Here is a 124,973-nt window from a genome sequence, read left to right on the forward strand (position 1 = left end):
ACTGACCTTCATTTCTTAAAGTAATGATGGACTGTCTTTTCTTTTACTTAACTGAGTGTTTCTTGCCATAATATGGATTTGTACTGTAGTTGTAGTAGCACTAATAGGGCTATTGACTCTTTGCCCACCCTTCCCTCTGCACAAGACAACTTAGGGGCTGTTTACACGACACCATTTTCAACTAAAAACTGAACTTTTTATGCGTTTTGGTTGTTTGTTTACACTACAACGGCGTTTTGGGTGCCTGAAAATGCAAACTTTTGACAAGGGGTTTCAAAGTGCACGTTTTTGAAAACGGTCTCCGTGTAAACAACAAAAATGCTAATCTCTGAAGACGATGACATCATGCACATGCGTATTACGTGTTCAGTCTACAGCGTTTCATCGCCATGATTTTTTTTTTTTTGCTACATAATTCCATACATGTTCTTTCATAGTTTGGATGCCTTCAGTATTAAAGTACAATGTTGAAAATAATAAAAATAAAGAAAAAACACTGAAGGAGAATGTGTTCAAACTTTTGACTGGTACTGTGTATAAATACTACCATTCATGTGGGGTTGTAAGATGTTTTTGAGAGAGTTTCTTATGCTCACATTTATTAAGGCTGCATTTATTTGATCAGAAATACAGAAAAACTGTAATATTCTGAAATATTACTTTTTAAAATAGATGTTTATTTCAATATATTTTAAAATATAATCTATACCTGTGGTGACAAAGCTGAGTTTTCAGCATCATTACTCCAGTCTTCAGTGTCACATGATCCTTCAGAAATCATTCTTAAATGCTGATTTAAGTTCAAGAAACATTTCATATTTTTGTTAATGTATAAAACAGCTGTGCTGCTTAATATTTTTGTGGAAAAACTAGTGATATATATATTTTTTGATGATTAGAAAGTTCAAAAGAACAGCGTTTATTTGAAATGGAATCTTTTGAAACGTCTTTACTGTCACTTTTGATCATTTTAATCCATTCTTGTTCAGTAAAAGTATAAATTTCTTATAAATCTTACTGATCACAAACCTTTGAACAGAAGTATATACAGTATTAAATGTAAGCTTTAGTAAATCTCAAATTGTACATTATAATGCTATAAATTCACATTTAGTTTTTTAAATGATTGATTTAAATGTTGTATTTTATACAAAAAAAAACCCTGCAAAATGTTGATGCATCCCCAGTTTTGTACTTTTCTGAGTGTTCTGTTTGATCGTGACTGCTGTGTTGTGATCTCTGCTGTCACATTATTGACGTCTCCTCTCTGTGCTGCTCAGTGGGAGCAGTGTCTGTGATCAGTCCTCTGGAGTTGGTTCGGACTAAGATGCAGTCCCGCAGACTCCCATACAGCGAGCTGATGGTGTGTATCCGCTCGGCTGTGGCTCAGGATGGCTGGTTATCTCTCTGGAGAGGCTGGGGTCCCACTGTCCTACGGGACGTGCCCTTTTCAGGTCAGTGACCTGTACATTCTCTGGCAGCGGGATGTTCCACAGATGCAGTGCTTGACTGTTTTTTCCCCCCCATTAGCTCTGTACTGGTTTAACTATGAGCTAGTGAAGGCACAGCTGTGTGAGCGGTACAGTGCACCACAGACCTCCTTCACCATCAGTTTTACAGCCGGGGCCGTCTCAGGAGCTGTGAGTATCCCAGTATCACCTCACTCTAAAGCCAGATATAATTGATGACTTTTACTTTATTTTAAATGACGCATTAAAAGAAGGAACTCAATAGCTGTAAATTAATATGGATGAGTTTATGAATGATTACATAAGGCTACAGTGAGAAAAAAAGATTAAACAATGTGAACAGAGCGTGATATCTTATCTGGCCTGACTGATTAACAATAAAGGCTTTTTGCATGAGAACAAATGCTGGGTCGACTTCGGTCCCAGATGAATGTAGGACATGAGTGAAACTGATCTTTTGCTTTTAAATTTTTGCACTTAACTAATGGTCAAGTCATATTTTGTGTATTATCTTACTACATGCTTAAAACACTACATAGGTGAAGTTCTTTATAATGGAATTGGATTTGCAGTGAAAATAGAGTTGTATAATTGTGAATATAACACTATAATTAAATTTCTCTTCTGCTCACCAAGGCTGCATTTATTTGGGGAAAATAAAATAGAAAATAAATGTCATTTATTCTTTTAATTGCAAAGCTGAATTTTCAGCATCATTACTCCAGTCTTCAGTGTCACATGATCCTTCAGAAATCATTCTAATATGATGATTTGCTGCTCAAGAAACATATCTATCAATGTTGAAAACAGTTGTGCTGCTTTGAATATTTTTTCTGAAAACCATGAAATAATTTTATCATGCAGTACTGGTCTCATCAGAATATCAATTTTCTTTTTGACACAGATTGCTGCAGTTCTGACCCTGCCGTTTGACGTGGTGAAAACGCGCAGGCAAATCCAGTTAGGGGAGATGGATGCTGTTGGAGGTATAGCAGCTTCTGTAGTTTCACCTGTTAAAGGGGAACTTGGCAACTATTTCAACTTAATAAAACCATTTAGAAATCATTTGGATGGTTAAATAACCTGTTCTGGTGAAAATGGTGACTTTACCCGCTCCCCCCAGCGTTCCCATGCGGAAAACCAACCTTGCAACATGGGGACTAACGTCCCGGTAAGTTGGAAATAGGAAGTCTCGTGAGAAGCGAGAACGAGCGAGAAACACGAACTGCTTTACGGCAATTCGACATTATGTTCTATGATACTGTGTATGATGTATTACCCACCTCGGTAGACATGGCTCCACACGATAAAATTGGCCAGCTCCGATAATAACAACATAACATGAGCAGCGGTAGAAAGGGGGAGGAGGGTGCCGCAAGTGAGTTTTTTTTTACGACAGTGTTGTGAAATATATGCCCACCACAGCTGTAGGGGGAGCTCGTTGAGAAAACATGCGACAACAAAAGTGGAAATCAGCGAAGAAATGGCTAGAGTTGCCAAGTTCCCCTTTAATATGTTAGAAAGGGTGTTGTAATTCAACCTGAAGGTTGAGTGACATGATCTCATAGATGACTACTCACTTTTAAAAACAATTCAGTGCTGATTTTAGTTACATTTTATCAGGCATCAAATTTCATGACATTTTGACCTTTCTCAGCAATCTCTATGAAGAAACCGGCCTCCACATGGAACATGATGAGGAATATCTGGATTGACATGGGATACAGAGGTTTGTTTGCAGGTAAGCTCTAATTTCTACAGTCTACGCACTTCCCTAAAAGCACAATGTGCTCTGATCGGTTGGCTGGACCAGTGTGTTGTGATTGGTCAACTGGTTCAAGCGTGTTTCGGAAATGTCACGGCCCTTACCATAACGGCAAGTTTCAACACGCTACTAATGCAATTCAACCAGGCCAGCCTTATTTAAATGAGGAATATTGTGACGTGTTCGTTCCCAAAACAGGATCAGATTTTACTGATATAGAGAATAACTCCCTTTGGAGTCGCTTTGTGCTTTGTAACTTTGCAGACCTTTTCCATGCTCAAACAGTAACACTACAGACTAAAAAAAACATTGAAGATGTTACAAAGCATAATAGGATAAGGAATGGACCGAACTGGATTAGAAATTACACACCATGGCTTTAACTTTTTATTATTGAAACAGTGATATTGTTGTATACATTCAATAATCAGCTTTGCTTTTTTTCAGGTTTCCTTCCAAGAGTGATCAAAGTTGCTCCCGCCTGTGCAGTCATGATCAGCACTTATGAGTTTGGGAAGACTTTCTTTCAGAAGCATAATCTGGATCAGGCGAGATGCGGTCTTTGAGATGGGCGAGAGGACCTGTGGTTTGTCCAGGATCTAGCCCTGAGGAAGCTGAGAGGGAGTCATTGTCAGCTACTGCAAACACTGATGACTTATACCAGCTTTGTAATGAGTTTTCTTTTTCTTTTTTCTTTTTTAATGAAACTCTAATTGTTGGGTGATGTGCCTACTGACTGGCACAAGGAATTATAAGCTGTGAGACTTTAACTAATACTTTGCGTCTGAGATGTAGGACTTCAGTTATGATGCATCAATAAATGCACAATCCTCCCCAAACCCTGTGATGCCTTAGGGAACAATACCAAAGCATGCTGGCAGAAACACTACCTCCCTCCCACTAATGCCCCACTTATTGAAATGGCTGCTGGTTGGGCGGAACATCCAGGTTGTTTAATCTGCAGTGCTTAACTTGAGTCCCTTTTATTAAAGAGACAGTGCTGCCCTCTGCTGTTCATGTTGAGGAAACCTCAGAACGAATGGATAAAATAGTCAGTACTGAACTTTACTGTCTTTTTCAGCAGGGGAAAACAAATATTAAAAAATGATTTTTATATGTGAATTTTTTTTCTTTCTTCAATTTTAATTATTCTTATTTACAAGACTAGTCCTTTGTATGGGCACTGTTTTTTTTATTAGTATTATTTTTTTGCAAGGGATGTCCTAGTGTAGTGGATGGATCTTTGCTCTTGTCCTGTGTACTACACCTGCATTTAGTTCCGATACAAACAATATCTACTGTTGTAAACATACTGCTGACTTGAAATGATTAGACAGTTCTCACATTTGATCTCATAAAAGACATTTAAAAACCACTTCATCTTATATGTTTCATTTTTTAGCCGACTTAACGTGCATCATTTCTGTGCATTTACTGAAGCGTACTACATAAATGTGTTATAGATTGCATTTCTGAGTGAATGTTAGAGAAAGTATCTAAAAAATAATTGAATATGTCTGTGATGGCCCTTGAGGGATGTGAGCAGAATGATTGTTCACTCAAAAATAAAAATTCCATCATCATTTCCTCAACCTCATGTCGTTCCATGCCGTGATACGACTTTCATTTTTTGCAAGTAACGCATCAAGAGTTATCCAGCAGCAGAATGTTTAAATGACTGTTTTCTGTACAATGAGAGTGAATGGTGACCACAGCTGTCACCGGTCCCCATTCACTTCTACTGTATGGCCAAAATAACAATAAAAAAATAGTTTGGACACTCTGCTAAACATCATCTTTATTCCACTCTAGACAGACGTACAGGGTTGGACCAATGTGAGGGCAAATAAATAAGTGATCTAATTTTAACTTTGGTGGGAACTATGGTAAACTTGGTATGATTTTATATGATTGCATTTGTGTGATTTGTTTATAGATTCATCTCACTCCAATATAATTAATCTGACTCCATTAAAGCTGTTATTCTTTAAAAGTAGAAGTCTTTATTAGAACTGATGGGAACATTTAGGATTTAACCTGAATGCTTAGATAAAAGTTTTGATTTCTTAAGCTTTCAACATTATCAGTGTAAAAGGAATCTTTAAAGCAGGCAAAGTTATTAATTACGTAACATATTTAAATACAGACATTAGAATGGAACAACATCCTGTATAAAACAACTTGTAACAAATGACGCACTGCTGTGCAGGAGAGCAGAGGGCGTAAAAGCCTTTCTTGTAGTTTGAGGTGGTAATGGCAGGGTTAAAGCCTTTCCCCCCGATCAACAGTTCTCTTTCCTTCTTATACCCTGAGCAAAGCATTGTTAAACATGAGTGGAATACCAACACCAAAGCCAATTGACAGGAAACCAAAAGATATGGCAACTGATTGGTGATCAAGAGGGGGAGAAGAACATTAACATATTCTCCTCAATGCATGTTTAAGCAATAGTGCACTGTTCGATTTCTGTGTGTACACCCTTTTATGGAGCGGGTCAAATTGACCCTAATTGGATTCAATACAATTTCTCAAAAATCACACAATGAAAAACAACAAAGATTCAGGTACAAACTGTAAACTTTTAATATCAACATTTGTCAAACATTACAAAAAAAATTATATCTGAAAATTTGATTTATGAAAATGTTTTTTATTCATTTTTTAAAACCGTTTTGTTTTGACAAAATTTGAAAATAAACAGTGTACTGACGTTTGTACTTTTTTTTTTCTTTTTTTTAATGCTTAGAACATCATAACTGAAAGATTAAATGTTGCTGTATAAGGAAAATAATGTTTACTTTTCCTAAGTTAACTTTCCCTAGTTTCCTAAGACCTAGTTCCCTAGTTTTATTCTTTTTCTGTATCTTCAACAACATTTTCCTCAATCTCTGAAGCATCCTCTAACTCTGAAACATCTTCATCTGTATCAGTATCACACTCAAAAACCTGTGAAATTACTTCTTTTACTGTCAATCTTTGGGAGCTCATTTTTCCTGCTGTCTATGTCAAAGTCTCATGCCACACTGAGCAACAGTATGGGAAAGCTCATTATTCACTCACAAGGGTGTGAGAAACAAAACATAACAAAAACATACATCAAATAAAAATAAATTTTGGCTCTGCGAAGCTGCCTTTGAAGGTTTGGTTAAAAGCTAGGTATTTCAGATATATTGAATATAGAAATGAGAGCTTATTTTACTCTCTGTGTCTGACAAAGATTTTCGTCTGTAATTTGCAATTAATTCTGAACACCGTGATTTAGCTTTTTCAAGTGTGTTTGGTTAGGGTTAGAGCACTTTTAGATACTTGCACTTTAGAACTGGAGTTGATGCCCTGACATACATAAAATAAATGTTTTTATTTTGAGTCTATTGCTTTTGAATAGCTGCCAATGAGGCTCAAACTGACCTGCGAACATCACAAACGTAATAGTACTTTTTTTTTTTATATGACAAAACACATCAGCATGTTGAAACTTTGCATGCATGTTCATGATGATAAATGAGAAAAAGTCACAACATATCAAGAAAAACAAAAACAAATGTTTAATATTATTTCAGGTAGCTTGAAAAAATAAACGATAGCTAATTTTTACCATCTGTGGCTGACAAAATATTTTTCTGTATTGAAATAAGTTTGGAAAAAGCTCATTTTTAGCTTCATGGGTAGTAAAAAAACGAAATAATAAAATATAACCAAGAAATTGTATTATTTTGGGTCGGTACAGTTGCATTAGAGCGTTAAACTATGTGGGTCAAATTGACCCGCGAACATCACAAACGTAATAGTAATTTTGTTTGTAGGCTATATGTCAAAACACAATCAGCATGTTAAAACAGTATTTCCAACAACTAGAAAATCTAAACGGGTCAAACTGACCCGCAACATAACACAAGGGTTAAGCAGTAGGACGTAGATTGTACATTAGATACTCTCTATTAAGTTCACCACCTTTCAGTTCAGTTTATAAGCTGTCAGATGAGACCAAACAAGACATAGTTATACATTAGAACACAGTAGTAGATAAATAGTAGTAGAAAGCACATGTGTCCTGTGAAGCAAATGGTAGGTTACAGATGAGTCATTGAGGTGTAATCGACACAATGAGTGTCCCAACAGTCCTCAACCAGCATTGATGAAGCCCTTGCACTAAACAGACATTAGCATACTGTGATGAAGAAGGCCATCGTGCCACGTTTAATTCACATGTAGCCTACACCTTTAAATGGATTTCTGAAGTAGCCTACTAGTGCTAAGGCAGTAAAGAGTTCTACCCATGTTCGCTCAGCCCTACAGCAACCTAGATTTTCCGTCTAAAAATTGTGCAAAGAAAAGAAACATTAAGTAAGATTGGTTGTATATTATAGATTTTCTTATTTGTGTTTGACATTAATCTTGGCACGGAAGGAATACATGTGAAAATGTCACATTGTATATGGACATCACCTACATTAAGCAGTGAGCAGTGAGCACAATGTATTGCTCACATAGACAGTATGATTGCTCACCAACAGATGGCACTGAGGATCGTAACGTACGAGACGCGTATGCCGTGACGCATACGCGTATTCCGTGACGCACACGCGTCGAACGCCCGTTTTGCTTTATAAGGAAGCACCGCCTCTCAGACGATCTCTTTCAATCGGACCGGGGACAAAATGGTGAGTTCTAGACTCTTTTTCATAATCCAATCTAAATCAAAGGCATCCTGCTTATTTTAGACTCATCATGTTCAATATATTACACATAGAAGGCAAACGACTGTTTTGCTGTGTTTATAGTTTGTAATTAATCTCTGCGCCAGAGTTTTTTTGCACATGATATGTGTGATTGACCGTAGGGGAAAATGGCCGCATTCTTTGCTTTGAGCTTTAACACATAAACGATTTGAATTGTTTTTGGAAACACGAAGACATTAGATAAATATTATAATCCTTTATGATTGTTAAATTGGCCTTTTCTGAGTTTCATTGTTCTCACTATGGTTTACTTTACGCGGTTCTTTGTAGGGCCTTGCTGTCTCTTGAAGTGGCTAAGTAAATTTTACAGCCGCATGTTAAAGGTGCAGTCAGTGTTTTTTTACGCTGCCGTTTATGCTCCTGCAGGGACCCAGAAATAGACTTTTGTCCTCTAGTGGATTTTATTTCTTAATGAATTTCTGACACATACATGTCACAGTTTTAAGTCCAATAGGTCTCATGACAACCTGGTCTTTAAAAATGACTTAAATGAATTTAGTGATCACATTTAGCTCTCATGGAGAATTATATTTTGTAGTCCCTTAAATCTGACCAATTTCTAAAATAGTTTGTCATAAATCAACAATTAAGTAAAATATTATGTTTTCTAGTCAATGATTGTTACAAAACGGGTCATTCATTTTGATGTCCACTACAGGTCCTCTACTTGCACTATGCCTATGACTACTTGCCTATGACTTGCAGCATGTTCTTTAGGCATTCTGGGAGACAAGTGAATGTGGGAAGAAATTATATCAATATTCCTATGAAATAGTAGGTATGAAAATGTTGCCCATTATTTCTATTTCCGTTACATTTTGCCCCAAGAACACAAGTAAATTAGATTCATTGTATGGGACTATCCATTTATGGACATTTTAACCACATATTGGATAAAGTAAAATGGTTTATCAACTTCTGTTATCTTTCATAACAGGTGATAATCATCTTTATACAAAGTTTGGTTTTAAAAAAACAACAATCATAAAACCCCTTTTTTTTTTCTTTTTTTTTACCAACCTTGGTGTCCACTACAAGAGGACATGGCATAACATGAATAAAATAGTTTAGTATTTTTTTTTTTTCTTATGCTTTCAACAATGTAATGATACACTTAAAAAAAATATATATATTTTTTTTCTTCTGGGTCCCAGGAGGATATGGTAGACTTAATGTTCCCATGTGGCAACCTGTTCATTCTAAAATCCGTGTTTGTTACTTTCCTCCAAGAAAAAATTTACAGAGTACAATTCAAGAGATTTAAAACTTAGTTTTCCTTGCTGAATATTAATTTTCTTGTAATGGGCCCTTAACAGGGTTTAAGTTGAACTTTTTAATTTGCACATCTCGTCATGCATGAGGTTCTGCAAGAGACTACTGCAGCCTTTAAATGTGTTTACATTGAAAAACAAGAGATAAGTAGTGCAGTGGAATGGGGAAAATGCATTGTTTGAGCGGAGCCCCTTCAGATGAAAGTGCTCTTTATTATTATTATTATTTTTTTTTTTTTTTTTTTTTTTTAAAGTTTCTATCCAGCATAACTACACCAGTTGTGGAATTTTACAGATGTCAGAACACTGGGAGTTTTCACATTCAGACCTTACAAATATGATGCTGAATAACTTACCTTTTTTTTTTCTTTTCTTTTTTTTAGTCTCACCGTAAATTTTCGGCCCCACGCCATGGATCTCTGGGCTTCCTGCCACGCAAGAGGTGTAAACGCCATCGTGGTAAGGTGAAGAGTTTCCCTAAAGATGATCCCAGCAAGCCTGTTCACCTGACTGCTTTCCTTGGCTACAAGGCTGGTATGACCCACATCGTCCGTGAGGTTGACAGACCTGGCTCAAGTGAGTTAACGTTTAAGTGTTCAGATTTTTTTGCATGTAGAAAAGTGCTCTACTTTGCCTGTAGTGTGCCTGCCAGTGATGAAATTCTCGACGGGCGGACATATTTGGGCTTCTAATCCCTTGCTGAATGTCGAGTACTGAGAGCAGTTGCATAATCAAGTCTTAAACCTGCATTCTTAAGTATAGCTTGGTGTTTAATATCTGAAGTCTTAATGTTTGCAGCTAACTAGCTTTTCCTTGTTTTTAGAGGTCAACAAAAAGGAGGTGGTTGAGGCAGTGACCATTGTGGAGACCCCTCCCATGGTTGTAGTGGGTGTTGTTGGATACGTCATGACCCCGCGTGGTCTGCGCTCTTTCAAGACCATCTTTGCTGAGCACATCAGTGACGAGTGCAAGCGTCGCTTCTATAAGAACTGGTAAGGCTTGGTTTTGAGAACATATGATTGCTTGCATGTTTAGTCTGGAGCTAATAGATGTTGGCCAGATTAAACAGTCACGTTTTCCTGAGCCATTCTAATGTGTCGGTGTGGTGCAGCTCCGCTCAGGTGCCTTGTGCCCTGATGAGCTCCGGGCTCCTCTGGCCGGTGGAAAGGGCTCCTTAGAAACCGTGCCATGAGCTGAAATTACCTATTGCTGTCGACGCCTCCCCTTTACCATGAGGATGGGCAAAGCAGCTATGCCCAGTCTCCTTCCACTGGCCTGCTAGGCTATGAAGGGGCTGTGCCAACCTTTCTTTGTGCTTTTCCCCTGCCCTCATCTACCACGTTCAGGTACAAGTCCAAGAAGAAGGCCTTCACCAAGTACTGCAAGAGGTGGCAAGATGAGGAGGGCAAGAAGCAGCTGGAGAAAGACTTCGCCTCCATGAAGAAGTACTGCCAGATCATTCGCATCATTGCCCACACACAGGTGAGCTTGGAGTAGACCATCTTTTTAACTTGGGATCCTGTGAAATCTCTCCCCCCCTTATGTTCAATTCAATCTTATGAAATGTACTTAATTTACAATGAAATTGAGCATTGTCAAGCGGCGGCGTACACAGAACTGTATAAATTTAAAACCTGTATTAAAGTCTTGGTTGTATGATTACTTTACTTATAATTGGATATGTTTTGTCATGAAGATTTACCAACATTTGTTTTGTTGTAGATGCGCCTGCTGCCCCACAGACAGAAGAAGTCCCACTTGATGGAGGTTCAACTGAATGGTGGCTCTATTGCTGATAAAGTTGACTGGGCCAGAGAGAAGCTCGAGCAGTCAGTTCCCATCTCTAATGTCTTTGCTCAGGATGAGATGATTGACGTTATCGGCGTTACCAAGGGTCATGGATGCAAGGGTAGGTGGATAGCTTTTTGTTCAACATCTGTCCGTTCCCATGATTTTAATTTTGACTTGACAAGCATTGTGCTCATAATGATGAAAGACATGGATTAATAGCGTCAGGCATGGCGCCCGAAACGCATGAGGAAACTCCCATGCTGCCTTCCTTCTGACAGCACACTTGCCATATTATAAGCAAATGAGCTTCAAAGAGGCCTTTTCTGATCAAAGATGTGTTACTGTAGGTGTGACAAGCCGTTGGCACACAAAGAAGCTGCCCCGCAAGACCCATCGTGGACTGCGTAAGGTGGCCTGTATTGGAGCCTGGCATCCTGCCCGTGTGGCTTTCTCTGTTGCTCGTGCAGGTCAGAAAGGCTACCACCACCGAACTGAGATCAACAAGAAGGTGAGGCCTCAGAAATAGACTCAAGTGTTCCTTCGGCATCACTTTTGTGCGTGTCTTCTCTTACATAATTTTTATTTTATATTAGATCTACAAGATTGGTGTGGGCTTTCACACCAAGGATGGAAAAGTAGTTAAGAGCAACGCCTCTACTGATTATGATCTGTCCAACAAGAGCATCAACCCCCTCGTGAGTGTCTAGATGTCAATCTGATGTGGTTTTTGGTTACTTCAGACTATGTAGTTGCATTTTAAACTGACTCTTGTGTTTCCCTAGGGTGGATTTGTGCACTATGGTGAGGTGACCAACGACTTCCTCATGCTGAAAGGCTGTGTGATCGGAACCAAGAAGAGGGTTTTGACCCTGCGCAAATCTCTTCTGGTCCAGACCAGCCGTCGTGCTCAGGAGAAGATCGAACTCAAATTCATCGACACCACCTCCAAGTTCGGTCATGGACGTTTCCAGACCATCGAGGAGAAGAAAAACTTCATGGTGAGTGCGTGACAACTTTGACACAATGGTTTCTCGCTGCACCCTCTCAGACTGCGGTCTAAAGATGTTGGTCAGAATTAGGCCTGGGTCTACATGGTCAGTGCATGGTGAGACTGACCTGACTATCATCGCCGCTCTGTGGTTGATGCGCATCATGCTTGGCTGGATCCTTCAAAGAAGCTTTAAGTGGTAGCATTTAGACCTCTATCCCGTAGAGATCAAAATTGAATGACATTGCGTATACTTTGTTGCCTGTAACTGACCTGAAGTGACAACCTTTGCTGAATGCAATGAATCTGACTCATGATCCTAGGCACATCAGTGCACTGTTCGTAACCTGTTTCAGCTAATCAGTCTGAGATTTGGGTTCCATTCCAGTGCAAAATTAAAACTCGGTGAGGCAGGGGAGTAGTGCCTCCTTTGTGCTTTCTCCCTGTTCACTCTCTGATGACATGACTCCAGTTGTACTTTTAAAACATGCAGTAATTTGTCTCAAATTTGATATAGCTGGTAACAAATTTTTTTTTCCTCTTCTCAACAGGGACCCCTCAAGAAAGACCGTCTGGCCAAGGAGGAGATGGCATAAATGTGCTCGTCCTCTGCTCTGTCTGGTGTTGTCATGCAGTACTGCAGAGTTGTTTAATAAAAATAAACAAAACGATGTCTGTCTGTTTTTAATATTCATTTATAGTCCCTCTATATAGCAAAATCTTAAATTTGAACACTGAGCTGATTGTTCTAACAGGGCTCTTAACAATTGAATGTGTGACACTTAGGCCCGGTTTCACAGACAGGGCTTAGACTCAGCCAGGATTAGACCATAGATCAATTAGGACATTTAAGTAATTTTTATAAACATGCTTAGAAAAAAAACATTACCGATGTGCATCTTAAAACCAAAAAGGCACTGATATATTTTTAAGATCAGTCAGTGCAAGTTTATTTCAGTGGAAACAGCTCAGACTTACATTTTAGTCTAGGACTAGTCTTAAGCCCTGTCTGTGAAACCAGGGGATAATGTTTTAATATGCTGATTAAGGTTTAAAACATTTGAGCCCAATGAAACATTTTAAATTGGCAATACATAATGTATGGTTTTTTTTTTTCATGATTTTTCTAGGACTAGAAATCATTCTTTAATTGAGAAACCTTAAATTGATGTAGCTGAAGATTGTAGTGTTGCTGGTTCTTAAAGGGATGGTTCACCCAAAAAATGAAAGTTCACATTTCATTACAAACCTGTGAGACTTTAGTTGGTCTTTGAAACACAAATGAAGGTCGTTTTGAAGGCTTTCCGGCTGCACAACTGACACTTTGATGCTTCAAAAAGTTCATATACTCAATTCACATGGATTAGTTCTATGATCTGTAAGTAAATTTTCTGTAGAGACTTGTTTGTTTTAGGATGACCACAATTAAATTAGGCTTTTATTCATGTATAAACTTTGATCAGCAACCATAAACGGAAGCTCAACCGAGCCTCCTTGACATGCGATAGTGAGAATGAACCTCATTGTTCTTGTGGAAGCTCAAACGTGCTGTGTAACATGAGAATGAACCTGATTGGTTCTTGCACGTCAAGTGCATGTTAGGCCTTTCGTTTACCGTAATTAATGTTTATGTGATTAAAAGCCTAAAATAAATCTGTTCATCATATAAAGGGATTGTCTCTTCAGAAAATGTTGGCTAAACTGCTCAATATGGATTACTTTCACAATCTCTTTATGTACTTTTTGAAGCGTCAAAGTGTCAGTTGTGTAGCTGGACAGAAAGCTCTCAGATTTCATCAAAAAGATTTTAATTTGTGTCCTGAAGATGAATGATAGTCTTATGGGTTTAGAACGACATGGGGGTGAGTAAATGAATGAATTTTCATTTTTGGGAGAACTAAACCTTTAAGGGGAATTTAATTTTTTGGCCTAATGCTTCTGTCTTGTTAAATAAGTCATTTTGAGGGCCCATTCATTGATGAGCACTGGTGCTCGACACTTCTAGTTTGATCAGCTGTTTCACTTGGATATACGTCACAATAGGGAAGAAAAGACTAGCACAACGTCCTTTTCATGCTGACTTTAAGTTTGTCTTCTCTAAATGCTCAGACAGAATTGAAATGTAATGTGTCCATTAAAACTGAAACCAAATAATAAAATTAAAAGTTGCCATAATCTTAGATCTATGGACTCAACCAAAGTGGCTTTTGCCAAGAAAAGTGGTCTAACTTTGTTTTCTGTGAATGACCTCTGAAAGGTTGCTCCACGAAAGCAATGCTGCAGAGCAGAAAGTGGATCAATGGCACCCTTGTAGAACCCCCCGACTCAGCGAAAATCCTGGCCTTCAGGTGCTTGGTCAATAATGAATGCTTTATATACCTTAATTAGTATTGTACATTCACATGGCTCCTGGAGGACAAAAGTTGATTCAGAACGAGGTTGGAAAAGTCTACACTGAATCTTAGCTTGAGCCTTTGACAAAATACTTGTTCTATGTGCAACTTTTTACAGTCTTCCATATTTGACAAGCTTACATCTCAAAGCAGGTGTATAATATTCTGCAAAATCACTTTAATAAAGAGCTAATTGGCTCACAGACTGACGGCAGCATTGTAATGAGAGATGATAGGACTGATGAGGGCTGTGTCAGGAATTCTACCTTCCTGAACAAACATTCATCTGTCCAACTGCAACTCCCCACAGCGCTCATGCCCAGATGTCCACAGCAAAGAAACAGCTGGCTTTCCCCACTCCCTCTGGCCTCCCACCCAATCCCACCATTACATCACAGTTGGACGAGAGCTGCTGAGGACTTTCATTGCACCTCTGCCTGTTTTCCATGTGTGTAAATTTTGCTGTAGCGATCTCAAGCAACAATAGTTTAGTTACGCAAGGCCTGTAGGTTTTGTCCTTGAGAACCAAGCATCCCTCTGTGCATTGGGGGGTGTCAAGTTAGGATTGAGGCTTTTGTTTATGACAGAGTCCAAAGGGAGCTCACCTAATTAAGACTCTTTGTCCTCACTGACTCGTTGCAAAACTGCTTCCCCCATCATTTTACAGCGTAATAAGAACCCTGGAAGCTCTTCACACACTATTTAGGCCTTTCTCTTTCCTCACATGGTAGATTTTCTGCACTCTTGGCAAGAATTGCTTCGCCCCTCACCCACAACCCTTACGGCAATATTCATAAGGATTTATAAAGGATGGCTCCGTCGTTTTGTGATGAGCTTAGACCTTGGGGTGTTGTCATCACTTTTCTGTCGCAGCTTGTCTTTTTTTGTGCTTTTTCAAAGAGAAAGGCTTACTAATACTTTAACTGGCCACTTCAAGCAAGCACCAGGGAGAGATAGGGGAGATGAAAGACGGTTTTGATTATTAGACGCATGAATCCTAGAAAACCAAGGGGTCAAGGTTTGGCTAATTAGCATGCTAACCTGATCACATGGCATTTGCAGCGGTGATTGGCTAAACTGAAGACTGGATGGCACTAGCTAGGTTGTGTCCTCAGCAATGAACACTAGAATGAGATGGTCGAGTAAGTCTTCTGGCTACATGAAGGTTTCTACCTACGCGGTCACAGCACACAAATACTATTAAAAATCAATTTGGGAAAAATACTTGGTCATAAAAATGTTTATATTATCTGACTTTCTTTTAAAGGGATACTCCACTTTTTTCGGAAATATGCTCATTTTACAACTCCCCCAGAGTTAAACAGATGAGTTTTACCGTTTTAGAATCCATTCAGCCGAACTCCGGGTCTGACGGTACCACTTTTAGCATAGCTTAGCATAGATCATTGATTCAGACGAGTCCAGTAGCATTTCTTTCAAAATGACCAAAGAGTTTCAATATTTTTCCTATTTAAAACTTGACTCTTCTGTAGTTAAACCGTGTACTAAGATCGACGGAAAATGAAAAGTTGCGATTTTCTAAGCCTATATGGCTAGGAACTACTCTCATTCCGGCGTAATAATCAAGGAACTGTGCGGCCGTACCATGGGTGCAGCAGGCGTAGTGATATGACGCAGCGCCTAAAAATAGTCCCCAGCTCGGTAACTTCTTCCAACGTGACCGGGACTAAGTTTGTCTTACCTATTAGACCTATTTTCAGGCACTGCGTCATATCACTACGCCTGCTGCACCCATGGTACGGCCGCACAGTTCCTTGATTATTACGCCGGAATGAGAGTAGTTCCTAGCCATATAGGCTTAGAAAATCGCAACTTTTCATTTTCCGTCGATCTTAGTACACGGTTTAACTACAGAAGAGTCAAGTTTTAAATAGGAAAAATATTGAAACTCTTTGGTCATTTTGAAAGAAATGCTACTGGACTCGTCTGAATCAATGATCTATGCTAAGCTATGCTAAAAGTGGTACCGTCAGACCCGGAGTTCGGCTGAATGGATTCTAAAACGGTAAAACTCATCTGTTTAACTCTGGGGGAGTTGTAAAATGAGCATATTTCCGAAAAAAGTGGAGTATCCCTTTAATGCAGGAGTTCAGTGCCGACTCGTTTCCCGCCAAATCTAGTTTGTGAATTGGAATGTGTGCAAAGGATTGTGGGTGATGCAAAAGATACAAAGATCCTTCAAATAGACCTTTTTCACAGCAGCGCCATCTTTGATTTTTAATGGGAATGAAAGCGAGGCTGTGAGGGACAGACATGCATCTCTTCAATGGGCTGTACTGTTATTTAATGTGTTTTTGGATTGTTCTGCTCATGAAATACTGGAAAAATATCTTTCCAAGAAATTTCAATTGACAAAAAACTCCCGACAATATAAGCTGCGGAAAATTGTAAGTAATCTAGGAGCTTTATACAGCTTTTTACAGCGGATGCCATTGGAAACACGGCAAGTCTATCCCTCACAGCCTCACTTTCATACCTGTCATGGCGCTGCTCTGAATAAGGTCTGTTGAGATGGCTTTCGTCAGAGCTTGATGATGTGGCAGCCGTGGTATCCAGCCTTGGACTGCAGTTCTACAGATTTTGAAGATAGACGGTTTTTATGCAGGTGTCACATTAAATCAGATCCTCCCTCAAAATCAGGGTTTCCATTAGGACCTCAAGCGATCCCATTGCCTTAAAGAACTTTTAATGGGTTTAAAACTTTAGCACCTGATTACAGTTCCTACAAAATCACATTACATTTGTCATGTTAACTACATTATAAGCTAGCTTTCTTACTATCATAGCATAAAGATACACAATTTGCCTGACAGCTTAGCTAAAACACTATACATTTCCACATATTTACAACAATCTTTAATGCAATTACCCATATATTTCAGTTATTAAAAGAAAGATGTTCAATTATTTGTTTATTATTCATTTATTACCAGTTAGTCAATTCAAAGAATGTACATTATATCCAGTTTGTTTTATTATAAACTATATAAAAAGAAATGTAATAATTTAAATTAATGTTGTTACTTAGTATAATAGCTAACAACTAATAATTGAGGGAGGACCAGATGTTTCTGTTATTATACAGACCTCCTTGTGAGGTATAATAATGGGAGTGTGTAGTAAAAGAGAGAAGAGCAAGGATGAAAGGGCCGGAGCAGTATGTCATTGTGGCCGAGGGGCGAGTGTGTGTTGGTCTCCTCTCTGCACAGTGCTCTTACGTAAAGAGCTCTAGCAGGGCAAACAGCTATTCCCCTCACTGCCCTATCTTCTGCTCTCCACCCCTCCTCCTCTTCCCCTCTCATGTCATAACTATACCCTTCATTATTGTTTATGGTCTCTAAATGTGTTGTTTAACATTTTCAATAATATCATTGTTTACAGTGTATGATTCATGCAGAAAATATATGTTATATATTGGTATGTTTTTGCAGATTGAAATTGTGAATTTATAAATGTTTATAAATATTTGTCCTTGGTTATTTTGCCTTGCATTTCAGGAGGATACAATGCCCAAATACACTTCCAACATTGCACCACTAGTGTCATAACGCACACAGATCAGATGTCTTCTAAAGGACAAGAGCATCTATGCAATATAAAGTAAACATGCTCTGGAAGGATTGAGAAATCTTTTTTATGCCCCCTCAGAATATAATTCGATGGTAATAAAAGCATAGCTAGTTAAGGAGGGTCATATTCTATTTCTGTCTTGGCGTTTTTTTTTGTTTTTTTTAGGTTATTATTGTTTGTAGTTTATTATCTGGTTGTATTTAAGCTCCTGTTTGCTGTCAATTTCTGGTCACAGTATGAGTAGAGCATATCTTTAACCATCTATTTTTGTGTGTGTGTGTGTGTGGTCATATGTTGCCATAAATTGAATTCCAAATATAATACACATTTGTTTTATCTTGGGAAAAGAAGGAGGTAAAGACAGTGGACAGTCCTTGGCTAGAGTCTGCCTAACTGCAGCCCCGATGCACAAGTGCTGCACTGTGGAATCAGTATTCTGAGCTGGTTCCTATGGACACAGCATTCTTAAAGCCAGCAACAAACAGCATCACCAGACTCCTGAGCAGAAGACAGGCCCAGCACGCGCTTTCTCGGCTAACCGCTAGAGGGCGAGTGGCGCACTACAACTGCACGACATCCCACCTTGTATGTATGTGAAGAGAGACAAAGGACAGGGTTGATCATCGTCGCGCTGAGCAATGGGTGATATAGCTACTAATTAGCCACGGTCTGTTCATTGTGTGAGTGAGAGAGCTGAATTTGTTGGTGCTGTGTCATAATTTACATTCTTTACATTCTCAAAGTATATTTTATCACGTGAGCAGTATTATTACTTCATTCAACCAGTAAAGTTCTCGTTTGCAGAGTTGCTTTACGGTTTTCATCTGAATGGTTTGCATCTCTACCTGTGGGTGCATATAGTGTTGCCATAGAAACGCATAATTCCCAGTATGAAGACGTAAACAGGTGTGTTGCCTACAATTTGAAGTCATGAAGTGGCGCTGCGCAGACCGATCGGTGTATGACATCAAAGTAATGACATCAAAGACATTGAGCGATTCGAAAGCGGAGCCTGCTCTCTAATAGCTCTCGCGGTACTTTGATGTCATACACCGATTGGTCTTCGCAGCTCTGCTTCAAGTCGAACACACCTAACAGCTCAAAATTGAACTTCACCCGTTGTCATTTTGAGACTAATTAGCCTACGACATGGCGTGATGCAGCATTGAATGCAACAAGCTTGTAATCACGACTTCAAAAGTGTGAAGTAGGACATTTCCGATAACACGTGAAGGCAGCATTATTCTAGCTATGGAATGCCGATAACCACGATAAAACAAAAAATCAGAAGATGCTTTTGTTTTTATGAAAAAGGCGGAAATAACTATTTCTTTACTATTTAAAACATCATATAGGTCTATCATAATTGTTTTAATATAATAGTTATAGGCTATATTAATATATCACACACACCATTGAAAAGTTTGGGGTTGTTAAGATTTTTTTAATGTTTTTAAAAGAAGTATCTTATGCTCTCCAGGGCTGCATTTGTAGGATCAAAACTACATTAAAAATAGAAATATTGTGAAATATTGGGGCCATCCCCAAACTGTTCCCACAAAGTTGGGAGCATGAAATTGTCCAAAATGTCTTGGTATGCTGAAGCATTAAGAGTTCCTTTCACTGGATCTAAGGGGCCAAGCCCAACCCCTGAAAAACAACCCCACACCATAACCCCCCCTACATCAAACTTTACACTTGGCACAATGCAATTAGGTAAGTACCGTTCTCCTGGAAACCGCCAAACCCAGACTCGTCCGTTGGATTGCCAGACAGAGAAGCATGATTCGTCACTCCAGAGAACACATCTCCACTGCTCTAGAGCCCAGTGACGGCGTGCTTAGTTTACACCACTGCATCTAATGCTTTGCATTGCACTTGGTGATGTAAGGCTTGGATGCAGCTGCTCGGCCATAACCCATTCCATGAAGCTCTCTACCTACTTTTCTTGAGCTAATCTGGAGGCCACACGAAGTTTGGAGGTCTGTAGCTATTGACTCTGCAGAAAGTTAGCGACTTCTGCGCACTGTGCGCTCTTAGCATGCTGCCCGCTCTGTGATTTTACGTGGCCTACCACTTCGTGGCTGAGTTGCTGTTGTTCCCAATTGCTTCCACTTCGTTATAATACCACTAACAGTTGACCGTGGAATATTTAGTATTGAGGAAATTTCACGAATGGACTTATTGCACAGGTGGCAACCTATCACGGTACCATGCTTGAATTCACTGAGCTCCTGAGAGCGACCCATTCTTTCACAAATGTTTGTAGAAGCAGTCTTCATGCCAAGGTGCTTGATTTTATACAACTGTGGCCATGGAAGTGATTGGAACACCTGAATTCAATGATTTGGAGGGGTGTCCCAATACCTTTGGCAATATATATATATATATATATATATTTATAAATGTATGTATGTAGCCTATGTATGTATGTACGTGTGTGTGTGTGTGTCTTAACACACTACCTTTAAAGAAAGTTTACATTTCAAATCAAGGCAGCATACCAGTTTTTCCGTGTTTTTCCAAGTTATCATTTCAATAATCTTCGAGTCTCCTAAACTTTGCCTGACCTGGGTGAACTCAGCTGAGCTCAGAATCAGATGCCAGCTGCTTTATGAGCATCACAAGCTTGAGACCCCCCCAACAGACACAGCACAGCTCTGTGGCGCATCTCAATCCCGACTGTCTGAATGGATGACAGAGACATGCTGAATTTTAGGCTTGCTGGACAGTTGGCTTTGTAGTCTGGGCTTATATAAGTGTGGTCAGGGGCTAGAGACACAAAGGCAGCAGCTGTGGGATTGTGCCTTTAGTATTCCCAGCCAGAAGGGGACAGCATGTTCCTCGGGTCTCGGAGAAACCAACCACACACACAGTCTCTCTCTCTTGTGCTCACTCTCCACTCTGATCACACAGCACTGCAGAGAGACACACAAGGCACGTTTGATCACCACAACAGGAGAGAGAGAGAGGGAGAAGGAGAGGGAGGGAGAACAACAGATATGCGTGGATAGACATACAGCGACAGTGACGGGGAATAAGAATGAAGAGAGTGAAAAGGTGTCAAAAGGAGAGGTAGGAGGATAGAGAAGGCTGGAGATGGGCAGACAGACACTGACAGGTACACAGCAAGAGGCTAATACCTAACATCATGTCTCACAGCATGATGCAGATATTGACACTCGGGTAAGAGAAAGAGAGAGACGGATCCAAAAGAGAGATCCCATGCAAAGAGAATATAAAAATCATTTAGACTGATAATGATTTTGTTGCTGGAGGTTACCAGGTCGCTGGATTGTTGTTTCTTGCTGGAGGTCTGCATATGACCAACTGGGCTGCATGACATTGCTGCTTAATATTAACATTTTGCATAGAAAATAAACATAAATTGCAGCAGTGAATAATGCATTGTATCTTGAACTAGTTGAACGATTATCACAAACAATTTCACAAACTCTGACATGATTTTGCATGCATCATTATTTTTCTATACGTGGACAGAGACAAATCATATACATATTTCATTTTATGTTTTTAAAGGGAATTCCATTTCCAAAAATGGAAATTCTGGCATGATTTACTCAACCTCATGTCGTTCCAAACTTGTATGATTTACTTCCTTCTGTGGAATGTAAAAGAAGAAATTTTAAAGAATGGAAGTTAGACACACACTTTAGATGTGGAATATCTCTCCTTAATACTCTAATTCAGAGCTGGCAGTTTGTGCCTCCCGGCCACAGAAGGGAATCATTGGACAGGGAAATGTAGGTCTCGCTTTATGCCTTCAGCCATGACACCAATGTCCACACACACACACACACACACACACACACACACACACACACACACACACACACACACACACACACACTCAATTGCGAGTTATAAAGTGAGATATAAACTCACAATTGCAATTTATAATCGCATCCAATATTGTTTTTATTGTACAATATTGGATGACCCCATGACTTTTACATTTTTTGGGATTAAGAATGAGGATTGAAAATAATGTATTCACAATTTCTACCCAATATTTTTTTTTAGAGCTTGGCATAATTAGAAAAATGTAAATTCACTATATTAAATATCTATAATTAAACATTTCTTGATTTTTTGTTGTTTTGACTTATTTTATTACCTGTTTTTACTTCATTTTAAGTCATCCCGCTGCCCCCTGGAAGTTTACTGATGGCCCCTAGTGGCCCCCGGCCCCTGGTTTTCTGAATTGCTAAAACACTAAACCCCATTCTCTGAACCAAATTTTCAATAGCCTAAACCAATTTGTCAAATAAATCACTCTTTCTGTAAAACATTAAACAAGTTCAGGTAGTTAAAACACTATTTGCAAATCTCATGCACTCTTTTTTTCAAAACTCTAAACACTTTCTCACACACTAAAACACATTTCGCACTGTGATGCACTTATGTTTTAAAAATGCTAAACACAGGCAGGCAAAAGTTAAACACAACTACAACACAGTTGTCATCATTTACACACAACGACTCAAAATTGTTCACACTTATTTCTAATGATGTGATCAAACCAACTGCACATAATACAAGTCAGTTCAGAGTCCCAAAATTGACTCAAAATGTTGCTCTGAATGTTGATACCATGGTAACAATATAAGAGAGAGAGGAGGAAGAGTATGTGTGTAAGAGGTGGTGAGACAAGGAGGAAGAGGATGAGGACGAGAAAGAGCAGGTGTGGAGAATGTTGTCAAGGCTGGATCTGCTTTAGGGTTTTTCCCTTTGCCTGCAGAGATGACATTGTCTGTGATGTGGATCAGACATGAAGACATGATGCTGAAGCAGAATCAATCTCTCATTGACTTTGATTCTGCAGTTGCAGTTTTTTTACTGTAACCTTTTTGGCTTTTGCAGTTGGGTCACTGTATTTTTACAGTATGCAAGAGCTGAATAAACAGACATTCGATGGGCCTACTATACAATATCCATTACTACACACAGTATACCATTTATTAACCTTATTAACGTTGTCATTAGCCTACTATACTTTTTTATGTAATTGGAAAATTCGTTTATTTTGTTACAATATACTTTTTTTCCTGTAATGGCATGCTTTGGATTCTGTGTTTTTTTTGTAGTGTCTAACAAATGATCTGTAGTGTTTTATGATTTTGGCTCGCTGTGTGTATGATCTGAAAGCATTGTTTGATTTTGAGCACAGATAAAATGGTTTTGAGGCAATTGTTTGATTTTGCCAGAAGAGTCAGAGGTTCTCTGAATGTGGTTTGAAAATTTGGCTTTGTGTTTAAGGATTTGAGAAAGTGAGTGATGGTTTCAAGTGTTTTAGCAATTCAGAAAAACTGTAACAGATACATTTGCAAGATAAAACATAATTTGCAAGATAAACACAAATTAGTAAAGCACAGAAAAATCTAACATGCTGCTTCAGTTTGTACTGCCATGCCACAGTCAGAGAGACAGCAGCTCATTTAGAGGAAACTAAAGAGTGAGCGTGTTCATTCATCAGCCGGTAATCTTGATCTCCCGAACGAAGAGGCTATTACCTGATGATTGATTTGTCTGTTTAAATCTGTTGATTTTTTTCCTTTTTCCACAATATCGTAATGAGGAGAGAGGAAGGTGGGGGATAGAATTTGATTTGCCGGATGAGAAGAATGGGAAAGTTGATGCGAGAGACGTCGGAATGTGATGAAGGAGAAAAAGGACAGAGCGAGTGATGAATGTGTAATGGAGAGGAGGATAGATGGAAAAGAGAGCGAGAGGAAAAGAAAGGAGCAAGAGCGATAGATGGGGGAGGGGGTGTAGTATGCAAGTAGATGATTCACAGAGGGAGGGAAAAATGAGGGATTGTGCAGGGGAGGCAAATTAAGGACAAGCATGTTGGCCCAACAAGATGGATGAGGGAATACACGGAGTGGGAGAATGAGGGAAGCATTTTAATTCAGAGAAGTGAAAAAAAAGGCATAAAACACTGCTTGTGTGTGGTTGTAATTTCACACTCTCTCTGCCTCCTCAGTCGAGGGAAGATTCACAAAATGGCTGTCGCTTATGATGCGAGTCAGATTTCGGCATATATTAAGAAGGCATGAATCCAAAATGTATATTCATTCCTCCCAGGAAAGCTTGTTGTCTAGATTGACATATCCTCTTATTGAGCATGAATTCATGCTTATATGAACTAATTCTCAAAGTAAAACTCAAGCCCTTTGCTGCTCTCTGAGGCGATTCTGTCCTACGCATGAATCCGGACCTGTTACACGCAAGTCTTGAGAAGTGATGCTTTTAGCATGCTGGTTGTAGGAGAACGCTTGAGTAGGTCACGTTATATTACAAACCTGTGTTGTTTCTCGGGAACATGGCACATCTTCTCGTCGGTGTTTTTTTTCCCTCCATTTTTCCGGGTTCGCTCCATCAAAGCAAAACATACTGAATCATTCACACTCATTATTAGCGCAGCAGATACATTACATATTTAAGAGACCGTTTCCCACTTATAGATGAGCCTGGAACAGATGAGTAATTACGTGGCCTGTTACTTCACTTCCCTACTGTTACTTACTCACGTCTGACTCATTTGGAAAGCCTCATGCTCGCTCACAACACGGCCTGCTTTCCCGCTGTAAGTGCTCGAGACTTCGTCAGGTGCGTGAGGGTTCGCAAACACAGAGAAAGAGCGAGTTTGTTCCCCCTTGGGTTTGTCTGTTTATTCATCAGGACTTGATGCATCCAAGTTTAGGATCATTCTGTTTTGGCACCTTTAGATTTCATTTCAAATAAAACGACACGTTTAAAATGAATCCAAAGAAATACGAAATGACTAAGGCGTGTGTTTCTGAGAAAAAAAGAATGAGTAAAAGAAATACATGTGGATACAAAGAAACAACTCAGCATTAAAAAAGCAGTTTTGTCGTAATTTGTTTGTTTGGCTTATCGCCAAATGTATGTTATTATATTGATGAATAATAATTAATAATAAAAACCAAAACATAAAGAGTACACAAAACATTAATATTTAACATTTTTAACATTGCTTTTCCCTTTATAATTATCATTATCCTTTAAAACTTATGTTTCAAGAGCAGGTTTGCTGTAAATTTATAGCATGCATTTAATCTTTGTATTCGTGAGTCACTTAGCTTCGTTTCTCGTAATATTTCGTACTTTATTTGTCGCTTGCGTTCTTGCAAGTATTTATTTAGAGTTCAGCATCCTCTTCTTTTCCTCCCCCCCTCCTCCTTCCTTTTTTTTCGTCTTGGCAGTCGTTTCTGGAGTCTTTCAGCGAACTCCGACCCCTTTTTTGTCGCTCGTGTCAGCGAAGGGCGTTGCGTTTGGTTTTCTGTCGTTCGCTCCCATGACGACCGAATGCGATAGTAGAGAAAAAAAGGAAGCAAAAAGGGACTGAGAAAAAGATGAGAAGGTTCTTTTAAAAGAATAGAATTTTGTCTAAGGTTGAACGTCTTTGTCAGTCTCGTGTTACAGCAGCTTTGCAGTTAAGATTCTCTGTGCATCGTCCATTCGTCCAGCCACAGTCGCAGCTTAGGGACACAGAGTCTCTTTTCCAACAGATCATTACCCAGCAAACAGGTTTGACTTTTTTTTTTTTGCCTCTGAAAAGTCTTGATTATTATGTTAATTTATTTATAAAATTAATAGCCTACATACATATATATATATATATATATATATATATATATATATACATATACACATATACATATATATATATATATATATATATATATATATATATATATATATATTGTACCTTTTGAAAGAGATTGCAGACCAGGCTATTTCTTACTGAATACCCTACTGCTGTGGTTCACAGTTTTTTTTTTTTTTTTTTAATGCAAATAACAAATTAAAAATATAAATAAATATGATGAATATAGTGGAGAGGGGAAGAAGACTTATGAGGGAGCAGTAGCTTGCTGATCCATGTAGACCGACGACGGGTGGTGAAATGTTTTCTTAACAAAAACATGTCAAATCAATGCCACAAGCTACAGCTCCCGTGTCACGGCACGAAAGAACCCTTCTGCAAATCTCTTATCGCCTCTCTCCATTTCAAACCAGCCTCATTTTGTCAATGGCAAATGGCAAAATCATGCATACATGTGTAATCTTTGATCGAAACGTAAAAATCCTCCCGGTTCCTCCGAATCGTGAAAACGCATGGTACATGAAGTTTGATCTGTAATATTCCGGGCCTCCACCCCCTCTGCCCTGCTCCCGTCTCCCTCGCCCTGCTATCTGTACGGGGGGAGGTTGTGCCTCATACAGGGGTGGTGCGTCGGTTGGCTGTGTTAGTGTGGGATGAGTCTTTCAGGTCCTTCTGGATGCAGTTGTGGACCTGCAGGAAGTTGTGGTCCCTCTCCGAATTGTAGGTGGCAGTGGGGGTGCCGTGGCCACCCTTTAGGGTGTCGCCCCCACGGGTGAGTGTGTACATGGAGATCTCGGTGGAGGGCAGAGCCCCGAAACCCTTCAAGCCCACCGGCGAGGTGTCGCGGGAGTGCGAGGGGTCCGTGGAGCGGGACGAGGAGCGGGAGCGGCGCCGGTAGCGGTACCGGTAGCTGGGGATGCGCGTGATAGCCGAGCCCTGCAGGTAATCTGCAGCCCGCGCACCCGCCCGCAGCTCCCGGTGCCGGTCGATGAACATGTGCACGGCCAGCACGCCCACCATTTCAGCCATGATAAAGGACAGAGCACCAAAGTAGAAACTCCAGCCGTACGAGTAGCTGTTCTTTTTGGAGTCGCTCTTTGAGGGATCCCCCGCATTGGCTGATATGTACACGATCATGCCAATGATGTTACTGAGGCCTGTGGGGAAGAAAGCAGAGATTTTAACCCCCTAGCTATGGCTAAAATACTTATTCACAATCTAGCACGTCTTCAAGTGACTTTTATAAAAAAAAGAAATAAAAAAAAAGTGCCATCCCTGCAATAGAATATAAAGTCATTGACATGTAAACAAAGGTTAATAGGCCTCTAACACCGTGTCCTAACTACACGCGCCGCGCGATAAAAGGTAGGCTATATTTTCCATGTTAACCAGAGTTTTTGTCCTAACCAGCCGCGACGGCGACACGCGACGATTCTATTTTAGAAACGGTTTCTATTTTTCTGCGACGTCGCGCTGGCACAACAAACACAAAGTGTGGCAATGACAATCTCAGGTACTGTTTATGTGCTTTATTTAATGTTTAAAGCATGCAGTGTGACTTTGAATATCATTTACTGCTCCCAGCTTTGTTGCTGTAGCCTAGCCTAAAAGCAACAATGGATAATTCACCTCAGATCTTGAAATTAAACAAATGGAAACAAGAACGTTCAAACTGTGAACAAACAAGTGTATTCTTTGACAACGATTGTTTTAGTAACTCAGTAACCTAAGTATTTTTAATAATGTTTAAATGGTGTAATATTTGTGCATTTGATTATGTAGATACTTATCCATTTTCTTGCCAGTGCCACTCTGTGCTGTGCGAGTGCTCTCTGGTGCTGTGCGCTTGCCGCGAGACTCCGCCCACACGCTGTTCTGATTGGCTGTGGGTTTTGATTGATTTTGACGCATCTCGCAGTCGCGTTGCTCTAGTGTGGACAGACAAATTATTTGTCGCTGGAATCTTATCGCATCGCGTCTGGTTAGGACACGGTTTAAGGGTGCTGTGCAGTGATATGCACGCCAATAACAAGGGTAAGAGATATGATGAAAAGAAGAAGAATCATTCCACAAAATGAGAGCTATTTGTGTTTGAAGACGTGTACTAAACACAAACATTTGGTATTAAGTGTTTTGCAAATTAAGGGCATTTACCATGAGCACATTGCCAGTCATAGTATAATTATTTCTAAATAAAAAATATAACCTGCAAAACTTTATAATTAAATGTATATTAGTTCCCCATTTAAAGGAGATCAGTCATATAGGCTATATATATATATATATATATATATATATATATATATATATATATATATATATATATATATTTTTTTTTTTTATTAAAACAGGATAATAACTTTGCCTGTGTCTGTGAGTTTTGATGCTGCACCAATTATTTACCTCAAAAAACAGTGACTTGTCCCTTTAAATGATCTGAGCATGAGGAAGTGACATCAGTCTTCAGAGGAGCCTTCTTTAAAAGCTGGTAAGTTTGACTCTCATTCAACAGTTATAATTTGATGGGTTTAAAAAAAAATGTTTGACAAGTTTTGTCCAGCCCAGCATGACAACATAGAAGTAAACTGTGTTTATTAATGCTAATGCTAGGAGGCTGTGTTCTTGATTACATGGATTAAAATGTGAAATCCCACCACTTTCCATCCTGGCATGAATTGAGGTACACCACCTATACACTTCTGACTTTAATTCCTACAAAAAGTGAACATATGAATTTTAAATCAGAAATTGAAAAGATGTTCCTTATACAAGAGGTTTATTCAAGTTATTGTCTGTATGATTGTTTGTGGTTTTGAATAGATCTGAAATATAAGAATTGCAATATTATAAGTCATACAAAGACATACAAACTGACATTTAAAGAAAACCTGACATGCTGTGCTCCTTTAAACAACTTATACCTCAGTTGTACAGTTATCATCAGAAGTTGATCTTTCATCATTTATATGATCTGCACTGTGTTTCCACAAAGGTGCAAGGATGAAATAACTTAAATTAGCCTATTATCATAAGAAAAAAGATGTAATTTCAATATACAAACAGACAAAATATAATATAATATAATATAATATAATAGACAAAATTTTTTCACATTTAATACATTTTCTTAATTCATCCACCATTAGTTGGCAAAAATAAATAATAATTTTAGACCCTGGATGTGGCTGAGGATGACAGAATCTTCCTGTCATCTCTATGCCTCACAAAATAAACTGTGACTGCCCTCTAAATGGTAAGGTTAACACAGGCAGTTTCACAATATCCTTAACCCCTTAGCCATAAACTAAACACTGAGTGCCTTAATTTGTCAGAGGGAGCAAGTAAATGAGAAGATCAGAGTGAAGAATTGAACTTATAACAGAAACTAGAGTGGGTGACCTCACAGGAACATGATCTGTGGCTCACTGCTGACTTCAGTCACACTCTGGTGGAGTTGTCTGTGACAGAGTGAAACTACCATGATGGATCACTGGGAAAGTGTGTCAGGGACACCATATTTTTAGAGTTTAATCCCAAATGGCCTTTCTAAGCCTAGCTACAGAATCAGGACCAAAGTGAGACAGAAAAAAAGAAATCGACTTGCTAACTGGCTACTGTATATCACTGAGGCAGCTTGTTCAAAAAAGTCCAATGCAAGACTGTTTCTAAGTGATACCGTGCTGATCTGGGCATTTAGGTCAATGGTTTGGTTTCAGAAAATCTTTGTTTTACTGAATTGCACTGCTAAACCGTATCGGGGGCCAGCTGACTGAACTGTCACCCTGTTGAGTCAGAGGGATACATGCATGTACATGCATTATATCTTGCCAAGTTAAAGTTAAAGTTTTCTTAAAGAAGCACCACATCAAGTTTTTTTTTTTTTACAGTTTATTGCACTTAATAATTTTTTTTTTACATCAAGTACGTCCCAAATTCATGATCGCCTTCTGAAAGAGGCAGCTTTCTGTTCGTGCACTTTGGCAGTGTGCCACGTATTGCGCTTTATAACTCTTTTTTTTTTAACATCAATCATGTCCCGCTCTATTTTCTCATTCATGCGTTTCATGACTCTAAAGTGTCAATAGTGCTGTGCTACACATATATATTTACATACCGCGATATACAAGATATAGCAACATCTATAACGACAGACATTTTATACCGTCGCCACAACATATACCGTCATACCGCCCAGCCCTAATGTATGCCATTTATTTTATGACAAAATTGTTTATGAACTTATCATGGAGTTTCTGTGTAACTGTATAATGTCCAGCTATAATGTAAACTTTATTTGAAAAGAAAAAACTATGCATTTTGAGAAAGAAATGTGTGAAAAATCTATAATAAATAACTTCAACTAACCGTTCAAATGTGTTTTTTTTTAAAGAAATTAATACTTTTATTTAACAATGATGCATTAAATTGATCAAAATTGATGCAAGACATTTATGTTACAAAAGATTTCTATTTCACATAAATGCTGTTTTTTTACATTTTAAAATATGTTCAAATAGAAAAGGTCATTTTAATTGTAGTAATATTTTAGTAAATACAGTAAGAAAACATTTTTACTGTATTTTTGATCAAATAAATGCAGACTTCTTTCAAAAACATTAAAAAGTCATACCAATCCCAATTTTTTTAATGGTAATATATGTAAATGGTAAATGATAAATGTTAAAAAGTATACATATAAAAAGATACCAAAAAAATGTAAATATACACAAAACTGATTAACTGGTGGGCAAGTAGAAATGTGCTGGCATGAGTTGGCTAGCAGGAAAAAAAAATCCTTACTGTTGAGCCCTGATTGGGGGTAATGCATTACACAACTGAAAATGTGTTGGGAGAAATAAGGGTATATCTGAGGAATGCAGGCATTGTAGGAGTTGTAGTATGTGTGATCATGATGAGTAATGTATTTCTAGAGAGTGCGTGTGATGACTATCCAGGTCATTTTGTGTCAAATAAACCTGAGGCCCCTAGCTCAGATCTTTTAATTTGTTAATTGTTTTTCTGTAGAAAGACAAACATAAAAAGTGATGAAAGCCAAAATATTAAATGTCACATATGTATATTGCCTGAGTAATCCACTATTTTGTAGAGGGGGGTCAAATTGACAATTTTCACCTGAGATTTAGACAAATTAGAGGGGTGTAAAAATTACTTAAGAAAGATGACAGCATTATTATTTTATTTTTTACACAGAGATTGGTAGGTCTATTAGTAAAATCTTTTGACTTTAGCAATCTTTGTTTCATTATATGCCAATGGTGACAGTTCAAAAATGGCCAAAAGATAAAAGTGACCCAAGAAATCTTTCTAAAGTCATTTTTACCCCTCTGTAATTTGGCTCCAAATCTCAGGTGAAAATTGTCATTTTGACCCCCCTCTACAAATAGAGAATGAAGTAAATTTAATCATTTAATATTTTAGCTTTCATCACTTTTTATGTTTGTCTTTCTACATGAAGAATATTAACAAAATAAAAAAAACTGAGCCGGGGAAGTTTCTGAAGTTTGTTTGATTTGACACAGAATGACCCATCAGTGACGTACAGGATTCAGTAAATGTTGGTCAAATACTCTTCCTTCATTCATTCCATAGTCTCACCTGCAGACACAAAGAGGATTCCTGCGCTGAGGATGATATTGTGGCGGGACTTGTAGAACTCGCTGGCAGCTATACACAGGCCACCCATGAAGAGCAGGATGACGCTGAGGATGGGGAAGATACTAGACGCTCGCACGGCCCCTACAGATGGAGAGACAGAGAAGAAGGTGGGGTGAGTATAAGATGTTCTGTTACTTGTTGAATGAATCCGTGTAAAGAGCAGAGAAGAGGGAATGAGACGAATGAAGAAAGCTGTCATTTCGGGTGATTTTAGCAGCTGTTCTTCTCTGAGCACATTGAGCACAGCCAATCAACACTTTGCCAGCAGAGTCAACAGCTTCCACACCCTTTAAAATGCCTGTGGAAGAACAATCAGAGGTCAAGTGCCTCACCAAACACTTGTGCCTAACTCAAACACTCATGTAGTCCAGGACTGAACAGGACAAGAGACATTAGGCCATTTACAGATGCCTCGCTTCAATGTAGTATGTTCGTAGTGAGACTTCAACAAAACTTGGCTTCATTCGAGCCATGAAATGACAAGTGAATGTGTTAATGAATGTTTTTAGGTCTGTCTGCCAAGCCTTCAACTCACCAATTAGTTTTTCAACTGAACGTTTGTGCTGCTCAAAGGGATAGTTCACTCAAAAATTACAATGTTGTCATAATTGTCTAATCTTTGTGCCATTTTAGACCTGTTTTCCTTCTTCTGTGGAAATCAAAAGGAGATACTTTGCAGAATGTCCATGCAGCTCTTTCCTATAAGCACACAGTAACCAGTGCCAACCTCCAACCTTTCATTTTTTTTGCACTGGGCAGAGACTTTTATCCAAAGTGAGTTACATTGCATTCAATGCATGCATTTTCATACTTGTCCTGGGAATCGAACCCTTGAACCCATTGATAACACCATGCTCTACCGTTTTGAGCTGCAGGAAAGCTATAGTGACCAAAAAAAAAGTGCTTCATAAAAGTGCCATGCATGTACCAATCTGTCTCTTTCCCTCAGTTTTTTTTATTTTATATTTCAGGTCTTCTGAATACAATTGCTTTGTGTGATCAATAGTTTGAAATTATAGACCTATTTCACTTAAACTCTTTGCTGCCACATTGATTTGCAATGAACAATGGGTGAGAAAACGATAATGCTCATTTTTGAGTGAATAATCCTTTTAAGATTGTCAACATCATATAACTCAAACACTTAACAGTTCTGTTAACTCGTTCATGGGTTTATGTGAAGAATGATGCCTATGCAGTATTATGAGCTGTGACATTAGAGTACAATATTTTGTAGTTTGAGATGATTACTGTACATATATGTTTGTACACTGTAAACCCTAATGCTCAAAATAATTAATTGGTTTAAGTAGGGTAAACTTAAATTAAACAAATTAGTTAAATCAAATTAACATTTGAGTATTTAGAACTTTCTTTTTCTTTGAGTTCACGAAACTGACACATTTGAAGTAATCTGAATTGTTTAATTGGTTTATGTTTTATGAATTTTCTTTTCTTTTAATTTAGACAAACTTAAATTGAACTGAAACTGGGCTCTGATTTCTATTACCCAGCATGCTTTGCCATGAAAATCGAAAGGGAGAGTAAATGCTAAAATTAAGATTTAGTAGTGTTTAATGTTTTGCTATGCTAATAGTTTCTGGGTTATGCTGGGTTTATAGGGTTACCATTATGGTGACGAGTGAAGCACGAGCTTGGTTTGAGAACAGATACATGGTATGTTTTATATTGTCCTAATCATTGCTATATTATGCTAATGCTATCAAAGCATTGTTACACCAATTAGCAAGTTAGCATTTATTGAATTAGTGAGTTAAAACAAGCCAAGTTTCCACAACTAAAAATGTATAAATTGAGATTACATGATAATTTGAGGATAAAAAGTATGGACTAGTTTACTCAAATAAGTTAAGAGCAATTAATATATATGAATTCAATATAAAAAAAAAACTGCCAGTTCTGCTTACTTAAACTTTAAATTTCTTAACTTAATTTTTTTATATAACTGATTACCACAATTTTTTTTTTTAGGTTTTTCCAACTTATTCGGGTTTAAAGTGTACTGTTTGCGCGCAGCTCAATTCTAACCGTGTCTGTACGCTCATCTCGCACATGCACCTTGAATTTTTGCACTAATTTGTTGGTCCACAAGGTGGCAAATCTGGTTCGGCCCGTTGTCAAAAGCATTGAATACAATAATGAGAAGGGACAACAACAAACTACTGGAGATGGCAACAACAATAAACGCGAGCGCTTGTGTAAGAGCTTCACGTAACTCAAATTTAAGCAAGTACAATTTTTATCAGTCGCAACTTCTGGAAAGAAATAGAGCAGGAAGTGGACAAATCTTTCTAGTAGTGTGCATGTGTCAAACGCCTGTGTTATCAATGGAGTATACTTTGAAAGGCTATGCATTTGGTTGTATGCATATGCTAAGATTTCACGTCAAAACTGAAGTATACTTTAGTCTGCTTTTATCATGCAGTACTGTTGTTCTCTCATGTCCTTTTCCTTTCACAGTCTTTCTCAATTCTTACTGCTTACTCATCTCTTACCTCTTCTCCTTTATCTATCTCCGTTTATACTTGATATGCAAAGTTATGCTTTCATCTGGCTAGTTAAATTTTCACCACTCTATCTAGTCTGCAAGCACAGCAGTTTTTTTTTCTGTCTCTCTCTCTGTCCCTCCCTGCTGTGCTGTAAACCCTGATATGTGGACAGTATGACAGAAATGTGAACTCTTGCTGGCTAAAGCGGGGTCTGAAGGTCCCCTGAGAGGGTCATCTGCTCTCTTGTCCTGTCCTGTCTGCCCTCACCTTCACCCTAAAACCACTGCACTTGTGCCCATCTGCTGCAGATCACACGAGAAGCCAAAGTCAGCTACCACAAATGTGCGTCAGTTTTACTGCTAAAACAACTATAGTGCAGTTTTAGCCAAATGTTGCAAGATAGAAATACCTAAAGTTCTTAAACTGTTCTTTTATGAATATTTTACTTGGTAAATGCATTGAATATGCACTGTGCTAAATGGCGATATCTGCTGCATGTGTTATATAAGGTGAGATTTTTTTTTCTAGTGCCGCAGTTCTTCTCTCCCTCTCTGAGAAAACTAAACGAGACTTCACTCGAAGTGATGAACGGCATTTTAATTTTCTTGTGCTTTGTTCCGTCCTCTCCTATCTGTCTCTTTCTCTCTGTTTTTCTCTCTATCCACTCAATCTAAGTGAGTCCCTAATAATTCTCAGTGTCTTGTTCTTTTGCTACCATGTTCCACTAGTAAAGCCATATGAGGTCAGGAATTGCCATTCGTACATGTAAATTGGTGTATGATCAATTCCTTTGCAACCAGGGTCCAAGGCTCCATTCTGAGAATGATTGTCACTCATCAGGGGAGTTAAGGGAGGCACCCAATAATACCCCAAATTCCGAGGTGGAAAATGGGAGAAGGCCGATTTAAATGTTATTAAAATTCTCAGTTTTTCATTTCATGTCTCAGAATGTGAATTTCTTGTTTGTAATCTCACCATTGTAACATAAAATATAGCTGATGTCAGAACCACCACTGTTCTTCCCCGAACGTGCCGAATCTGCCGTTGGCGCGTTGGAAAAAACAAAACAAAGTAGCCAATCACTACCATATTTCACTTTCTATTTTATATTCTATTTTCAGTGTTGAGAAAAAATATGTCATAGAGGAGGCTAACCTCCCTTGGTATTTCAACCAATCATCGCAGAGACGTAAATGAGTTTGAGAAACTAGTTTGAGATATTAGTTTGAAATGCTCCCGCTGATAATCCAGCAACTATACCCTTAATTATTGAGAGTAGAGATACTGAATATTTGATTGCTGACAAATTTACCAAGATGCTATTCAAGCAGAAGCTCAAATAAAAAATGAAGGAAAACGCCACGCCTAAGTCAGATATAGGTAACAGCAATCCGCTTTACTAAATGGCCGAACATGTTCTTTTAACATGGACATTTAAAGGGACAGAAGGATGGATTTTTTCCTCAAGTGATAGGCTAGGTGAGTGGCAATATATTTATATTTTCTTGCTGTATTTTTTTTTTTTTTTTACATTTTATGTCTAAAAGAGAGAGGATCCGTTAAAATTAGTGTGCCTCTATTTTAAAATACAAGAGCAGCCACTGGTCACAACTCTACAAAGAATAGTGAAGACAGACATACTGACAAACTCGCTAGCAAAATGAAGCCAGTAATAAACTTATGTTCAATGATGAGGAATTAAAAATATATATTTTAATATATAATATGTACATTTAATATATAAATGTATATATGTATATGTATGTAATATAATATGATAAATATGTAGTGACTGTACACAATATGTATTCATTATAAACTCTCTTTCTGTAGGCTAATATTTATTCCACATTTTACTTGTATGCCAAACTAATGCAATGCTTTTAAACTAGCTTTATTTGGATGGTTAGGGTTAGAAAATATTACTGTATATGCATTTAATTGTGATGATTTGATGAATTATTCAGCATAATTCAGTTGCGTTAATTGCAGTTTTAATCAGTCGACAGCATTAGCATTTTTTTTTTTTCGTTTTGAAAAAAGGAAAAATACAGTTTCATGGCCTGTAAATATTGTCTATTCCGACGCCATTGGCAGAAAAGTTTATTTTGGACCCTGTTTGCAACTAAATAAAGGTGGATTTTTTTTAGATGGATGTCCTTGCATGTTCTCTTTATCCTGCCTCTTTTTCCTCATCCCTCTCTCTGTAGGGTGTAGAGTTGCTGGGAATGGTCTGATTAAATATTAAGGTGTGCTGGGTGCTGACCCTGGTCCTGTCTCCCAAATCTCTTTCTCTCTTACACACACACTCACACTCACACTCACACTCACACTCACACACAGCACTCAGAAAGTGGGAAAGGAAAATATAATAACCTAAATCTATTGATTGTTGACACAAGCGTTTAAAACGACAGGCTTGAAGATGACAGAAGTGTCCTCGGAGACCAGGATGCCGTGTTGATTTTCAGCTGTTGTGAATGGGATTCGCCGCTAATGTTTCAAGCTTTAAGGTAACGGATATTTTCAATAGAGAGAACATGCTTTACAAAAGTCATTCCAGAATACCTAATAATATGTAATATGTTCTATAAGCTCAGTGAGATGCTTAGACATTCCTAGAAACTTCATACGTTCCTAATCAGCCCTGTGGACTCACGTGGGCTCATAGAGACATACTTTCACTCATAAAAATCTCCGGTCGGCACTCGCAGCTCTGTGACCTTGGCTTTGACCTTTCGGATCAGGCAGCAGCGCTGTATCCATGGCTGCAGAGGCTCTGGAGGAGGAAGAGAGAGAGGTGGATTCTCCCCAGGCTCCCTGCACTGATCATAGCCGGAGACTGACCAGCCTGAGGGCCTTTTCACACTGAGGCCGAACATTTGTTGGCAAATTTTCATTGCAAACAAAATTTTGAATAGAAACAATGGGTTTCCATTCTACCCCGTGCACAAATATTAGTCTGTCATTAGACCAATTTTTTTTCTTTACGAAGAGTGGTGCAATTTTCTTTGTTTGTCCATTAAAAAAAAAAGACTAACCAATAAGTGATGAGCTTTTGATCACGATTCTTGAGCCAGTTCATTTCATGAACCCTTAGGTACTACAGAAATTGCTGGTCTCTTTTGTAAGTCTGGTAATGTACATTACCGGTTCAAAAACAGGTTCTTTTGAACTTTTTATTAATCAAAGAAAAATATTAAGCAGCACAACTGTTTTTAACGTTGATAACAATAATTAATGTTTCTTGAGCAGCTAATCAGCTTATAGCAATAGCATCATGTGACACTGATGACTGGAGTATGTTTTTTTTGGCACTTTGAGTTAATCTTGCTATTTCCCACAAAGTATTGAAAAATGGTATTAAAGGATAATTCTGGTATTTAGCAATTTGAGTCTCTTTCTGGTTTGTTTTGGATGAACTAGAGTGGTGGACACAGAGATTTTGACGATGGGTCCTGTCTCGACTTTTTGACTCGTTTAGAATCGCCTTTGACCGCTTCAGAGTGGCTGGCTATGGGCATGCACGAACATGTCCTTAAAACAGGGCCGGTGCTAGCCATTTGGGTGCCCTAGGCACAAATGCTTGGTGGTGACACGCCCCTACTGCGTGCTAGAATCTCCGAAAAACAAGCCGATTTCAAAATCAAAATGTACGCTTTTAAATATACCAATACTGCTATCTCAAACATGCAGAGGCTTCTTCGTGATCTCAACTAACAGATTCTGCAAAAAAACGAAAATCACCAAAAAAAAAAAAAACGCTTCTTTTTTTTCACGACCCAGATTTTTTGGTGCCCCCCCAAGCACTTGGTGCCCTACGCGCAGCGCGTGATGTGCGTGTGCGGAGCGCCGGCCCTGCCTTAAAACAACCCTTAACGTTCGTTTTCAAAACTGTGCAACTCACCGAGTGGTTAGTGGTGTTCGTTGATGTTGCAAAACAAGTAGCGTAGCGAAATACAGTTTATGTCGTGTTTTATTTGGCATTTTGTAAAATCCCATTGATTTCTGTTGGAGGACTCATTGCTCGTTGATATTACTGTGCTTCAGACTCAAATATCAAGCGGAAGTTTATACGTGGTTGTGAGGTATCGGAAAAAATAGTTCCACTATAGCAAATAACATGGATTGAAATCATACATTGCACCGATATATTTGTTTTTAATCATCAACGAACACCACTAACCACTCGGTGAGTTGCACAGTTTTGAAAACGAACGTTAAGGGTTGTTTTAAGGACATGTTCGTGCATGCCCATAGCCAGCCACTCTGAAGCGGTCAAAGGCGACTGACCACTCGGTGAGTTGCACAGTTTTGAAAACGAACGTTAAGGGTTGTTTTAAGGACATGTTCGTGCATGCCCATAGCCAGCCACTCTGAAGCGGTCAAAGGCGATTCTAAACGAGTCAAAAAGTCGAGACAGGACCCATCGTCAAAATTTCTGTATCCACCACTCTAGTTCATCCAAAACAAACCAGAAAAGAGACTCTAAGTGCTAAATACCGGAATTATCCTTTAAGCTTGTTAAAATGTTCACTTTGAAAGGTGTGTGTGCACCTTGTCTCACGTAGCCAGATCTTCAGACTGAAGGCAGAAGGTCTGGACTCCATCGCAGCTTTCATTGGCCAAGGACAGGTGTGTAAAACTCTTGGACGTATTTTAAAGAGTCTATGCTGCGACTTTACATTTAACTTATACATAAATCCAGCGTTTAGTTGATCCTGATAAACGCTCATTGTCACAGTTGTAAACATGACGCAGTTCTTCTTCCATGAGGGGGTTTGGCATCACGCCATCTTTATTTCCAGGTGGACCGTTAAAGAACGTGACACACATGTCTCCTGGCATCCTGTAGAATTTAACCAATTAGATGATGACTTTGAAAATCCTTAAGTGTGCCACATGCATTGGACTTTCAGCCAGCGGTCCGTGCGCATGCCGGCTGCGTTACGGCTCCGGCACGGCGGCGGAGTCAATAGGTTTCCATTAAAGTCAATGAGTGTATTTCCACTGAATGCGGTACAGCTGCGTTCCGACTCCGGCGATCCGCAGCCCTCCGGAGCAGATACGCAGAGCTTCTATTTTTGCCGGATGCCGGAGAGCTCCGCAGCAATTCAGCACTTACCCCCAATTTCCACCGGCTGCATTACGGCTGCGTTACGGCTCCGGCACGGCAGCGGAGTCAATAGGTTTCCATTAAAGTCAATGAGTGTATTTCCACTGAATGCGGTACAGCTGCGTTCCGACTCTGGCGATCCGCAGCCCTCCGGAGCAGATACGCAGAGCTTCTATTTTTGCCGGATGCCGGAGAGCTACGCAGCACTACAGGGCAGAATGCGCAGGACAGGAAGTCGAGCAAAAAAACAGAACAAACCAAAACAAAATAAAAGATCCGGTTAATTTTCTAAATAAAATACACCGTGATCATGGCGGATCATATTTCCCTACACTACACCTTGAAAAAGTCATAATATGCCATTCCTCATAACGTTCTGTTTATAGAAACTATATATCGCGCGATCATACGTGAATTAGCGAGATCTCGTGGGTCCTCGTGACTTCAGCTGTCAGTCATGGACGCAGCCGTTCCGCAACAAATACGGACCTGGTGGGTATTGACGGACGACGGAACACGGAGCTGTCACGCAGCAGAGCCGTTCCGCAGCCGTTCCGCATCTGGTGGAAATTGGGGGTTATATCGCGCGATCATACGTGAATTTGCGAGATCTCGTGGGTCCTTGTGACTTCAGCTGTCAGTCATGACCGCAGCCGTTCCGCAACAAATCCGGACCTGGTGGGTATTGACGGACGATGGAACACGGAGCTGTCACGCAGCGGAGCCGTTCCGCAGCCGTTCCGCATCTGGTGGAAATTGGGGGTGAGGCTGAGACTACCTGTTGTAAATTGTCACAACTTATTTGTCGGTCAGCACCACCTAGTGTACAGGAGTGAATTTAATTTTAATTTAGCCCTTTGAATATTCATTTCATCTTGGTGTGAATATACTTTTTGTCTGTGATCTATTGCACTTTCATCTTTCACATTTGTTATGACTTTGGCTCCATTCTGTAAAGTTACATCAAACACATTTTAGTGGGCTTTTCAATTTATGAATAAGTATATTTTCATTGTCTTCTGCTCTATGTGTGAGTCTGTGAGGCTATTGTGGACTGAGGATGGAGGTTTGTTGGGGAGCTGGACTGATAATGTTGCCCCAGGGTAAGCGCGTCTCTTTCGGCAATCTGCCCAGACTCCCCAGGCATGACACTGGCACGAAGCACAGGGAAATTTTCACACAAGCCCTGTGTAGCGTTTGAGGGTCTGTCAGGGGCAGAAACACTGCCTGCGGGGTTGTTATTAACATGGTGGAATGGGCAAAGAGGAGAGAAGAGTCAGGGGCAAGTCAAGCCTGAAGCAAGGAAAAGAGAGGAGCAAAGCAGCAGTGTTTTTTTTATGCCACCTTCTATTAGAACGCTTTGTGCTGGTGAACTGGGGCTTTTATCAGAGGTTGTTCTCAGACTCAAAGCTGTACACAGCCGGGGCTATTGATTAAGTTATATTACCAGTCATTCTTTCATTTATGCTTTCGAAAGAGGTCACCCTAAAAAAAAAAGATCTACCCCTTATAAAAAAGTACTGGGTTGTGATAGGTTGTAAAGCTATCCGATAGTAATACTATAGTGCCTATATATATATATATATATATATATATATATATATATATATACACACCATAGTACTGAATGATTATCCTATTTATGGGCCATGCTATGGTACTTTAAAAATTACCATATGGTACTGTGGTAGATGTCCAAATTAATACAATACTCTACAATGTTTTCATAATAGCTCTTTTATCTAACTTTATCGATCTATTTATTTTCATAGTAGCTGATCTGCCTGCCTGTCTGTCTGTGTTCGTCCGTCAGTCCAGTAAACCTTCAAACCCGCCGTAAGCATTTTTCAAAACTTTCAAAGAAGTCATTCAGTGTGAATTGTACTTGTGCATCCTGTTGGCTACCCCAATTCAAATGCAGTTAAAATGTTGAAGTCCTTCTCAGTTAAGTTCTGAATGGCACACAATCCTGGTAACAGTCTAATAAAAGTTCCTTTGTAAAATAGCCTTTTTTCTAAAAGACAACCCTCATGTTTCCAGCAGTCACACCGTAGCGCAGAGTACGTGAAGAATATCCTGTCACTCCCAGACTCTGTGCCACAGCTAACACTGACCTGGGCCAAATTAGCACTTTCACCTCTCGCCCTGCTAATGGCTGGTGAGGATGGGAGGGTGTGAACTGAGGTTCTTGTCCCATAACAGATAAGAGAGGGAGATCTGATCAGAGAGGTTAGGAGACATGCGATTATCTAAGAGGTCATGGTTTTGATTTAAGTGGAGGTCAAAGATGCTGGTGGCTCGAGCAGATCCTTCAGGGGGACGCTGCTCATGATGACGAGCGGCTTGCACAGCACAGGACTTTAGGTTTAGGTATCTGTTCAGAAATCTATTAGCATCCCTATTCACCTCAAGTTATGGTAGTTAGTGGTGGCTAACTAGGCTATGCTGACCAGCCAAACCTTAAACCTTAGGTGCAACACACCAACCAACTCATAGATATGCCTTCATAATGCTGCATGTATGAAATAACTGCTTATGAACAACTGCTTGGAATTAGCGGGAGCTGCTACACATGGGGCGTACATAATGCTCTCTCACACTAACATGATGAATGCACACACTTTCTTTCTGACAGTGGCTGTCTTTGAACTTTCATTCTATCCATTGCTCGCCGTCTTTCCCTCACACTCTCTCTCTCACGCTCATGCTCATTGACAGCATTGTGGAAGAAAATTAACATTCACACTTAATCAGCCTCCCACAGGCTTGAATGTGCTGATGTGCAGGACAGGGTCATGCTAATCAGGTGCTTTAGCTTGCAGGCACATTGATTGAATACTACAAACGCTTATTAATCTAGCCCTGCCCCAGCACCTTGCCCTCTCACCACACACACACACACACACACACACACACACACACACACACACACACACACACACACACACACACACACACACACACACACACACACACACACACACACACACACACACACACACACACTGCAGCTACATAATCCTAATCACCCATCTAATAATTAGGAATGAACGAAATTGCATATTTTCAAAACCAACTAGTCTGTGGGTTGTCTGTACAACTAGTCGATGAATCAGTTTTAAGGGAGCAGGTTTATTTCAGGTTCATCTGACCCTAATTGAAAGTGTTGTTCACACAAGATGTGTTTTTGTGTTCTATAAAACTAGACAGGCGAGGAGAAGAGAATGCAATGATATGGTGACTGGTTATTAAAAGTTGGACTATTTTTGACTTGAAACTTCAGACGTTCGAAGCAGGACACTCAAAAAACAGTGTGAGATTTGTTTGCATGCATACTCAGAGAGGCTTAGGTAGCAGATAGGTCATGTTGGTTGTCTACTTTGTCTATTTTGACATTTTTATATATAGCAGTGCTGCTATTAATTTGCATGTTGTGCTTTCGCTTTTAAACACTTTGCACGTTTAAATCTTTCAGTAAACATTTGAGATATATTCATATATATATATATAGTGAAATTTTATTATATTTGAAAATAACTTTTTTCTATTTTAAAGGGGTCATGAACTGCATTATTTTAGTATTTTATAATGTTTCCTGGGGTATACTTATAATGTTAGTATGATTTTGACATAAAAATTGCCATAATTTAGAAATAAAAGGCATTTTTCCTACCCTGATTTTAGTCCTCTGATTTGAACGCTCTGTTTTAAGTCTGAAGTCTGAAGATTGTGTGAGACTTCAGTGTAAATGCCCACTGCTGTGATTGGCTAACATATTTTGCATATGAAGTAGCTAAGTATTACTTGGAACTCTCTCCTAATATTTTAGCATGTATTTACTATTACAGCTCTCAAGGTTAACGAATCATGAAAAGTGTTGATTATTGCATTATATTTAGATAATGTATTTTCATCTTACTAAGATAAACAATGTGAAGTTGACCATTTAGTCACTGGTTTGATTTACTGACACATAAACGGCAATAAATGATTTTGAGACAGAACATCTGACTGTACATGAATCATTACATATCAGAATAATTTTAGTCAGACACGTACACGTAATCAGTGCATATCAAACGATCTGTAACAAAGCAATAGTGACACATAGTAAACTTTTTTTACTCACATAAAAAAGAGTAAAAAAGAGTGTGTTGCGCCATGCCTGATTTTTTATTTATTTCAGGCTCTCTGAAAATTCAGCAGCAGAAGGAAGGTTAGACTATGCAGTGACTGTTTTTCCACAACCTGGCACTGCACAACATTTTACACTCTTCAAAGGCATGTTTATCGCTTAGTTGCTCGATCCAGTGTTAGCATTCACATGTCATTTACCTACTTCTTGTCATGCGTGAATCAGTGGCAGGGCTACAGTGGTAATGATGTAAAAGTAGGCGTTGATCTACTTCTGTAGAGGCGTTCTTTCAAATATCTATAACTGTGACAGAACGCCCCCTTCCGGGAAGGTGCGACCTCGCGCCGTGATGACTATGACAATGGAGGTGGCTTTGGAGGAGGATGAAGAGGTGGTGAAGGGATGGTGAGGGGAAGGGAAGGGAAGGAGGAACCAGCAGTAGCCGTACGGGTGGAGGGACAGAACGCAGTGGACGGCCCGTAAGTCCGGGGTGGAAGTAGAGAGTGATGCCTGACCAAGGGACAGCCATGAGGTTACACGGAACGTGAAAATAGAGACACCAGCCACCATAGTCACATGTTTGCCGGGATTCAGAGCGCCTGACATCAAAACAAATTTAAAAGTGCTGGCTAATGCTAATCGTAAATTCTCTAAGATTATTATTCCCCGCGGCACTAATGATGTTCGACTTCGCCAGTCGGAGATGACTAAAATTAACATTAAAGAGGTGTGTGAACTCGCAAGTATGATGTCAGGCACTGTAATTTGCTCAGGCCCCCTTCCTGTTCGCTGGAGTGATGAGATGCTTAGTAGACTGTCCTCACTCAATGGCTGGCTGTCTAAGTGGTGTCTGCAAAATAATATAGGGTTCATAGACAATTGAAAAAGTTTTTGGAGCAGACCTGACCTGTTGAAAAGAGATGGTATTCATTCCTCCTGGGATGGCGCCACTCTTCTCTCTAGTAATATGGCACCTAGTCTTAGAGCTCAAACATGAATTGGGGCTCAGGTCAGGAAGCAGACAGACTGGCTAAACCGACCGTCTGCTAGCTGTCTCACGTCACCAAGGTCAGATAAATCCCATCACATAGACTCTTTCACCTAGATATCATCATATAGAGACTGTGTCTGTTCCCCGAATTAGGAAATACCAAAAACTCCCAAACCCATTTAAGGGTAAAAATGTAATCAAAGTTCAACAAATAAAAATTAGATATAATACAGATGAACAAATGATAAAGCTCGGGTTGCTGAATATTCGATCCCTTACTTCAAAAGCACTTATTATTAATGATATGATTACAGATTATAACCTAGACATGTTGTGTCTGACAGAAACCTGGCTAAAACCAGATGATTACGTTACTTTAAATGAGTCCACCCCCCAGGATTACTGTTATAAAAACAAGCCACGTCTGAAAGGAAAAGGGGGTGATGTTGCTGTAATCTATAGTAATATCTTCAGAATTACTGAGAAGTCTAGTTTAAAATATAATTCTTTTGAATTGTTGGTGCTTAATGTAAAGGGGCGTACACACCGGGACGAATATCGGCGCGCGTTATTCGCCAGCGTTTTTCAACGTGTTTTTTGTGTTCACACCCAAGCGATTTTCGCTGACGATGAGCCGAGTGAACATGCAAATTCATTCCCTGACATTAGATGCCGCTTAATGTAAAACAGAAATACCCCGCTGTCGCGTTTGTCATATAGTTCTTTATGTTCCGACACCAACGAGACCAGCAGCTCTACATTCATCTTGCCTTGCATCTTCCTCGTCTTATTTCTTCCCGGCAGTGTAGACGCTACTTGGCGTATATCTTCTTCGCCGTTATGTATGTGTGCTCGGCAAATTTCTGTATCTGACCGTTATCAGTTTGTAGCAGTAAATTAAGAAATGTCTTATCGATCACAAGTTCAGTATGGAGTACCACAAGGCTCAGTACTAGGTTCCGTTGCTGTTCACTCTGTACATGCTACCTTTGGGAGATATCATTAGGAAGCATGGGATTAGTTTTCACTGTTATGCCGATGATACTCAGCTCTATACCTCTTTGCGCCCCGACGAAATTTGCCAATTCAAGAAGTTAACGGAATGCATTGCTGATAATTTTTTTTGGATGACTAGTAATTTCCTATTACTTAATTCTGAAAAAAAACAGAAAAACAAAAACAACCTCTGCACGTACTAACCTTGAATACTGTCTAACAATTGATGGCTGCTCTGTCAAGTCTTCGTTGTCGGTTAGGAACCTGGGTGTGCTCTTTGATACCAAACTTTCATTTGAAAGCCACATTTCTAGCATCTGTAAAACCACATTCTTCCATCTTAAAAATATAGGCTATCTAAATTATGACATATGCTTTCAATGAAAAATACGGAACAGTTAGTTAATGCGTTCATGACCTCAAGGCTAGATTATTGTAATGCTCTTATGGGTGGTTGCCCTACATGCATAATAAACAAATTACAGCTGGTCCAAAACGCAGCAGCTAGAGTTCTTACTAGAACCAGGAAGTATGACCATATTAGCCCGGTTCTGTCAACACTGCATTGGCTCCCTATTAAACATCGTATACATTTTTAAACATTGCTGATTACTTACAAAGTACTAAATGGTTTAGCTCCCCAGTACTTGAGCGAAGTGTCCGAACTACACGCAACGCTGCGACGCGCGATAAAAGGTATCTTTTCCATGTTAATAAGAGTTTTTGTCCAAACCAGCCGCAACGACGACACGTGACGATTCTATTTTAGAAACGGTTTCTATTTTTTTGCGATGTTGTTTAAATGGTGTAATATTTGTGAATTTGATTATATAGCCTACTTATCCATTTTCTTACGATTGCCATCAAGATTACTCTCTGGTGCTGTGCGCTTGCCGCAAGAGCCCGCCCACACGCTGTTCTGATTGGTTGTGGGTTTGATTGATTTTGACGCATCTCGCAGCCGCGTCGCGTCTAGTGTGGACAGACAAATTATTTGTCGCTGGAATCTTATCGCATCGCGTCTGGTTAGGACACGGTGTTATAGTCCTTCATGTCTATTGTGATCTCAAAACTCTGGCCAGTTGATAATACCTAGAATATCAAAATCGACTGCTGGCGGTAGATCCTTTTTCTGTTTAGCACCTAAATTCTGGAGCAGTCTTCCTAACATTGTCCGGGAAGCAGACACACTCTGTCAGTTTAGATCTAGACTAAAAACACATCTCTTCAACCTGGCATACACATAGAAAATTATACATTCCTATTATTCAAATCAGTTAAATGATTATTAGGCTGCATAAATTAGGTCAGCCGGAACCGGGAACAGTTCCTATAACACCCGATGTACTCGTTACATCATAAGAAGAATGGCATCTACGCTAATGTTAGTCTTTATGCTTATTCCGAGGTTCACTGTAATCAGCTAGATCCGGGCCGTACCCAGATCAGGTGGTGGACCTGCGCCTACACACGACCACAACGCATGATGTAATCAGTCTCGAGTGAGCCTGGTTTCTCCCAAGGTTTTTTTCTCGATTCTGCCACCTTGATGGAGTTTTGGTTCCTTGCCACTGTCGCCTTTTTCCACCTTTGTTGCCATTGGCTTGGCTTGCTTAGTTGGGGACATTCAATTTAACATTTAATTTAATATTCAACAATAATATTGATCTGCCTGCATTGACACTATTATACAAGAACTGAACTGAGCTGAGCTGGACGATGAAATCACTCCATCACTGAAGTTTACTCCAGGGCAGCTATATATTTATAAATTAACTAAATTAATAACTTTTTTTAAATAAAAACTTACTTAAGTTGGACTGTGATGCTATTTTCTTCTGGAAATTTTTTTTTCAGAAGAATGTTGTTATGGTAGTTAAATTCTGAATTTTTTTCCTGTTATGTCTGTAAAGCTGCTTTGAAACAATCTGAATTGTAAAAAGCACTATAAAAAAAAATGTGACTTGACTTGACTTGACTCAATATTTTTGTGGAAACCGTGATACATTTCCCCCAGGGTTCTTTCATGAATAGACAGTAAAATGATTTACTATCACTTGTGATAAATTTAATGCATACTTGCTAAATAATATCTTTTTTTAAAAACGAAACTTTAGTGGCTGTGCTCAGGTATGTGAGAGATAAAATCTTTTCTTTTTCACAAATATATATATATATATATACTATATTATCATCAGATATTTACATAGTTATAGATTAAAAATCAGTATTGTCAGTGAAATTTCTCTGAACACAGCTAAAGCTTTTCTTGTCAGTTATTTCTGAGTAAGTGCAAAACATTGACACAAACCCATTGACAGTCTTTGCATGAAAGCAGTCAACAATTTAGGTCATTTAAAACAAGGAGTGAGTATTGTTCTCAAGATAACGCAATTATAGTGAAAACACTTTGGGAGTAGAAAATATCTAAATTATAAGCATGCAAGACAGCAAACTCCATAGAGCACATGTGGGTATAAGCTCCAGAAGCTGATGTGCATCTGAAAAACCAGCATTTACCGTCATTTGTTACAGTCCTCAGCTCTATATCATACACTGCTCCACAATCTACTAGCCCCTGCCAGTTTCCCCCCAAAACAACAATCAATTCTACAAAAAAATGTGCTTCATGGCAATTCTCAGGAAACTGAGAACATTACATTACATAGGCTACTAGATTTAAGGTTTGTTGCTGTAATGCTCTCAAACTAAATGATTAAAAATAAATAAAATATCATTTTCAGACACAAATGGCTGAGAATGACATTATCACTCTAAATGAATATGCTTTTATCATAGTAGTGATAAGTCTAATGGGGATTGTGTGTCTCACATACCTATATGTGACATCTACTGTAGATCAGTGGTTTTGTTTCTGAACCCTGATTAACACTGCACATTTACTTGCAACCCAACATGGAAAGTATAAAAATATTGTTGATCTAAAAAAGTAAACAAGTCTCTTTAAAGGGGTCATGAAATGAGAAATCAAAATTTTCTTGAGGTTTTGACGTATAAGAGGTCATCATATTATAAGAATATCCTGAAAGTTTCAGAATTGAAAACGTCCTTGTTAGTCCAAAATCAGCTTTTATTGTTACCAGGCCCAGCGAACGACTCATACTGGAATGTGCCACTTTATGATGTAATAAGGTAGTGAAAGACCGCCTCTGCAGAAGAAAATCAACTTTGGCCCCGCCCACTGGTGTTGGTGAGATGAGGAAGAGAGACTCACTGGACTAAAAATAACATTACCTTCCAAAGGATCCTAATGCTGGGAATGTTGTTGTTTATTTTCAACAATGTGAATGTCTCAGTTGAACATAATTTATTCGTATTCGGTACATCTCACTGGATTCTTTGGTAAATCAGTCCGCAAATTCTGCCACAACAGGTAGTAACCCTGTTCATTCTAATTCCTGATCTGTGACCAGTGATTTCTGATGTAATGATTCATGTGGCTACAGTTAGATGTTCTTTGTCCTGTTCGTAAATCAAACTTCACATTGTTTCTCTTAGTAGGGTGTAAATAATCTGTTATTTAAACTTACAATAGCTGTAGCTGCAATCAAACAACGCATGTTTATCACTGACTGAGTTCTGGACTCGCGCCAATACTCCCGCAATAATCAACGAATCTCTTATTTACATTGTGTTTGTACTTTAAGTTATGATGAAAGCATTCGTTAGTGTGCAGAAATCGAGTTGTAATGACAAGATCGCTGCATACATGTCTCTGTGATCGGCTATGCTCATCACTGCAACCTTTCATGCCACGATCTAAATATAATGCCATAGATCTAATTGCATTGCTATAATTATCACTTTTCACAAGTAGTTAACATTGAGAGCAGTAATAGTAAAACATGCTAAACGTTTTCGAGAGAGTTCCACATGTAATACTAGCTATTTCATATGCAAAGATGTTAGCCAATCACAGCAGTGGGTGTTTACACTCAAGTCTCAGACACTCCCCTTAAAACAGAGCGTTCAAATCAGAGGGCTAAAATCAGGCTAGGAAAATGCCTTTTATTTCTAAATTATGACCATTTTTGAGGTAACAATCATACTAACATTATGAAACAATATAACAATGCAGTTCATGACAACTTATCCATGATGACATTTGGTCAGAGTTTGATTGCCATCAACATAAACAACAAAATATATGGGAAGCAGTTTCACCTATTTACAGTATGTTGTTATGGTAGTTGAATTTTATTATTTGCATTTTAGAATTATATTTTTCCCCTGCTATCCTATAAAAACAGACCTTCTGTGACCCATTTTTGGGTCACAACCCACCAGTTGGGAGCCACTGATGTAAGTGCTACCCACTTTTTCTGCCCATTTCACACTAGACATGCAAGCAGAGCGGAAGCAGCGCACGAGCTGCATGTATACAGAGTAGACGCAGCACAGTGCTTTCACACTGGCAGCATGCCGAGCACGCAACTGAACCGCTGCTGAATGTGCAGACCTCCAATCACGTGCTTTTGTTTACGATCGCCGGAATACAGCTGTGATGCATATAACATGTTAAACCATAACATGCTGTGTAGCGTGTTTTTTTTATGAGAAAATGAATCTTCAACTTCAGCTATACTTGTAGTTTAAATAATTTAAACATGCTTTTGTGGGCTTTGCAACTCCTAGTACAATAGTCTCTTTTGTTGTTGTATTTTTTACACAGTGCTGAAAGTCATGTGGTGACTGTGAAACACAGTAGACTTCACTTACATGCTTTTATGGTGAAATTGTTCCTTTTTCGTGTCAACCCATGTTTATTTTGACCATGAACAATGCACTGTCACTTTAATTCAGCATGAGCAGCACAGCTAAATAGTTCTGAGCCAAAAAAAAAAAAGTGTGTTGTGTGAAACAGCTCCTTTTTTATTTTTTATTTATAGCCTAGAAAGCATTAAAGTAATTGATATACTTACTCCAAGCCAATCACGACCATCCTGTATTTACCTTTTTCAATTGCAATAAAGTCTTTTATCTGTCCATTTATGACCATTAAATATCCACTAATACCTTAAAACACTCGAATCATTAAACAAACCTGGTCAGATTCCTCACTTTTTTTAATTCAAAATCCTCCACCTATTTCCATTGAGCTCCACTGATCTCTATCACAGTGTGCAGTATCATCCTACATTTCGTGACTCTTGAGCCCAATAAGCGGCTGCTGCGGTCCCGGTAATGCTGGGAATCTGGTACAGTACACAGTGATGCAATTCACATGACCAACTGTGATCTAAATATATCAATAATGCAGAGCATGGCCTTTGCTATTATGATCATGGATCCGCCGGCTGGGCATGTGGAATCTCTATAAGCTAAGCGATGTCATATCAGGTGACACAGGCAGTGGCCTGCACTCTCATGTGTGTGTGCATGGGTGTGTGTGTGTGTGTGTGTGTGTGCTCCATGCCCAGGGCCTGAGGCTTCAGTGGCATGTGCCCCATCCCCCCTGCCAGCCCTATGATGGATTGTCATGTTTAGAGTAAGAAAATGAGAGAGAGATAGCGCCAGGAAGAAAGAAAGGTTAAAAAAAGAGGTGGCGAAGGAATGAGGATTAATTAAATCCCCGCTCGTACCGGTGATCAGGCCGGATGGTGGGCCTGATGGTGTCAGATGGTGTCTTCCTCTTTTATTGCAGTCTACTATAGCAGCAGTCCATCCTCTGCCTTGAGCTAACCTACTGCAGCCTCCGCACATGCAAACCCGTTGCTGTTCGGCCAGCCTCATTGATTTTATCGGCCAGTGTTTTGGTATGTGTGCGTCTGTGTGTGTGTGTCTGGGTCATCCAGTCACAGCCAGTTTCGGCCACACCGTGGGCCCGTGAGGGGGAGAGCCATACAGACACTGATACTACAGAGCACCTGCTGGTAGTCGACATGTTCAGCAGTTCACACCATCGTGATAACTAATGTACAAAACACTTTGTGTTTATGATAAAACTTACAAAAGCTTTGTCTTTATGAAACTTATGTGTCCCTGTTGTGAAATTCTTTATTTTTGTTGTGATACAATTTTATTTAGTGTAGTATAATGCAAGAGATGTTTTCAGGCGAGCTGATAGTTCAGCTTCCTCAAAAATAATAATTTTAAATGAATAATTAAAATCTGTACTGGGTCAGGATTTGAACCTATGTCCACTTGTACTCTTTTCGAATCATATATAATTTTAATAATTTTTTCTTTAATTTTGTCAGAGCAGGGCTTTTCAAACTTCATGTTTAAAAATCCTTTTTGTGCAAGTAAAAGGATTTATTTGACCACATTAGTATAATAAATCAGTAATATTGTGAAATATTATTAAAATTTAAAATATCTGTTTTGAAATATAATTTGTTCCTGTAATGGCAAGGCTGAATTTTCAGCATCATTTTCAGTGTCACACGAGCCTCCACAGAAATCATTCTAATGTGCTAATTTGCTGCTCAAGAAACATTTATTTTAATTATCAATGCTGAAAACAGTTGATCAAAACTTAAACTTAATCACAGTTAATCTTGATTTCTAACCAGTCTTTTGAAATCAAATTAAATAGTAATTTTTGGGTGAATTTGAATGTGTAAAAATTGCACACATTAATTCTGACAGCCCTAAAAATATATAGTACTTGGTATAAAACTAAATTGGGACCACCCTCTCAAAATGAATGGGTGCATGATCCCCCTTGTTTAATGGTCAATGTTACGTTAGAAACCGGCTAAAGCTAATGGCTAATGCTGTGGCTCTCATTAGCTGGATGAAGGCAAAACAAAATTGCAGTGAAAAAGAGAGAAGGCATGGAGTAGAGTGCATAAAAGAATACATGTGAAATTAATTCAGGCATTATCTCTTTTACCTTTTTCACCCTTATTACTCCTCTCTGTCTGTCTCTAACACCCTCTTGTCCCTTCTACCAGCTGGTTCACTTTCTCAAAATCTCTCTCTCGCTCTCACTCTCTCAGTCCCTCTTATTCCTTCTTTTTCGTCCTCCCCTCCCCCTCCTCTCAGCGCTGTTTGGTCCTGTGGAAGATTGCAGCTCTGACACGGCATGATCTAAAAACCCACTGGCGCTTCAGAATGCTTCAGCACTCTTATATAACAGTGTGTGGATGTGTGAAATGCCTGATTCCACTGCCTAGGCTACATACCCATGATCACTCCAGCAAAGAGAAGCCTGCCACTGATAGGGCCTGTGTGAAAGTGTGTGTGTGCTTGTAGATGATGTGCTGTTACTATGTCGTATATTTCTTTCATGATTACCCTCAGCGAGCGTACACCCGTGGGTGCTTGAGAATCAGTGCAGAATTCCCTCATAATAAAATGTGCATGAATCCATACAGTAATTTTGTATGTAAGTATGCAAATGTTGGGCTCTAAAAATACAGACATGAATATACATGCGCTTTTATGTGCAGTGTTAGAACAGATGTGAACACTGGCCTGTTTTTATTTCCCCCTGTTTTGCCCAAATCTTCATTTGCACTGTGTGGTTTTTCAAAAAAACGTCAGTTCTTTGGTGTATCGCTGAACAGTATGACGCTTTCTATGACATCACTTATGTGTCACTTCACTAATGTGGCTCCTCGGTTGAAGCTCTGATTCCTTACATAACGTTTTCACGAGTGGTGGAGATGAGAGCATCCAAACCACAGTGACTACTAAAACACAAGTCATGATACTAGCTGAAATCTCACTTCTAAATGCATAAAAAATTATCCTATTCAGATTTAGTCCAAAAGCTCCTCCAAATGTTTGTAAGAGAGTGAGATGTTGAGAAGATTTTAGTAAAAGATGCTGTTGTTATGCAAGACCCCAAAGCAATTCCACTAGCCGTGAAAATTACTGGTACTTTCTTTGGTGCCCAATTAGAAATTATAGAAAACCACTTTAATATTTAGTATATTTCAGTATTCAGGCTAAATTCAGAATACCATACTTGCATGCTACACTCTTCACAAAAAAGATGGTTCTTTAAAGGTTCTTTTACACGTAGTTACAGTTCTATTTAGTACCGTATCGTCCTGAAGAACCCTTTATATGCTGAAATGGTTCTTTGTGTTAGAGTTTTGGGGTTCTTGATTCCCACCTTTTTGTTTTTCAAATCTGTAACTGCCAAAGCCTCCTCATTACTGATTTTCTGGAGCTCAGCTATATAACTAAAGTTACTACACAGACTGTCAACATACTCTCAACAGGTAAATTATTTCTTTCTTAAAATGTCTATAAATTATAACTTTAAAAATTGTAACAATCATTTCCTAACAATCATGTTTTTTTTTTCTCTCTCATTTTAGTTTAACAGAACATGTAAGTGTGAGCAGCTCTGTTCAGTTAAGGATACTCTTCTTCTCTTCTCCACAAATTAAGTAACAGAGATATGGAATTTATGATTCATATTGTTTGATTTTTTTTAAATTATGGCTTCATGCCTAAACATACACAGTCACAAAAAACATTAAAGCTATACCATGACTTTAAAACACCTTTTCCTTTAACATGGTAAAGGGCTCATTCTGTCCATTTTTTTTTTGCTAATTTTGGCCTTCATGAACATAATTGTTTTTACATAATCAAATGGAAGAGACACAATGTAACTCTAAATTGTGTATTTCAGATGCTGTCACGTATCATAACCTCATCATCTGCTGAGATAAACTGCCACTCAGAATACACACATAACGAAGGACGTAAAGACATCATAGAGGAAAATATTTCACTGAAACTTGGTCTTCATTACATCTACATCTTGTTCAATGTCAATTGTTATTTATTAATGTATTCAGCTAACCTCTGTTGTTAGAGCACTGTAATTATTGCTACAATCTGCCATGTCAATAAAAAGTACCTAATTGACACACCATGCTGTTTTGTTTTAATTTAAAACCCAAATAGAGGCAACAAGATATAAGACCAGGCAGATAGGGCTAAAAAAACAATATTCATAAATAATTTATAAAAAAAATAATAGTAATATTAATAATATGAAGATACTAATATACTAATATTAATTTCTTATTAATTAAAATTAATTTATTAATTAATATCGTTGAAAAGGTTATTTATAACATCATTAAGGTTTTATATAGCACTTTCAAAGCATAGTTCTTTATGGAACCTTATAAAAAGGGTTATATTTAGCACCAAAAAGGGTTCTGCTATTGCTACAAGCCGAAGAACCCTAATTTGGTACTGTTTAGAACCATTTTTCTTAAGAGTATACTATTACTATTTCTGCTTTTTAGCCAGTTGTGTACTACAAATATTGTTGGATCTTATGACTAATTGATTGTGATGTTCCTTATTGTAAGTCACTTTGGATAAAAGCTTCTGCTAAATGTAAGTGTAAATAATGCAGTAAGAGTAGAATGGTAGTATGCTGTTCCAAATTCAGCCTTGGTCTTAATCATGAGAATATGGTTATTAATGTGTTTTAAATTACATATCACATTATATTGGCAAAGCTAAAATTGATCAAATTAAACATTTCCCTTTGTGTTTTCAGTAAGCCTTTAGTTAGCAAGCTAACAGCTAAGCCTACATGTTTAGCATAGCGTTAACTGGTAAAGAAAAGCTATCATATAAGATATATAAACAGTGCAAAAGTGACAATACAGACATTTATAATGTTTCAAAAGATTTCTATATCAAATTAATGAATTTTTTTTCTTCTAAAAGTGTGCTGATAAAAAAAAAAAAAAAACACGTACCAGGCTTTCCACAAGAATAACAACTGTTCTCAACATTGATAATGATAAGAAACTCTGAAGACTGGAGTAATGATGCTGAATTCAGCTTTACATCACAGGAATAAATTACACATATATTAAAATAGAAAAGTGTAATAATATTTATTACCGGCCCCAAACTTTTGAACAGCATAATCTCTTTCCAGGCTTACAGTTGTAATCAAAACTCCCATTGCAAATCAGGTTTATTGGCAAAATGTACAGACTTTCAGCTGTTTGCAATGAACAAATCAAAGAAAAGTAATTGAAATTGCTCAACACAACATATGTTTCAATTGGTTTCCTCAAATTCAACTGAAAATGCAACTTTTAATGACTTCCGCAGTCTTAAAATGATTCAACCCCCTGAATAGAATCCCTCACAACAGCACAAATCTGCAAAACAGGTGTTGTTAGTGTGGGTTTGAGGGTTCAGAAAAGCCCTCGAGTGACTGCAAAGGCCTGCAGCAAGATTTGGTGGCAACAGGCACTGCGGTTTCAGCTTATACAGTAAGGCGAGTACTAAACGCATGCGGGTTTCCATGCCAGAACTCCAAGACGTACACCACTACTGACCCAAAAGCACAAGAAAAGTGCTCAAAATCATATTTAATATCATAAAATCATAATCATATCATATGTTGGGATTCTGCTTTGTATGTCTGGAGAAAGAGAAGAATGAAGCATCTGCTGAAAAGGACACTCTGTCTACAGTTAAGCATGGTGATGCTCAGTGATGCTCTGGGGCTGCTTTGCATCCTCTGGCACTGGAAACCAGCAGCGTGTGGAAGGCAAGATGGATTCATTGAAGTATCAGGAAATCTTAGGAGAAAATGTCATGCCGTCAGTGAGGAAGCTGAAGCTTGTCCGTCATTAGACCTTCCAACAGGACAATGATCCCAAGCATATTCCTCATTTCCACCAAGGCGTGGTTGCAGAAGAAGTCCTGGAAGATTCTACACTGACCATCACAGTCACCTGACTTGAACCATTTATAAAATCCAAGGTCATTGCTCATGAGGAATGGGCTAAGATTCCTCAGAAATGCTGCCAGAAGCTGGTGTCTGGTTAGACATCTTGGTTGCAGCAGGTCATAGCAAAAGTGTGTTCTACTAAGTACTAAAGATGCTTGCCATGAAGGGGTTGAATACTTTTAAGACTGCAGAAGTCATTAAAGGTTGCAGTTTCAGTTGAATTTGGGGAAACCACTTGAAACATTTGTTGTGTTGAGCTATTTTGATTTCTTTTGTTTGATTTGTTCATTACAAAAGTATGTAAATTTTGCGAATAAATGTGATTTGTAATGGGGGTTGAATAATTTCGATTACAACTGTACATTAACAAATACTCTGTATTACAACATGCTTTTTCAACAAGCAAATATCAATGCTAAAAGTGCACTTGCACTATTATATACCTATTATATATATATATATATATATATATATATATATATATATATATATATATATATATATATATATATATATATTATATTATATACTATGAATATTACCTATTCAGCTAGTCAGTTCTTGTGGCAATGCGTATAGTGCATATCCCTCAGTGACTGGACTGCTCTTGAAGGATTCAGAACAACTTGGTAGTTAAGGTTAGCTAAAACACCCATTTTATACCCACAATGTTTGTTACCTTGTATTGGTAAAAATAAAGGAAATGTAAATGCATGACTTACTTTTTGAAACCTACACCACTGTATCTGCTCACTTTGTAGATCTCCAGTCACTCAGGACACAGTTGGTGACCAAAGTTACTACAGAACAGATGTCTAAGAGGATAAGACATAGACAGGCAAGGAGAAGAAAAGTAGGAAGAAGAGGAGAGAAAGTGAGAGAGACAGAAAACTGACCTATATAAGAAAGAGGCTGAAATATTTATGGAAGTAAGTGTCCTAATTCACAAGCCACTGGGAGCGTTGCGGCCTATTCGTCCAATTGCAGCTAAGGAAAAGGACAAACACACATGCGTTCATATATACTGTACGTGCACACACACACTCAGAGCGTGTAAGGTCTGCGGTAGTTCTCTGTCCCGGCTTGCATGTTAACTCGACCACTCCTTGTCCACTAGTCCCAATATTCTCCCCTTTCTCTGGGTGTCGTTCTTTGAGCGGTTTCAACTTGTTATCACAACTGTCTTTATTGCTAAACATATGGGAAGGCACAAGTGATCAAAGCACCAAGACTCATTGGCAAGGCTTTATCTGTGGAGGGAGTTCGCATGCAATGTGACTGACTCTGCACCCACCTAGCAGCCCAAAGCGCGAGACATGCTTGGACAGATCCAACTCAGACGTTCAGATTGAGACCCGGGCGCTCAGAAAGTGAATGCATCATTATGACATTGTCAATTAACGATCAACTGCAATGGGGTCAATGCTGCCGCATAACTGCGTAACCTGCGCTGTTTAAATGCATGAGCTATAATCACAGGCTTAGCGAAGATTCAATTACAGCAGGTCAGGCACCTGTTTGGGGTGATGCATGAAGCTTTGATACCGAAGAAGGCTCTGTACTGAGATAATTGTATGGTCTTTTATCTGATATCATCATCTAACCAATGGGTGTTCGGTTAAGTAGGTTAAACGGTTCTGACTGGATGGGCAAATGCTCTGAAGGATGAGCCTGATTCCTTGGCTGTGATTCTAAGGCTCTTGGCTGTACATGACATTCTAATATATTATTATTGCTAAATGTTACAGTCTGAGCTGATATAAACAAGAAGTAACATAGTTGAAAATGTTATATATGTTGATTTGGATCAGTTAGTGGTCATTCAGCTGGACGAAGCATACGTGAATAGCACACAACTCAGGTGTCCCATGTGTTTTACTTGACACAGCATTTCAAAAACCTGGTGTTCATGGTGATGCGTCACAACGGCCATGCTTAGTTATTCATTGTCAGTGTTTTTGTTTGTTTATACGGAACAAATGTATTTACATTGTGATTTACACATTCTGCATAGTTAAGTTTACTTTATTGTGCATGTGCATAATTTTGACTATGATTGGATTATTCAAAACGTTTATTTTCTTTATATATTCTATATACATAAAATTGTTGGTAAGGCTCTTTTGCTTCAGCATGCATGTGTAACAAACGGGGGTAAAAGTGGGAAACTTCTGTGCGTGCTGATTGTAATTTAAAACTCAGAGTTTCCCCCGTCATATGGGAAAATACGTTTATAGCGATATATATTTAATATGATAATAATACTTATAAAAAATAACAAAGAACACAGAGTGAACTGCAGCGGGAGAAGTGCATGATCCAAGTTGTCCAAAACATTAGATTTGCTTTATAATAAGCACTTCAAACTAACCCATAAGCTTGCAGTTTAAAGTGGCTTGTCCTCCTGTCAGATGCTTCTGCTGTTTAATGCATTTGAGACCTTTTTCCTCAGCGCATAATTTACATTTTACGGTTGTATCATTATCTATAAATGTTAAAGGTCACACAAGTGTTTCCATTTTGCATAATGGCTCATTCTGACAGCAAGCGAGTCTCTGTTACACTTCAATAAAGGAGTTGCGGACCACGCAAACAAACGGATTGTAATAGCCTAGTGTTAATTTCAGTAACAAAATCTATGACAAAAAAACTTTGTTGATGACCTTTTTTTCCAGGACTAAGGGCAACCTCACACTACAGGACTGTAAGACTACCTGAACTGCTGTGGTGCTCACAGTTTAAGTTTTCTTGTCATCTGTCGTCGTCTTGTCATAGCAACGCATAGGGGACAGCGGGGCACAACCTAACGCTTTTTGACTTTCTCAGTTTGTGTAAATCTACTTAGGGTTTAGAGTATTTATTTTTTCCCACATTAATTTCACACGTCTAGTACAATTATATGGTTTTGTTTTATAAATACAGTATATACTTTTTTCTTGATATACCCCGAAAGAATGGAAGTGAAATGTGACAACATGCCCCATAGGTGGGGCACATTGTAACATGACCATATGACAGCTTAAAATGCTATCTGATCTAATCAAAAAAAATATATATATCTTAACTGTTAAATAACAGATATAAGATTAAAATGATATCAGATTTGTCTAATTCAAAATATACACCAAAAATAAAGATTAAATTAAATAAAAAATTAACATAAGTAAGAAATTTACTTTTGCTATGGTTAAATAAATGTTCAGTGATATCTTCCAAAGATTTCTGAATTTTGGCAAATAAAATTCTCTATAGGGTTGATATGTCAGCTTGTTAAAACACTAAAACAGTTTTGTCATGCTAGCATGTGTAGAAGTATTTAAAACAAGGGTGTTACAACTAGCCCCGCGTTAGGTTGTGCCCCGCTGTCCCCTACTACACAACACAACGCTGACGAGGTGCACAAACTACCAGAAATTTGGTCAAGAGGCAGTTCTGACCAACAGAGGGGAAAATAAACATGTTCTCAAATAAATTCAAGCGAGAAATTCACGCAATTGAGAGCTTGTGAGAGCTTTCCATTTACACCATCTGCACTGTGATTGGCTGGATTAGTTCCACCTTGTCGTTGCATTGCACGCACTACAAGATCACATGGTGATAATATCAAATGATCCGGGGGTTTTGTCGCAGACCTTGGAAATCTGTCTGCGACAGCAAAATCCAGCCAAAAGTCATGTAGCATAAGCTGATGAGGAAGAAGATGATGACGAGATGACAGCAACGTCATTAAATGATAACTGCTGTACCAAAAACATACCGAACCGTGACTTCAAAAGTCACAATTGCAAACTGTTACACCCCTAGTATGTTTTACTTAAAATCCTTTAATCATCAGTAATTTCGTTGACAATATTAACACTGCTTTAGCACTTGTTCAGCCAGTCCAAAAACAGTCCCAATGGGCCAGGACGCGCCCTTAAATCCAGCACTTAGACTAATTTTTCCTCTCTCCCTCCAGTCTGCCATTGTCCTCGTCCACAACAGTTCCAGAATCTTTAATTACTCTTGGTTGTTACCATGTTGTTTCCAGTCAATTCAGGCCCTTGTTTTGATGACAGTAACTGATAGTCCTGCTTGTGAGTTTAGGATTGATGCGTGTGGCTTGTTTGACACTCACTTCCTGGGTCTGCTTGCACAGACGAAAAAAGAGTGGAAATCAATGCTCTGTGTTTACGAGGGAGCCAGTGTACTGTAATCGGGCCTAGTTGAGCTGTACTGTACGAGCTAGAGTCTGCCGCTGCTGAGAGTCTAAACAGAGTGAGGAAACATTCACACTCTCCCGCAGAGACAACAGACCATCCTTACACGGCTGAACAGCATGAGAAAACCAAAGATAGGTGGAACAAAGTAAAAACTAGGATATTACTTGAAATACATCTCTGTTGCAGTCATTTAGCGTGAGAGACATTTCACTGCCAGCAACAGCTGGGAAGTAATAACCAGGCCCAGACAGAATCTATTTTTATTTATTTATTTATGAATTGATTGCATTTTTGCTAATTTTTGTTGTTGGTGGGAAATCTGCTGAATTTTGTGAAAAGAATTGACAGTAAACATGGTAAAATGTGTTTCATGACAGTTATATTACTGCATTGTTATTGGTAGCTAAAATGACCCACATTATTTAATATTTTAATAGAGTTTTAATATTTGATTACATTTTAATTAAAAAAACTAAGAACAAGAATAACTATTTATTTAAACAGCGGTTAGAGTACTGCATTCCTATTTGTAGCTGAAAGCTAAAATAATCCACAATATTTAATATTTTAATTATTAGTACAATTTTAATATTTGATTACCTTTTTTAATTAAAAATAAAAAAGAATGACTATGAGCTAGTGGTTAGAGTACTACATTCCTATTGGTGTCTGAAAGTTAAAAGTTATTTTTATTTGAATAATAGTACAATTTTAATACTTTTACAAATATTTTGTAATTATTAGCAAAGAATATATTTAAGTCTGTGAATCATGGGAAACCTGCAGAGTTTTGTGGGCCTGGAAATAACCTTCCCCAAACTTTTTTTTTCCCCAAAGATTGTATGTAGTTTAAGGATCCCCCCACCCCAGCAGTTGTTTCAGCAGTAACAGCACTTGGGCAAAAATAGCATATCTGGTACTATTTGAAATGCCTCACAGATTGAACAAGGAAGAACAAGATGGTGAGAACATGAATACTGTCACAGAAACACTAAGGAGGCACTCACGTAAGAAGTACTCTGAGGCATCTGCTTCATAATCTGTGTCTTCTGGAAAGTGATCTATCTGCTTACACAATCCTTTGAAGTTTCCTGTAACAGAGAAACATAGTTGCAGAGTTAGGTTTGTGAATTCAAACACCACATTTCCACGTTTTGTATGACTTTATGCTTATTCAGAGGGCACCGAGGGACATGTGAGGATGTTCAGACCCAGCGCACATGCACTCGGGTTGGGCTCGGCTACTCAAGCGAGCCCGAGGATGCGGTTCGGAGCAGAGGCCTGTCGCGAGGCCACTCCAGCAGCAGGCGGTGGCTTGTAAACAAGAGCAGCACAGCTGGTGAAGACCTGGAGCTGCTCCAACCGCTGTGCTATGGGAAGCTCATCTCCTAATGTTCATTTATTAAGCGTGCTAGAAGAACCTGACATGCCAACGCCCAGGTTCAGACACTTTTTGGCCTGCTCAGTGAGGAACCTGCCACCCTCCGCCACTGCTTTGGCCCGTAGTGCATTACAGGTCAGTCAAGGTGAACTGGAGATGTGGGCCTGCAAACAGCAGCGATTACCGCAGCCTTTGATGTGTGTGTGGACATAAACAACGGGCACGGCACCAGGAGCACAGTGCCAAGCTTATGAAGTTGTTCATCCAACCCCCCCGTTACCTCACCACTCTCCCTCCTTCATCTCCCACTCTCTCTTTTCCGTCCTCCCATGTGTTTCTCTAATGATTTAATCAGTTTTTTCTTCTTCTTCATGGTGCCAGGTGTTGCTGGGGATATTTTGGCTGGGAGGCAGAACATTAGTGGCATGCTTGGTGAGATGAGATGAGAGTAGAGGCCTATCAAAGAAGCTTTCATGTAGACAGATTTACACTAGTCTCTCTACTCCATACAGTCTGTTCCACTAGGCTTTCAGGTCGAGAAGAAAGATAACAGGCGAGCAGTACCTTCTGCTTTTACAGGGTTAGTCGATTAGTTTTTTTTTTTTTTTGTCTCGTCTGTCAGTATTGGTTTTCGCTTCAGTTTCAAGATGACAGCTTTTGCTTTAAGAAAATAGAATAAAGCATTTTTAAGAACACTTTGAGGTGAAGTCTGTAATTTCTGTGCCACTTGTGTCACCAAACGGAATTGCAATCAAAATGTCTGTTAAACCATTATATAATACCTGGACAAAAAGCTATCCGTTAGCATTCGCTGGAGCTGAAAATGCTGGATTTAAAATCTGCAAAACAATTGTGTCTTGAAGCGAGTGGATTTACAATTAGAGTTGTAAAATGTCATGTGACTAATCACTTGAGAACTGAAAAAGAACTATTCTGCTTGGCTGGTGGCACCACAAGAACGTGCACCCAAACCTGAGCGACTGTGCTTGTGAAAGGTAACAGAGAGGGGGGAAATGTCTTGCTTTTCGACAGTCCTTCAAAAAGAATCGCCCACTGGTAAAAATTCTACTATAATATAATGAAATAATTGTGATTCACAAAAAATATTATTTTGTCAGAATACATAGTAACTTTTGAATAGTGCTCAATTACAGAAAGATAAATTAAGCCAGTGGTCCCAACCATTTTGACTCAAAAGCCCTTCAATGTCCAAAACAATCTTATAAGGCCATATACAGTAAGGTAAGACATGTCCTCCAGTTTTCCTACTATAATTATGATAAAGAGGCTGGGAAATAATCAGAAATTATAGTTATTAGTTTTAATTAACTTAATTTAATGATGCAGTTTTAAGTTAGGTTCTTTAATATATTAATATCAATATTAATTGTATTAATAATAATGTGTTCATTTGAATAATGAGAAATTGAATAATGGCCCTTGGAAGTTTGCTGAAGCCCTCCTGAGTCAAGGAGTTTTATTATACTAAAGGATTAGAATCAATTTCACCCATAAAGTGATAGTTCACCCAAAAAAACAAGTTTCCATTTACTCACTAAAAGATATTGGGCCCTATCTTGCACCCAGCGCAATTGACTTTGTACACCGACGCATGTATCATTCCTATTTTGCACCCGCGCACAGCGGACTTTTCCCTCCACAGACGCACGTCGGTAAATTAGGAAATTAACTTGCGCTCCCGGGGGCGGTTCAGCGCAAAGAGGAGGCGTGTTCCGGTGCAAATGTTCCCTGGTGCTATTTTGCAGGTTTAGAAAACAATTCCGTGTTTGCGCATGTTATTCATATGCTATTTTAAGGGCGCATGCTTGGCCGTAATCAATGTAGCGTGTGCACAACGCGCATACACTTTGCTTATCTCATCTACTCACAGACGCAGCAGTTCTCATTTTTAGAAAACCATACATTATTACAAGGAAAAATATTAACACACGAGGGAAATCATTGTTGTGTCCATGAAGATGTGAAAAAATAGGCATAAATCTAGCTTACACATTTACCCAAATTATTATACGCCTGTTTAACCGAAGCTAATTTGGGTGGGTTTTTCCCATCCCCAATGTAACTTCTCTGTCTTTTACGGCCCTGACGAGAACGTTGCTCTCCTCGGCTGTGAACCGCTCCTGGCGTGCGCCTGCCTGGCAAATCTGCCGTTATAATATCAATCCGCCATGGAACAAGCGCGCCTGCTCTTAAAGGGAATGTGAGATGTCGCTCTGATTGGTTTATTTCATGTTATGCTCAAACCACACCTATGAATAATGAAGCTACTTCAGACCAACCCATTTTAGATTTGCGTCGGGCACAAGAGTCATTTATCCCGCCGGTATAATAGCAACAGCGCCCAAGACCCGCCCACAAAGTTATTTGCGTTTCGTGCTTGATACTTGCGTTTCAGATCGTTAAAATAGGGCCCTTTCTGTTTTTGTCCATACATTGGACCCCACATTCATTGCCTAATAAAAATACAGAGTCAAAAATATATTTTGTGTGTTTCACAGAAGAAAGTCTTGGAATAACATGATGGTGAGTCAATGATGACATAATTATACTTTTTTGAATAAACTATCTCTTTAAGTTTTGTCTCAATGTAAAAAGGCTGAAAATGTTTGCTAATAGATTTTATAGCAGTAGCAGCATCTTTTACTCTGTTGGATTTGTCAGTTATTGGATTTTATGCTGCTCAAAGCCATTTGAGGTTGACTTTAATGCAATAAATGAATAATAAGCAAGCTCATATATAGCTAATGGCGTTATGGTCAGATTGATTCAGGGGTTCTGTGAGAAACCCAACAAATGCACAAGGGTTGTGTCCGACACCTCTTAATCAACCGAGCATCAGATATGCAAGTGCTGAGTTTGTATGTTTGTGTATTTGTGATGTTCATTGCTCTGCTTCACCTTCCTGTGCTTTGGCTCACAATCAAACATTGCACATTGATTTCTATCAGTGAGCTCTGCGGCAATTAGCTGGAGCAGGGGTGGGAGAGGAGAGAGAGAGAGAGAGAGAGAGAGAGAGAGAGAGAGAGAGAGAGAGAGAGAGAGAGAGAGAGAGAGAGAGGGTGAAGATGAAAGGGAAGAGCAGGACAGAGTAGAAGGAAAAACCGAACAAAGATTACAAACATAGAATGAAAGGGAAAAGGTGGTTTCCTTAAAGTACAAATGTCCTGTTCATGTATGAAATGTTATGCACTTTAGGTTCTTTATGTGTCAAAATACATATATGATATTGTTCAAGTATCAAATTACGTATCTTTAATATCACGACCTGATATTGACCATTTTAAAATATTTTAATCTTTTCTGCTTCAGCTTATAATGTCTTTCACATACACAAATGATGATGTATAATGACAAACGGCTAAATTCATGAAATTGTTTTGCCATTTTTGCATGCCACTTAAAGTGCAATTGCTGCATGCGCTGAGGATTCGTTTTATTCAAGTTATTGTGTTCAGAGTAAATTAGACTCATTAAAGATGTTGCCTTTACAAAAATAAATCAATAAATACAGTATTATAAAAATATGGACCAGATTTACTAACAGCTTGTACCAGCACAAACACTCATATAGTGTTAAAAAACTACTGTTAGTATTTACTAAAGACACACACAGTGAAAAATTTGCGCTGAAAAGGCATGAACAGGGTTATTTTTTAGGCTGAACTTTTTGCATATGCATTTGTAAGAGTTTCCCTTTCAGACACAAAATTTACGGGAGGAGAGTGTCTGAATAAATAATGCAACGCTATTTACTAAGATTTGCCAAAAAAGCACGTTTTAACCCATTTTGCGCTTGACATGAATGTGATCGTTGTTGCTGAGTACAGCGTGTTAGAATGGAGAGAATTTTCTGCTCTAGTGTTAATTTACTTGGTTAATTTTACACTATTTTTAGTTTGCTGCGCCTGTGTTGTTAGTAGATTACCCGCACCTGATTATCATTGTCTCTGCTTGTTTGTGACCCTACGCTAAATTTGCTCTTGGTAGATTGTGTTGGTCATAATGGAAATGAGATGATGGGTCTGTGTTCTTTAATTTGCACATTGTCAGTAGATCGACCGCAGAACTTTCCACTCCCATCTGCGCATTTATGAGACTGCAGTCTCGCGCTAATTTGCTGTTTAGTATATCTGGCCCTGTGTTTCCTATTTGGCTGGTGCAATTCATGTTGTATGCGGGAAACGGTTGTAAATATATTTTACCGATAGTTATTAATCAAATAATAATAATCAAAAGATGGACAAGAGTCCCCTAACTCTAAACTCCCTTAACTCCTCTAGTGAGAAACGGAGAACAGCCATGCTTGTGTGTATATCTCAGAGACTTCATGAGGACTTCATAAAATGATACCGACATTACTGTCATGAATTAAACGTCTATCACTAGCAAAGTTGAGTCTGAAGGTCTGAGTTGACCTTCCAGTTTCAAGGGCTGAGGAAGACTATGATCTGGATCGCTGATGTAGGGACAGAGTCCGTCTTATTTAATCACTGTAATGGCGGAGAGGGGTCGTTGTACCCATCCTATCTTGTGACGTGTAGATGAGCTATGCATTGCCCTCCTGCTTCAGTTCCTCATAAAGCATGCAATTATCATTATGCTTAAAGGAAGGGGGTCAGGGATGAAGAGAAGAGAGAGAGAAGGAGAGAGAGAAAGAGAGAGGGATTGGTAGGGCAAATTTATGAGTGCTTGTGCGGCAGAAACCCCCAGTCAGCCCACGCACTAGGCTTTCCCATTCGCCATCAGTCGATGAACCTCCATCTCTTGTGTTCTCCATTTCCTAGCCTTTTCTCTCTGTTCATGTCAGTGGATATTCGGTTTCCATAGACACTGCCTGAGAACTGAGGCTGCTTGGGTACAATCACATGTATGTGGGCGTTTTTTCAACTACATGCACTTCTTTGGTGGATTTCTATTCAAATAAAATAACAGGTTCCTTATGAAGGTAACATTAAAATTGTCTTAAACTTACACATGCATTTATTTTTGCTATTTGTCAAATGTCTTATATTATTTCTTTTTCTCTTGTCTCAGATTTCAGCCTTGCAATATTTTTTTTATGGAAATTCATATTTTATCATTTATAAACTGATCTAAACAAAGTGAAATAAAAATAAACCACTTCAATATTTATTTTGTGAAAATGATTTGATCCTGTCTGTCTGCCTTGTTTGATAAAAAATATTTTATCAATATCAATATCAATATCAATATCAATATCAATATCAGTCAATCCATTCCACCACAACTAATAATTTTGACCCAGTAAAGTCTTTTTTCTTCTACTGTACTAATGGTTGAGACGAAATACTATGAGATGTGATGAATGGAGGAATACTAGAACAATAAGGGAAAATGTTGTAATAATTTTTGAATGCAGTATTTTTATTGTCTAGGATTTCCAATTAAGCTAATTTGCCAAATTGTCCAAAAATAAAATTTTATTTTACATAGCTGTGTGTATTTATGAAATGTTACCTGTGAAATTAGCCTTAGCTTGGTAAAAGAGTCTGCCAGCTTAATCTAACATTTTTTGAAGAATGCCACAAAGAAATTACTTCCGATTAGATGAGACTGCAAGTGTTTACACACGGCACCAAAAGTGCATGCCCATAGTTGATAACACACACACACACACACACACAAATTATATTAGTTTTGGATGTGGAAAAAAATGAACCCTGTTTTTGAGAGATTAGGTATTTTATTAATGAATTCAGTTGGTGTTGAGATGTGAAGTTAATTCCAGCAAACTCTCCCTACAGCAATGTTTTCTTTCTATGTTCAAGCCATTGGGGCCTTTATGCACCTTCCCCCTAGTCTTCTCTCATCCGTCTCTCTAAGTAAGTGCTGGATTGTAAAGATGTACTGCGTGGGATTTACTGCTGGTTAAAAGTGGGACAATTTCTCTCTGCTGAAACTCCTCACTATTCATCTCTTTACTTTTTCCTCCCCCTTTCTTCTCAGTTATACGCATTTAATTCAGAACAAGCCATGAGTTCAATTCAGTTCAAAGTGAAGGTCTATAGGCTGCTTAAAAAATATATTAATTACTAACATGATCATTGTGTGTTGGTGTTAGTTTGGTCCCCAATTTGTTATGCTTCCTAACTATTGGAACTAAGCAAGGCATACTTCTAAATATCTTTAGACATTTATAATACATACATATATGAGAAATTATAAGTAACAAAAAATTATCAAATATATTTATATAAAAATATTTAAAAATAATTTTGTAATATGAATATTGACCTTTTTTGTATATTTTCAAATATATAAAAAAATAGATCTGAAAATAGATCTTTTTGGCCATATGGAACTTGTTTAAGATGGTCTAACTAGTCTCCCACCCAAGCCAAACTGGTGTTAATATGGTCTAACTGGTTTCCCAACCTTGCCAAATTAGTATTTAGCATGTTTAGCATGACCAGACCTTACCAGGGTTACATTTTTATTCGATAGTCCACTTTAGACATTCTACTGACGATAAGTAACTTTGCAACTACATGTCAATATTAAGCAGACAGTCTACTAATACTCTAAATAATAAGTGTTCGTTGACATGTACTGTAGTTGCAAAGTTATGTATCAGTAGAGTGTCTAAAGTGGACTATCGAAATAAAGTGTTAACTGTGTTGGTCCCAATCAGATATGTTTCTCCACTAGCATCCAAGGAAGACATCTTTGGTCAACCAGTATCATCAGAAACGCCATGCTGATTAACCAGCTAAGTTTTGCCACATGTCGGACCAGCACTAACCAGCATAAACCAGGTTTAAGCTGGTCTTTTCAGCAGGATGTCTACTGAAAACATCAACTCAGTAACTATATGTATAGCTCAGTATCTGTCCTCTCCTTTGTCCTCATTGTTTCATTCTCCCTTTTTAGTCCTTTCAGCTTCTTAGAGATGAATGACCATAGAAAAAACATAAAGCTCATTGCCCAACGATGGCAGATTACTGCATGGAAAAAATGTGATTTTTACTTTAATTGTAATCTTTATCTTCCCATGCTTTTCCCTTCCGCACAATTTCCATTCAGTGTGAAAGATTACAGAGGGATTATTAAAGATAATTGGGAGCATTCTCCTGCAGTCCTCCTCTCTTCTCATCTCCACCCTTCATGCGGCTCATTAGATATCTGAAGTCGTCTTCCCTATGAAGAAAGTGTCACTATGCAGCCCTTCTCACTCACGGTATGTGTGTGTGTGTATGTGTTAATGGTTGAAAAACAATGAGTGACCCCTTTCACAGCTCTTTTTCTCTCTTGCTGCTGCTATCATAGACCAAGGATATTGACATTTTTCCTCGCCTGTCACCGACCCCTCGGTGGCCATTGTCCTATCATCGTCTGCTCGACTAAAGACAGGCATGCAGAAGAGCCGCCCACATGCTGCTGCCCTCCAACAGTGATGTCATCCCTTCAGCTCAAGAGAAAATCAATGCCGTTGCCCACACAGTTAAAGACAGAGCTGAAGAGGGTTCGTGTGTGTATGTATTTGATGTATTTGTGTGTGTGAGTGTTTGTAGGGGGTGTCAATCAGCTCAGTTCAACTCAGTGGAGGAGTAGGCCAGATTTTAGTTTTTAGTTTTTGTGTGTTTTTTTTTCTGTGAGAGGGAGAGCTTGGATTTTTCATCAGACTCCGCCCCATCTCATCTTTTTTTACTGGCCTGCTGCAGGTGGGTGTAATAGTTTCAAAAAAGTTTACCAGCAGCCTCATGAGCTGTGCATTATTAGTCTGAGTTTCCATGGTTACAGTTGAGGCCTATCAGATGGTTATATCAAGCAGCAATCTAAGCCTTCAATTTGAAAATATATTTAATTTAAATCTTCAAGTGAAAAACTATATTACAAATATCCTTACAAAGTCCAGTCTTCAAATACATTTGGGGTAAATGTTTTACAGTATGTTTTGCACAATATAAATATACAGTATATCATATTTTCTCATAAAGACCTACAAATAAATGTCGCCTCTAAGATGTATTTTAAGACTTGAAATGTATTTTATTGCCACTTTAAGTAATATTTATTTTTTCACTTGAAGGTTTAAATGAAATATATTTTCAAATTGAACAATATATTTCTGGTGTAAACTAAATGGGCCATCCTAGGCTGGTGTAAGCTGTTCTATACAGTGGGGAGAACAAGTATTTGATACACTGCCGATTTTGCAGGTTTTCCTACAAAGCAAAAATCCAGAAAATCACATTGTATGATTTTTAAATAATTAATTTGCATTTTATTGCATGACATAAGTATTTGATCACCTACCAAGCAGTAAGAATTCCGGCTCTCACAGACCTGTTAGTTTTTCTTTAAGAAGCCCTCCTGTTCTCCACTCATTACCTGTATTAACTGAACCTGTTTGAACTCGTTACCTGTATAAAAGACACCTGTCCACACACTCAATCAAACAGACTCCAACCTCTCCACAATGGCCAAGACCAGAGAGCTGTGTAAGGACATCAGGGATAAAATTGTAGACCTGCACAAGGCTGGGATGGGCTACAGGACAATAGGCAAGCAGCTTGGTGAGAAGGCAACAACTGTTGGCGCAATTATTAGAAAATGGAAGAAGTTCAAGATGACGGTCAATCTCTTTTTGGTCTAAACTCCACTCGCCGTGTTTGGAGGAAGAAGAAGGATGAGTTCAACCCCAAGAACATCATCCCAACCGTGAAGCATGGAGGTGGAAACATCATTCTTTGGGGATGCTTTTCTGCAAAGGGGACAGGACGACTGCACCGTATTGAGGGGAGGATGGATGGGGCATTTATCGCGAGATCTTGGCCAACAACCTCCTTCCCTCAATAAAAGCATTGAAGATGGGTCGTGGCTGGGTCTTCCAGCGTGACAACGACCCAAAACACACAGCCAGGGCAACTAAGGAGTGGCTCCGTAAGAAGCATCTCAAGGTCCTGGAGTGGCCTAGCCAGTCTCCAGACCTGAACCCAATAGAAAATCTTTGAAGGGAGCTGAAAGTCCGTATTGCCCAGCGACAGCCCCAAAACCTGAAGGATCTGGAGAAGGTCTGTATGGAGGAGTGGGCCAAAATCCCTGCTGCAGTGTGTGCAAACCTGGTCAAGAACTACAGGAAACGTATGATCTCTGTAATTGCAAACAAAGGTTTCTGTACCAAATATTAAGTTCTGCTTTTCTGATGTATCAAATACTTATGTCATGCAATAAAATGCAAATTAATTACTTAAAAATCATACAATGGGATTTTCTGGATTTTTGTTTTAGATTCTGTCACTCACAGTTGAAGAGTACCTAGGATAAAAATTACAGACTTCTACATGCTTTGTAAGTGGGAAAACCTGCAAAATAGGCAGTGTATCAAATACTTGTTCTCCCCACTATATATAAATGACCAACAATATATGAGGAAATATACCTATAAATATAACTAAAACTTATCCAAAATGTTTGGTCACACTTTAGTTTGGGGAACACATATTCACTATAAACTACGACTTTTGCCTCAGTAAACTCCTTCATATTTATTGCTTATTAATAGTTAGTAAGGAAGTTGCTATATGGAGTCTTGGAGCTTGTTTAAGATGGTCTACCTTGTCTCCCAGGCCAAGCTGGTGTTAATCTGGTCCAAATGGTCTCCCAACCTTTCCTAACTGGTATTTATTAGGTTTAGCAGGCCCTCAACCTGTCTAAAACCATCAAAACAGACCAGACTAACCTAACCATCTTAGGCCGGTTTAAGCATTTTTTTTTCAGCAGTGAAGCTACTGAACAACATATGAATGTTACTTTGCTGTGGTTAAAGAGCCCTTAATGTTTGTACTGTATCTTAATAACCAAATACTTTATACCAAAACCACAGTGAGGTGTAGCAAGCACTCCATGGTTACCGTTGCCCTCGGTGATGGGGATGGATGGGTATGGGGTTAATATCTGCCGTTGGTGTGCTAACGATGTGGCCTTAATTAACGACAGTGGCAGCATAAGGCACAACAGACATAATCGGTGTATTCATCTTAATAATCACCAGTTATTAATCTCAATAATCCTGCTGGTGAGGTGTGTGCTGGAGTACGTCGCCAGGAGAGCTCTGTTCGTACCGTTCCCAGCAGGTGCTCTGTCTGTGTGTGCATGTGCCTTGGCATAAATAATGATGCTGGATTGGTGAATGGGTGCTGTGTGTTTTGGATCGTTCCAGGTTAGGTGTAACAGCTTCAGAAATTAGATGCTCAGTAAATGTTACAGCCATTTTCCTAGTACAAATCCAGCTAAAACCAGCTTCTGATGAACTAGCTGGTTAAAACTGATCATTTATCATTTATTAGCTTGTTCAACTTGATTTAGCTTGCATGCAGTTTTTCATATGTGTGTGAAACATTACTGTAGTGGTACACCGTACACCTAGTTTAGGTCTTTATGAATACCAGCAAATTTATATAATCGTTAGTGCTGTCAATCGATTAAATTCAGTCAAACTGGTGTACATTGAGACTTGAGACAAAACAATGCCACTGACGTATTTTAAGATTTGCCAGTGCAAATTGCTTTAAAACAGCCCAAACATGCATTTTAGTCTGGGACTAGCTTAAGCTTTGTCTGTGAAACCGGGGTAATTTTCTTTAGAAGGCAACATAGTATTTGTTTAATTTGCATATCACTGAGTACATCTCTGATTGGCATACAGTCCACAGCAATAGAATTTGCAAGTGAAATTTTCATAATTAGAGGCCATTTGCACAGGACACATTCTTGTACTCCTATGTTTTTATAAAATGTTAATCTATGGATACATGAACATGGCCATCTTTGACAATTGCTTTATGCTTTATGTGGTTTTTCAGTGTCTTGTGCCTTGAGGACAGTGTTTTTTAAGACACGTGTTTACAGTTTAAAAGTGTTTTAAAATGTGTCCTTTTACTCCTGTGTTCTGCTTCATTTTTTCCCCTTATGCACCATCCAGGGGTATTTGAATCCAAAATTGTGTGAACAGACATTTGAGCCATTTTCTGAATTTCTCAGATGGTAGGAAAATTGTATAGCAGTTTTGCAAATGGGTTATGACACATTATTAATTGTGTTTTTGCATTTATATTTTGTTGATTGACTTTTTTGTTCATATAAATTGACAGCTCTAATATTCATATAGTAATTGTAGAAGCTGAACTGGTTTGGTTGGGTTTGTTTTCTTAAAAGGAGACAACTGACCCCTAAATTCCTTCATGGATTTAAAGAGGTCATGACATGAGAAATCATATTTGCCTTGATCTTTTGACTGTAAGAGATATTTGTACCATTAAAACATCCTGGAAGTTTCATAGCTTAAAACATCCTCCTGATCATAAACAAAGCATTTATTTAATTAAGCTCCAGAAATGACTCGTTTTGATATTGCGGGATCTGTGACGTCACAGCAAATATATGTATGCATATGCCAGAGCAAGACATTAACAAATAGCTGTACATCATCACACCATAGGCCCCGCCCAGTGGTGTTCAGTCACTTAACGGCTGACATTTGTCTATACTGGATGTTCAGTTGCATATTCAATTTCTGACATACTCCATGCACTCATGTCTGTCAACAAAAGGACAATGAATGCCCTTGTCATTGCCGCCTATCAATGACGTAATATCCACGCTATCCTCGGTTTCTGCTTGTAGAAATCATAGATTCAGTATATATACATAGAATCCTCATTAGCGGCCGTTTCAATGGGCCGCTATACGTAAGGCGTTAATGAGGATCTGTGTATATATTTCTATGATACAAAATCTCGCACGCCGCTGTTGTGTCGTTCAGTCATCATGGTTCAGGATTATTGATTGCGAGTACAGCAACCCCCCCCCCAAAAAAAGTAAACATAGATCAACTGAGGCACTCAGATGCCTCACTCCTTACTTTCACTCTGTTTTTCAGGTTCGAGAACGAGCAGTGCGCTGTGTTTTTTATGTTGCTAGGCAACCACTGAAACAGCTGTCCTGTCAGTCAAGTAAACGTCAAATCAGCCTTTTATTAACTTTATTTACTTTCTGTTAACATTGTGGTAGTTACGGTTCGTTAAGTCCTGGTAACCCGCGAGAGCACCACAAGTTTATCCTCCATCATTGCACTCTCCGGGCGTTCAAGCAACTGTAGCTTCCATCACTAAAACAGAAGGCCCGCCTCTCCATTCATTCGATTGGACAGTGTAAAAAAACGCAATGACGTCGGGCACTTTTTCCGCTCGGAGTTGCTTTTTTTCAACTGCAAAAACGCGAGGCGCAGCAGGCGCAGAACGCTCGCTGCCATAGGAAACTAACTGAAAAAAGGCCCCTCTCACTGCAAAAAACACGTCAGGTGCGACCGGGGCCTTAGACAGTGATTTGCAGTGCTAACCCAAGCATGCACACACACACACACACACACAAACACACACATACATTCTGTTAGTATTTGTGTTGACTTTTTGAGGATCAGAGATCCCTCGACATTAGCTTTGATGCTCAGCTAAAAGCGGCCTGCACCCCACAGTCATCATCATGGAGTCGCACCCCCCCCCCCCCCCCCACCCCCCACCTCCACACACACATACACACATACACATATCACCTCTCTCTACAGTGTGATACCCATCCCCCCTTCCCCTGGCAGACCTCCTTTCCTTCCCTTTCTCAAATAACCTCCTCTTTTGTGTCTTTTCCTTCCTTTCCTTTTCAGTTTTGTCACTTATATCAGCTTTCTCTCTCCTACATTTTTAACCCCACCCTCCCCTCTCACGTCTCCACCTGCCCCTCATGTTGGTGACAGCGTGTGAAGTTGATGTTGCTGATGTTCTGTCTCAACCAAAGCTTGTAAATTCCTAAAATGTTATGCCTTTGGTACCGCTGTGCAGCAAATACAAAACGGGCTACTCTGGGACTGCAGTCATGAGTATCTGACCCAGCTGAAATTCACATCAAAGCTATAGAGATGATCCTTCACTCTTTCTCTCCACTGGAGAGCTAATCTGAGACTCCAGACCAGTTACCAAGAACCAGGTCATCAGAACTGACAGGGTGCTCAAGTAAAGAAAGAGAGAAAGTGGAAGCAGTGGAGGCAAGAGAAGGAGAGATGGAAATAATGTTTAGGAGAAGTGTAGGCTAGACTTGAATGCCAGAGACAAAGTGAGAAAAGTAGAGATTGCAGAGAAAGGTTAAATTATTTAGCTGTAGTCACGCCCACCTAAACTGGTGGCATGTGCCCATATATCAAATATTTTTAATGAAAAATAATGTTATATTTAATAAATTACATTATTATGTGTATAATTTTTTATTATCGTAAATAAATATATATTTTTATTAAAATATAAGTTACAATTTATTTTAACAAATATATAGGCCTAATATAATATAATATAATATTCATTAAAATAATCAAATCAAATATATAAGCTAAGTTAAACCAGCTTTTTCCTTTCGGATTCTCCCGAACATACAGTATAAACGAGGGAAGGGGGAACGGTGAAGAGCTTACATTCAGATGTCACCCTGTCTATTTACCGCACATGGTGTCGCTAGTAGGACAACAGATGTTCTTATCCTAGTTTCCAGGCAAACTTTTTTGGGTCATCCTCAATTCATTTTTCACCTTGAAGAAAAGAGCAGAGAACAGAACAGAACTCCAAATGAATGATAGACAGATTCATTAAACAAAGGACCATAGGACCCACATGTGAATGAGAGCAAATAAAAGGTCAAGATGTGCAAAACTTTTGCAAAGAAACATGACTTAATGGTGCAAGGAAAGAGGGCAGTGGACAAAAAGTATTTTCATGGTTCCTCACCAAACTATAGGAAAGACAATACACAGTAAAACAGAGTGAAGGGTGATAGGGATAAAACAAGTGAATGAGCACATGGGGAGAGAGGAAAAGGAGGATAGAAAGGAGAAGAGAGAGGAATGGGGCTTACAACCAATGGGGACTGGAGGGCGTTCTAAAAACAGCTGGTCAAAGATCTGCATGTGCTGTTCTTTTCTCGCCTCTCTCTTTTCTTTCTCATTCTCTCAGTATCTATATCAGGCTGAGGTACACCGTGTTCATGTCCGCCTGAAAGGTGTTTAATCCCACACAGACAATAAAAAATATATATTTTCTTAACCCTTTGATGCACAACATGGGTTTAAAGTGACCCGACTGAGTTTTTATTTTCTATATCTTTGCAAGAAATTAATTTCATCATTCAGTATTCCAGGTATTCCTCTATTAACTTGTTTTAGATCATTACAAATCCTTATTTTTTTTTATTTTTTTTTATATCTTTTCGAATAAAAATAGTTTTTGTGTCACTACCCTTCTAATGCACAACATGGGTCTAAAATGACCCGTATTCATTCCCTAAGTTATTTCAATCATGGCTGAGTGTTTCTTTGCTGAATCTTTGAAAGAAATGTATTTTATCATTTATTAATCCAGGTATTCATTAAATATCTTGTTTTTGATTTCCACAAATCATTATGTTTATTTTTCCTTTCTTACTTTATAAACAAACACAGTTTTTGTATTTCTACATCAATTTTACACACATGGGTCAAAAATGACCCATATAGGAACCTTTGTATTTGTACATTTTTGTAAGTAGGAACATATTTACTGCAGAAAACTATTCACCTGCCACACATTTCACAACTCAGCACGGCTGATTTTGTATATTTCATGCATGTAAGTCTTATTTTGTATATATATATATATATATATTAAAAAAAAAATCACAGAAAATATTTGATATTTTGTGAAAGACAACTGGACATAATATTTGAATGTTAGGCTACGGTTACCTTGACCTTGAAATCAGTAAGAAAGAGAAAAATGTCCAATACTATTAGCTAGCTTGCTGTTGACATATTCTATTATATCTAATGTTAGCTAGGTCAACAAAATAAAAGTTGAAATAGAACAAGTATATAATATTTTTATTTGTTGTCATAAATCAATGCTATTGGACTCTTCACCAGAACAAGCCAGACATACCGCCTGTCATGATGAAGCCATCCAAACTGAGGGAGAAGCATAGCTCAGAATTTGGATTCAATAGTAACATGACCATGGTAAGCTATGTGTTGAAGAAGGGAAAGGCTGTTGTCCTCCTGAGCACCATGCATGAAGAAAAAAGTGGATGATAACAGTGTTAAGAAACCAGAAATGATCCAATACTACAATGTGCTGGATGTTGCCACCCTCAATGCCTACACCAACTTCACTGCACAACACCCTGATTACATGGGTGATGAGACCAATGCACGACGGCTATTCATCAAGGAGGTGCATGGTCAAGGAGCTTGTCATGCCCCATATGAAGAGGTGCTTGGAGGGCACGTCCCACCTTCAAAACCATATTACAGAGGCAATGAGAAGATGTGGGATCCTTCGGATGAGATGTTAAACCGAGGTCCTGACTCTCTGTGGTCATTAAAAATCCCACAATGTCCTTCGGAAAAAGAGTAGGGGTTTAACCCCGGCATCCTGGCCAAATTTGCCCATTGGCCTCTGTCCATAATCATGGCCTCCTAATCATCCCCATACTGATTGGCTTGCTTCACTCTGTCTCCTCTCCACCAATAAGCTGGTGTGTGGTGGGTCTTCTGGTGCACTATGGCTGCCGTCCATCATCCAGGTGGATGCTGCACATTGGTGGCGGTTGAGGAGATTCCCCCCTTCCATGTAAATCACTTTGAGTTCAGAGAAAAGCGCTATATAAATGTAACAAATTATTAAAAGACAAAACGCAACCCGACCACAGGAGGACATCAGCTGGAGGGCCAGTCGAAGAGTGCACCAGGCCGTGTGCAAGGAACACAAACGTGTAGTTGTCATTTGCGAGACATGTAAGCACTGAGATGGCAATTTAAGATGATGTGATTTTATTTTGTCCGTTTTTTTTTTAAATTCAATTAAAAGTTGCAATTCACTACAGTTGCACTACACTACAGTTCAATTTCAGTGGTATTGGTTATACATGAATGTTATGTGTGACAAAGTGGCAAATAAAAATATTTCAAGTGTTACAGTAAATGTGTTGATGTAAATAACTGCTAAAAGTAAACAAAATTTTATTTTGTTATTTTAACAAAACGTTTTCTGTATTTTTTTTTTTTTTTTATCACGCTTGCATAGATGGGTCATTTTTGACCCGTGTGTAAACTTGATGAAGTAACACAAAATATTAAATATTATACAGGAAATATTAAAATAATAATTTGTGATCATTGAAAACAAGATATTTTGAATATTCATAGATCATGGAATATTAAATGCTGAAATAAAGTGATTTCAAAAGATGAAACAAAAAAAATGCCCAGCCATGCATGAAATGACATAGGAAATGAATACAGGTCATTTTAGACCCATGTTGTGCATTAGAAGGGATTTGCATAGCTTGTGCATCAAAGTTAATCTATATTGTATTGTCTTGTTTTCCAGTAAAACATCTAAACATTTTTAAAGGAGTCATGAATTGAGGAATTTTCCTTGATCTTTTGAGATGTAAGAGGTCATTGTACTATAAAAATTCTGTTTAAGTTTCAGAGCTCAATACCCTTTGGTCCAAAAACCAAGCTCCGTAAATGACTCGTTTTGGATTTGATCACATTATGACATAATAGTGCGACCAAATACTGCCTCTGCAGAATCAGATCAACGCCTACTTCTAGACCCGATTTTTGCCTCTTCTTCTGCGTTTAAAATTGTTTGAATTTGTAAATTGGCAAGACAAAACACGTCCAAATTATAAACTTTCACTCTATGATGGTTAAATTTAGCAGTTAATTCACAAATCACATGCGTGCCGAACCACTGGGCCTGATCTGTACGATCACGGATCAACTGTGATCCATTCCACCCCTAATCCTAATGCTAGGAAAGTGGTTATTTATTTTCAACTATGTTGTGAATGTCTAAGTAGAGCGTTATTTGTTTGTATGTGAATGTCAAAGTAGAGCATTATTTGTTTGTTCAGTACATTTCACAGTGGATTCTTTGGTAAATCAGTCGCAATTTCGGTGCAGGTTTTGCACACAGACTTTTACAGTAAGCTATGAACCCAACAGTAATGCCACAACATGTTAGTAACCGTGTTAATTCTAAAGCTTAATCTGTGATCAGTGATTTCTGATATGTAATGATTCATGTACAGTAAGACATTCTTTGTCTCAAAATCATTATTGCTGTTTATATGTCAGTAAATCAAGCCAGTGACTATACGGTCAACTTCACATTATTTCTCTTAGTAGCATGAAAATAATCTGTTATTTAAATTGATTAAATTATGTACAGAAAGTGATCAAAGAACGCTCCCTTTACAATCACTGGAGCTGTCAATCACACAGCACAAGTTTATCTGGACTCTTGCCAAAACTCCCATTATAATCAATGTCTACACTGCACAATGAATCTCTTATTTGCATCATGTTTGCACTGTTAGTTATGATGAAAGCATGCGTGAGAGGTCAAAAATCGAGCAATGATGAGATCACTGCATTCATGCGTTAAACAGATGTATGTCATTGGCTAATGCTCATCACTGCAACCTTTCATGCATCGGGAGTAGATCTGAATATAATGCTATAATCAGCACTTTTCATGATTAGTTAATCTCGACAGTTGTAATAGTAAAAATGTAGTAAAAGATTTCAAGAGAATTTCACATGTAATACTTATTTCATATGAAAGTTGTCAGCCAATCACAGCAGTGGGCGTTTACACTCAAATCAGAGGGCTAAAATCAAATAAATAAATAAATGATGACAACTTTTGATGTAAAAATCATACTAACATTATAAGCGCACCACAGGAAACACTATAAAGTAATAAAAAATGCAGTTTAATGACCCCTTTAAAACAAGATACATTTGCTTGAAAAAAAAATCGGTATCTTGAGTTAAGCTTGAGTTAAGTTTATTTTTCTTTCTCCAAAGGCTTTTATTTTCTTGTTTTTAGATTTAATTCACTCATTAACCATTTCAGTTGTATCCGACTCTTGGTGATTCTATGGGTCATCTCTCACCACACGCGAGAGTTGTCCATGATTTTTTTTTTTTTTTTTTTTCGGGATCGTTCGCTAGGTCTTTCCTCAACCCTACCCGTTACATGGCTTGGGACTCACACACACACACACACACACCTACGGACAATTTAGCGTCTCCAGTTCACCTATACTACGTTTTTGGATTGTGTGAAACCGGAGCACCTGGAGGAACCCCACGCAGACACAGAAACTCCACACACGCAGCTCCATGGCTCAGCCGGCTGTTTTTAGATTATACAATACTAATTTTGTTAGATTTATGTAAATGTATGCAAAAATCTTATGCAGCTTTGCTTCTGATGCTGATTAAGACTTTTTTTTTTGCAGCTTACTACACAAGTCCTGATTTATCACATATTTTGCCTGTGTTAAAGACTGATGTGAATAGTCCTGTAGGCCTTTATTGGCCAGACTTTAAATCTGCACTTAGAAATATTATCAAAGATCATTGAAAATCAAAATGAATAAATTAATTTTACATTTCCTGAAGGAATTACCATGCTTAAAGGGCAGCAAAAGAATAGCTTTCAAGTTTATGTTTGGTTCTGAATTGCAGGATAAGAGCCGCTTTCCCATTGCAGACATTCAACACACCTTTTCAATTGATTGTGCACAAGAATGAATATTCACGCCATCTTTGCAGTATAAATGTGGCTATAAAATTATAATTGTGTGCAAAGAAGACACAACCAATCAAAATTAATGTGATAGATCACCCAAAAATGTTTATTCTGCCATCACTCACTCACCCTCATGTCATTCCAAACTTTAATGACTTACTTTCTTCTGAGAAACACACAACACAAAACAACACTTTTCAAAATATCAGAATAAAGAAATTCATGCAGGTTTGGAAGGACATGAGGCTGAATAAAAGATGAATTTTTCATGAAATACACAAAGTTCTGTCATAAAACTCTAGATGGCACAGGCTGATAGGTCCTTAACTCTATTTGTAGCGATCACATTGTTAGCAACATAGCGCTGGCATCAGCAGCCAATGAGCTTGCTGCTCAAACATTCAAATACTGGCATTGTTTGCTGTCAGCAGTCTGCAGCACGCTTTCAGAAATCCTCTGAAATCAACACCTAAGATAATTGAATGGCCTTTCTTACGCTATATCACTATGCGTTTTTGTGTGGTCTGCTTTGTCAACTCCTTATGAAGTAACCATACACAAAGTTCAAAATCATGTGTCATGTTAACAGTCCTGTTTAATCCTTAGAGTGAATTACTAAGCATATTTGCAGCTAGTGAACATGCAATATCGTGTTTATGAAGCAGCAGCAGCAAGCAGACAATGTAGTTGCCATATGTAGCATGTGAACTCTTTTTAAAGTGAAATAGGCTTTCCCTTTCATATCGCATTTCAAACGGAGCTAAATGTTTCAATATTCTACTGAAACGTGTAATATTACCTTTCTGTCATGCAGATGTGAGGTGGTCAAACAGAAGACACACATGCTTAGCTCTGAAAACTCATGGTTCATAGGGGGTGTGTTCACACTTCCCTTGCACCGCATGTGTACGTGTGTGTGCAGGCTCACTGTGGTGCATGCTTTGTAAAACACACCGAGTGACTGAGGCTGGGCTGCTCTCATTAACACAGCCACTGGCCGGCCAAGAACCCTCACCGACCAGGTGCTAATTTGATTTAGCTCACAGCGGCCATTCACCTACCACTGAGACACAGCCCGTCAAACCTGCTCCTCTTTTCTAATATCACAAATATACATGCAACATAACATTTGCTTTACACACTTCCAGACATGCAGAAATAACACCTACTATTATGGCCTCCCCATTGAGCTTTTCCTAACAAGAAAGTACAACCTTTTTTTAAGTAGTATACCATGGTAATACTATTTTTATTTAAATTTGTTATCTTTTTTCATGTACAATGGTAATCCCATGTTTTTTTACATGTTCCAATGAAGTGTCAAGTCAAATCACCTTTATTTATATAGTGCTTTTTACAATACAGATTGCTTCAAAGCAGCTTTACAGTGATAACAGAAAAATAATGCAACAAAGTTTGTTTCGGCTGTACAGCAGATCTAGAAGATAATAGTGTCACAGTCCAGCTTAAGTAAGTTCAGTGATGGTTCATTTTTGTTGTAAAAAAGTTTAATTTAGTTAATTTATATATACAGCTGCTCTGGAGAAAACAGTGATGTCATCGTCCAACTCAGTTCAGTTCTCATATAATGGTGTCAATGCAGGCAGATCAATAATATTGTTGAATATTAAGTGTCCCCAACCAGTGCAATGAAAACGTTTTTATTTTAATTAGTATTTAAATTTTAATTAAATATTTTATTTAGTTTTTATGTACCATCTCATATTTTTATCATCTCCTAGTTGTTAGGTTAGTTTTAGTTCCCCCCGTTTATTTTAGCTAGTTAGTTAGTTAGTATTTTAGGGCTGCCATCCGTATCATCAACATTTTTTTTGTTTTTTTCATCAACATTTTTTTTAGACCATGTATCAAAAATAGAATACAACTAAAATTAATTTGTAGCCAATTTATTTTATGTAATACGGTGGCCGAGAGAGCTCAACGCGCTGCAAATGAAGAAAACACATGCAAATAGAAAAACACCCGCAAATTAATAAAACATCTTCATCAGTTTTACAACACGTGTGCTCCAAATACTCACAACACAACCAAATACAGAAACGCGCTGCAAAAGTTCACAACACAACGGAAATGTTTCCAGGGGACCCCAATAAAAGTGACGAAACCAGCTGGGACGTGCTTATAGCTCGTGAGCATCCCTATGCCCTACTCCCTTCGAAGGGCAGAGCCCTTGAAGTGGGGACTTTGGAGTGAGCAGGGCACTAGTGTGTCATTATGCAGCCGTTTGGAACGCACTTGGTGAAGGGAGCAACGAAAGACAACGTTTTCACCTTGGATGTTCCCATGACAACACAGCACGGTCACGGTGTCCATCAGCTGAATAGCTGTTTTTACGACTGTAATTTCTTAGTATTGCTGTTAACATAACTGTTAATATACATTTTATACAAAAAAGTTTTGAAAATATGCGTTATATATCTGTGTGTATATATAGTGTCTCAACTTTAAAACTTACCGTCTCATTATGTCTTTTAATATGACTATGTGGTATGGCTAAGCTCTGATTGTTGAAGCAAAGCAGAAATTGTCTAGGGTGGTTAATGTAGCTAGCGCAATTGTAGGTAAGACACAAAGACAACCGAATGAGATATATTTATCAAAAGTTAAACAAAAAGCATTATTATCGAGGATTCTTCTCTTCCCTTATATTCTAAATGGTTTTAGAATTGTTTTATATTTTTTATGTATATTGTTATGTTGTGTTGGTGTCCTTGTGTGTGGTGTATAGTGAAGCCAAAGACACATTTCCACTTTTGGACAATAAAAGAACTAAACTAATCTAAAACTAAGTATCCTGAAAAAAAGGTAGCCTACCATGATTTCCACAAACTGTTTTCAACATTGATAATGATAATAATAAGAAATGTTTATTAAAGTAATGAATGTAATGATGCTGAAAATTCAGCTTTGACATCACAGGAATAAATTAAAAAAAATTATATATTAAAATAAAAAAATATATAAATTGAAAACTAATAGAATATTAGTTATATTTCACAATATTGCTGTTTTTTTTTTTTTTTTTACTGTATTTTTGATCAAAGATTTAATGCATTTGAGAATGCATCTCAAAACGAATGCAGACTTGGTGAGCATAAGAGTCTTTAAAAAGAAAATGTGATTGGTAGTATAAACTAGATAAAACAGCCGCTCCGAGTAAAGAGGAGTAAAGGGACAGAGAGTGAAGTGAGATGTCATGTGAGTGTGAATGAGAAGGAAGGGAGGGTGAGAGATGAGTTTGGGGAGAGGGGTGGGGGATCAGGAGCTGTTGATTTAGTTCAGCATCATTACGTGATGAAACGGCAAGCATTGGACTCTTTCTCATATGAAGAGGCGCAGCTGGTAAAAATCAGCAACGCCTCTGAATGATGCCACGTTTGTCATTAGGTGTTGCTTCTCTAGAAAGAGTGCTGTTTAGGGATGCACAATATTACGGTACCATGTTGGTTATGGGTGATGTTATACTTTTCCTTCTTAATTCATTTTGCATGATCATTTTAACTATATTTTTACATTTAGATAACATTTGCTGTCATCTAACACTCACTTAAATGTAATCTTTAAAAACATTAATAATTTAAGAACACTGTTAAAGGAGAACTCCGGTCAATTTTAACATTGAGCTCATTTTTTTGTAAATTTGGAGTGCTGTCAATACAGAGAACAACGACAAAAATCGGTGTTGCCTACACCATGTTATCCTCTTTTTAAAATTTGCACCCTGTTGACTTCAATGCATGGGGCAAGTTTTAAACCTGCTTTTAGCCTCTTAACATCCTTGATGTGTCATTACAAGTGCACAGCTAATGTGAGTGATTCCTTCAGAGTGATCACGGGTGAATCTGACGGATGTTGGACTGACTGAATATGATGTTATTTCAGCCAGCGCACATACCTGTATTTTCTTCCTGTTTTCGGTCGAAGTCCATAGTAATCGATTGTCGAGTTCACGTGCGTGATCATAGGTAACTAAACCTATGCGTGTGAACTCGACAATCGATTACTATGGGCTTCGACCGAAAACAGGATGTAAATACAGGTATGTGCGCTGGCTGAAATAATATCGTTTTTATTAATATCTTTCACATCTACTGCAGTCAGATTCACCCGTGATCACTCTGAAGGAATCACTCACATTAGCTGTGCACTTGTAATGACACATCAAGGATGTTAAGAGACTAAAAGCAGGTGTAAAACTTGCCCCATTGAAGTCAGCAGGGTACAAATTTTAAAAAGAGGATAACACGGTGTAGGCAACACCGATTTTTGTCGTTGTTCTCTGTATTGACAGCACTCCAAATTTACAAAAAAATGAGCTCAATGTTAAAATTGACCGGAGTTCTCCTTTAAATAAATATACATTTTGTTATTGTAATGTTGTTTAAAATGACTGAATGTAGCTTTTAGTGTTTTCTTTTAAATGTATTTAGACAAAAAAAATGCTCTACCTTTCAAAAGTTTGGGGTCAGTTAGAATTTTGTGTTGAAAGAAATTAATTATTTTATTTAGCAAGGATGAATTAAATTGACAGTAAACAAATCATTTCAAATAATGATTTTCTCTTAAACTTTATATTCATCCAAAAATCTTGTATTCTGTATAAAATGTATCACGGTTTCCGCAAAAATATTAAGAAGTCTTAATATTTTTTATATTAAAATATTTTTCTATAAAAATATTAAGCTCTCTTCAACATTGATAATAATAAAATAAAAATTATTGTGCAGCAAATCATCACATCAGAATGATTTTTGAAGAATCATGTGTCACTGAAGATGGGAATGATGGTGAAAATTCAGATTTTCCCTCACGGGATCACAGTACATTTTTAAATATATTAAAAAGAAAGATGTTATTTTAAATTGTAATCATTTTTCACAATATTACTGTTTTACTGTATGTTTGATCAAATAAATGCAGCCTTGGAAGAGCATAAGATTTTGTGTAGTATAGAATTGTAATATCAGCCATTATCGTAATATTTATTAATACTTTGACATTAACAAGTTAATGCTCATGCAACATTGTAAAACTCACCAAGAAGACAAAGTAGTGAGGTCAAAATTTGTGCACATATGCTGAAAATGTATCAAATAATCCAAGGAGGGAAAAAAACACAATCATAGACCACATTATGAACCAGATTAGTGTTTTACACTCTCAACATCCAAGGGCATTTTCTCCCTCCCATGTGATTTTACATGTATGAGTGCATCACTTCACCCCTTGTGTGCATGTGTGTATAAACATCCCTGATTCTCTGTGCTGCTCCAGGCATAGCTTTCAGTGCCCTATGGTGCGTGTGGGCTGCGGGGCGGGTTCGCTGCTAACCAGGTGCTGGTTTGAGGGGGTGGATCAATAACATCTGCTTTTATGCCTCCTGTGTAATTTTCTCTGTCTCTCAGGTAGAATAGCTCATTTGCAGTCTTTCACTTTAACACCACAGCACTTTTAAAGTGGAGTGTGTAACTTTGTGTCACATGGAATTGCTGATATCTTTTGAATGGCATGACTGTGTATAGTGCATGCTTGGGCACTAATCCACCTCCAGTATAAGGTACGCATTAGTGTAATTAGCAAATGTATTTAAATATGTGGGAGTACATTCACTTCAAACATACACATTTCACAAAAGTCACTGTAGTTTTTCTCTAAGCAATATCCCTCACTGATATTAGCATGGAGTTCAGGCTGTTACTGATACAATTGTGCCAGTAAGATCCAATCAATTCAAAAGCTCAATTACATCATATCCTATGCATGAACCTGTGCAAGGACGAGGACCACTGCCAGTGAACCGGTGTACAATGTACTTTACACACACGCACGCACGCACGCACGTTGGGTTTTCACGTTTTATAGGGATTTTCCATAGACATAATGATTTTTATACTGTACAAACTGTAAATTCTAACTCTAATTGTATATTTTAACTTCATCCCCTAACCTTAAACCTACCCCAAAACCTACATATCACAGTAAACTTTATGTAGTTTTACACTTTTAAAAAAACCCATCATTTAAATTTAAGCTGTTTTCCTCATGGGGACCAAAAAATTTCCATTGATATTGTCCCCATAACGTAGGGTTTACCAGGAAAACACACACACACAAGCGCACACACACACACACACACACACACACACACACACACACACACACACACACACACACACACACACACACACACACACACACACACACACACACACACACACACACACACACACACTTTTTAATTATTATTATACAAAACTGATGACATACACTGAGATGCAATTAGTAGTGTGTATAACTATTATTATCATTATTATTATTATTGGAATTAGACAAGTGAAAATAATGTAAATCTGGAATGCTTTACGTTCACAAAGTACATTATGAGGAAACTGTAAAATGTAGGCTGCAGACAGAAGTGAAAGCATTCCCATACATATGCAAGCCAAAATTCTTGCAAACTATTCTGAAACTAATAAAGTGTCACCCACAGGCTGACAGAAACTATAAGTCAGATATGACTTTTTACTCTGTTAATGATAGTGGAAGCAGAATGAGTCTGACAGTAAAGAATGTTTCTGTTTCTCATTTCATTCTAACACACGCTCTCCATTAACAGACTTGCCAGAAACAGCAAAGGCCACTGATGGTGCATGTCACTCATCATATAGTCATTTACATTCAGTCAACTTTTGAGCCATCTCTTTGTCAGACACTTTTCTGGATGACTAGTAAAAAACAATTAGTTGTGCAATCCTTACCTGCTATATATGCTATATATGCAGTATAATATATGTGCAAATATTATACTGTTAAGGCCCGTTCACACCAAGGACGATAACTGTAAAGATAACGATAAAGATATAGTTCTAAAAATCGTTCTCAATATTAAAGAATCCTGGAGTCCACACCACAGCTATAACGATAATGGCACAGATAAACAATATCGTTGGAATCACTTTCAGAACAATTTTATCCAGCTGATGAAGGATCAAAAAAATTGACAGTCAATAAGAATCCATGCTGCTGTAACAAGCTCGAGCATTTAAATAAACAGAACGATATCTGAACTGGTGTGGATGCTAATATAGTTATTATCTTCATAGTTATCGTTCTTGGTGTGAAGAGGCCTTTAGGGGTACAACAGCTTGTCACTGAGTATCAATAAATAAACACTGTTGTAACTTATTTCCCTCTAAATGTTTCACAATAGTATAAGAGAACGTATCACTACTCTATACATCTTTAAGGGATAGATGAGGTCCAAAGTTGTCCTTTTAAGGGTACTGTCCCAGTAACAAGCTTCTCTGACAGTGATGTCAAGCTAGTCTCCTAACCTGGCTAGCCCAAAAACCCTCTAAAACTTGCAGACCAGACCATACTGGGACCCAGGCAAATCAGGCTGGTTTAAGATGTTTTCTTTTCAGCAGGGACTTTTCCTGCCTTTGTACGTAACTCTGACTGACATGATCTGAACAGAACAAGAAAAATTAGCTTGATAACAAAACACCACAGCAAGCAAAATAATTGTTAGGGTAACAGTATCAGTTCCACCCCCAATATGAAATAATGTTGGTTTAGCCATAAGGAGAGCTTAAATCAAATGTCAGAACATGTACTACTGCCAATTCTTCCTCTGCAACACACACACACACACACACACACACACACACACACACACACACACACACACACACACACACACACACACACACACACACACACACACAAACACACACACACACACACATACACACTCACTCACATGCACACCTCTCCAACCCTCCCCCTTTCTACCGGATTGCCTTAGGCAGAATGATTAATTTGTTGCTATTGATTTCTCTTCCTGAGCCAAGAGAGCGACCAAGGGGGGACGTAGTGTCTGTGTGCATGTATATGAGAGAGGTAGAGGAACAGAGCGGCTTCAGGATGACGGACAAGTAAAAGACAGACTCTGTGTGAGATGTACAGGTAAAAGGAGACAAAAGAGATGTTAAAGGGATAGTCCAAAAATGATAATTATGTCACCATTTACTCAGCTTTATGTCATTTAACGTTTTGTGTGAGTTTCTTAGGAGTTACTGCAGCAAAATGTTCCAGCTGTTATTTTCATACAACGAAAGTAAATAAATGGTTACCATGAATGTCCCCGGTCACACTGCCTACTGTAGGCAGCTCACTTCTAAGGGGATGTTCACTCAGAACAAGTTTTAGCATTCCACTGCACTACATTTCGATTGTTTTAATATGTGAACATGCGCTAGATGAACATGTATTTGCGCTCATCTCTGTTTCAGTTTCTCCAGCCCGATCTCACGGGAAAACGTACAAATTCTACGAGGTGGCTTATTCGTACGAATTCATACGACCTGACTCGTACGAATTAGTAGATTTTTGCAAAATCGTACATATTTTACGAATTGGCCAATTCGTATGAATTCATACGAATGACCTACCCCTGACCCCGCCCCTAAACCTACCCATCACGTGGGTTTAGACAAATCGTACAAATTCGTACGAGTGAGGTCGTACGAATTAGCCAACTTTTTATCATTCGTGCGAATTCGTACGAATTGGTCGTGAGATAGCGTTGGTTTCTCACTCATGACACATGGTGTTCCAAAAAAACGAGGTGCTCAAGTTAAAAGAAATTTGACTTTTCAAAAACATCTCTGTAGATCTTACACTTTTTTTCCATCTCACGTTTTTAAACGCAAAACACGTTTTACCAGCATTCTAATCATCATAGAACCAGTAACATATTTGGAACACTCTACATAGGCACTAACTATGTGTGCCACACAAGTGCAACTCTTTGGGGGAGATTCAACTCTTTGCTTTCAATATAGTTTAGCTTAAACATGTTGCTATGCTATAAAATGTGATATTTTTATATGCCTAACACAGTGCACACATGAACATTAGATTAAATTAATCTATTTATTTTCTCTGAACCATTTGTATTAGCTTTCAGTATTGAAATAAATGTAAGTACATTATCAACATTTCCCTCATCTTGTCCATCTTTTTGGCTTTTTTTTTTCTTTTCTTGGAGTGCACGGCAATGCATTCTAGGATTGCATTCTGTACAAAGTGCATTTCCGATGCTGGTCAAAACAAGCTATCTTAGGAGCCTGCATAATTAAGCAGCTCACTAGGATTTGGAACAGGGCAATAAAGTCATACAGGTTTGGAACAACATGAGGGTGAGTGAATGATGACAGAATTTTAACTTTTTTACTGAACTCTCCCTTTAAGGAGTGAGTAAAGAGGGAGGGGGGCCTGAAAGAAGGAGACAAAGACAGAGACAAAGAGACTGAAACGTTAGTCATGACAGTAGATAGATGCATGTGGATGGATGTTCAGAATGAATAGGAGGACATAGAGATGAATGCATCCAGGATTCAGTGCACTGCTTCGCTGCAGTTTTTTCCCTCTGATCCCTAATGAAGAAAAAAGCCATGGTTGCAGTCTGGATGCGTCAAACCACCTCCCCTCTTCCTCCCTTTTTCTCCTCCACTCTTAATTTTTTTCCTATTTCCTTTTATCACACATTTCCCTTTTGCACACCTTTTCCCCTTTCTTTGGCAACTGGAAATGCATTGAGTGCATACCTTCTATTCTGCAGTGAAAGGAAAGTGAGCAACACTACAAAAATAATTTTCTTAATTAGAAAAGCATCCTTTTAAACTTGTTTTAACCATTGGCAAATACCCCCCTTTTTAAGCCTCTATCAATAAACCTCACTAAATTTGGATAATTTTATACTTAAATCAAATATGCTACAGTGGCAAAGTTTTTTTCTTGGTTTAAGATATTTTCTGAAAAGTTTTTAATATCTTGACAGATAATGCTTGTAATAATTTAACTATTTTAATATTAAATATAATAATGGTTTAATATCACATTCAATCTGTAAAATCAATATACAGACCCTTTCCAAAAAATTAGAATATCATGGAAAAGTTTATTTGTTTCCATAATTCCATTCAAAACGTTAAACTTCCATATAGATTCAGGGCCCACAACTTAAACGATTTCAAGTATTTAGTTGTTTATTTGTACATAATTTGGGCTTCCAGCTCATAAAACCCACGAAAACAGGATTTAATTTTTTTTGAATATTACATGAAATCACACAGTGATACCATGGTCATTGAACCAGGTTTTGGTTCTTTTGGCAGTGTGGGCAAGTGCAAATCATGCTGGAAAATGAAGTCAGCATCTCCATAAAGCTTGTCTGCTGAAGGAAGCATGTGCTCGGAAAAGTGCTCTGAAAATGTCCTGGTAGACGGCTGCGTTGAGTGGACAGCACAGTGGACCAACACCAGCCGATGACATGGCTCGCCAAACCAACACAGACTGTGGAAACTTCACACTGGACTTCAAGCATCTTGGATTGTGTGCCTCTCCATTCTTCCTCCAGACTCTGGGACCTTGGTTTCCAAATGAGATGCAAAATTTGCTCTCATCAGAAAAGAGGACTTTGGTCCACTGTGCTTTATTAAATCCAGAGTCAACGCAGCCGTCTACCAGTGCTCTATCTTTTCAGAGCACTTCATGCTTCCTTCATTTTCCAGCAGGATTTGCACCTGCCCACACTGCCAAAATAACCAAAACCTGGTTCAATGACCATGGTGTGTAATTACTGTGTGATTTCATGTAATATTCAAAAAATTTTAAATCCTGTTTTCGTGGGTTTTATGAGCTGGAAGCCCAAATTATGTACAAATAAACAACTAAATACTTGAAATCTTTAAAGTTGTGGGCCCTGAATCTATAATCTATGGAAGTTTAACGTTTTGAATGGAATTATGGAAATAAATAAACTTTTCCATGATATTCAAATTTTTTGGAAAGGGTCTGTAATGTGATAATGCAATTTTTTTTGCATTAGTTAACTTCTAATGTATTTATTAATCTTAATGACATATACTAATGGATTATTAAAATAATAATAAAGAATCAATAAATCCTCAAACAAATGTATTGCTCACTTACTAATGGGACCTTATTGTAAAGTATTACTTTTAATGTTTTAAGTCGTTTAAATTGTAAAATCATCTTAAGATTTTAAACTTTTTATAATAGTTTAATATTTTAATAAATAATACATTTAATGTCCTAAAATTTGACCAGTTTTGCTTTAAATTTAAGTTGACCAAGAAAAACCAAGAACACTGATTATTCAGCCATTTCTGTGTTGTATTGCATGTAAAGACTTGCATTGCAAAAAGCACCCCCCACACACACATCTGCCGTTTGTTCGTTGCGTTTCAACACTTTGAACTTTCTTTACTACTATCACTATGCATGTTTCTTCCTTCATTACGTTGTGTCTCAATCTCTCCCTCTCTTTCTTCGTGCCTGTCTGCTTTTCTGCAGCCTTAATGGGCTGCTGCCGTTAAAAGGTGTTAATTCATTCTCACACTATCTTCCTCACTCCCTCCCTCCCTTCTCCTCCTGCTCCTCTTCTCTCTTTTCCTTTTTCTTGCTGTTGCTATGAGCCCGTGACTCGTGACGCTGTCCTCTCATCTTATTACTTCCTGATAGTGACACACAGCAGCTTGACGTAGTGTGTCTGCCATTGGTCCCCTTCAAATACCGAGACACAATGCCTAAGTCACGCAGAGACACACATGCACACAAACTGAGTATTTAGATGGGAATGTGTTGTGCCACCACCGCCGCTGTGACCCTCAGAGCATGTTGTGTGTCTACGTTGGTGTGTGTGGCTGTGGGCCTGTGAGAGAATGAGCAAATATCAGAGCAAAATAGAGAAAGATATGAATCCAAGATGGCAGCCTTGCTGCCATTCACTCAAGCCTAAATGCTCTACACTTCACAACACAGCATGGCATTTCTATGGACGTGTTGGCATTTGATTTGTAAAAGTCACTCAGTCAAAGTGCCTCATTACTTTTAACCCAAAAACCCCTGATGTCACTAAAGCAATAGTTCACTTAGCTTTAGCATCCACGCTAGCTCTGGTCACTCTAAGGCCCAGAGGGAGCGGTGTGTGATCTCAGCGTAATTCATCTGATTAATTGCTTTAATTAGGCTCATGCAGGGCTGAGCAGGGATGCATTGCATGCGCTGCCTCACCAGCTGAGGAAGCACTGACAGTCAGAGGTCAGGGCCACTAGACCCCTGTTACTCCTGCCTCTGACTTTCTGTTCCTCTCCCAGCACAGATTGACAAAAGTCTGAAGAATCTAGAATCTGCGTCACTAGCAGCACCAAATAATTTGTTAAAAATAACGTTTGTTTCCCAACAGGTTTTCCAGACATTCTTTTTTTTTCTTCTATTTTTCTATTTTTAAGATTTTTATTACAAATAAACTGTTTTTGAACTTTCTATTCATCAAAGATTTCTGAAAAAAAGTTTAATAATTTCCACAAAAATATAACGCAGCACAACTGTTTTCAACATTGATAATAATAAGAAATGTTTCTTGAGCAGCAAATCATCATTAGAATAATTTTCTGAAGAATCATGTGACACTGAAGACTGGAGTAATGATGATGAAAATTCAGCTTTGCATCACAGGAATACATTACATTTTAAAAATATATTTAAATAAAAAAAAGTTATTTTAAATTGTAAACATATTTTACATTACTGTTTTTTGCATCAAAAACATAAAAAATCTTACTGACCCCAAATTTTTGAACGGTAGTGTATATTTTAATCAATAATATATCTATATAAACATAATGGAAATATATAGTATTACATCATTTGCAATGACCATGGTAGTTATATGGGCTAATGCTACAGACTCTTTGTGTATGTGTATTATTTCCTCAACTTTGCACAACAATGTTGTGATGTTTGCTTTTTATTGAAGTTTTTGAAATGCCAATGGAAAAAATGAACAGGAAAAATACTTGTGGAACCAATGCCACTTAACAGTGGGCGGTCACTATTGTACTCTATACATCAGAGCCACTGTGTGTATTCTCTTTAGAAAATCAGCTCACAAATGGCTTACTTGTAGCTGACTCTGCGCATTGAAGGAGAAAGTATTTCAACATGACACAACTCATATTTAAGCTTGTGTTCACTCCTGAGTGTGTGAATGCATTTACACTTGCATACACATACATACAAGCACTGTGAAGATTAGAGATTCTTTGTCCTGAGAGTGTAAAGAGAAGCCATGCTGCTCTTCATTAAAAATGCATATTGTTCCATATTACTCTAAGAAAAATAAGCAGGCAGACACACACTTGCCTATTCCAAGCCCAGCAGAGATTCAAGACAGGTTGAGGAAAGTGGGAGTAGAGGGTACGAATGACACAGCTGACAGGAAGTTCATCATCATCATCATCATCCTCCATGACCCAAACTGCATACTTATCTATGGGCACATCTGCACAAAGAGATGATAGCAGCTGTCTCTTTTGACATCATGTGCAACCTTTTCTTGAGGTTATCTTCAGAAGAGAAGCTTGTCGTCAGCTCTTTTGTGAAGCAGTAATTTTTGTGACCTGGCACATACAGAACCCTTTTTACACATGAATTATTTGATGTTTGCAAAAATTACAACACCAGGTGCACATAATGTCTTGCTATAAACCCAGAATAGCCTCTACTTTCAGAATGACTTCAAATCAGTGTTCTTCAAACCAACGAGATCCTGATTTGTATATTTACATGAGAGCTTTGATTAAAATATTTATGGTTGACATGAAATCAAAATGAACCCTATATTTATTTCCTTAATGGATGTTGCTGGATTTCTTGTATATGATACATCCATTATCAGAATAATTTGACCCAAGAAGCAACACTGTATAAAGGTATTACGACTTATTTTCAAAGCATGTATCTTTAATTCAAATGTATCTTGTCTTACTTAACAAGTATGAGCAATTTATAAACAAGTATGAACAATTTATAAATGAGTGAACAAGTAAATTTACATTTAGTCATTTACATTTAGTCATTTAGCAGACGCTTTTGTCCAAAGCGACTTACAAATTAGGACTAAATTAAGTGAGTCATTGTGAAGAGGCAAAAACAACACAAGAAGTGCTCAAAATACGAAGTTCAGGCATTATTCAGAGTAGCATAAGCCCGATAAGCAAGGATTTAAAGGAAAAGGAAAGTTTTTATTTTATTTATTTTATTTTATGAGGTTAACGGAAGAGATGTAGCCTAGAAATCTAGACGCACCCTAGCGGCAGCAAAATGTATTTCGCAACCAGGTGGGTCTACTCTAGGCACTCTCAATAGGAGGATCTTTGTTGACATCTTTGTACGCATGCGCGAGTGGTTGTGTGGCAACAAATCAAACAGTATTGCGGGCTGTAAAGACGCGACGAGCACTTTCAAGAGAGTTAGCGGGCAAAATCCACAATAAGCACTTTAACATCTGAAGACCGGAGGAGGTTTGGAGAGAAGCTCAAAATTTGTATTGGTGACAAAATCGAAGTTATTCAAAGCCCATATGAGATCTCCGTTGACTGTGCGTGCAGCTCCCCAAACAGACGAGGCATTTATACTTGACGCAACTGTTTTGTTTTAGACTGAACACCAGACCATACAACTGATTTAGACGCGCAAACTGGCCACTGGGTGATGATGAGATGTACTAATATCCGTCTGCTCGGGCAGATTCGGCTCAAAGTCGTGCATCTGCGGATGCGGAGGCGCGCGCGCTGTTAAGCCGAATCTGCCCGAGCAGACGGATATTTTTTTTTTAATACCTTCGCGCTCATGCGGACGCGTCGAGTATAAACAAGGTTTTACAGCTCGGCCACTTGTTTTTTTCATATTTTTTTGCAAGTGGAAGATCTTGGTTTACATTTGGACTTGGATGTGATCTTATAGGCTTGAAAAGGTTGGTGACCACTGCATAACGCAAACCCAGTCAAACGTTTGACTGCAGTATCTTCTATTCTATGCGCCTTATAACCCGGTGCGCCCTATATATGAAAACAGTTACAAAATAGGCCATTCATTGAAGGTGCGCCTCTGCTTATAGTGCGGAAAATACGGTAGTCTGGGTGCTGTGGATCGCGGTTTGGGACACCTGAATCAGAACGCGAAAACATATGACTCGGTTGATTTGACTCAGTTTTATTATTTTTTATTTTATTCAATCTTCTATAAATACATAGTCACTAAGACTCAGGCCTACCATGAACAAAATGAGCCTCACAAACTCGATCAGTAACGTTAGGAATCCAGGCTTCGGAGCGTCCAGGTTCAATCGCCTAATTGCACGCAACCATTTCTTTCGTTTTTCGCGATCCTTTTCGGAGGGAATTCGAAAAAACTTTTTATCAGGCCCCCAACGAGCCGTACAATCGACCACACAGCAAGAGTGAACCATCCTCTAAATCCTCCTCCAAACGTGCAAAACAATCAAATTACAGGTATCTAGCGGTGTTTCCTGCCACACGATTCCCGTGATGCAACGCGGCAAACATAAACAATGACGTCACAAAAGATCCGCCTATTGACCTTCTAGCTGCAAAAACTTAAATTGGGTCAGGCCAATCACGTCGTGTATAGAGTAGGCAGGGGCGGGCTTAACATATGACGACAGAGTTGCGACGGCTGCCACTTGAAAACAAAGAATGACGGCTGCTGGAGAACAACGGTCTTTCGAATCGGCTTTGGCTGCGACTCTGGAGGACTTGGAGTTAAGTTTTTCTTTGAGAAAAGAGCAAGAACGGCACTTAAGTCATTCTTAAAAAAAGGAAGATGTGTTCGTCGTTTTGCCGGCCAGATATGGCAAAAGTTGAATCTATCAACTAAGCTCCGCTGTTGGGAAAACGCTCTGGTTGGTTGAAGCGCTGTCCTATTGCGTGCAGAGGGAATTTGAAAGGCAGCCGTTTATCCCGCCCCTCGGATTAAACCGCGTCTATGGTGAGTTTCCAGACCTAACATCTTGATGTAGGTCTGGCTTGCCAGGCTAGAAGAGATGGGTTTTCAGCTGTCTTTTGAATGTTGTCAGGGATTCTGCATTCCGGATGAGGGTGGGGAGATCATTCCACCAGCATGGAACTGTGAATGAGAATGTTCTGGAAAGTGATTTTGTGGCTCTCTTTGATGGAACCACGAGACGTCGCTCGTTGACCGATCGTAGGCTTCTGGTAGGGATGTAGACTCGTAGGAGTGAGTGAAAGTAGGAGGGAGCTGAGTAGTCGAGTCCCAAAATAGATAAATAGCCCTGGATAAGATGCAGTAGGCATTTTTGAGGAAAAGTACTTCAAGTGTTGTTTCTATATGATTTTTAGGTGCTGAATCCATTTCTGCCATATAACAAGTTGTAAACATCACTGTTTTGGCATAAACAATAAAAACAAAATGGAAAAAAGTTTTAATGAATTTATTGCAGTTTAAACATTAAACATTATAACTAAACTATGCATTCTCAGAATATTTAAACATGTAAACAATGAAAAAACAACATTAACATGAAAGGGACAGTTTTTAATGGCTGCTGGAATTATGCCAAGGTACCAAGGTACACTGGGAAGCATATATCAGTCCGAAGGGGGGAACTTGGAATACACATGACCCCAGGGGGCTGCATATTGAGAATCACTGGGGTGTCCAGCCGCAGGTGGAATATTTCAAACCCAGGGCTGGCAAGGTGGCTTGCCGAGGGAAAGACACATGCTCAGAGAGGCTTACAGTGGACTACACACGTGGGGGTCGCCCAGAGGCCATGTTAGGTGTCGCCCAGCCTGCAGCTCTACAGATGTCTGTTAGCGAGGCGCCATGCGCTAGAGCCCAAGAGGATGCCACACTCCGGGTGGAGTGGGCCGTCACACCAAGGGGGCATGGTCGACCTTGCTGCTGGTAAGCCAAAGCAATGGCGTCCACTATCCAGTGAGACAACCTTTGCTTGGAGAGAGCCTTTCCCTTCAGCTTCCCACCATGACAGACAAAGAGCTGGTCTGAAGTCCTGAAACACTGCGTTCTGTCTACATAAGCATGGAGGGTGCGTACTGGACAGAGCAGTGCCAAGGCTGGGTCTGCCTCCTCCGAGGGCAGCGCTTGCAGGTTCACCACCTGGTCTCGAAAGGGTGTGGTGGGAACCTTGGGCACATATCCAGGCCGGGGTCTCAGGATCACGTAAGAGTTAGCCGGTCCAAATTCCAGGCACGCTTCGTCAACCGAAAATGCCTGCAGGTCCCCTACCCTCTTGATGGAGGCCAATGCAACCAGGAGCACTGTCTTCATTGACAGGAACTTAAGCTCCACTGATTGCAGAGGCTCAAAGGGAGCACTCTGCAAAGCAGTTAAAACCACTGAGAGGTCCCAAGAGGGAACGAGAGGAGGGCGAGGAGGATTCAGTCTCCTCGCTCCTCTCAGGAAACTGATGATCAGGTCGTGCTTTCCAATGGACTTACCATCAACTGCATCATGATGTGTGGCAATGGCGGCACCATACACTTTCAGGGTGGAGGGAGACAGCCTTCGCTCCAACCCTTCTTGCAGGAAGGAAAGCACGACACTGATCGGGCCTTTCGTGGGTTCTTGAAGTTTAGAAGAACACCAGTTGACGAAGAGGTTCCACTTCAACGCATAGGCATGTCTCGTGGACGATGCTCTAGCGGAAGTGATGGTAGCCACCACCGCTGGTGGTAGGGTACTCAAACCTGCCTCGTCCCGTCCAGGAACCACACATGGAGATTTCAAAGATCGGGACGAGGGTGCCATAGGGTGCCCCGTCCCTGAGAAAGCAGGTTCTTTCTCAGAGGAATTGGCCAGGGAGGTGATGTCGCGAGGAGTACTAGTTCTTGGAACCAGGTGCGGTTGTGCCAATACAGGGCAACCAAAATTACCTGCTCCTCGTCCTCCCTGATCTTGCGCAAAGTCTGCGCAAGAAGGCTCACTGGGGGAAACGCATACTTGCAGAGGCCCCGCGGCCAGCTGTGCGCCAGTGCATCCGTGCCGAGCGTGCCCTCGGTCAGAGAATAAAACAGGTCGCAGTGGGACGAGTCATGGGAGGCAAACAGATCTACCTGTGCGTCCCCGAACTGATCCCAAATCAGCTGAACCAACTGGGGATGGAGTCTCCATTCTCCAGTGAGAGGCCGAAACCGAGACAGATCGGCTGCACGGTTCAGGTCTCCCGGGATATAAATGGCTCGAAGCGACCTCAGATGCTTCTGACTCCATATGAGGAGGTGGCGGGCGAGTTGCGACATACGACGGGAGCGCAGACCACCTTGTCGGTTGATGTACGCTACTGTGGCGGTATTGTCTGATCGGACTAATACGTGCTGACCCCTGAGCAACGCACAGAAGCGGTGCAGGGCGAGACGTACAGCCTGCAACTCGAGGCAATTGACATGCCAAAGGCGCTGGGGTCCTGTCCAGGAGTCCGCGGCAGCATGTCCATTGCACATGGCGCCCCAGCCCATTGTGGAGGCATCTGTTGATATAACAACATGCCAGGAAACTCGTTCTATGGGCACTCCAGCCCATAGAAAACTGAGGTTCGTCCACGGGGTGAAGGTCTGACGGCAGGTCGAAGTCACTGGGACTCGGAGCGTGGCGTGTTGCCATGCCCACCTCGGGACTTGATCGCGAAGCGGTCTCATATGAAGCAAACCGAGCGACGTTACTGCGGCTGCGGATGCCATATGCCCCAGGAGCCTCTGAAATAGTTTCAGTGGAACCGCACTCTTGCCCTCGAACTGACGAAGGCAAGTTAGCAGTGACTGCGCGCGCTCGCTCGTAAGCTGCGCGCACATGGCTACCGAGTCGATTTCCATACCGAGAAAAGAGATCCTCTGCACGGAGCAGAGTTTGCTCTTCTCCCAGTTGACCCGAAGGCCCAGACAAGCTAGGTGCCGGAGCACTAGGTTCCTTGTGTTCGCAAACCTTGTCTCGAGGGCGAGCTAGGATCAGCCAGTCGTCGAGAGGAACAAGGGCTGCCTCGACAACCTTCGTGAAGACGCGAGGAGACAGGGCTAGCCCGAAAGGGAGAACCGCGTACTGGTACGCCTGCCCCTATATATATATATATATATATATATATATATATATATATATATATATATATATACTGGTATGCCTCATTTGCATATGTAAACATGACATTTCAGAAAACTTGTAATACAAAAAATGTCTGTCTCTATGTAAGTGAAAAACTGGAAAGGTTTTATGGTGATATCTATAACTTAAAAATGTTACCCTATCCACCTGTAGTGTTTCGGCTGTGAATAATGCACCTATTGTTTCAATAACAATTACAAGAAAATGGGACCCTTATTTCAATGTTATATGGTGGATCCTTATTCAGGAGACATTGAACTTTCTAAAAATGTGGTATAACAACTTTTCCTCAAAAATGCCTACAGGGTTACACAATCTTGAAGATTTGGACCTGACTAGAGCCTGTGATAGATCTGTAGGCAAGCGTCAATGCCATTGTTTCCCAAGTAAATTTATTTTGAGTATTTTTCAACATCTTTTTTTAACACATTTTTTACGGTGTCAGTTAATTCCTTTAAATGATTGCAAGCATTCACTTTTAAGAGCATGTCAGCAACTACATAGAAACATGACACACAAAAAAAACACTCAGAACATCTTAAACCATGTAGAAACATGGTAAAAAACCACCCAGAACACATTTGCAACAACATAGCAACATGCTAAAGCCATTCAAACTACCCTAGCAACCAAATAACAATTTGCAATAAAACCCCACCTAAAACCCATTAACACACACACACACACACACACACACACACACACACACACACACACACACACACACACACACACACACACACAAACAACAACAACAACAACAACAACAACAAAAACAAATCAAAACAAAAAAACACAAACAGATCACCTTCATACCAACATGTTTAAAGCCCTCAGTACACCTTAGTAACTGCATAGCAACACCCTGCCTGGCCTCATGGTGGTGAGTTTCATGTGGTCAAACTGCACTTGCATTTTCTTCTGAAAATCTTCAGTCTAAATATATTGCTTGCTTTTTTTGTAGGTTGAATATTGAAATTTACACTGGCCTGCAAGACTCTGGCTTCCCTGAGATAGCCAGTCTTGTTGAATTCTCCCAGATGAAGTTGACAGTGGCAGTCTCCTGACAGCAGTATGTTTAGCCAACAGCACCATTTGCTGTGACTGGAGGCTTTGCCAGCACTGGTGCCTGATGTAAACACAGCCATCTGAGCAGATCTGCTCAACCACAGCACTGCTTGGCCCCTTTGGACCCAGACACCCGTACAAAGAGGCCCTACATAATTCACAATGATTTCAAGAATTGCAACTAAAATTGGGTGCAAATTTTCAGCACTGAATTGGGTGTTATTACACTAGAGAAAAAGACAATGTGGGACACACACACACACGCTAAAAATGAGGAGGGAGGAGATACTCGTACCATCAGAATGAGACACAGGGCACCATTTACTTCCCATCAATAGTCTTCAAAGTCCCTAGCAGAGCTGAAATCAATACAGACACAATGTGGACCGTTATACCTGATCTCCCACTTAGAGCAGGAGAGGAAAGTGGAATAAGATGACTATATATATATGAAACCTGATACTATATAGTGCATGTCTTGTAGATTCGATAATTCAGGCTAAACAAGTGCATAACTTAACCAATTGCATTTAAAAGGATAGTCCACCCAAAAAAGAATTTACTCATCCTCATGTTGTTCTGAACCCGTATGACTTGGTTAATCTTCAAAACTCAAATTACGATAATTTTAATGAAACCTGAGAGGTTCTGTCTCCATTGAAAGTCCAGTTAATCAAAACTTAAAAGATTTTTTAAAAAGTGTCGTAAAACAAATCCATATGAATCGAGTGGCTTAATCCAAGACACAGGAGTGTGACTCATGCGCAAGAACAAGCCTCATTGGTTTTTGTGCATCACGCTCTCATATTTCTTCACAAGACTTGAAATAAACTGCTCAATTTATGGATTCGTAATACAATGCCTTTATAACCTTTTTGCCTCTTTTAAGTTTTGGTTACCTGGACTTTCAATGGAGGGAGCGAAACCTCTCAGGTCTTATGGCTTTATGATAACATGAGGGTGAGTAAATGATAACAGAATTTTCATTTTTTGGGTGAACTATCCCTTTAACATGCTCATGTGGTTTCAGATGCACGAGGGACATAGAAATGCAGCGTGTAGCTCAATGCACATATTTTGAAAGCCAACTAATAAAATGTACTTAATGAGCCCTGCTGCTTTGTACCTAATAAACTAAAATACAAATTGAGGTAATGTTGTCTTTTGGGATTTTTTATTTGTGTGTGGGAAGGAACTCAATTTGTCATCTCAAGAACTTACTGTGCAACTTTGTGTGACTTTAGAAAACACTTTAATTTTTGCTTCTCTTCTACATTTCTCCCTGTGCATATGTCAACCTCCGTCCCTTTCCCTCGAGCACATAGCGGCAGAGGGGGGTGGATTTGGCCGTATGCTCCTGCCTGGACTGAGGAGCGTGACTGTCAGCACCTCGCCAGCTAGGTGTTAACCGCAGGTCTGCAGAGGCGGAAACATCTCAGTTCATCCTCTACATCCAGAGCCTCACCGATGCTCATCGAGAAGATGTCTGCTCAATATGTGAGTACCCATGGCACGAAAATAGATCATGAATAAATGAACATGAGTTTACACACGGTAATGTTTAGGGACATCTTAATGAGCTGTCTGAGTGTTGTCCTATATGAAACATTACACTTGAGGCTTGTAATACATCAGGACTGAAGCAAACACTAAGCAGCATGTGCTAAGATATGATCTTCTTCTCCAAGGTGAGACTCACCCATAGGATAGAAAAAAGATATCATTAATTTCTGAAATGACAGCAATGAGATTAAACGGCAATAAGAGAAAATGGAGAGTAAATGGATTCTCATGCTTCCTAAATTGCTCTCTTGAGTAAAAGACTCCTCACATGTCTCCTCTGTAGATTTAATGTCACACTGTGCCAACTATCTATCCATCCATCCATCCGCTTTTGTGTGTATCAGAATTTTTTCTTGTATAGATATACATACAGTAAAATGTTTCTTGAGTATCAAATCAGCATATTAGTGTGACACTGAAGACTGGAGTAATGATGCTGAAAATTAAGTAAAAAGATACTCTCTCTTTCTGTACTATATTTTGTGTGTATACGTACTCTCATTGTATGTAAATAAATGCATCATTCATTTCCTAAGGGTTTTTCCACTCTGAGACAAAGCTGATAGATGAAGAATAACTGAGGTCTCCAATAAGTTTCTTGATCTATAAATGAGGAGCATCTGAGCACTACAGGTTTCCTCCAGTTTTCTCCTGAATATTTCACACTTCCTTTAAACAGTTCTGGACTAATTTCAACACACTTTATAAAAGACAAATTAAAATTCAAACGTGCTCTGCAAGTCAATGGTATGTTGGGTGTAAGATGGGGTATCTGATCACATCCCCTCACTTTAGTGATGCATGGTGTTTGGGTTCCTCTCTGACACAAAGCTAATGCACTGTAATGGATTGCAAATGAACTGTGCCAAGGACACCACCAATTCATCACACCTGAGAGGGCTGCAGACTCCACCGCCACTATCGGGGGAAAAACAGCAAAACACTTTGACTTAAAATGAATGGAGCAGATATAGAGTTAATCAGCATTTATGGTGGTATTTCCCCTCTCTGCCTTACATCTGCAAAATGGCCGTCAGAGAAAGGGGTAAGGGAATAAATGAATGATCTCCTTTAAACATTATCACAAAATTGGCCTAATGGTCTACAACAGTGGAAATGAGATCAATTCTATATAATTGGTCTTGCTCAGTATAATAGTATCACAGAGATTTTGGCACTTGCTGTACATGCAAGAGGACATAGAGCGAATTTCTAAATTACCCCATACTTCTTTTCTGCCATGCAGAACTCCACATGTCAATGCTTCAGTTGGAACCATGAAATGAGCTTTAGTGCAAATCCCTTCTGCATCTTTACCAAACATTTCAAACAAATCTAATCTTTTGTTTTGAATGAACTATGTGCTGTATTATTTACTCATCCTCATGTCATTCCAAATACATTTTTTTATTTTTCTCTCAAGACTCTCAAGCTTCAAAAACGACAAAAAGTATCATTGAAATAATCTATACAATTTATATTCCAAGTCTTCTGAAGTGATTATATAAGAATGGTGTGAAGAACAGACAGAAATTTAAGAACAAAATGCCTGATAAAATGTCTTGATGCACCATATTTTAATATATTTAAATATATTTACAAAGGAAATTAATACACTATAACGTTCAAAAGTTTGGGGTCAGTAAGATTTTTAATTTTTTTTCATTTGAAAGAAATTGATAATTGTATCCAGCAATGATGCATTAAATTGACCAATTGTGACAGTAAAGACTTTTACATTGAAAAAATAAATAAATTCAGTGCTATTCATCGAAGCACCCTAAAAAACGTGTAGCACATCACTGTAAATCAAGGGTCTTGAAAAAATTAAGGTGATAATTAAAAATATTGTGTATATTTTATTAAGAAAATTGTGGTTCAGTGTTGTATTTAAAATATTGAGAACATTTCACTAATAAAACCAAGAGATACATTTTCCTAATTATTTTAAGGAAACATGCACAGTTTTGAGGCTTGAATTGAGGAACTGATTAAGCTGATAAAATTAAGGAAAAAAGGCTACCTATTTATTTTAAGAGAAATAGCTCAATTATGCGATTTTTATTTAGGGACACCATTGTTAGTTCCCAGCATGCTTTGCACATGGCTGGAAATGGAGAGTAAATATTAAAATTAAAGGGATAGTTCGCCCAAAAATGATATTTAACCCATGATTTACTCACCCTCAAGCCGTTCGAGATGTATATGTCAATCTTTTTTCAGACGAACACATTTTCTGTTATTTTAGAAAATGTCTTAGATCTTTCAGTGGTTAGAATGTGAAGCTATGGGGTCCAGCTCGTTGAAGTCCGCAAATGAGCATGCATCCTTCACAAAAGTAATCCATCCGGCTCCAGGGGGATAAATGAAGGCCTTCCGAGGGTAATCCGTGCGGTTTTGTCGTAAAAATATACATATTTAAAACTTTATAAACGAAAATAACTGGCTTCTGGTAGCGGTCGACGCACGTTCACGTAGAATGAACGTGACAGCGCAGCCAGAGAGCAGAGCAAAACAAAACTCTACGTTCGTTCTACGTCACGACGCTTCCTACGCTACGTCCTACGTCATATGCCAGCATCCATCTCCGTGAACGCGCGTCGACCGCTACCAGAAGCCAGTTATTTTCGTTTATAAAGTTTTAAATATGTATATTTTTACGACAAAACCGCACGGATTACCCTCGGAAGGCCTTCGTTTATCCCCCTGGAGCCGGATGGATTACTTTTGTGAAGGATGCATGCTCATTTGCGGACTTCAACGAGCTGGACCCCATTGCTTTACATTCTAACCACTGAAAGATCTAAGACATTTTCTAAAATAACTGAAAATGTGTTCGTCTGAAAAAAGATTGACATATGCATCTCAAACGGCTTGAGGGTGAGTAAATCATGGGCTAAATATCATTTTTGGGCGAACTATCCCTTTAAGTGTTATTTCATGTGTTTTTGAGTAAAGGGAAACATTTGTTAATGTTTAATGTTCAGTTTAGCTTGACATTTTAAAGAGTTTCTATTATGTTGAAGTTTTTGTTACCATTGTGCAGAAGAGTAGGGCTTATGGTGAATAACTGCATGTGTTAAAACTCATTTTAACTTTGTTCATTAATTAATAACTTTGCTATAATGATAACGCAGTTACAAATTTTGTTTCTGTGCTGTGCTAACAGCATATAACCTTTTAAAATATATCAATATAACTCAAAGTCTAATATAAATAGGTCATTTCCATTCACTCAAATTCGCACAATTTTAAGAGTCAACTTAAATTAAAAAAACATATTTCACTAAAAATATTAAATTCATTGTGTCATAGACTAAATAATTTGGGGGATTTTACATTATTTATTAAGGCAGATTCCATGAAAGAAATCAAGCCTGTGCAATATTGTTACCATATTGTTACCAAGTAAGTAGCACATACATTTTTTTACAGTGCAGTTTCCACAAAAATATTAAATAGCACAATGTTACTAACGGTTATAACAAAACATTTTAAATTGTGTTAATATCCCACAATATTACTGTTTTAACTATATTTTTTATGGAGCCTTGATGATCACAAGAGATTCTTTCAAAAAAATAAAAAATAATTAGACCCTAAACTTTTGGATGTTAGTATATGACTTAAATGTTACTCTACCTATATTTTATTGCTTGAGAGGACTTGGAATATATTGCAATAGTCGTATGAACCATTTAACAGTGTTCTTTGTCAGCTTAAAAAAACCTTAGTCACCAGTGACTTTAAATGTTAGCAAGACAGGCATGTGGCTGTAAGGTATTTACCTCAAAATGCCTTTATTTTCATGCCATTGTAACATTATATACTTCTGAAGTTTATAATCTCGTTTTAGCTTGCCTCTGCTTATCTGATTCATTCATTCATCAGCTATAATCAGTGACGTTACACTGAGGACGTTCCCACACACAGATCCTGGGAGTGTCCTCTATTGATCTGTTTCCTGGGTCAAAGTGCAGAGGAACCACACAACGCACCAGGACCAAAAACAAAATTCGATCCATATCTTTCCCTGGTAAAGGCAGCCCGCAAGAGAGATCCGGAAAAAGATGATTGGAGAAATAATGAAGGACACTACTCGGCTCCTCCTACTTCAACTGTCAAACAGTTACGTTAATGACCCTTTCTAATTTCACCACACCATATATAGTTTATTACAATGACTCTCCGATCATTTAGCAGTCCCTTATTGTTTGCAAAGTGCGTAAAGAATGTGGAAAAGCTCTTAAAAGGGATTTTACTTATGCAGATGTGCATCCCAGCAAACGGTCAACTGAGTAGGGAGGGATAACAGAAGTTCCAGAATAGCATGAGTACTCCTACACATGCACCTGCCAACATTCAGGTACAAAGAAACAAATGCAGAACAAGAAAGCAAGCGATGTAGAAGAGAGAAGGTGAGAAATGAGATGTGGAACAGACTGTTCTGTTGCACTCTGATCACTGCCGTCACATTCAACCTGCTTTCAGAGCTGAATCAGAATTAGAATGATTCAAATGGTATTCCACCCGGGCCGTCTCCCAATCCAATATTAATAATGCCCCTGAGACCCTAATTATGTTCCCTCCTGTCTGAGCGGCAGAGGAGAATTTTGTCCTCTGATTCTGGCAGAGGTTGTCTAGATGTTACAAAAAAAAGAGAAAAAAACGTGTCCTGCATTTGAGAAGTTCAAAGTGAGACCTGGCTTGCCAGTACATTAGCTTTAAATAAGATCATTATTCATCAAAACAAATAGCTTCTGTCATTATTTAAATGGACAGTGAACCCCACAAAAATTTTATTATGTAATAATTTACTCATCCTCATGTCTTTTGAAACCTATATAACTGATGTGGAACACAAAAGCAGATATTTATAGCAAACTGTTCAAGCTGCACCTTTCTGTCTTCTAAATGAATAAATGCAAATGTAAACCTCTTCCTAAAAAAAAATATTAGACTTGAAACAAATGTTACGTTCACACTGTCAGTTTTTGGGATTGACAACCGCATTTAGGCCGCGTGTCCACTAAAGCGTTTTCAGTCGACTGAAAACGCTAGGCGCTCTGCTGAAAATGCCTAGCTGTGGGCGCTTGAGAGCATTTTGGCAGCGCAGCGGTTTATTTTTTTTCCATTGCTTGCTATGATATGGAATATCCGCGGAAGTGTTACTAGCATCTCATTTCACAGAGAGTTTGTTTCTGTGTTCTTTCTATATAAAATGTCGATACTATGTAACGTATTTGCTCTGGCTCTTGTTTGAAATTATTTTGTTCCATTATTATGCTTGTTGTTATCATCTGTTGACGTTGTACAAGCAGAATGTGACGGTTGGTCAGTGTGGTGTTTGTCCCGCCCCTCCTCCACTGTGATTGGACATCTGGGTAAAAAGTGACCGTGATGAGCACTGGGTTTTACCCAAAGTTGACACACAGCTCATATCTCCATCATTGTAACTTATCAAAAGTGAAACCACACACAAAAAAACGCTACACATGGTAGACATGTGTTTGGTAGACACGTGTTTGTGCAATGCAGAGCGGTTCAACTCTCTCATACTGTAGGACGTGACAGACAACTAGTTGTCCAGTCCGGTTCTGTTCACACAGGTGCAGGTTCCCTTTCTACGTCAGAATAGCAAGGCTATGGGAATTTTTGCATCTTTAAGCATGTGTGAAATCAATCCAATGATGTGGTGGGACGTCACAGGACGTCAAGCTCTATAAATAGCACCTGTACCAAACAATGTCAGCTTCTGTGCCTTAAGCAAACATTCCGTGTGAATTGTTCTGTTCTATTTATTGTTAACTTGTTCCGTACCATTCATGTAAAGTACAAATACATTATAATGACAAGCTAAAACCAGTTCAAATTGTTTTTATATTACGGATGGGGAAACACGCGATTTGTGCGTTGCTTGTTTGGGAGATGATCATGCATGGTCAGCTCTCGAGGGGGCTGATTGTGCTCATTGTGAGGGTTTACCATTAAGAATGCACCACTCCCACCTGGAGCTCTTTGCGGAGGGCGCCCAGGCACTCGTTCCTTGCAGTTCAGGTCCGGCTTTTGGCGAGGCAGAGCAGCGGCTGAGATTGTGAGAATCGCAAATGGATCTAGTGGAGGGATTGGAGACAGGCTGTGCTTTTACTCTGCCCTCACCCGCTAGGTCCAGCGCCTTCTGTCCGGGATTGAAAGCACGCTCTGCGGTTTCTTCCACCCAGAGTAAGGGCCCAGTGCTGCAGCTCTCATGCTTATGAGGAGCTGGTGAAGGTTGTCACTTGAGCTGTGGCTAAATTAAGTAACGACTGGCCAGCTGAGAGGCAGGACGCTTGTCCTAAAAGTAAACTCCCCAAGCGTTTCCTGCCTGGTAAAGTGCAACTTCTACGTCGGGGCCTGCCATGTGAAGATTGTGGAGGAAACCATTTTCTGGTCCTGTTTTCAGCCCCCAAGTCACGAGTTATTCAAAGTATTATATAAAATATGGGGCAATGGTGCAAGGTGGAGTAGATGCTTGCAAACTGTCTCTTCCCTTACACAGCATCGTCTCTAAAGACCCTGACATTACCCACCAGGCCATGCAGAACAACTTCGGCCTTGGTGGGTAAAGCGGGTCAGGTTGGTGTGTGTCTGTACACAATAGCAGTCTTGCAGGCATACCAGGCTGACCTGCTAAGAGACCCTGACGAGGGCGAAGAGGTGGGCCCGGATGCAGGCCACAGATTTGCAGGCGGTGGTGTTCCAACGTTACCTCCCTGACCAAGCTCAGGTCTCAGGGGGCTTTCTGTGTGGGAGCAGCTCCAGTCGTCAACCAGCTCCCCATACAAGGTACAACAGAAGCAGAGCATCGCACTGTCAAACAGTTTCTCAAAGACTGTTAGGTCTGATGGCAGCTGCGTCCAGCGTGATACCTTTTGGTTTGCAGTACATGAGACATTTGCAATAGTGGCTCAAGACCAAGGGGTTTTCCAGGAAAGGGGCAACCCATTCCGCATCGTCAAGGTTATGCGCAAGTGCCTTTGTACCTTGATGATGTGGAAGAAACCTTGGTTTCTGTCCCATAGTCTAGTTTTGACTGGCTGGGGAGTGATCCTAGGGGGTTGTCAAGGCAAGGTCTGTGGAGGGGTCATAATTCCCTCCCAGACCTGAGGGGCCATCGTGTGCTTGTCTGGACAGACAACCCATCAATGGTATTCTACATAAATCACAGGAGGGTCTGCGGTCGCACCCACTTTACAAACTGGCACGCCAGATCCTCCTGTGGGCTCAGGGCAAACTGCTCCCTCTGGGCACTAGAATCAGGGAGCAGACATCCTGTTGAGGCAGGGGCTGAGGCCCAGAAATGGAGACTCCACTCTGAAGTGGTGGAGTTGATTTTGAGGGAGTTTGGCCAGGCGGAAGTGGACCTATTTGCGTTTTAAGAAACGACCCACTGGTTCTCCCTCACGCATCCAACCTCAGCGTCACCATGACCCTCTACTAGATCGCTTTGTGTGTGAACGTAACCGTATTAAGGACTCAAATACAGGACTGACAACCGTATTCTGCTGCTGTGTGAATGTGGCCATAGTGCACTAGTCAAATGGACACTTTTATAATGCTTTTGGATGTGCTTTTTTGAAGGTCATTCAGGTTTGAAATGATATGAGGGAAAAAACATGATACTATTATATAAATTATTGGAACTAACCCTTTAAAATGTAGAAAGGATCCACTACCATTTTTCATGTTTTTGAAAGACTCTTAAGCTTACCAGTACTACATTTATTTGATCAAAAGTAAAAAACTGTGAAATAATATTGAAATATTATAAAAATTTAAAATAACATTTTATACTCTATTTTATTTTAAAATGTAATTTATTACAGCAGTTTTCAGTGTCACATGATCCTAGAAATAAAAAATCGTAACAATCTAAGGGCCCTATTTTAACGATCTGAAACGCAAGTATCAAACGCGAAAGGCAAGTAACTTTGTGGGCGGATCTCGGGCGATGTTGCTATTATACCGGCGGGATAAATGACTCTTGCGCCCGACGCAAATCAAAAATGGGTTGGTCTGAAGTAGCTACATAACTCATAGGTGTGGTTTGAGCATAACGTGAAATAAACCAATCATAACGTCATCTCACATTCCCTTTAAGAGCAGGCGCGCTTGTTCCATGCAAGGGGGTAATCCAGCACCCGGAAAGCGTATCTTCCCCGGGGGCCGCCATTGGTTAGCAAGCCATCACCTGCTGTTAGCATTCCATTGACTCCCATTCATTTTAGCGTCACTTTGACAGTGAATAACTTTACATCTGAGGCGTTTAAAGACTCTATTTGTCCATTGTTTATTTCTAAAGAAACACGACAATGTATAAAAGGCTCCATTACCTTATATCTTACGTTATGGCCCTGTAGAAGCAGTTTTTGTAAAAATAGGCTAACGATTGCGTCATAACCACACAACTCTCTGTCGCACAGTAGAGAAATTACCGTATAGACAGGAGGAGAAGCTCGCAGGCAATCGGGGGGACGTGGAGGCAAAATGACAAAATAATTAATCAGAATACTTAGCAAAAGTTGCTCCTAGCTCATGGACACCTCCTCACGCTCTCAATCTCTGCAAGTTTCGGAAGGGAATGATTCAGATTTCTCTTGGCACAGCTACTAGAAGACAGACAGGTTGCTCACGTCACATCTACGTCGTCAAGCTCAGTTTGAATCTGCGCAGTACGCTCAGCCATCAGGAAGTGAGTGCTTCTAATTTACTTCACTTTTCTCCATTGAAGTCTATGGGGTCGCTGTGTCCATTTCTTTTACTGTCTATGGTTCCATGGCGGATTGCTATTATAACGGCGGATTTGCCAGGCGCACGCCAGGAACGGTTCACAGCCAAGGAGACCGACGTTCTCGTCAGGGCCGTAAAAGACAGAGAAGTGGCATTGTATGGGGATGGGAGAAACCCACCCAAATTAGCTTCGGTTAAACAGGCGTATAATAATTTTGGTAAATGTGTTAGCTAGATTTATGGTTTGCAAAAATGTCAACTACTGCGTCTGTGTGTAGATGAGAGAAGCAAAGTGTATGCGCGTTGTGCACACACTCTACATTATGGCCAAGCATGCGCCCTTAAAATAGCATCTGAACGCGCCACTGACAACGTGCCACTGACTTTAGACTAGGTTTTTCCTGGTCTCTGGAATTGTTTTCTGAAACTGCAAAATAGCACCAGGGAACGTTTGCGCCGGAACACGCCTCCTCTTTTCGCTGAACCGCCCCCAGGAGCGCAAGTTCATTCCCTAATTTACCGACGTGTGTCTGTGGAGGGAAAAGTCCGCTGTGCGTCAGGTGCAAAATAGGAATGATACATGCGTCGGTGTACAAAGTCAATTGCGCTGAGTGCAAGATAGGGCCCTCAATGTATTTACGGTTACTTTGATCAATTGAATGCATTATGCTGAATAAAAGTATAAAATTCTTACTGACCCCAAACTTTTGAACTGTAATGTCTGTGTATATACATACATAACTTTTTGTCCTTCGTGAACTTCCAGTGATTTTAACTTTTAAAGGGATAGTTCACCCCAAAATGAAAATTCTGTTATCATTTACAGGGCTCTCAAGTGTTACGCATTGAGCGTGACAGTCACTCATTACGGTCTTTTGTCTTGCACTCCCGCCACACATTGTATTTCTCACGTGGAAAAACTATTTATAATATATTTAATATGCCGCAGCACCCAAAATTTCTCTGCCCGCGCCGCTCTCACCGTGGAAGCGGCAGGAATCAAGCGCGTCTCCCCTGGAGTTCTTAGTCGAGCCTGCCACTTATCAGCCAATCAAAAAAAGAAAGGGGCTACACAATAGCCAATCAGAAAATAGCACTATTGTATCTGGGTAAGATTTAACGCAACAACCAATGAAAAAAAAGCATATCCTGGAATTGTTCACTTGATTCTTCTACAGAGTCGTCTTCCGAAGTTTCGTTCACAGAGGAAACCACTCCGAGCATCACTTTGAGCACAGAGTAAGTCATGATCTCCTGTTTTAATGTTACAACAAATTCACAACTTGTTTGACACAAACAGTGATAACTTGACTGCTGTTAGAGAATGTTTCCCAGATAATTAGCATCAGTTTTTCATGAGTGTCTGTAACTTAGCCAACAGTTTTACAGCCTGTTCACTGACAACACCTGCTCAGAACAAGTAGTCTAGGCCTAGTAATATTTTCTTTATCACACGATGACTGACATATTGTCACATTATAAACATCTCTCTCTGCAAATAGGCTTAATAATTTTATTAGCACTAAATAAATGAAAGTGTATTGCATAGTCGCTGTTATAGGTCACTTTTAAAATCATGTCATATTTTATAATTATATCCTGGCCATAGATGCATTAATCATTGCATCTGTCTTTCAAAGATGTCAGGATGTCACTCTTGCCTGTCTTCAAAACTTGAGAGCCCTGCATTTACTTGCATTTACAATTTTTGGGTGAAATATCGCTTTAATGTCACAACTATGCTACATATGCCACCTTAAAACTGTAATGATCATGTGACAAGACAATGAGAAAAGTTTTTGAATGAAGCAGCATTATGAAATAGCTCATATACAATGCCTAAACAATCTGTCAGGTTAACATATGAGATATTTTAACCTGACATAATGTTTTGGCATTGTATATGCTGGCTTCCACTGCTTTTCCCACTGTTTATCACATCACTGGTGTTTATAGGATAAGTGGATCATGGTTTTAAAGTGTTACAGAGAGAGTGAAAAGCCATGGTGGGCATGCCAAAGAAAACATTGTTTATTTTTTCCTTTGGTAGTGTATAGCTGAACTGGGATGATTGTTTTGGGGCAAGTGGCCCGTGTGAGCGAACTGAAGCATGCAGTAGTGTTGTAATACTGCATAATGCCACTTTAGACCTGGGTCATTAGCTGGGCAGATACATGCCAGGCTGGTAATCCTTATCTGATCAGTTTATGAGAGTAATCCGTCTCTACAGCAGTGCCAGGCATGGCTAAGTCCCGCGGCCTGTCTGTCTATCACACATACATAAGAATATTGCATTTTTAAACAAAACGTGACTAAGAATTTTGACCAAGATGCGATTCACAAATAACAGCACGAAGCGGCCATACTTGATTCAGTCGACCTGGATGAACGCCGAGTATGAGACCTCACACGCACTTGCTTACAAAGAGCAGATTTGTGAGCATGAACCAGCGAGAGGTGAGAAAAATGCGAGAGTACTTTGCACCCCCTCCCGCTGAGGTGGCGCGGGTTATCTCTTCAAACACACGCTTTGGCTGCCTGCGAATAGAAAACGTGCACAGGATGTCCATTCATTAGCAGCAGCCCCCTGTAGTCTGGGAAATATTCAAGGCGACTCAAAGCGTTCAGAAGAATGATCTGTCCTATTGGGAAAGTTGCTGTCACAGAGATTCGGATGATAAGTGTTGGGTATGTGAAGAATATACAGTAACTGCACCTCCTTTGTCAATGTACTTTGCTGTGCTGTTCCTGGGCTCTCTCTGTGCTATACCCTCACATTCATTGTTAGAGTAATGAAGATTAATAACACAGATTAACTGTTCTACCGAAGTACACTTGGGTCTGAGTCACTACGGTAATGGCGATCCGACCCACCATATAGCAGTTTGTGTTTTATTACGACAATATTTATATGTGTACATGTATGTACTGCAACTCATAGAGCTGCAATGTTATGCTGATTCATATTTGGTTCCACTCACTATAGAGACACATTCTAATCTGCAGTGGTACTATAATGGCTCTGTGGGTGTCAAGAATAAGACCTTAACAAGCTGTCATCTTTCACTGAGAGGTGCGATAACAGCAAGTGCATTGTGCTTTTCTTTTGTGTTGCAAATTTTGCCCTAATTATCTGGTTTGACAATTTTTGCTTTGAGATTTAGGATTAAAATATTAATAATAAAAAAGTTTAAAATATGCAATGGCCATTAAAAGTATTTGGACATTTAAGCCTAGTTTAAAGTATATGAATTTCATTGTATTAGATAAAAAGATGTCAAACCAAGTGGCATCTGCAAATAGATGATGCTAGACTATTTTTGTTTTTCAGAAGTAACTTCACATTTCTTAACCATTTCTGTAATTACTTTTAATAAGCTGTTGTCATTGTAATTTATTGTAATTTATTTATCTCAAGAATAACCATGTGCAATTCACTATGTATCACTATGCACCATAATCCACTTAGTTTGACAACTAAAATACTTTTTGTCCACTAGATTTCATGTTTTTCTTTAAGTGTGCTTGTTGTATTTATTTTAATAATCGCCTGTTGGTTTTATATCTAATGATATTTATCATTTTTAAGTGTGGCTTAAGTGTTCAAACACTTTTGGAGCCATAGGGAACAAAATTGGGAACATTGGGAACAAAATAAATCTGCTGACGCTAGAAATAAATGCAAATGTACTGAAAGCAACTCTGAAATATATAAGAATAAAACGTAAATGGATACATGACCCCGCTACAAGATTAGAAGAAATCTTAAGCATTTCTCAGACTGGTGTAAACCTCCATAACTGACAATAGTTACATTTTATGCAGCATTAAAAGAATTTGATACAAGTCAAATACAGATATACACTACAGTTCAAAAGTTTAAGAAAGACTAAATCAGTACTTTTAACTATTTTCAGCATGTTTTTGACCACCAAATCAGCATATTAGAATGATTTCTGAAGGATTATGTTACTCTGAAGACTGGAGTAATGATGCTGAAAATTAAGTTTTGCCATCACAGGAATAAATTACATTTTAAATTATGTATTAAAATAGAAAACAGTTATTTTACTTTGTAATAATCATTTACAAAATCACGATTTTTACTGTATTTTTGATCAAATTAATACAGCCTTGGTGGGCATAAGATAATTTTTCAATTAAAAAAATAATAATAATGTTACCGACCGTAAACAGTAATGTACAGTAAGTATACCAACAATGCCATACAGACGGTTTCCAAGGGTAGATGTTAAATATCTGAAGCTTTGTTAAAATTGCTGAGGACAGTTCAGTTGAGGGTGTTTCCTCTTTCTCATCAGTTTGGAGCACTCCAGGGACAAATTACACTAACACTCTTGCCCACCTGCATGCTGTAAATCTATTCCTCCCCAGCAAATCATCTTCTGCTCTGACCACTGAGATTTACATCCTAGCCTGCCTACACACAGTCTATGAGATGGTAGTGCAAGATGGGCTCTGAGAAGCAGCACCTGGTTGATGGATCCAACCATGTAGGTTGAGGGATAAGTGTTATTTACTGTTGCAACTAATTGCTTTTTCCATAGTCTGAGCATGATATCTGTGTGAGCCTGAACTGGGAACAGAAGGAAGATGTTTTACATTGAAGCAGCAATAGCCTCTTTTACTTAAGACTTATCATAGACCAGCACCTAATTTTGCTAAATGAGCTGACTGTATAATCAGCCATTTAAGGTTTTTTTTTTTTTGTGTGATTTTATTCAACTCATTTTGGTGTTACTGGCTGTTCAAAAACTATAGGATTTATTTTGTGACACAAAAAAGGCAATTTTTTCATTCTCCAGTATTCAATTCTGGCAGCGTACTATCAGTTGAACCAAAACAAAAAGTATGCCATTGCATTGCTAATACAAAGAATTTGACCTCAGTCTGCAAAATCTGTGTGTAACTACAAATGACTGACTATCATGTGGAATTTTGTTGGGCCAGTGACACACTTAAACACAGGCACACTTAAAAGAAGGCTGTTAGGAAATATTTTACATGGAAATGTTGATCAGGTTCCTCTTGTTTAATCTCATGAAGCACTTTTTGATCCAAGAGATTCTCCTGCACTCCAAATGTAACATAATGACAGATGTTGTAAGCTTGGAATATTTCAGGTATTTTGACAGACAAACCTTAAAGGGTTCACCCAAAAATTCTGTCATTAATAATGAGTGCTTTGTTTGCACAAAAAACATATTTACCACTTTATTTACAACATTTACAACAATGTCTGCTCTTGCATCAACACAACACATGGATTGTGGTGCTCTTGTGAAAGCACGTTGGAGATTAATATTTTGTAAATAAATGTGTAAATAATGTTGTTGTTTTTTCTTGTGCAAAGCACTCGTGTTGCTTCATAAAATTGAGGTTAAATCACTGGAGTCACATGCATGTCTTTTATGATGTCTTTACTTACTATCTGGGGCTTGAAAGTGATAGTTGCGTAGGCTGTCAATGAAGGGACAGAAAGTGAACTAACCCTTTAAGGATAAATTGACAGACAGATCTAAAAAGCAGATGTTAAGGACACACTGACAGATGTGGTCAAAGTCACTTGTCTTGCCATGGTCAACATATGGCTATGAGAACTCATGCTGTCATGATGATAATCAAGATCAGCAGCATCTAATCTCCCCTGTCAGTATGCCTCGTAATTGAACTCATTTGACTGTAAATGCCTTTGCTTCATCATGTCTTTGCTAATTCAAAGTGACCAGCCTCTTTGAAATAATGCTACATAGATTTTCCTCCATAGGTCTTCCTGTGCTCTAGAAGCAGCAGAGGATACATATGGCCGTGTGCCTCAGAGACCCAGGCCATCTTCTGTGCCTCCGCTGAGCCCTGGTGAGGATGAGGGAGATTTGTTATGCTCCGTGACCTCACAAGGTGATCTTGCTTGGCCAAAGTCAGCAGTCAGTGCAGCCACTGAAGCATGACAGGAAATCAACAGTCTGTGAATGTTGACCTGACATACAGAAAGCCTTTCTGAACATGGTTCATGTGAGTAGCAATTTTTTCCCAGGTGTTACCTATAGTGGAAGTCCAGTACATGCATTTATCTGCTGTTATATCCATAACCTTCCAATGCCAGAAAATCCATCTTAAAGGCATAGTTAACCCCAAATTGTTTTTAAAAAAACTTTTTTTTTCTTATCATTTACTCACCCTCATCCCTCTCAAAAATAAAAAATAAAAAAACACATCCGTTGTAAAGAACCTTTTACAGAATGGAAAGGTTCCATAGATGTTAAAGATTATTTGGAACCATAGATGCCAAAATAATCTTTTTTTTTTTTAAAGCGGTCATTTCAAACCTGCATAACTTTATTTCTTATATGCTGAACACACACACACACACAAAAGGCTTTCAGTGCTGTTTTGGACCGTTATTGTATGGATAAAACATTCTTCAAATTATATTCATTTGTGCTCCAGAAGAAAGAAAAGTCATTTGGAATGACATGAGGGTGAGCATATGATGACAGAATTTTACTTTTTTGGTTAACTATCCCCTTTTAGCTTTATAATGTGGTTTCTAGTTGGCCTAAGCTGTCCATTCGCTGGTGCAAGCTGGACATTAGCTGCAGCAAATCTATGTTAGACCAGCAACAAACCAGCTAATAACTGTTCTTATTAGATTAATGTTTTCAACCCTGTTTTTAGAACATGATCATCCAGCAAGAAACCAGCTAACAAGTTACAACACGCCATAATATAAGAGACAGCATTGTGTGATATCTTTTTACAACAGTTTTGTGAATCAGTGTGCGCTTCTGTCGCTGTCCGTGGTGCTGAAAGCGGAGCTTTTAAACCACCATGAAAGCAGCAGGCCTAAGATGCGTTTCCGTAACAACCGACAGTAACACGTGTGCACGTGCTGAGATGGACCCTCTAATGCAAATGGGGGACCGCTAAACGTCATCGGGTGGATAAAAGAGAGCATTACAGTCGTCTTACCTTCCAAGCAACATGTCCTCCACAGTCCCGAATGGGTCATCACCTCTTCGTTCTTCTTGCTGGTCTCGTTCTCGTTGTTGGTCTTGATCTTACACACGCCGCGCGAGTACAGCCAGTAGTCCGTGCCCACCGCGATGGTCATGAGACTGAAGGCAGCGAATGCGCCCACCGTGGTCAATAACATCTGAACTCCGCGGTCAAACACACCCATGTTTCCGCATTCCATGAAAGGGGGACCCCCTTTCCTCTTGATGTATAGGAAATAAATATTTGAAAATTTACGGGACCAAACCAAATTTAAAAAATGGGATATATTTGAGCGAAAGGAGGGGGAAGGGGGAGGATGCGGTAGGAACCTTATGGTTGCGTTTGGGTGAGAACCGATTAAGGAAGAAATAGGTGAGCCTTTCTGGCTGTTTTTTGTTTTGTTTTGTTTGTTTTTGGAGAGGAACGCTACGCTTTCCGCGCTGTTCCAACAAAGAGCAATTTTAGCCTCCTAAATCGTTTGTCCTTGTCTTTGTTTCTAAACGAGGTAAGATATGCAGCAGCTAGTGCCACAGCTTAAACTTACACATTCACGCTGCAAAGCCACTAATCAAAGATAATAATTAATTGCCGAGGCCTGTAATAATGGCCTGAGCATGTCATTCAAACGCCACTGCAATTAAGCCAATGTTAAACAATAGCTACTCGGTTTTAATCATGACAATTTTAGGCGCGTAGATTTGATGTGTTTGGAATTGAGGATAAATACTGGTTTAGGAAGAATGTGGAATTCAGACTGGCGTTGATGGAGTAATGGTAGGTTTTGCTTCGGATCGGGATATATCTAAACAATTCACTGTGTTACAACAACTGTTGACCTACGTAGCTGCTTAACCAACACGCTGTCTTCTCTTAATATGGCTAAGCAAATACTAGTCTATTCTAATCAAGAGGGAAAGACGCAGAGAGAGAGAGAGAGAGAGAGAGAGAGAGAGAGAGAGAGAGAGAGAGAGAGAGAGAGAGAGAGAGAGAGAGAGAGAGAGAGAGAAACCCCCCCCCAGAAAGAACAGGATAAGCTCAACTGAAGTGCAGGAGCAGAAAAAATATAGGATAGATGGATGGATGGCCAGGATAGTCCAGTTCAAAACCAACGAAAAGAATGTCCAGGCGAATCTAAATCTGCTGCCGCCGCTCTCGCATCAATTTGACAAATCAAGTCAACGATGAAATGAGGAAATTCACCGAGAACAAAACATAAATGACCAAATTAGACTTATAAAATAAAGCACTACTATATATCCTTTTTCCTAAAATTCCGATCCCCAGTTTCCATATGTATCTCCTAGCTCTTTGAAGGTTTCTTCCGAAAATGGCAATCTGCTGTTGAATATGGTGCCGTCGAGGATCCGGTTAGAGCAAGGAGCATCCAGCAGAACGAGCCGACCATTACTCGTCATAGAGCCGGCTAGAAGAGACCGAGGAGGCGGAGGCGCCGCAGCTGCTGCTGTATTCTAGACCCGTCACTGATGCTCGCTTATCCAAATCCGCGCTGGCTTTCTCGCACCCTGAACCGTCCCGCTTGCAGAGCCCTTGCGCCATATAAAAGACAAAAAAACAACAACAAAAAAACCTGAGAATGAGGAACGTGGTGTGCTGGGAAAGGAGGATACGGGTCTGCTTCGGTCCCCTTTGCTTGTGTGTTAGTGAAGATTGAGAGAGGGATGTAGGCAGGCGTGCTGTGGCTCGAGAGAGAGAGAGAGAGAGAGAGAGAGAGAGAGAGAGAGAGAGAGAGAGAGAGAGAGAGAGAGAGAGAGAGAGAGAATTATACAACAGAGAAGGGATATGTGCGGCGACAGAAAAGGGTGCAGTTAAAACTCTCATTTGTACGGAGCGAAACATTCGGATATTAACTCACGTTCTCGAACGAATATAGTAGATTTTAATCGATGCTTACATGCCTACATGTTGAGTGACAGTGATGGGTTATATCGGACTGCATGTTATGTGGATTATGTAATCGAATTAAAAATAAATAAAGTTCTTTTAATTAAAATAGCTTACGTTATATTTTAAAATACACCAAACCACGTCACGTTCAGTAGCTATTCGTCAACTACCATAACACTAGCATTTAAAAAAAAAAAAAAATGTGTGTGTGTTATTTGTAAATAATATCAAATAAATTATACTGATATGACTTTTTGTATGTTCGATACTGATACTGATCTTATCGGTCAGTGGTCGTTCAGCGTACTGTTGCTATGGTTACCTATTGTTCCTTCTGTTCTCGAGCTGCTTTAGCGCACCCTTTTTTTAGTGTAGGCTACTGCAATTTAACCTACTTGTGCAAAATGGCAATGCCCGTGTAAAATCAGATTTTGTGTGCAAAATCAGTTTTTGTGTGTGTTTTTAGTAATTGTTGGTTTGGTGTGTTTGAGTGCTCATTGTTACAATTGCACAGCAAAAGTTCAGTGACATTTTTATTTGTGCATGGTAGAAAGCACACAGTGAACTCCGAGAAAACCCTATGCTTGAGCAAACAGTTTGTGAATAAGCTACTACAAATGATGCCCGTGAAAGAGACTGTGAACGCATTGAATAGGATATGTTTAGTTGGTGAATAGCATAGGCTACTATTACACAGTAGCGATAACGTTAAGCGCACCAGAATGAAATATAATATTCATAAGTAAACAGCATAGCTGACTTACAGATTCAGTTAACATCCACATATGAATAAGCGCATCGATTCAGGGAGCAGTGCAAAGTGCCCGTGCAAAATCAGTTTTTGTGTGTGTTTTTAGTAATTGTTGGTCATTGTTACAATTACACAGCAAAAGTTCGGTGACATTTTTATTTGTGCATGGTAGAAAGCATATACTGATACTGACATAATGACATACAATAAATGTGGAAAATTGAACTACACGATTGAGGGAGCAGGCTACACAGTGAACTCCGAGAAAATGCTACTTAAGCTCCGCTGCTTTCTTCGACCCTCTCTGTCTTTGGTCCTGGGCTGTGCTCACTCAGTGTGCAGTGTGAGAGGGGCCAGCTGTGCTCACTCAGTGTCAGTGTGAGAGGGGGAGGGGCCAGCTGTGCTCACTCAGTGTGCAGTGTGAGAGGGGGAGTGGCCAGCGCTGTGCTCACTCAGTGTGCAGTGTGAGAGGGGGAGTGGCCAGTGGCTAGAGCAGCAAAAGCCAGTGTGTGCTTCTTTTACCAATATATATTTAACGATTTATTTTGCATTTCTAATCCAAACAACATCAAACTTGGCACTGCACTTACTCATGCCGTAGCAAGACACCTGTCAAGTTTGAAATCTATCAGACTAACGGTTCGAGAGATATGCGAATAACACACACACAGACAGAAAGACGTTCACGTAATTTATAGATAGATATAATATACAGACATAAACAGCGTAGGTGACTTACAGATTCAGTTAACATCCACAAATGAATAAGCGCGACGATTCAGGGAGCAGGCTACACAGTGAACTTGACGATTCGGGGAGCAGGCGACGATTCAGGGGGCAGGCTACACAGTGAACTCAACGATTCAGGGAGCAGGCGACAATTCAGGGGGCAGGCTACACAGTGAACTCGACGATTCAGGGAGCAGGCTACACAGTGAACTCCGAAAAAATGCTACGCTTGTAACGCTTGAACAAACAGTTTGTGAATAGGTTACTAGTACAAATGATGGCTGTGAATAAAATGAAGAGTTTGGTTCCAAAATGCGATAAACGCCATTTTTCAAAAAATTTAGTTCCCGCAAAAATCAGTATCGTATAGGGTCGGTATTGAAAAGTCAATTTTGTAATCTTAGGCTACTTGAAATGCGATATCCGCCGTGTTATTCTGTCATGTTTTCTCCCTTTCGTTCCAAACCGCTTCAAACGCCAGTCTCCTTTCTGCGCTCAACCAATCACGGCGCACCATTCCACGCATTGTAAACAGTAACGGCGGCGCTTTGAATACACCCGGCATCCTAGTTTTCCTTATCTACTTTGTACTTTTTTATAGTTTTGACGGCATTGATGAACCTGTGGTGGTTTCTTCTGCCGTAGGGAGGAAACGTAAACCATCGAAATCTAACCATTTACGTGAGGAGATTAAGAAGATGAGGCACGCGCGCGGGAGGAGGAAAAATGCCGACTGTAGCTTGTTCTCACCCGACAGCATCAAACTTCTGTCACGCTGACACGTCGTTAACCCCAGGGGATCTTTTCAAAAACTTTCAATTCTTGTACTCAAAGTCAACGAAAACAGAGCAGGACCAAGCCATTTTACAGTTGATCGCCGTCAAAAAAGTTCAGGAGGTATTTCTTAGCGATGGCTGATTGAATGTATGTTTAGTCCAGTACGTGTGATTAGTATTGACCGAGTTCAGAGGCTGGCATATGTGGATCAACTTACTTTGTTGTGTATTTTCAACAGTTTCAATTTGAAAAATAACTTTTATATTGATTCAATGGATTAATTGCATTTTGAAAAAAAAAAAAGTGTCATGAATTGATTGCATTTTTTGGAAAAAATAATCCGTTTTTATAATAAATCTTTGAAAATCAAAATATGGATTTGAATTTTTTATGTTATTATAACCAGATGCTATGTGAAAGTTTGAAACAGAAAATAGTGGTTTTCATCTTGCCACTTTCTTGGTAAAGAAAACACATTTTTTACTCAAATTAATCAAAATGGATTTATCACGTTTTGGAACCAAACTATAATATTCAGAAGTAAACAGTGTAGCTGACAGAGTGTTTATGTCAGAATGTTTATTTTTAAACCACAACCTTCTTGGGGCTTCTTTGACTGATACAACCCAGAATGTTTATTTTTAAACCACAACCTTCTAAGTGCTTCTTTTACCGATATATTTACCGATATCTTTTGCATTTCTCATCCAAACAACGTCAAACTTGGCACTGCACTTACTCGTGCCCGTAGCAAGACACCTGTCGATTTTGAAATCCATCGGACTAACGTTCGAGAGATGTGTGGAGAAAACCAGGCACTGCTCATCACCTGTCCAATACAGTCTCAACAGTGAAGCATGGTGGTGGCAGCATCATGCTGTGGGGGTGTTTTTCAGCTGCAGGGACAGGACGACGGGTTGCAATCGAGGGAAAGATGAATGCGGCCAATTACAGGGATATCCTGGACGAAAACCTTCTCCAGAGTGCTCTGGACCTCAGATTGGGCCGAAGGTTCACCTTCCAACAAGACAATGACCCTAAGTACACAGCTAAAATAACGAAGGAGTGGCTTCACAACAAATCCGTGACTGTTCTTGAATGGCCCAGCCAGAGCCCTGACTTAAACCCAATTGAGCATCTCTGGAGAGACCTGAAAATGGCTGTCCACCAACGTTTACCATCCAACCTGACAGAACTGGAGAGGATCTGCAAGGAGGAATGGCAGAGGATACCCAAATCCAGGTGTGAAAAACTTGCTGCATCTTTCCCAAAAAGACTCATGGCTGTATTAGATCATAAGGGTGCTTCTACTAAATACTGAGCAAAGGGTCTGAATACTTAGGACCATGTGATATTTCAGTTTTTCTTTTTTAATAAATGTGTAAAAATGTCATATATATATATATATATATATATATATATATATATATATATATATATATAAACTTTGTATGTATATACATATATATAGATATATATAGATATATATATACAAAGTTTATCAGGAAACTCTAGATGGCGCAGGCTATAGGTCTTTACTCAATTTGTTAGCGATAACATCGTTATCTACATTGTTTGGACCTAACGGAGTAGTAACTCTCAGATATGTTTGGTCTTGGCGGAATAGATCTGCTATGCAGCTGCTGCTTTTATTGCTGCTCCTACAGAGCAAGTACGGGACTTATTAGCATAGTACATAGTTCCACATGTTTTCAACCCGCCCATAAGAGGTGGGATCTCACGATAAAACGGCGTCTTTTCAGTTTCGAGTCAACTAGTAGCTTAGTTGTATAATTTCTTCAGATACTGCCCTCTGTGACCGGTAGGCGTGGCTTGGGAGTGGCCTCGTAGGGCAACGAAGCAAGTGCATTCTGGGAGTTGTTGTCTTTCATCCACATGAGCCAAAAATACATTTTCTGGCTTTTCTCAGTCTAGAAGGCACCAACTTAAAATAATTTCACATTTCTACTACATAAATGACCCAATTTAAATACACATTCATCTTTTCCAGCGTTATCCCTTTAAAGGGGTCATATAATGGTACATGCACTTTTACAAGTTGATTGTATTGAAATGTGTGTTGGCAGTGCCTGTACACAACCATCATATAATGATAAAAATCCATCCAGTGGTCTTTTTTTAATCTCCTTATATGTTTTCCCCCGTCTCAAATCGAGCCGTCTGACCGTGTGACGTCACACGGCCGGACGCCCCTCCCACGATTGTTAATTGACAGCAGTGTTTCAACACAGACCCGCCCTGAACGAGCTGTCATCATAGTCTGCGCGGACATTGTTGATACGCTGGAGCAGAATGCCGTCTAAGCGATTGTGGTGTTCTGTCCTTGGGTGTAATAAGGAACACAGCAGTCATTTTGATGTTCCTAAATCCGAACCGCTGAAGACGCAGTGGCTGAGTTTTGTTTTCTAAGGGAATATTCCCCACGATCAACGTCAATACTTTCATGTTTGCGCGAATCATTTCTCACCAGACTGCTTTATAAAGGAGGGTCAGTATAAAGCTGGTTTTGCTAAGAAGCTGCTCCTGAAAAAAGGATCGGTACCAACTATTCGTGTTCCTGCTGCACCTCCAGAAGAAGAGAGTGTAACGTTTTATTAACCTTTATATTAATCTTTGCAAATCGCTTGCACGCTTCACGATGAATGCACCTAAGGTTTACACTCAGGGTACATTACGGCATGTTTTCTATGTACAACGTTCTCAATATAATTCATAATCCCAAGTTTATAATGAACAACGCGTTATGGTTATTGTGTTATTACAAACTGTGTATGCACAGAACAGAGGGGCGGGGTGGGCAAAGCTCATTATCATTTAAAGACACATGCACTTAAACGGCGTGCTGAAAACAGAGCTGTTTTTGACCAGGTAAAATGAGTGTTTTCTTACAATACTAATGAGAATTTTTAATTAAAGTGTATTACAAACTTTTCATTTAGACCCTAAATAATCATAATAACTTGTACAAAAATGGCATTATATGACCCCTTTAAAGAACCTATTAGCCTGCGCGATCTAGAGTTTCATGACAGAACTTTGTATATATATATGCCCCTATATATGGTGATGCTCAGTGATGCCCTGGGGCTGCTTTGCATCCTCTGGCACTGAAAACCTGCAGCGTGTGGAAGGCAAGATGGATTCATTGAAGTATCAGAACATCTTAGGAGAAAATGTCATGCCATCAGTGAGGAAGCTGAAGCTTAGACCTTCCAAGTCCTGGAAGATTCTACACTGACCATCACAGTCACCTGACTTGAATCCCATAGAACATGTAAACCCAAGAAT

General features: G+C 39.1%; 3 protein-coding genes across 4 annotated transcripts in view; 2 read left to right on the top strand and 1 right to left on the bottom strand.

Moving 5' to 3' along the window:
• Positions 1-4,817, top strand: part of slc25a39 (solute carrier family 25 member 39) — a 16,860-nt gene extending 12,043 nt beyond the window's left edge. For both annotated transcript variants that reach the window (XM_084402185.1, XM_084402186.1), the window contains 5 exons: positions 1,281-1,454; positions 1,531-1,640; positions 2,374-2,455; positions 3,127-3,210; positions 3,682-4,817. In XM_084402185.1, the coding sequence (XP_084258311.1) occupies positions 1,281-1,454; positions 1,531-1,640; positions 2,374-2,455; positions 3,127-3,210; positions 3,682-3,800 (569 nt within the window). In that variant the 3' untranslated portion in view covers positions 3,801-4,817. The remainder of the gene's footprint in view (positions 1-1,280; positions 1,455-1,530; positions 1,641-2,373; positions 2,456-3,126; positions 3,211-3,681) is intronic.
• Positions 4,818-7,835: 3,018 nt separating this feature from the next.
• rpl3 (ribosomal protein L3) lies at positions 7,836-12,694 on the top strand. The gene is made up of 9 exons (XM_084420991.1): positions 7,836-7,895; positions 9,628-9,820; positions 10,068-10,236; positions 10,591-10,726; positions 10,967-11,153; positions 11,383-11,543; positions 11,629-11,730; positions 11,818-12,033; positions 12,575-12,694. Exons 1-9 carry the CDS (start codon positions 7,893-7,895, stop codon positions 12,617-12,619), a joined length of 1,212 nt encoding a protein of 403 aa, XP_084277117.1. The 5' UTR covers positions 7,836-7,892; the 3' UTR covers positions 12,620-12,694.
• Positions 12,695-26,163: 13,469 nt separating this feature from the next.
• On the bottom strand, positions 26,164-117,950 carry cacng2a (calcium channel, voltage-dependent, gamma subunit 2a). The gene is made up of 4 exons (XM_084426850.1): positions 117,476-117,950; positions 60,997-61,080; positions 31,278-31,418; positions 26,164-26,818 (listed from the first exon to the last, which is right to left on the bottom strand). The coding sequence occupies exons 1-4, from the start codon at positions 117,699-117,701 to the stop codon at positions 26,274-26,276; spliced, it is 996 nt and encodes a 331-aa protein (XP_084282976.1). The 5' UTR covers positions 117,702-117,950; the 3' UTR covers positions 26,164-26,273.
• Positions 117,951-124,973: the final 7,023 nt, after the last annotated feature.

The sequence above is a fragment of the Rutilus rutilus genome (assembly GCF_951802725.1).
Source record: "Rutilus rutilus genome assembly, chromosome: 1".
NCBI classification, from domain to species: domain Eukaryota; kingdom Metazoa; phylum Chordata; class Actinopteri; order Cypriniformes; family Leuciscidae; genus Rutilus; species Rutilus rutilus.

Coding starts and splice junctions, on each gene's coding strand:
- rpl3 (XM_084420991.1), top strand. Junction 10,237..10,590: donor CGTCGCTTCTATAAGAACTG/GTAAGGCTTGGT, acceptor TACCACGTTCAG/GTACAAGTCCAAGAAGAAGG. Junction 11,154..11,382: donor CAAGGGTCATGGATGCAAGG/GTAGGTGGATAG, acceptor GTGTTACTGTAG/GTGTGACAAGCCGTTGGCAC.
- cacng2a (XM_084426850.1), bottom strand. CDS start 117,701: ATGGAATGCGGAAACATGGGTGTGTTTGACCGCGGAGTTCAGATGTTA. Junction 61,081..117,475: donor GAGGACATGTTGCTTGGAAG/GTAAGACGACTG, acceptor TCTCTGTTACAG/GAAACTTCAAAGGATTGTGT. Junction 31,419..60,996: donor TGCCTCAGAGTACTTCTTAC/GTGAGTGCCTCC, acceptor CTCCATCTGTAG/GGGCCGTGCGAGCGTCTAGT.